The 144,179-nt window shown below is 45.5% G+C and overlaps 3 protein-coding genes across 4 annotated transcripts; 1 reads left to right on the forward strand and 2 right to left on the reverse strand.

The window, feature by feature from the left end:
• Positions 1–14,837: 14,837 nt before the first annotated feature.
• ADD2 (adducin 2) lies at positions 14,838–118,664 on the reverse strand. Of its 2 annotated transcripts, none has more exons than XM_032352387.1 (16): positions 118,120–118,664; positions 61,838–61,954; positions 56,209–56,427; positions 54,325–54,463; positions 47,155–47,306; positions 46,661–46,741; positions 43,822–43,971; positions 42,261–42,404; positions 39,652–39,750; positions 35,203–35,376; positions 30,150–30,407; positions 28,940–29,059; positions 27,953–28,042; positions 25,860–26,007; positions 24,196–24,321; positions 14,838–18,793 (listed from the first exon to the last, which is right to left on the reverse strand). In XM_032352387.1, the coding sequence occupies exons 3-16, from the start codon at positions 56,389–56,391 to the stop codon at positions 18,486–18,488; spliced, it is 2,172 nt and encodes a 723-aa protein (XP_032208278.1). In that variant the 5' UTR covers positions 56,392–56,427; positions 61,838–61,954; positions 118,120–118,664; the 3' UTR covers positions 14,838–18,485. The 2 variants fall into 2 exon arrangements, with proteins under 2 accessions (XP_032208278.1, XP_032208279.1); XM_032352388.1 differs by lacking the exon at positions 118,120–118,664 and adding an exon at positions 66,267–66,343.
• LOC116596386 (60S ribosomal protein L32-like) lies at positions 98,444–98,987 on the forward strand. Its single transcript, XM_032353695.1, has one exon. The coding sequence runs from the start codon at positions 98,444–98,446 to the stop codon at positions 98,921–98,923; it is 480 nt and encodes a 159-aa protein (XP_032209586.1). The 3' UTR covers positions 98,924–98,987.
• Positions 118,665–125,256: 6,592 nt separating the features above from the next.
• FIGLA (folliculogenesis specific bHLH transcription factor) lies at positions 125,257–144,055 on the reverse strand. Its single transcript, XM_032352393.1, has 4 exons — positions 143,849–144,055; positions 139,671–139,823; positions 137,730–137,883; positions 125,257–125,299 (listed from the first exon to the last, which is right to left on the reverse strand). The coding sequence occupies exons 1-4, from the start codon at positions 144,053–144,055 to the stop codon at positions 125,295–125,297; spliced, it is 519 nt and encodes a 172-aa protein (XP_032208284.1). The 3' UTR covers positions 125,257–125,294.
• Positions 144,056–144,179: the final 124 nt, after the last annotated feature.

Raw genomic sequence — 144,179 nt, forward strand, 5'->3', positions numbered from 1 at the left:
TTTCTATTTTCTAAAGCACGTTTACCACTAGATGGCCTGGTGGCCCCTCTGCCCAAGTGGGGCGGCCCGGTCCACCAGCTCCCACCCGGGTAAGACAGTTCCTCCAGCTTGCTGAGAGGGAAAACTTGAATATTACTTCAGTGTGAGATCGCATTTTAAAGGAGCCTCTTAAACACCAAAGAGTCCTTTGAGAGCTAAATAAATGGAATCACTGATTCAATGAGAGACAGATTTTTAAACTTGGTAAAAGGCAGTGGGGGCGATATTTGAGAAAGTGTCCTTTCTGGAAGGCCTCCATTATACTTTGTGAGTTTCTACCCCTGACTCATGAGCTCAGACGTGAAGGCAGGTGTCTGGGGACAGAAAGGCTCGCCCTCGTCTGAAAGGGTAGAACTTCCCTTCTACTTCCCCATACTCTGGGGTCCAGCAGTGCCTGGGAGGTCGGGGAGCGCAGGTAGCCACAGGATGCTTCCCAGATGCTCACCTTTGTCCTGTCATGTGTGGTCTGTGCCTCTCCTGCCTGCATCCCATGGCCTGCTCCTTTCCAGTCACCAAACTGACCCAGTCAGGCCCATGATGGCACGGAGACAGGAGCCCAGGGTCACGGGTCTCTTTCTTGCCATGAAAGAGCAAAAGTGCTGGGCACACCCTTTTAGGATGACACAATCTTTTGGGCTGGAACGTGCTGTCTCTTCTTTTTTCAATTGAGACCACAGGCCTCTGTGGATAAGGACAGGCTGTCAGGTCATGCTAGCCCCGTGGTGTTTATTTTAAAAGCCACAAGAATAAATCTGATTCACATCTTTAATGATTCAGCCTTCCTCGTAATTGTGAGGGAGGAGAAGTTTTTCCTCCACTTCCCTCTCCTCACTCCCCTTCTCCCCTTAGCAGTCCTAAGTCGCACCAGTCCTTCTAAAAGTAGGAGCCCACACCTGTGTGTTTAGTGGTGTCACATTATTGTGTGTTAAGTGGTGTCTGCATTATTAAAGAGCAAATCAAAAGAGGAACGCAGAAGCACGGAGCCCTTTGTACAAAGAAGGTGATTTGGGTGGGGGTGGGAGGGTTTCCTGTTGGCCCGCCACTCACTGCTCAGAACTGATGTGGACAGTGGGCTTTCGTGGCTGGAGCCCCGTCTGTTAGATGGGGCTAACCTTCCAAAAAGGTGGAAGCCCAAGAGCCATGGTGAGCCCAGGGACCTGGGGCCACACAGACCAGACGTAGGGAAACCATTATGTTCTTGCACCAAAACAAATTTCAAAGGCAGCGATAAGACAAAAATGCTGGGTAATGACATGCCTGAGCTTTCTTTCATCTAAGCATCTGGAATGTCTTGAAAGCATTAATTACATCTTCCTCCCTTCAGAGAGAGGAGGAACCCTGTGGTTGTCACCACGGCAGGGAACATCTCAGCTCACTGGGAAAGCTGAGAGCCCCGGACAGAAGGCTCCAGGAGATGGGGCTCAGCCTTAGCCCTGTCCGCATAGGTTTCTCAGGCATATTCCTTGACTGGAGTCTTGGTTTTGTTATGTGATGAATGGGAGCAATAGTGATAATCACAATACTCATACTACTAATAGTGATAATCACAATACTCAATACTCATACTGGTGTGAAACACTTTTATGAAACAAGTGCTGATGCCCAGTATTGCGTGAGAGTGGCACCTGCTTATCTCAGGAGGCTGGTACTGCCATGGAGCCCATTTTGTGGATGAGAACATCAAGGCCTGGAGAGAAGGACTGGCGTTGGGAGTAAATAGAGATGTCAGTGTGGGAATGCAGGTCAGCTGAGGAGGATACGAAAGTCTAATGAGACAGGATGTGGCAGAGTGTTCAGGCAAATTCCTCTCGGCACGGAAGTGAAAGGAGTCTCGGGACCAGAGTTCCAGGCCCGGCCTGCCATCCTGCCTCCCACCCGAGGCCACAGGCTACTGTATCACCGGGTCCTTTCTTGGGGTTGGACTTGTGCAAGTCTCACTCAGAACTCCAGTGGCTTGATTATGTGGGAGGAACAGCATAGAATGTCCTAGATTAAAATGTTATTTTGTTCCTTTCAAAACCCCCGCAGAAAAGCCAAACCGTTCTAGCCTTAATTAGTTGTGCAAAGGCAATCGTCAAAGTGAGACGATAATTGAGAAACTGTATTCTGGGTGTTGCTTTCTACCCCTTCCCAAAGCTTGAGAAACATTGTTGGATGGAGGAAAAAGATGGGGGGGGGTGAGATGTGACGTGTCTCCTCTCCTTTCAGTAATGAAAAGATGCCAGATTTTGTAACCAACGACGGTGCACTCCAAATTAGTGACATCAGATTCAACAGCACCAGGGCATGGATTCTCCCCTGAATGCATGCGAATAACCAGCCAGGAGGAAACTGCCACGCCCCCACCCCCAAAGGGCCTGTTCTGGATTGTTACCCCCCCCCAATTTCGCTGGGCACCGTGCTGGGCGCTGCAGTTTCGCTGGGGGTCGGGTGCAGAATGGGGAGACAACTGCTGCAGGTGGCGAGCCCCAGAGTCCGCACTTGGCTTCAGTATTGGCAGACGGAAGAGCTGAAGAGTAGGGGAGGCAGACAGAGGGATACGGGACGACTGGGACACAGGATGGTGTCCTAGAGGCCAGCAGGCGAGGCTGGCGGCGCGCTTAGGGTCAGATCCAAAAAGGTATCCAGGTAAATCGCGTGAGATTAGTGGTGTGGCCCAGGGGGACCTGCGGTCCTTGAAGATCTGAAGCCAGGATGTGAATAAGGGATGGGGCGGGGGGCGGGGGGGGGGGGGAGGCGAGTGCCCCCTGGAGGCCGCGAGGCAGCGCTGCGAGCCTGACGCGGGGCCGCTTCCCCCAACCCCCAGGGGGACAGACCGGCCCCAAACTCACTGGAGACGCGACGCATGTGTTATTTTTAACTTTCGTTCAACTTTCTGCAAAAGAAACTGCTGCCTATTGAGTCACGCGTGTCCTGAGTGAGAACCTAAGGCCCGAACCCAGGCTTCCTCAAAAGCGAGTGGTTTCATGACTGCTGTCAGAGTCCCGGCACAAACTTGAACCGACGGAATCAAACATTCATCAAGGGGTTGTTCAGCCCTCTTAGAAAATATTGCTGCTGCTGCACTTCCCTGAGGGGTTCGCTCGGTGACAGTCGTGACAGCAGCAAACATTTACAGAACCGTTGTCTCCACGGCCCGGCCCGCTGTGCGCAGGTTTGCAAGGACCCAGCCTCTCGAGGTCACGGGAGGGGACCTTCGGTAACCACGCCGCTAGGAGGGGAGGGGCGGAGCTGGGCCCTGAACCGCGGTGGCCTGCCCCAGAGCCCTCAGAGGGCCACCAATCTGTCATCTCATCCCGCCACATGCCCAACAGAGGCCAGCATTCGTGGGCACCGCGCACGGAGCCGCAGGGGCTCCTTCGGCTGGGAGATACAGGCAAGGTTTTGTGTTCATGTGTACTTTTCCGGAGAGAGGGTCTTTGCTCTCGGCACTTCTTGGTCTCAATCACGGAGTAGACGAGGAGCTTCGGGCCACTCACCTCTATGCCTCTGTTGGCTCACCTGCAGAATGAGGAGAGGGCAGGAGACCGGGGGTCTCCCTGACTTCCTCCACCTCCACTATCCGCTGCTCCAAGTTAGTCTGAGAAACATCTGAGGACCCCCATCCCCATCAGTGTATGGTCCAGCTGCTTTGCAGTGTGGGGGCTACAGGGAAAAGTCATACCAGCCTGTGCCCCCAAGGAGCTCATGTTCCCCCAGAGGGCAAGCAGCCAGCCATTAGGTCCAGTCTCCTTCGCTGACAGTTGGGGGCTGGGAGAGGGAAGCCTGAGGGCATAGCACACTGGTCCAACATAAAGGCAGAGCCCCTCTTGGAACATTGGTGGCTGCTGGAGACCCCTGCCCTAGGCTGCTGTGAGTGGAGTCTGGTGTGAGGCCAGCAGGCTCCTGACTGAGCCCTCAGGACAAAGATCCTGTCGTCCCGCATGACTCCAATGGTGACCTGCCACTGAGCACTGCCTCACTCCCTCCTGTCAGGTATGGAGTCTGAGTTCTTTCTCCAGAATCCCATTATGGGATCTTCTCATCCATCAGCTGGAGCCATCTGCCCCTCGGGGTCACAGCTGGCCCGTTAGGACCCAGGGTCCAGACTCTGCCCTCTGCGGCTCATCCATCAGCCTCCACCCACCCTTCCTTACCCTCACAGAGGCCCTCTGCTTCCCTCCCTGTCCGGTCCCTCTCCCTTCACCTCCCTGTGCTCTCTTAACAACAAATGAGATGCCTCTGACCCCCTGGTCAGGTTAGTTCCCCGCCAGACCAACCAGCACGGCAGTTCCCCTGCCCATAGGGGTCCCAGCAGCTTCGAGCCAGCAGCAAGGGCGCCCCCAGGACGGGTCTGCAGGGCGGTCACTCAATGCCCACCAGCCGCCTGCCAGGCGGAGTAGGAGTTTGCCCAGGGAGCACGCTCACCACTTCCCCTCCTCGGTCCCTGCTCTCCACACACCCCTAGTTCCCCTTCGGCTCCCCCTGACTCCCAGCAGACCACCTCCTCCCAGCAGAGGAACGAGTAACAGTCACCCCAAAGAAACTCATTGATTTTATGTATCTGTAACTTGATTAAAAAGAAGTCACATTGGGTGGCTGGGTGGATCAGTTGGTTAAGCAACTGCCTTCGGCTCAGGTCATGATCCTGGAGTCCCGGGATCGAGCCCCACATTGGGCTCCTTGCTCGGTGGGGAGTCTGCTTCTCCTGCTGACCTCTCTACTCTCATGCTCTCTCTCTCTCTCTCAAATAAATAAATAAAAAATCTTAAAAAAAAATAAAAATAAAAAGAAGGCACATTGTAGGTGTTCTTCTGGGGCTTTTTGCACTTACTGGACGTTGCTAAGACCCATTCCTGCTGTGGCATGAAACCTGCAGTTCATTCGTTTTAACTGCTCCAAAATGTTCCATGTGTGAAAATATCACAAAGGCATGAAAAACAGGATTCAGGATGGTGCTTGCTTTCAGCAGGGCAGCCCGAGGGCAGGACATGGAAGGTACATATTGTAAGTTATTGTCAACAGGCTAATTCTTACCCTGGGTGATTGTTTCACAACTGTTTCTTATAATATTAATTTTAATAATTTTAATAAATAATTTAATAAATTTATAAAATTTAATATTTAAAATTTAATAATTTTAATAAATAAACATCTCTGACATATATGTACCTAAGAAGAGAATGTGCTATGAAATGAAGCATACAATTAGTAATATTACATTATGACGTTATTACTGTGACATAATCTTTTATAAGTATATTTAACCATAATCCTCATATATGCTATTATGTATATGCACATATACATAATATGTAGTATATAATACATAATATGACTTTATGCTATATACTCATAAATAAAATATGTTTTATATACCATTGTTATGTATTATACAATGAATAACATACTATGTTATTTTTTATGGTGCTTAATCTTTAGTGATATAAAAGCTATATTATCATATATATGATATATATGCCCCTCCCGCCCCCATCATGGCACCCCAGCTGCCACTGTTCTTCCTTCCCTTTTCAGAATCAACAGCGTTGCCACCCTCCCTATCTGCATTTCTCTATCTTGAACCTCCTTCCTCATTCCATCCCATTCTGCCTTCTGACCCATCACCCCTCTGAAGCAGGTCTTGCCAAGGTCACCAATGGCCTCCATGTCTCTGAATTCAATGGCCCTTGCAGCCCTTCTTTGCCATGGCTTGGGGCTCCTCAGAACCTCATCTAAAGCTCTTCTCCCACTCTCTCCCTTCATCCATTTCCTTGTCCTCATCTGTCCCCGAAGCATTGGTCATTGGTCATTGGTGACATCTCCAGCCATATGTCTCCTTTGAGCTCTGGATTCAAACATCTGGCTGTTCTACTTGGGTATCTTGGCACTCTGCAACACGGCATGCCAAACGAAGCTCTGGTCCCCCTCCAGACCCATCCTTCTCCAGTGCTCCCTGTCTCTGCATGGGCAAATGACCAAGCTGGGCCAGGGATGGCCACCCCAAGCTCTAGAAAGTGGCCCCAGAAATGGTATGGGGCCGTAGCCAGGTCAGTCAGAGCCCTTCCCCAGGATTTTTCTGTGTCTCTCAAGGAGCATACTCCCTTGCCTCTTGGATCATGAAACTGATGGGATATGAGATGGAGGAAAACCAGTCTGCAGATGGCGAAAACCTGTCTGCAGTAGAGATAACGATGAGTCCAGGCAAAGTTGAGTCCTGGGGCTTTAAGGGCTGGTTCCAGTCCACACGCCTCCTGCCTCCATTTCTGTACTACTTCCTTTGGTTTGTTGAGTACCTCTATATCTATCCAGTAAACCAAACTTTTTGCTTAGGCTAGTTTCTGTTAAGATGGAGGGGCCCGTACAGAATGAAGAGGCCAAGACCTTATAAGTTCTCCCTGCATTTCTATTGTTAGGGTAGACTTACCCTTGTAACCTAGATCTGTTGGCTGGCAAGAATAAGCAGGATTCTAAGGGAGTGTGGCTGGCGTCCCAAGGCCAGCACAACCCTAGGAGCTGATGGGGCTCTGGCTGGATGCTCCACTGGACACAGCTTCTCCGGCTTCTGTCCCCTTTTGGGAACAAGTGGCTGCCTCAGGTCTTGATCCCTGTGGGGATTGGGCCAGTGTCGGGGAACTACTCAGCTGTAGACAAGTGACCCTCAGACCATGTGGGGTCCACTTCCACAGCCGTGCAAGCCTCGGTAACAGTCACAATGGCAGAAGTGGGTTCCTGTGACTCTCCGGTTCTCTTCCTAGTGTTTGAATGCCACGCTTCTGAGCCCATCCCCATTGTCCTGGGTGTTAGGACAATTCTAGATGCCTCTGGGGGAGACCTCAAGAGGTGAATGCTGGCCTTTCCGCCAAAATGATCCCACGTAGACCGAACGATGAATGGGAAGAAATTAGGAGACATAATGACATCCGGGCCTGAGGCTGAGCTGTGGGTCATGGTGATATTTATAGACAATACGGGGCGGCTGTGGAGCTGGGGACCAGGTCAGCAGATGCTGCTGCCGGTGGTGGCACTAATGAGCATGGCGACGTAGAGGCCGGGATTAGAGGCCTCCAGCGCCCTCCCAGAGGGAGCACCTGTGTTTGGGAGATGCCTGAAGGATAAGATGAGGGTGGCTCCCTCCATGTCACCGGGAAGTAGTCACCCAAAATGCAATCTGTGGAAAATGAGCTATAATCGTGAGCTGGATCACCCCTGGCTGATCTGATAAAGTCAGTCTCCTGGCCCTGCAGAGGGGAGAGGCAGATGGGTAGTGAAGCAACCAACAATCCCGTGCTGTTTCCTGTGTGTTTTTGCCATGTTTCAGCAGCCAAGAGTGAGAGGGGGAGGACAGGAGTGGTTCTAACGCCGTGCGAGGGTCCCTTGTCTCTCTGCATTTGGGTATCACCAGAAGAAGGTCTTGCAGCGTTTAGATCCGGGGAAGGCGAAGGACAGCTTGGTTGGGTGAGAGGTGTTTTGTGTTAACCAGGGAAGACAAAGAACACGTGACAGATCGGGTCTGAGGTGGCTGGTTGATTTACAGGCTAATGAGGGCTGGAAGAAACCAAGCTGTCCTTTGCCTTCCCGGTGAATATTCGGTTCGTGGTCAGTGGAGTCCCTTCCTGGCCCTCCCTAGGACTCTGGGCAGCAATACTGGCCTTAGATCTGAACGAGAGGGGCCGCGGCCCTGAGGCCTGCTCTACAGAGGGTCCTGCCCTGACACTTTGTCTAGCCACATCCTCCATGGGCAGGGGGCCTGCAGGGCCAAGGGGACGAGCCCATCTAGTGCTACCCTGTGCTCTGACTATGCAGGACCCCAGAATGCCCTGCCCTAATGACTGCACAGGTTCTTTACAGAGCTCATACTCCCAGGGGCTCACAGCGGGGCCAGAGGGCAGCTCTTGGCGTGGGGTTATGAATAGAGCCTGGACATGAGGTCCAGGTGCCCCCACATGTGCCACAAAGCCACCTGTGGCAAGGAATGGATCCAGCATTTGGAAGAGAAGGGTAACAGGCCTCAGGATAATAGTTAGAGACCAGAGAGTAGTTTTTCCCACACTACTGTTTTCCTCTGCATAATTCCAACTCTGAGTCTTCTCAATTTGAACCTGGCCTTCAACCTCATTATCAATGTATATTTGTAAAGGTAGGAGAATAGAACATATTTAATTTAAAATGTTTGGCTTGTTGCACCTGGATGGTTCAGTCATTAAGCGTCTGCCTTCAGCTCAGGTCATGATCCCAGCGCCTTGGCATCGAGGCCCACACTGGGCTCCCTGCTCAGCGGGAAGCCTGCTTCTTCCTCTCCCGGTCCCCCTGCTTGTGTTCCCTCTCTCTCTCTGTGTCTCTCTCTGTCAAAGAAATAAATAAAATCTTTAAAAAATATTAATAAAATAAAATACTTAGCTTGATTTAAAACTTTTCAGTGTTTATAGTATGAGAGCTTCCAAGTATACTCTGAGCCTGGACTTCCCAAGGCTCAGAGTGGCTGTGTTGGTCAGGGATGACCTTTGTTACACGTTGAGGCACTAGAGGCAAAGATCCACTTCAAGAGAGGAGAGACTCCTCGGGCTTGCTAAGTCAGGATCTTTTGAGCAGATAAAACAATGGAAGCTGAGATAATCAATTTTAAATTTATTTAGAATGAATAAAAGGGTGAGTGAGAGAGGGAGAGTCTGGGCATGTGCTTGTGTGTATGTGCATGCATTAATTTTAAGAATAGTAGAAGATGACCTTTAGAATCCCGAAAGACTGAAGATTTTATGGTGTCCTTCACTGTACAATCGAAAATTAAAATAATCTTAAATCACCTAAAATTAGTCCTCCCAATTCTGATTTTCCATAGTGATTATTTCCTCATTTTGCAGATGAGGGAACAGTAGATTAGAGCTGTTAAGTGACTTAACAAGGGCACATGACCAGGATTCAGCCCAAGCACTATCATTCTCTGCTTCTATCATGTTCATTATCGTGCATGGCCTCTTGGCCAGGAGAACAGATCTCAGTGAGCTAGGGCCGGTGGGGCAGGCTCCCCAAAAAACCAGCACTCCGGGAACAGGGCAGAGAGCACTGGTTAGTAGGTAAGTATTAAAGGCTACTCAGAAATCAGGTTCTTAGGTCTCAGATAAGTCAGGAGGCTCACTGCTCATCCTTGACCTCTTTGCTGGTGATAAGAGGCTGAGTTTTACGACAGAACTGCTAGGGTCTATCTGCCAGGAAATGCGGGAACTGCTTGGGAGGTTTCGGAAAGGTGGAAGCAGAGAAGGGAAATGTCGCCCCCTTGTGGTCCTCTTTAGTAGCGGCAGCAGGAGGCATAGCAATCTTCGCTTTGGGGTGGGTGGTTAAACAAGGAAGCCTTCTTGTGTCCTACTGGATGATCATTTTCAGGTGTCGTAAACGGCATTCTTTCCTGTATTTTATTCATTTGGGGGTGTCACCCTGTAGGCAGGGTGACAAATATGGTCTCTATTAGTCCATCTTAGCTAGATTGCTATTGATTTTTTAATGGTTATTTTTCTGTTCAGTGATTTGAAAGCTGTATTTTCTTTTAATGAAAATTATCTTTACATTTTTATAAATCTCTATGTTCCCAACTTTATATGTAAGCGAACCATTATTCCTATAGTAACAATTTTTAAAATGAACTGATCTATTATATCCCTCTCATCAGTCATAAGAACAGCATCATTTACCTCTCTGCTGACCCAAATGTGTGTGTGTGCGTAGCAGTAACTACTTCTTAAACAATTGCCTTAGGTTCGTTAAACTGATAATGAAAAACTAGACTTAGCTGTAAATTTACGTGCTTTAATTGCTCGCTACTGTTTTTTAATTCCATGTTTTCTCTAGTCTTGAGTTATTTACTTATATTGATTTCCCAATCAACCAGATACATGATAGACTATTTTTTTTTTCAAGTGGTGGTCTTGGGATCCTTCACGTCTAAACATATCTTTATGTTCTCCTCATCCATCAACAATATGGAGACTGCCGTTGACGGTCGATGCCTCATTTTAAAATATGGTATTGCTTTTCACCACCAAAAAAATGTTTTTTTGAAGTACTCCCTTTTCGTGACTGGCTGGTGTTTTCTGGTAAATGGATATTAACAGAGATCTTCTTAACCTTCCCGCTGCTTCTTGCAGTAACTCTGCTCCATAGAGCATCGGGTCTTCCAATTTCTCAGCCTGGTCTCCTGCTTTTGAACTATTAAGTCATTACATTATTTTTCTCCAAGTTTATTCTTGACAGCATGAGTTCTCTGTTAGATTAAATGTGGTTCCTGTCAGATGTGTGGATCCACGTTCAATGGCCTCGAGGAAAAGGAAAGATTTCTATTTCTTACAGTTACGTTGTGTTAGATGAGAGAATAGTTGTGCAGTAGCAGGGGATCCACAATACCTTGGTGGACAGTTTCCTTTTGCAGATTTATTAAGATGGCCAGCACGGAGCACCCCCTCCCTGCTTCCTCACTGTGACTTTGCAAACAGGGTTCCACAGTGTGAGCCCAGGCACCTTGCCTCCGCTCGAGGTCGGGCCTGGAGCCCACCTCATTCCCCCAGTGTCCCAGCCCTGCCTCAGTGCCATCGGCCAGCTCTGGGTAGAAGCTGGCACCCCCGCCCCGGCCTTCCCTCTTCCTATCCAGGGGGTGCTCCTGCCATGCACAGGGAATGGCGGGTCACTGGGCCCTAGGTCTTCTCTCCTGCGAGGCATCCTCTGAAGAGAGTGCTTGGCATTTCTGGGAGGTAGGAGTTCTGCTCCCGTGTCTGTCTGCCTTGGTTCTGCGGAGGATGTTTAGAGGTGTGGAAGAAGAGCTCCCCTTGAGGGCTGCCAACACCGCCTTCAACCGCAGAGAGCTCTGTAGGGTGGTGTCAGCTCGTGGCTGTGCTCCTTGGTCTGAGCAGAGCTCCTAGCTGTGAGATTATGGAGCTGTTGTGTTGTGTGTGTGTGTTGGGGGGAGAGGTGGGCATGGTGACCTCAGGAGAGGAGACACTGATGGCCTTGGGGCAGGGCTGGCCTAGGGAACTTCTGGGTACCTGGGTGTAGACGCGGCCCTGTGGACATAGGCCTCCCAGGAAGTAGCAGGCCCAGAAGTAATGATGGAGACTGTTTCGGGGGCATCTGCTCAAGACACTGTTAGTGGGGAAGTTGTGGAAAGGGCAAGTGTTTGCTAACCTGTGGCCCACAAAAACCTTCTCATTTTAGAGCCACTTTCCTCATCTGTAAAGTGGATAATAACAGGACCTCCCTGTGGGTTGTATGGGGTTCAAATGACGTCCAAGTGTGGGACACAATGCCTGACCTATGTGTGCAGATGCTCAACAGCTCCTGGGCTCCTTATTTGAGGAAAGAGGGGCAGGGATACAGTGGAATGGGTTCTTTCTTTGACTTTCTCTTCCCTACTACCTCCATTCCCCTTTCATTCCCTTGGGGGACCTCTTCGCTCTCCCCAGCCTGCTAATTCTGGCCTGACACCTCTTTCCATTCCAGCCGGTGAATCTGCTTCCCCGTGGGGACCATCCACATTTGTTTTTGCAATCCTCTCCCTTACCCCAAGCCAACTACACTGATTTTCCTCCGAGAGCTATTTGCAAATCCACGTGGCTTTTCTCTTCTTAGAGGTCTACAGCATTTTGTCACCTCCTTCCCCATCAGAACTCAGACAGTCATCTGCTCGGCTTTCCACATGTGAGGAATGGTTTCAAAGATAGAGTTTCCTGTGTGGCTGGAGGTTTCCTTCTAAGGATTCCAGACCCCCCCGCCCCCAGCTTCTGCTCCCCTGGGAGCAGGGAGAGCTGGGTGGCCAACAGAGATGGGTCACACACCGGGAAGCCAAGCACGGTAGATTTACTAGGGTAATAGGTGAGATAACAGCACATACATACAGAAATCCATGGGCAGAGATACCATCTGGCATCACAAACACCAAAGCAGCAGGGGACTGGGGGCGAGGGGCGGCTCAGGAAGTGGCTTTGGAAAGTTCTCTTGAAAATCCAAGGGCAGCTTTGGTGCTCAGAGATTCAAACAGAAAACTATACAAAACCAACCCATAAATATATATATATATATATATATAATATATATATGTGTGTGTATATATATATATAAAATTGCAAAATAAAAGCCCAAGAAACTAATCATCAATCTGCACATTAGTGGCTCAAAAAGTGTTAGCGTAGAGAAAGGCAAAACCGTTCGTAGGGATGACGCGTGATCCAGGGGGCTGGCATTTCCGTAGCAGAAAGAATATTTACATGGAACCCCTATTTGAGACTTCACAATACTAGGAAAAGCTATACACAGACAATGCATGTACAAGGGAAGACGATTGTCAGACACAAGACATTTCACTGAAACCATCCACGGCTTTAGAGAACACGGCACTCTCTAACTAGACCCCTGCATACCCAGCCAGGTGAGCTTGGACCCTCTCCCCAAGCGAGGCTTCCCGGGAGAGGGAGGAACACAGCGCCGGACTCAGCGGCTGAAGCATAGATGGCAGGAGTTTAAGGGTGGACTAGACCACGGAGATTAAGCCGTCACCCACAAGGCAGGTCTAATAGGCATGAGGTGCTGTTGAAATGTGGGGGCAGGGATCCCCAAAGTATAATCTCATTTTATAAGAGCTTTGATGACTTTAAATTGGCCCCTCTGTCCTTGGTCCAACAGTCATCCTCCTCCTGATTCATTTAGAAAGGAAAGATCTAAAAGTTATAGGAGATGATTTGCTGGAGGGGAGAACGGTGAGGGGGTTTCCTATAGCTCCTCTCCTACCACCCCAAGCCTTTAATGGTGTCTCTAAGCTACTTAGAGTTGGAGGACTTGCCATGTCCGAGACGGCCTCATCCTGCTCCTTGGGAACAGGACGGGTGGGAAGAAAGCTGAAGAGCCACCACACCGGGAAAGCTCTTGAGGCTTGGTCTCCGGCCTCACCTGCGTCCCTGTGTCAGTGCTGTGACCATTTCTCCTCCACCTCAGGCCCAGTTGCTCATAGCAATGACCCAACTTTTGGGGTAATCTTGAAGGCAAATGGCACCAAACACCAATTTGGCAAAACCCAAGTACGAACCAAGACAAACCATCATTTTTATATTTTTAAGAAAACCCTCAATTGGAGATGCTAATTATTCCTAGAAAGAGAAACCTATCTACATAAAATGAGGAAAGAAGATTTCTCCACTAAAGGAGGACATCCCCACCCGAAACAGCCATGTCGCTTCCTGGGTGAGGGTGGCTTCTTGGGCGAGAGGCTCGAGAGGGTTGGATGTGCTCTGGTGACAGGGCTCCCCTGTGCTCTTTTATTTCTGGCAAAATGTATGCCCCATCCAGGTGGGTGGGCTGGCTAGACGGGGCATTGGGCAATCACACTGCGACACCAGGGAAACTCAGCAGATGAATAACCGATGACCGTGTTTCTTCAGAGTCCATTCAGGCCTCTGGCTTTTCATGTTCACTTGTCCCTTTTGGAACGGAGGAGAACAATGACGGGGTGCCCTGCCCTTCCTGTGGGCGTGGAGAGCATGGGTTTACCTCCTCCCTAGTTTCTTCTCAGACCCTTTCAGTGCTATAGTCTTTGAGAGTTTGCTTTGACTCAACTGGTGAGAGAGACACAAGATCTGTTCCCTCTTCACTCAGAGTCAACAGCAGCTCTAGCAACCAATTCAGTGGCTTCCACTGACCTGTGTAAGGAACAGGAGTAAGGACTGCATGCTTTCGCATTTGCTCAAGGGTCAAAAACTGATTACTCTTGGCCTAGACCTGGAACATAGATTATGCACGTGTGCAGAAAAGGGCCTCCAGAGGCTGATGGTGGGCTATGTGTCCATCTACCCTGATGCATACCTCCATTGCAAAATCCAAACTTCTTTTTGATCTTTTCGGCTTTCAGAAGTGAATCATGCTGTTGGGGGATTGGTTCTTTCAAATCCAGGGTAAGCAGAACAGTGGCCTATAAGGACAGTGATAGCCCTGTTGTGATGGTGCTGAATGACATCTGAATGACTGCCTTGCCCACTCAGGGCATCAGACCCCGGGAGAGGAGTCAAGGCTCAGTGTATGCAAATCCACAGGAGGAGAGCAATGCTTCTAATGGGGTTCTTACAGATCAGGGTCCTCATCCAAACCCCTGCAAGTCCCTTAAAAAGAACTTCTCTGTCTGCAGAGGAAGAGCCCCGTTTTCATTAGAGGACTGTTGAGGGAGGCTATATTTTTAAAAAGATTTATCTATTTGAGGGGCACCTGGGTGGCTCAGTGGCTAAACATCTGCGTTTGGCTCAGGTCATGGTCCCAGGGTCCTGGGAGGGAGCCCCGCATCGGGCTCCCTGCTCTGCGGGAAGCCTGCTTCTCCCTCTCTCTCTCCCACTGCTTGTGTTCCCTCTCTTGCTGTGTCTCTCTCTGTCAAATAAGTAAACAAAATCTTTTTTTTTTTTTTTAAAAAGATTTACTTATTTGAGAGAGAGAAAGAGCGAGAGAGAGAGGGAGCGAGGCTGGGTGGGAGGGACAGAGGGAGAGGAAAGAGAACCTCAAGCCGACTCCACACTGAGCATGGAACCCAGCGCAGGGCTTGATCCCAGGATGCTGAGACCATGACCTGAGCCAAAGCCAAGAGTCAGATGCTTAACCAACTGCACCACCCAGGCACCCCTTGGGGCAGGTTATTGTTATCTCTGTGTTACCTGGCTGAATTTGGACAGTTACTTGGGTCACTACAGGCCAGGAAGCTCTAATGGAGCACAGATCTGTGCTAGAGGCTTGCCTCTTGGCAAAGCTTTTTACAAAGTTTAAGAAAGGTCACATGGTGTGGATGGTTCTCTCACATCATTTCTGGGTGCCAGCCACCAGCGCACAGAGAGTCACTGGAGCCAAGTTGTGTCTCTGTAACCATCTCTCCTGCTGCCTCCCCAAGCCACCGCTGCCTGACTTCCCACGGAAACAGCCTCCAAACCTCCCCACTTTCCAGCTCAGGCATCAGTCACACTGCAGACTGGCTCCCGTTCTCAGCCCTTACTGCAGCAGCTCTGAGCACAGCGGCTCCTCCTGCCCACCCACTCTGAGCCCCCCGTAGAGACATTTTCTCCAGACATACACTGGTCAAAGTTTTCAGCCAACTTTTTCCAGACCCAAAGAAAACGCCCCGTCCTCTCCCTAGAAGCCCACGGTTTTGTTCGGACTGCGCGTCTCCTGCAGCGGCATCCAATGCGCTACCCCCGGCACTCACGCAAGAGTAAGAAACCGGCAGAGGGCCTCCCGGCTCCCGTGGCAGTTCTGTGGTGGGACGAGACAGACCTGGAAACCGCACCAAGCGTTAGCTCTTTGAATGCTTCCCTCTCCTTATTGAAAATCTTTCCTAAGATGCCTTACTCACAGAGCGTTGGGGAAGTGAAATTCTGTGCGGGAAACAAGCTATGCGCTCTAAAGGGAAAACGGAGTGTAAGGCAGGCCACCAGGCACGTTTCTGAGCTGATGGGCCTCATCAGGAGGTCTGGGCCTTCACCGCCTTCCTCTCCAGCCATTCTCCACCCCAGCCGCCTAGCGGACTTTTGTAAAAGTCAAGCTGATCACGACGCCCTGATTGGAAGCCATCAGCAGCTCCAAACCCCCTTTAGTATAAAATCTAGTTGCACACTTCGGCAGATTTCTCTCTGAGCCAGCCCTGCCCACCTATGAAACAAAGCCCCCGCCCATTACATCTTATGCTCTGGCGTTCCTGCGTGACTCCGTGGGCCCGTCGTGGAGTTTTGTGCTTCTGTGCTTTTGCACATGCTCTCCCCTCAGCACGAATATCCCACCAACCCTTTCGTCTTCCTGGAGAATTCCTCCTTGTCGGAAAACCTAACTCAATCATCACATCTTTCAGGAAAGTTTCTCTGGTCCAGAAGACAATAAATCATTACTTCCTTATGTCATCTCTGCCGCCTTGCCCTTTTCGTAACTTGCCTACAAGCCTCCGATACTTAAAAACCTCTGTGGGCAGGGACTACGTTCTGCCTTCTGACTCGACCCATGACCCAAGCTCATGGGGTTTTGCTGTTGTTTGTTGTTGTGTTCGAAGGCATGAGGAGGAACAAATGCATAAATAAAAGGTGGACCCATGGCATAAATTCCAAGGACGATCCTCCAGCAAGGCTGTGCCGTTTTCACCTAAATGAGGCCTCGTTGTGGTCAAGGGAATAAAGAGAATTTGTTGAATGCGGAGAGCCAATCAACATCATCTCTGAGCTACAACCACACAAAAAGCTGCATCAGTGGTCATCCCTCCATTCGTCCCGTAACACTGTTTGCTGCTGCTGATTCTAGCCACAACGAGGGGTTTCTTTTCATGATGGCATCATGCCTGGTGCTTCGTGGGTGCTTCACAAATATCGCGAGGGTGAAAGGATGAACGTGAAATCTAGTTTTTCAAAGAAGGCATCGAAGGACTGGCTTTTAAAGGCATTTCCCATGGACTTTTCTGAGACATCAGATGCCCCTGACCACGGGGTTGCCCATCACAAGGCCCATCAGAAAGTAGAGCGGGGTGGGAGCTGGGATAGCAGTTAGGGATCTGCACGAGAGAGCCACAGTTCTGCGTTCTCCTTAGTCACGCTTCCTTTCTTCTCAAGAAATAGCACCCCCCCCCCCACCCCGTACTCTGGCCCAACCAGAAGGCTCCTGCCTCTCCTCCGTCAGAGGTCCGCACTGGCCTCGCCACAGTCCACGTTTGTCAGGAGCTTAACGTGCACTGATGAGGGAGAAGACAGATAGTTTCCTGCCTTCATTTCAAATGCTGACATTACACAGTGGAGACCAGTCACAGAAATGGGTCCTGGACTAAATTAAACCCCCCGCTTGGGGATTTCAAGTTTTTGAATCATCGTAATTGTTAAGAACAGAGGCTCTGGACTCAGACTGACCCAGGGGTCAAATCCAGGCTCTGGATCTTTCTAGCCAAGTTACCCGGAGCAAGTCAATTGTCCTTTTGGGGGCTCAGTTTTCTTACTGGTAACATGGGACTGTCTTACCCCATGTCACAGGACTATCGTGACCGTCCAAGGGTATAACGTATGGAAAGCCTGCACAGTGTCTGTATATAGAAAGTAAGTGCTCAAAAGTGAAAAACTATGATTAAGAACTTCAAAAGTACTTTCACCCTAATCAGAACAAAAAGGAAAAATACTCTTTGAAGACACTGTGCTATAAAGAGAATGGATTGTCTATTTTTTTAGGAGCCAACAATGCTCATTAATCGGTGTCCCGTAGAAGAGTATGAAAGGATAGTGTTGGCGATAACAGCAGCAGCCGTGGCTCTTGCTAGGCCCCGGGAGGGACAGGTAGTGACAGGGCAAGGACACCCAAGCTGATTGTTCTGATAGCTGATCCAAGAGAATTAATTCTCAAAGGCTCATCTCATTCTCCTCTGTTGGACCCAGAGTGACTGAGTCAGAACCCAAAGGAGCCAAGGTCAAGGTGCCAAGGGTAAGATGCCAGTTCCAGTCTGTGAGCCAGTGCTTCCAGGTTGGAAGGAAGGTCAGGGGACACCTGATTGCCAGACAGGAGTGAAACAGGTACAGCCACATTGCTCCATGTATCATGCAAAGCTAGAAAGGCATAGCATTTCCTGTGTTGTTTTGATCCTCCTTGTACAACCCAAAGCCAACAGAGGATCTGAATTACCCCAAATTTCCGCCCTGAGCATGAGACAACTTTTCTCTAAGCTAAATTTGGTTTTAGTTTTGAAGCGCCTGAGATGCACGATTCAAATGGGCCAAGTTCCTGGCTTCTTACATTGATTAAACGATTCCCGATGCTGTGGCTGACTTGGCTGGCCCTCATGTCTGCCTGCTCTTAAAATTCTTCATCCATCTGTCATTCAGGAGGTTCCATGAAGAAAGCTCAGGGTTAGTGGTTGGGGAAGCACAAGCTAAGCCATCAGCCCTTGGGAACAAAGATTAACTCCTGGTGTAGGGGACGGGTCAGTTTGGTTACTGAGAGCAGCAGGGCAGGGACCCTATGGAAAAGAGAGATTTCTAAACTGTGACAGCTCCATTAGCAGGAGATTGGATTCCTGTGAGGAAGAGGACGTTGCTCAGGGGAAGTCCCGGCCTGTCTGATTTGGTCTGAGACTTGTGAGAGGCCTCTGCAGCCCACTCTGACCTTCTGCCCTGGGCTCAGACTGGTGGACCGCATCCTCACAAAGGTAGCCCACAACTAGGCAGTGTTGTGTAGTGGAAAGAGCACTGGACTGGGGGCCAGGAGACCCCAATGCTAGTGGAAGCTCTACCACTAACTAGCTGTGTGACCTCGGGAAAGTCACCTGATTTCTCTGGGGCAAATGGAAAATGAGGGGTTGGTTGGGTAATCTCTAAGTTCCCCCTCAGAGTGTGATCCAGGGTCCTATTCTATCCCTCCTTGGCCCTGTGCTTCCAGGGACAGAGATGGGAGAAGGGAAGGGGTGGAGGGAGAGGGTGTGGATGGGAGCCCATGGGCACTACCCATCAGGACTCCACTTTCTCCTTCTTTTTGCTCTTTTTCAGGAAGGACGGGGTTCGGAATTTCTTCTTCTTTTTGGAGGGAGACTTGGAAGGGGAGCCCTCTGGGGACATGGGGCCGCTGGTGACCGACTCGGTTTTGTCCTTAGAGGTATCAACATCTGTGTCGGCATTGGTGGTCATCTGGCTCAAGCCTTTGCTGAGAATTTCCTCTGCGGTCTGTTCTTCCTCCCTCCCGTTGACCACCACTCCTTCTGGCTGCGTGGTTTCAGGCTCTGTGGCGGCTTTGCTTGTTTCTGTCTTCTTAGCACCTTCTAGGAAAAGATGAAAAGATACGACCCGTAAGATTTCGACCAGGTGAGAATTTCCATGTGCGGCTAACAGAACCATTTCTAGGCAGTTCAATAAAATAAGTCTAGGGCAAAAGGAGGGACAGGCTGACATTATGGGGGAAAGGGTTAGGCAGGGTTCTCACCCAAAACCTGTACCCCCTTTCATGAAACCCTGCCTTGGGAACAGGCCCTTGGCAAGTCCTTTATTTTGGGTCCTTGTCTGCAAATGTAAACAGGTAATGATGTTCCAAATGTGGCAATACGACCCAGTTGAGAGCTTCTGTAGGACGAAATGTGGGGACAGACCCAGGTGAGGAGAGAGGTTATAGGAAGGAGGAGACGACTAACACATACAACTCAGTGGAAGAATCTAAGAACTGTTGTAACCGGTTCAGTTTCACCAGTAAAAATATGGAAATTAAAGGTGTTTTTTTTTTTAAGATTTCATTTTTTATTTGACAGAGAGAGAGAGAGAGAGAGAGACAGCGAGAGAGGGAACACAAGCAGGGGGAGTGGGAGAGGGAGAAGCAGGCTTCCCGCAGAGCAGGGAGCCCAGTGCGGGGCTCGCTCCCAGGACCCTGGGATCATGACCTGAGCCAAAGGCAGATGCTTAACGACTGAGCCATCCAGGCACCCCCGAAATTAAACATTTTTTAAAGCTTTTATTTAAATTCTAGTTAGTTAACATGGTAATTACATGTTTTTAATACCAATCTCATTTCTGATAGCCAAAGAGGAACTTTTGGAAAAATGGAGAGTATCTTTCCAATAGGCAGAAAGGGGAAGGCAGAGGGAGAATGGAACTCCCTGAGTGATATGGACCGCATATTTCCAAGATAAAAGGATTAACGAAAGGGGAAGTTGCCTGGTTGGCCCACTCTAGCAGTCACCTGGAGGGAACCTATTTGGATTGCTGCCATGTTCAAAGCCAGAGCTGCTCAGGCCCCAGAAACTGAACCCCACTACTGCCCTTTCTCCACTTTCCCACTCTCTCCCCAACCTTGCTTCCACTCAAGCTTTGAAATGCCTGGATGGGGAGGGAAAAGGGGGGATTCTAAAACCACAGACTCTGAAAAGTAGAAAGGAATTTAAAGATCATCTAGCTCAGCTCCTCCCATTTTACAGAAATGAAAACTGAGTCAAGTAGTAAAAGCGAGCAGACCTCAAGCTCCTGACATCCAGTTTTGTGCTCTTTTCACTATGTGAAACTGAAAGGAGTGTGTGAGTATATGAGAACGTGTGTGTGCATGTGTTTGTGAGTGTGTGAGGATGTGTGTGCATGTGTGAATTTGTAAGAGTGTGAATGTGGAGTGAGCTGTGTAAGTATGGGGGTGTGGTGCGTGAGTGTGTGGGTAAGTGTATGAGTTGTGCTGAGTTTGTGTGTGTGGGCATGTGAGTTTGTGAATGGGTATGTGGGTGTGGTGTGTGAATGTTCGTGTGTGTGAGTGAGTTGTATGAGATCTCATACCACAGGAAGGTACTGGGCATGCTCCACTCTCTAGGAATGTGAGCAATGGGGGACATAGGACTGGTATGACTTACAGAAGGAAGGGGTGGGGAAGGAAGTTTTAGGAAAAAATTAGGGTACCTGATGGGGTAAAGACCAGAGAAATGTATGATTACATGGGGCACAGGACAGAGGGGTGTAAATCTGGGGACAGAATGGGCTAGTTTGACTATGGACAAATTCTTATTTGTTAGGTCTTTTCTAACTTCTGAACTTCTCTACGCAAGTCAACGTCCTCTTCCAGATGGCTCTTGAGGACTATCTCTCTCTTAGCATCCAACACCTTCCATCCTTCTACTGTCTTGCCCATGTCCTCTCATCATCCAGTTATTAAGTTCCCTACTACATCCAGCCTGTACTCCGAGGGCCTGCACGCTTACCCTCCCACCATGTGTCCCCATGGTCATCACCTGGCAATAGTCTTGAAATCAATACACTTGTCTAAATTCAACCTTCTGTCTGTTCTCCTCCTTTACCTGCTAGTTGGCCTCTTAAACCCTCTGATCTGGCTCAGGCCTCCCCTGAAATTTGACAATGATCTTGCCCCGAATTCTCTAAATCTATTGTTGATATATATCCATTTTATAGTTTCATGTGTCATTTATCTTCTTCTTTTTTCTTTTAAGAGGACACAGTTAGGTGTGGTCCCCTGCCACAGTGAATCTGAGCTGGCCCTGTGGTTCACAGCCACCAGCAGAATGCTGAGGAAGTGCCAAGGAGTCAGCCTTAGGCTGAAGACTTAAGAAGGCCTAGAAGTTCCTGCTTTCAGAGTTTAGGGAGCCTTGAGCCACTGTGTAATGAAGTCTGACTGCCTTGATGGAAACACACATGAAGAGGCCCTACAACCACATGAAGAGAGACAGAGACGCAGCCATCCCCGTGTCCCAGCTGAGCCCAGCCTTCCAGCTGTCCCGGCCAAGGCGCCTGACGTGAGTACGCCATCTTGGAAGTCCCTGTTCAGTCAGGCTCCCGGACCAACGCAGCCACAGCTCACCTGAATGGAACAGAACCATCCAGGTGAGCCTGGTCAACCCACAGAAAAACGGATTTCCATAAAACCAGCTCTTCTTATGCACTGTGATTCAGTAATTATCTATTGCTACGTAACAACCTCCACCCCCAAGTTTAGTGGCTTGAAACAGCAAGCCTGTATTCTCTCTCACAATCCCAAGAACAGGGTATGTAATGAGAACTGATTGATGGAAGCAAGTTACAAGGCCCTTTTGTATCCGTTTGCTCATTTTATCCCAGGAACAGTGCTACAGCTTAGGATAGGACAAGGATTCTTGTTAGGCAGCCCTCCATTCTGCAGGGTTTTTAAGTGACTTATTTGAGATGGCAAAGTCGGTAAGTGACAGTGCTGATCATCTGATGCTGAATGCAGGGCTCTTTCCGGCAGGCACAGCCAGGGCTCCGGAGAGGTTACTGGGGAATGGAGTCAGCAGGCACAGGGATCAGAAGCCGGTCAAAGAGAAGGCGATGACAGAGATGACCAGATGTGGAGGAAGAGGGTTTGAAAGAGTCTCCTTCAGGGAAGCTGTTGATGTAGGAGAGAGAGGAGGAGGGACACCAAGGTGATGCAGCACCAGAGCATGGTGGCACGCAGTGAAAAGCCAGCCCTGATTCAACGGGGGAGCTAATGTGAAAGCGCTCACCTTGATGGGAGTGGGAGGCTCAGCTTTGTCAGCCCCGAGGAGCTGGGGCCAGCCACCGGGTGGCATGGCCATGACCCTCTATGCCCTACCCTGGTTACCCAAAGCAGCAACAACTCTGGCCTCCTCGTGCGGGCTCAGCTCTGTCTGTACTATGGACAGAATCTTCAGGGAAGAAGAACTTGATTTTTCTAACAACTCTACCAGGGTGTGCCCCTCCATGAAGGCACAGATTTGCACCAGAGAGGGCAAGAATAGTGCTACCCATGGGAATAATGTCAGGGGTGGGTAAGCATTTATCCTACACCCCTCCTTCCACACTCTGTCCCTCTGAACAGCAGAGGTTGCTCCCAGAGTTTCCCAGGAGCTGAAATGCGATTACTATCCCTTGTCCCACTGCTGCCATAAGCTGCCTCTCCCGCTTGGATTTCCCTCCTGCGGCTGGTGCGCACCCCTGGGGGATGCTGAAGACATGGTCCAGGCCAGGTGCTCTAAGCATCTCCAGAAGGCAGTTGGTTCTTGGGCCATTCAGGCTCTGCGCCACAGCCCTAGAAGAGTTCATGGGCTCCTTGGAGGGGCCATTAGGAAAAGGGATGTCAATGTGCCCATGAGGGCCATAAGGACTCCTCTACAGGGAGGACCCAGGAGCTGGCCCCCCTGCCCTTTCACTGTGCAGGCTTGTTGCCTCTGGGTGGCATGCCCCATGTGAGGATGAGAGTGTGTGTATGTGCACGAGTCCATCCTATGTGTGCATATCCCGGAGGGAAGCCTGCCCATGCAGAGCACATGTGGAATTGGCCAGGAAACCTCCCAAAGTCAGGGTTGCCAAAGAAAAAGCTGAGGAGAAACACATTTTTTTTTTTAAAAAGAGACCTCCCTCCCCCATTGCAAGTGTTGGGGTGAGTTAGTAAATAGCCTCTCTATACTTACTACAGAGACAAGTATTCAGAATCGGAGGAAACTCCTTTGATGAAGGCACAAATGGGAAGAGAAAGGAAGACATTGTGGAGACAGGTTGATAACACCATGATGAGACAAAATGAACACAAACAGTCAGGAGACATCCACTTGGAGCTCTGGCCACAAGCAGATGGGTTTCCTCTGGCAACACTGGGACTACACTCAAGGCAGCAATCGGCCTGTGGAGGGAGCTCAGAGGTTGGGGGGTTCTAGCAGCATCCACACGTGTGATCATTCTATCCAGAACAGGGAAAATCACAGGGGACCTAGGGAGCAGTGTTCCTGCCTAGAGGGACTCCAGGACCTCAATAAAGACAGTTTTATGATCTAGGTAGTATAGACTAATATAATATAATGTAATATAATAGTATTATTATCCACTGTATGTATATTATTAATCATAATCACAATCAGATCTTACATTTAATTTTTTCTTTTATACTTTTCATTTCATTCTTTATGAATGAAATTTTTATATTTTCCATTTCATGCTTCATGTTCTAATCTACAACTTTCTTATATGTGTAAGAACCTTAAGAAGGGAAAATACTGGTAGTCCCTTTCACAGACAAGGAAACTGAAGCACAAAGATTATCTGATTTTCTAAAATTAGCAGTTGAGTAGGGCCTAGACCTTACTTTCTGTAAACTCATATCTAATGAGCTGGTTCTCAGCCTGGGCTACACATTTGATGTAGCTGGAGAGATCTTAAAACTCCAATGTACTCTTCTGTACCCCATCCCCAGACCATTTAACTGAGAACCACGGGGGATGCTGTGGTGGGACCCAGGCCAGTGTCAGGATTTTTAAACCTCGCCAGGTAATTCCAGTGTGTTGAGATTCCAAAGGCTGAGAATGACATCATGAGTCTTACCTGGGAGCTTGTTAGGAATATACAGTCTCGGGTTCCACCCGACACCTATTGCATCAGAAACTACATTGCAACAAGATCCTGGTGATCCCTAAGCACATTAAAGTCTGAGCACTAGGCTGGTGCATCTAGAAAGACCCATCAGCCAACCTAGTCTGAGTGAGAGGTGGGAAGGCTTAGACAGGGACTTAACCATAAGCTGTGTTGTCACAGCCTGTGAATGAAGCAAGCTTAAATTTGGAAACCTCTATTTCAAACTCCCTTTCTGGGTAGCAGGCAAGTCCTGTTGAGAGGCAGGGTCCCTGGAGTGAGCATGTCTGCCCTGCCTTCCGTGTAGACCCCTTTCGGAGCTGTGGAGATGCCTCCTCCCATCCAGCTGCTCAGCTCCACTCACCGTCTAAAGACTTGGAGGGAGAGACCACAGGGCTCTTAGTCTCTGACTTCGCTGGGCTCTGTGCTGGAGAAGCTGGTGCAGACCTTACAGGTGAGCCACGCTCCTCGGCAGTGGTTTCTTTCTCTCCTGAAAATACAGAAAACCACCCCAGGATAGGGGTCAAATAGATGAAAGGAGAATATTTATTAAAAAAAAAAAAAGCCTTCTTCCAGCTGGCCCCCATTTCTCCTAACTGAAGTTAGCTGCTTCCCCCAAACTTTTATCTTTTTATTTTTATTTTTTAAAAAGATTTTATTTTTATTTATTTGCGAGAGAGAGAGATCACAAGTAGGCAGAGAGGCAGTCAGAGAGAGAGGGGGAAGCAGGCTCCCTGCTGAGCAGAGAGCCAATGCGGGACTTGATCCCAGGACCCTGAGATCAAGACCTGAGCCGAAGGCAGAGGCTTAACCCACTGGGCCACCCAGGTGCACCTGCTTCCCCCAAACTTTTAAAAATTGCCACTACATCTTGCGGAGCAGGGAGGCAAATGGGAGGAGTCAGAGTCGTATTCTGTTTCCTCCACCCAAACACATCTGCCAGTGGGATGTCAGCCCCAATGTGAACCCTAAGCCTGCGTATGGCTTATTTATTATTATTATTATTATTTATTATTTATCTAATTTTCATGTTCAGCCCAAATAATCCCTAGGGATAGAAAGCACCACATTTTCTATCTATTTTTTCAACTGTCCAATTAGAACTTCAAGCAAGCTAGCAAGGGTTTTTCTAGGGCCTGCTTGTGCCCAGGAAGATGGCTGACCCTGGGTGGGGTGGGGGGTTATGGAAGAGGGTCCTCCTGAGGGAATGATAGCCCATCCTGGTGGGCAAAACCAGGAGCTGAATTCCTCTGTGTCTCAGACCCTAAGTGCTCTTGAAACAAAGAGAAGGGACAGCTCAAAGACGGGGTGGGGTAGAGAGGGACAGAGAGGGCTTTTTAGCTGGAAGAGGGGCTTGAGATGGAAGTTCTGGGGTCAGGATAGCCAAAAAGGGAAACCATGCCCGGAAGGGACAAAGGCATGAATGCGAGCATACAGGTGATCATGAAGGCATATCTGGCACTCAACACAGAGAGATGGGCTTGACTGGAGATTCTGAAATAAAGAAGGAATGAGGAAAAGACCAGAGGTAGCTGGTGGGAGTTTTCATTGCCAGGCTAAACGGTTTATACTGGATCCGATAGATTCCTAGTAATTATCACTATTATAATGATCTTATCATAGCTAATGCTTATCGGACCTCCGCCGTACTTCCAGGCTCTGTTCTAAGCACTTACGAGGATTACCTCCTTTAAGCCCAGGTGAGAGGGTCCGACTAAGGTCATGGCAGCACGATGTCACCGTGAGGTGCTGGGCCATGAGGACCATTACGTAAGTCACAGCATCACGCTGGTAAGAATTTGACTTGGCTGACGGGGCAGGAAGGGCAAACTGGGAATGTGATGGAGAAGAGGGAGAGGTAAAGGCTGAACGTGAAGGCGAGGCAAGGCTAGTCGGAGCCCCGGGGCCTGTCAGGTGGGAGGCATGGGTCCCAGGCTCACTGGTGGGAGCAAGCCTTGCTGGTTCCTCTGCTGCCCCTCTGGGTGCCCCCAACTCTCCCTCCACTCCGGGCGAGCCCGGCGTATTTACCGTCAAGCTCTAGCTTCTTCCTCTCCACCTCCTTCTTGTATTCCTCCAGCTCCTGGTCAGTGAGTTGGCTGAAGGGGTTGGGCACGGTCTCCTCTGAGTCGTCTTTGGTGTCTGCGTCGCCCTTGGACATCAGCTGGCTCTCTGTAGACTGAAAGTTAACCACAGAGTGTGTGTTGCTCTCTGAATGCCGCAGTCAGGGCCCAGGCCCGAGCGTCCTCTCAGACTCTTGTGGCTGCCAGCGGTCCTGCCAGGGGCAGTGTGGCATGTGGCTCCTCGGAAACAGCTCAGGGCCTTGGGGCAGGGCTTGTTCATTCCTTCCCACGGCTACCTCACCCCCAGACCTGGGTTCTTTGCAACTGCCTGGATGAATGCAGGGAGTCCACCCTCTGCCCGGGAAATAAAATCGAAGGATGCTCCCAAGTGGAAGGAAGACACACGTTTATTGCAGTCCCTCCTGCGGATGCTTGCAAGCCATCACTACGCAAATACAGTCCACAGCCCGGAGTCAGTTAGCCAAAAGCCAGCAAGCAAAGCGTTGGCTCAAGCCCGCTTCATGCCAGCCATTCCCCACCATGCCCTCCCACCCCCCAACAGCAGCACAAGCCACAGCACACAGCAGGAAGTCAAATGCGAAACACAAAATGGCTTCAGCGTTCTCAGTCCAAACTGTTAGTCCTGTTTTGCACACAGTCATAAATTACAGGGGGCCAAGGTCCTGAATCTTGGATCTTCAACCTGCCTGGACTGCAGGTCCCTGGTGGGGGGGATTGGGGGGAGACACTGGCCAAAACCCCTGCGGGACTTTGTGGAGCCGCTGCCTCTGGGAGCTCACCAGCGGGGCCTTGCGTGAGCTTCAGGAATCCTTTGTCCCCTCTAGCCCATGACAGGGTCTAAAATTCAGACCCCGTAGCCCTCTCTCCTAATTTGGCATCCTCAGCTTGGCCCTTGAGAATGCGCCGCCCTGAAGCTGAGGAGCGGCCAAAGAGCGCGAAACACAGGGGAGGCGAGCAAAGGGCAGCGGGCCCACACCACACACTCTGGGCCGCCTTCCCTGGCCTGCCAGGTCCTCTGAGGGCGGCCCATGGCATCTTCAGAAACAGAAGTAGCACGGGCCTATGTTAAGGAATCACAGAGTTCAAAACAGAATCCAAGCCCATGGTCCCAAGAAAAGGGACTCCAAGGAGAATACTTGGCACAAATGGCAGAGTTTTTATCAATTTTGCTCACTCTATTAAGCTCCCACCCCAGTACCATGGGGTTTCTCTATCTGTGGTCCCATGGCACTTTTGGCATTCCTCATCCTGGCTAGTGGCAGTGGGTGACAATGGTGGTACAATGACATAACCTTCACACTCCCCTACATGGGCACCCACCTTGTGGGCTGCAGCCTACCCTCAACGATCTCACTTTACTCTCTGGAGAGGAACAGTTCCTGTAACCCTCCCCTTCCCATCACTAAGGAAAATGCTATCCACGTGGCTACCTTGCCATAAGTAGCTGTGGTCTTCAACACAAGCCAGAATTCTGATCTTTATCCTTTTTGCTAAGCACTAGACAAACACTGTCCTATCTCAGGCATGGAAACAACTTTATACTTTCTAACTCTGTGGGGGTTTGTGTGGGCAACTAACCGTCCCAAATGGAGCACCAGTCCTTATGTACATGCCTCCTCTCTGCGACCCCGTGAGCATCTTCCCAGGGCTATGGCCTCATGATGCCATATCCACGCACAGAGGCCAGAAACGCTCAGGGCAGGCAGGCCTGGAGCAGCCGGGAGCTGCCGGCCATACTCGCGTGATGCTCACTTTGCAGGATACCAGTAAAGGGCAGAGTGGAGTTCTATGGGTAAAGCATGGAAGTCAGCATCACTCTGGGGGCAGGCTGGGCTGCTGCCCCCCTGCCCAGGACCCACAGGGGGCAATGACACACTGTCCCTGGTCCTCACAGCGTCTGTCCTGTAGCAAGAGCACCAGCGCCCAAGATCAGGGGAAGGTGGGCATGAGTACTCAGGGGTCCTGCTGCCCAGCCCCAAGCACTGAAGACCCAGAAGGCAAACACGTTTCCCCTGCAGACAGGGGCAGCTTCTGCTGTACCGGGCTTCGACTCTTCTCAGCGATGACACTGGCCAGGAGCTGGGACTGAGGCCCGGCCGACTTCACGTCTTGTCGGTTTTGTTCTCGAATCTGTGAGGCAAGGGAAGGGGAGAGTGAGCTCGCTGTTGAGCATCAGCGTGTGGAGTTTGGGAGGGGAGCATTCAGAGGGCATCCTGGTGTCTCGTGTGCCCTGTGACAGGGTCTACAAAGGTCCTCCGGTGGGGGTGAGGGGTCTCTTTCCCCTATTTCTTAACACAGTGTGTCCTCTAAGAGACAAATGGCCAGTTTCTGTAAAATACCAGATTCTCATGAACTCTGAGGAGGTAACTGTAAGAGGTGAAGACTGAGACAAGGCACAGGAGATCCCTGATGGGGATCCTCACGCTTCACTGAAGCCCCTGAGAAATTTCTTGACCATCACAAAGTCCTGGTGCCACCCTATAACTACTGAATTGGAGTCCCTCCTTGGGGAGGAACAAGAGGATGGACCCGGGCACGTGCATTTTAAACCAACCTTGCAGAGGGTCCTTGAACCATACAGTAAATCACTGCTGTGGGAGTGCACCCGACCTTTTGGAGGGGGTCTAGTACAACCTAAGTTTTTAAAGTAACATGAGAAACGTGAGTGAGTGAACTGTAAAGCAAAGGTTGAGAGATAAATATAAAGGATTTTGAAATTTTGAAAATGAGCCAAAAGGAGAATAGCATAAGATTCACAAAAACTCAATTTGTGGGCCTGTTTTTTAGGTGTATCTAATGTCTCACACAAGCCCTCTTTATGCATGAGGGTTATTAAGGACCACGTTAAGTATAGAATTAGCACAGTGCTAGAGTTGGGCCCATAAATGGTTGTTTCTTTCCCCTAAGCAGAATCTGGGGTTTTGATAAGAAAGGTACATCCCAGAAAGTCAGCTCATATTTGTGGGACCTGAGATGGCTCCCTGCTTGAGAGAGAAGAGATGGTAAGAGACGCAGCTCCCGTCTTACCTTGTTCCGCATGTCCAGTACTTCTTGGGGGTCGGTATAGAGAGGCACAAATTGGTTTGGGTTTTCGATCCGTATTGGCATGCCACTGCTGGATTTCTCCACCTCATCAGCCTTCATCCACTGAACACACAAGGCCAGGGTAAGGCAAAGGAATAAATCACCATGTCCTCCCCTATGGCCCACCCCTGAGATCTGGGCCAACCGGCCCTCCATGGAAGGTCAGCAAGCCTATGCAAAGATGTTCTCTCTTCTTGGGCCTCCTTCAGGTCTGTCTGTCTCCCAAAACAGAGATGGGGAACAAATGACCTGGTTGCCAAAGAAGGCCCCGAGATCAACAGTCAGCCATCAAGAGTGCTGGAGAGTGGGGCTCAGAACCTTGACAACCAATGTGACAAACAGGCAGCCACTTGAACTTTAGTATCATATGACTTATTGATTTTCAATTTTATTTACTTATTTAGAGGAAGAGAGAGATAGGGGGAGAGAGAGAGAGAGACCAGGGGGCAGGGAGAGAGAGAATCTCAAACAGACTCCACACGGAGCACGTAAAGCTCGATCTCACAACCCTGACTGAGATCATGACTCGAGCTGAAGAGTCCAGTGCCAACTGAGTCACCCTGACTTACTGATTTTAATTTGTAGGGCTTCATTTTTTTTTCTAATGAAGAGCTATTCTACTTGGCTTCCAGCTACTTAACTGTTAATGAAACATCAAATTAGAGTTGATGTGTGTGTGTACTGGTGTGTGTGTTAGGGAGACAGAGAGAGAGAAAGAGACAGAGAGACAGAGAAGGTGGGGGAGGGGGGAGACAATAGAAATTAATATCCCACCCACCTTCTGGGTTTGCACCAGATGGACAGTCCAAATGTTGGATGCCCATGAACTTCCCAGAAGGACTCTGTAAAAGGGGGAGCAAGAAGCAAAAGCCAATTGCTCCTGGGTTTTGTGCTGTTGGGAGTGAGGTCCAGCCCCCTGGAGAAATATCCCCCCTTGGAGAAATTTGCTCCTCAGCTTCAAAACTCAGTGCAGAGTTGCAAAAAACTGGTGATCAGAGGCTCTATGGGCATGAACAGCTGCTCCTAGATGCCCAAGAGGAAGCCCTAAAGGGAATAACCCAGCCCAGGGGATATTTGTTCTGTTCTCCTTTTAAAGCTGCTTGACCCACAGATGGAGCCACATGCCCGCCCTCCACCCCGATCTCCTCCTTACTGTGGTCTTGGGCCGGGGGGTGCCCATGCTCCTCTGGACCTCATCGGCCACATTGACCCGCAAGTAGGTGTTGGGTGTGTTGAGCCAACGGGTCTTCTCCTTCTGCTGCTTCTGGGCATGCTGCAGCAGGGCGGGCACCGGGGCGCCGTCCTCCTCAAACACGAAGGCTGTGACAGTGGCTGGGATCTCCACCTCACTTTTGTGTTTGGTTTTCTCTTGAACAATGGGGTATCGGTACGGGTAGCCTGTTCTGTAACCCTAAAAAGGACAGAAACAGAATGACTTACTGTGGGGAACATGGCCCCCACGCACATATCGCACACACATTTCACCCCCCTTCTTTCTGAAGGACTCAGTTTAACCCAAAAACTCCGTAACACAATGTCGGCCTTGCTGCTCCTTTGATGTGTTTCAGAATTGTTCCCTTCTCTTGGTCCCCCAACCTCTTCCTTCGCCCCAACAAGCCCTCTGATCAGAGCTGAGAAAATCCCTAGAACCTTGCAGACCAGACAGACAAGGCTTCTTACCCTAACGGTGCTCCAATTTTCCATCTACTCCAGGGGTCCTGGGCCCTGGCTACACACTGGGATCCTGGGCCCTCCTCAGAGTGGCTGACTTCCGGTGGAGAGGGGTGCAATCTGGCTGCAGAATTTTTAAAAGCCTGCCAGCTCTTTCTAACAGTCAACCTCATTTTCTTGACTCCAAGCCTTCTAAACCATTTCCTTATTGGAACCCTGAGCCTGACTCAGGAACATCCCTGTCTCCTAAGCAAGACCATGTCCCACAGAGATAGAAATGACTCCTGCTCGGTGGGAACATTCAGCCACCTTGACACCTCCTCATATGATTCTTTCTTGGCTATCTTCTTCTTCTTCTTTTTTTAATATATTAAAGAGATATTAAAATATTTTTCCAATTATAAATACAGACCTATCTAGAAAAATCAGGCAATGTGGAAAAACACAAGAAAAAAGTGGGTTCTATTTAAAAAAAAATCTCATCCCCAGAGATAACCACTAAAAATCTTTCTGGTCATCTCTGTAATCATATATATATATATATATATATATATATATATATATATATGTGTGTGTGTGTGTGTGTGTGTGTGTGTGTGTGTGTGTGTTAGCATATATATAACTACAGAATATATATATAACTGTATAAAAATGGGACCATACTGCATAAGCAACTTTACAAGCTGCTTTTTTAGTTTATTGATATGACTGAGATTTTTTCCACATTATTGAACCTATAATACATAGAAACCTTTTTTTTATGATTTAATAAAAAGTAATTGATAGCACTGACACTTTGTCATTTTTTAAATATAAATAATATGAGAAATATATCATATAATATAAATATCATAAAAATAATATCTTTATACATTTTTCTTTAGGCAAATGTATTTTCTTTCGTTCTTTAAGTTATTCTCTTCTTGAATTCCTAGAATAAAAATTACCGGGCCAAGGGATATATATTAAAAGTTTTAATGTATTTAACATCTTCCCAACATGTTGAGCCAATTTATACTTCTACCAGTTGGGCTGGAGTTCCCAGCTCTCATCTCCCTCCCACCTGCTGAATATTGCTGAGGTTAAAAAAAAAATCTTTGGGGGCGCCTGGGTGGCTCAGTGGGTTAAGGCCTCTGCCTTCAGCTCGGGTTGTGGTCCCAGGGTCCTGGGATGGAGCCCCGCATCGGGCTCTCTGTTCAGCAGGGAGCCTGCTTCCCTTCCTCTCTCTCTGCCTGCCTCTCTACCTACTTGTGATCTCTCTCTGTGTCAAATAAATAAATATTTTTAAAAATCTAAAAAAAAAATCTTTGGCAATCAGAAGTGTTAAAAGTAAAATCCTCCAATTTTTTAAATTCTTTTTTGATTAATAGTAAAACTAGATATTTTCAATGGCCACTTGAATGTCTTCCTTTGTAAATTGCTTGTGTTCTTGGTTCGTTTTTCTGTTGAGATATTTATTGTTTTCACATTGATTCATAATACCTCCTCCTACATTAAGGGTATTAATTTTTTGACTGTCATAGATGTTGCAGTATTTTCCTCCATAGTTTGTCTTTTAGCTTTGTTTATGATGGGAGGGATAATTTATAAAAATGTACATTTTCCATTTAAATATAATCATATCTGTTAATATTTGCCATCATGATTTCACACTTTCTCACCATACCTGACAAGTTCTTTCCCAACACAAGAGCATCAAAAATATAAATCTTCTTTTTACTATCTATATGAATTTACTTTTTATGCTCAAATTTTTGATAAATCAGGAATTCATCTTGTTGAAAGGAATGATCCACCTTATTTATTTCCCAAAGGGCCAGCAATCTTTCTCCCACTGCTTTATAAGATGCCTTCTTGCCCGTGTTAAATTCTCATCCATTTAGGAACTATTTCTGCATTCTCTAAGCTGTCCCACTGATTCTCCTGTTCATTCTGCCCTGGTGCCCCTCTGCTCTTCTGTTTAGTTGTTGAAGTTTTTCATGATTTACTTTGTGATGGGACAAGTTTCCCTAATTGCTTTTCTTTCTATAGGATTTCCTATCCATTCTGAAGTAAACTTGGAAAAACATTTTTTCTAAGTCCTCTGTGTTCCCCTCTCACTAAAGGAATTACATGGAGTTTGGAAAGGCAACCTTTAACCCTATGGAATTTTCTAACCAACAGGAAATTGTGGCTCTTTATTAAATTCAGGTGTTCTCTTGATGCCTATTGGTAAAGAATTATGGTTTTCTTTAAATCAGTTCTGCTTCATGTTTTATGTTCTTTTTGCATTTGCAAATGGGCTATTTTCTCCCATTACTATATTTTCAAATATATTATATGTTGAGATGCAAAAAAAGCTACTAACTTCTAAATATATTTTCATAACTGACTACTTAAAACATTTTTTTTAATTTTTTTTTAAGATTTTATTTATTTGCCAGAGAGAGAGAGAGAGAGAGCACAGGCAGGCAGAGTGGCAGTAGAGGCAGAGGGAGAAGCAGGCTCCCTGCCGAGCAAGGAGCCCAATGTAGGACTCTATCCCAGGATGCTGGGATCACAATCCGAGCCGAAGGCAGCCGCTTAACCAACTGAGCCACCCAGGCGTCCCCATAACTGACTACTTTAAAAGGTACTCATTATTTCTAATATTTTTTCATCGTTGACTCTTTGACATTTTATAGACATGTAACCATACTATCTAAACTGAATAGTGATTTTGTTTCCTTTTCAGCATCTGTTTTGTTTTTATACCTCACCACTTTAGATTGAGTTCCAGTGTTATTCCAGAACAGTAATAAAAGTTTGGACAGCAAGAATCACTTGTTTTATTTAAAAATGTAATGGAAATTCTTCTAGTGTTTTACCAGGATATTGACTCTTGTTTTGAGAAAAATATAATTTTAATCATGTCAAATAAGTCTTCTCCTCTCTTAACAGCTATTATTTGTATAAAGTGATACTACCTTTTTATCAAATGATTTTTGATATTTATTAATGGCCAAAAGGTCCTTGGATGCACTAATATCATGAAATATATTTAAAAGATTTATAATATTAAACCATCCTTGAATACTAGGAATGAGCCTTCACTTGGTTTTTATGTATTATTACTCTAATGTTATGCAGGATACTACCTGCTAGCTTTCATGTAGCACTTTTTATCAACTCAAAGCAAGATTGGTCTGAATGTGTTATAATTATTACGGTTTCATGTCCCACTTTCACTCTCTGAAACAATTTAAATGGCATAAGAATTGTCTGTATCTTGGGTGCCTGGGTGCCTCAGTTGGTTAAATACCTGCCTTTGGCTCAGGTCATGATCCTGGAGTCCTGGGATCAAGCCCTACCTCAGGCTCCTATTCAGTGGGGAGCCTGATTCTCCTTCTTCCTCTGCCTGCTGCTCCCCCTGCTTGTGCACTCTCTCTCTCTCTCAAATAAATAAATACAATCTTTTTAAAAAGGGGTCTTTTTGTTTGTCTGTCTTCTTAAAGATTTGAAAGAATTCCCATATGAAACTGTCTGGCACTGGTGCTTTTAGGCATGGGTTACTTGGCACATGAGTCTTAAGGAGAACTGTATCTTCAAGGTGGGTTGTGTTTTTCATTATTTGAAAAATAATCTATGACCCTCACAGTCAGCCTAGTAATAAGATAGGGATGGTTTGGAGGGACTGGAGGTAAGGAGAAAAAGATTAACTATTGCAATGACCTGGACACAATAAAGAGGGTCCAAGGTAGTAGCAGTGAGGAAGGGAACATAAATCAGATATAGAAATGGTCCAAGGATAGGTTTCATCTTCACTTCTCTGAGCAATCAAAGAAGTTATGATCTCTTCCTGCAACTAGCTTCTCATCGTGCATGCTTTCTTTTTGTTCTCCAACTGTCTATATGTCATATTATCAACGAAAATGTTAGATTTTGTATCCTTTTTTTTTTTTAAGATTTTATTTATTTATTTGACAGACAGATCACAAGTAGGCAGAGAGGCAGACAGAGAGAGAGAGGGAGGAAGCAGGCTCCCTGCTGAGCAGAGAGTCTGATGCGGGGCTGGATTCCAGGACCCTGGGACCATGATCCTAGCTGAAGGCAGAGGCTTTAACCCACTGAGCCACCCAGGTGCCCCAAGATTTTGTATCATTTAAAGCCCACCTAGACACATACCAGTTAACTCCTTACATGATTGATTCATTCAGTCATTACGACAGGGTGTTGTTCGAATGCTGCTCATCAGAATAAGGAAATTAGAGTATTATGTGGTTTCTATATTAAAGTCACGAGATAACAAAGGCAGAACTAACTATTAAAGAGTGAACTGAGCCACAATATAAGATGTCATCGACAGCCTTTAGAACAGGGGCGGTGAAGGCCATCATTTAAGAAAACTCAACTACTTGTAGAATGACCACAAATTCTGAGACACTTGCCAATCAATGAGGCTTTAACAACTTCACCCTGATGCTGTTCTCATGCCCACGTACTGTGTCCCCCCTGACTGGTTCCAGGGCACTTAGTCTCAACCAACTAGCTGGGAAGGGCAATGGCAGGAGACCCACCAGGTTGTCCAGCATCCTCATGAGGGCCTCAAACTCGTGCTCCCCCAGCCGGTTCTTCTGCATGGGCCCGAAGGTGCTCCCTGCCCACTGCACGGAGCCCACTTGATGGGGTCGGTGCTTCTCTTCCAGGAGGATGAGGTTGTCCACTCCCCCAGCGCCGGACAGGGCAGAGACCTACAGTGAAGAGCAGAAGGACCTCAGTATGTGTGTGCGTGGACACATATCCAGAAATGTGAGCTGTATTTGGCTTTTTCCTGCCCAGGGGAAAAGCTACACCAAAGTTACTGGACATGAACCCACTTTCAGGGAAAGAGGTCTTTGCTGTTTTTTCCTCATGTTAGTTCGTAGAAACTATAGAAGATGAGGAAGAACAAGTGTTAAACCTTAGGAATAAAGCAATACAGAGGGCTGAAAAATTACCTGGGATACTGACCAACCTCAGTTTGTGATTATTTCTGGGGAGGGTGGGGAGTACAGTCAGAAAGAGCTCCAAAGGGGACTTTAATTTTCAATTCTTGTCAGTAATAAGTAAAAAGGCTTTTACTTTTTGAATCTGAGTGGTGGGTAGTGGGTGTTATTATTCTTCTGCATATTTCTGTGAGTTTGAAATATCTCCCCTTGCTTTTTTTTTTTTTTTTTTTTTTAAAGCAAAAAGTCACTTGAAAGAAATAGGCTGGCTCCTTGGCCAATAAAACAAGAGAGTAGCCTGATGGCCCGAATGAGCTGGGCTAAAGGCAGAGCTCATCTTCCACAGTGGTATGCTCAGTTGAGGAAACCCAGAGGAAGGAGACACCTGAAGGGGTGGGAATACACAGCCAGGCCCTGTGGAGGGTCAAGAGGCTTCACTGGTGCTCTTGGAGCGTTTGCCCCACTGTCTGGGCTCCACAGCAAGGGGACATAACAAGTGGCTGCCGGCGATGAGCTGAGTATTAGGACAAGAGTTGTGTGTGTGTACAGCAGGTGATTTTAGAATGATCCTAGAAAACATTTATTAATCTAATTAATCTCCTTATTTTCTAATTCCATACCCATCTAATGGTACCTTCTGTCTACTCAGATATAATTGGTTATGATTTGGCATCCAGGGTGAGACCAGCAAGAGGGAGAGAACGTGGTTTCCGAGTCTTCTCAGCAGGGAGCCAGGTGTCCTGTGCTGCAATCAGATTAATATTTGATATCTCCTGTAAGCCTACTTACTGCAGGAGAAGGATTTGATTATATAAACTTCCAGTGTTCCCGTTTTTATTGAAAAGGAAAGGATGCAATTGAGCTTGCTGGCCAACATGCATCTATGAGCCCGTGAGGACCCGTCACACACCCCCAGAGCACGTTAGATCCACCAGTGTAACAAACGGCTCCTATAAGGCTTCCTGGAGGTCAGCCAGGCCACCTTTGCAAGGTGATCCCTGTCACACTGTGAAGAGGTGGAAGCAAGAACACTCATTTGGGCTGCATTTTTATCTGGCAAAGGTGGAGACTTGAATAGTCACTGATGTCATCCTCCTACCAAAGCTAAGGGTCCTTGTCCAGTATCCCTGGAAGATAGCCAGCTGCACGCTTAGTGAGGCAGCCTACTACACTGTGTCAAAAGGTTAGAAGGGTTACGGTGAGTTGATACAGATTACAGAGTGCAAATCCACCTTTTTGCTATGTTCGTTCACTAATTCCGGTTTGGGCCTCCGTTGCCATGTTTTCTCATGCCGAAGTCCCGCGTACTCCAAAGGGAATGCACTCTCAAAGGGAATGCACTCTCAATGGCAGTGAATCCCAGCTGTAAGATCCATTACCTTGTTCATCCCAGACCCTCATCTAGCCAAGGCAGGGCTTGGGACCCTGGAATCCTGACTTGGAGTGCTGACTGTCAGCTGATCTTTCCCGCAGACCCTCATCTCCCCCCCACCTCCCACCAGGCAGTGCAGTGTAGTGTTTAAGAACATGGACTTGGACACAGGCTGCCTGGGTTTGAATCCTGGCACTGACACTTGCTGTGTGGCCTGGGGCAGCTATTTACCCTCTCTGTGCCTGTTTTCTCATCTGTAAAATGAAAAAAATAGTAGTATCTACCTTATGAGCATTACGGAGGGTGATAATTATAAAACACCTGGTGCTGAGAGTGGCACGTCAGTGTTTATGATCAATATATGCCGAGGTTTTACTATGAAAGAAACGATGTGCCCAGGGGACTAGTTATTCACGGAGGAGAGAACTGCCCACATCCTTACAAGAGCTGGGCCTCCTCCTACCTCCCTCTTCCCCCATCAGTTTCCATGGCGATGGGGAGCAGATGGAGAAGAATTGCCTGAGCAAGTTTGCTCTATAAGCAGAGCAGGGAGCTGCCTCTCTCAGCTGGGGTGACCCAGTTTCCTAGAACCCCAGACTGCTGGAGAGAGATGAGAACACTGTCCCCAGGAGAACGGACTAGGCTCTTAGCCTTGAACGACTAAAATGACCACAGCCACGTTTGCTTGTTGGTCAAGGTCACTGAGGGAGAAAAGGAGGCCCACGACGGAAACAGAACGTCCGTGGGGACTGTTCAAGCAGAAATGAGCTGGCCAGGGGCTGCCATCCCAACAGCATCTGCAGACTGCTAGCCCCTGGGGTCACCCATGCCCTAAACCACCTACACCTCTGGTCTAATCTAGCCTGTTCTGCTCCTACACGCTCCAGCTTCCTTTCTCTCTCTAGAAGCCTCCCTGAAGCTGAAAAGAGCCATGGGTGCTTTTCTGGGGGTTATTTGCTTCCATTGCCTGATGCACTTTAACAAGGTCCCATGGAATGAGTCCTGACTGAAAACAAAGTGACAGCAGGCAGGGCCAAGAGAAGCCGCTGGGGCTGTCGGGGCCGGTGCCTGGCAGCTCTGTGCTTTCATCTCCGCAGCTGCTAGACGGCCATCCTGCCTTTGGTTAAACAGTATAGAGGCCATTTCTCAGTGTAGAGCGTCCCCCCCCACCGCCCCGCCCCAACACGGGGGCGGGGCGGGTGGGAGGCAGGGCCATCTCTTACCATTCATTTTCAGGCCATGCTGTCTTTGCAAAGCTATAAGAACTATTTTCTCATGGAAACCTCTTCTTTAGAAGGAAGATGGGGGGACTCATTAGAGCGCAGATATGGGGGAAAGAAAGAGTCTGCCAGGTTCTAACATCAGTCAGGGTTAAGAGTTCAGGGCCCACCTTCGGTTGGGGCAGGGAGGCTGCTGCCTCAGAAAGGAACTGCTTTGATCCTGGTTTTCCCTTCTGTTCTGACCACTGCTGTCTGGGGGGACGGGGCAGTCTCATCTCACTTCTAACACCTCTTCATCATTGTCTTAACAACTGTCCTCTCAACATACTCATTTAAAAACTATTGAGAAAGGTGCCACTTGCAGAATTCTCATTCCTTGGGAATTGCAGAACCTCTACTAGCAATGCCTCTGGGATTATCCCAATCTTTCCCCTGTCCTACAATTCCTAAGACAAAGGCAGGCCTTCCGCCTGGGGCACTGCTCTGCCCAGACCAGCCAGGAGAGGGCAGACAGGACACCCAAGGACCTTGCAAAGGACTGACTCATCCTGGAGCACTCAGCTTTCCCTTCTGTCAACTGAGTCCTAAAAATACCATCAGCATCACCTCTCTTTATTTGAAAGGCCCCAACCTCACAAGGACCCCATAGGCCCCTGATATCCAGCTGAGGAAACATAGACTGTAGAAAGCAATTCCCTGACCCGAGGACACATTCCAGAGTTGGGAAGGATGGTGAGTGCCTTCAGCTGGCAAGACTCCCTTACTCACCCCTGCCAGCTTGCCACACTGAAGGGGGCATGTGTTTGGCTTATATAACACCCCCTTGTTATCTGGCAAAACTATAGGATTTGTGTTTTCCTATTGCTTTTCTTTAGGGGTCCCATGGCTGCTGACAATCCCCACCCATCCACCACCCCATCCCCGACTAGTTAGGAGAACCTCCTGACGGGCTCCCTGGATGTTATGCTGGGGGTTCCCTGGTGTTCAGGGTTGCCATGTGTAACTTCACCCCAGTCTGGGCCAGACCATGTTCATGGTCTTTGCAAACTACACCCTCCAGACAAAAAGAAAGAAAAGACCAACCTATGACGTGGTGTCTACCTGGCATAGCTAGATGTAACAGTTATACCCCAGGTAATACTTAATGGTAAGAACTGTTATATGCCCTATTACAATTTCTCATACGCTCCGACTGATGAACCTGGGGAGCTCCCTGTTCCAGACACTGCCCCCCAAGAGGAGGGTACTGGTTGTTAGGCAACAGTGATGACTATTTTAAAGTTACAAAACTGATTATAAGTGTGAATCTTTAGAAGGATAAGGTGGTGCCAAGGCAGAGAAATAGGGCAAGGCTTTTAGATGGTTGGCTCCCAGGACTCCTTAAATCATGGCCGGTGGGGCCTCCGCCAGAGCCACACCAGGGCCCCCTCCCCAGGGGAGCTTGCTCACCTGTATCTCACACGCAGCCTGCAGGTGGAAGATCTTATAAAACGCCTCCTCCACGGTGTCACCTAGAGCAACCACTCCATGGTTTCTTAGCACCAGGATCTGCAGAGGAGCAAATGGCCAATTAAAACTCCAAGCTGCTTAAACTAGTGAAGAAGGAGAGATCTTTCATTTACTCCAGATCAGTTTCCATATCCACTCCCAAAGCATGCCCTCAACTCCTTGTTCATTCTTCCCATACAAACACCCCAGTGCTACTCCACATGTGATGCTAACCCTAAGCAATGTCCCTAACAAATAGAAGATGCTTTTAATTTTATTAATTTATTTTTTAAAGATTTTTTTTATTTGACAGAGAGGGACACGGTGAGAGAGGGAACACAAGCAAGGGGAATGGGAGAGGGAGAAGCAGGCTTCCCGCAGAGCAGGGAGCCCAATGGAGGACTCCATCCCAGGATCAGTTCAGGATCATGAACTGAGCAGAAGGCAGCCACTTAATGACTGAGCCACCCACGTGCCCCTAGAAGATGCTTTTTAAAACAGAGACTAGAGAGCTTGGTGGATTTCTTTGGGCTATACCTGGATTTTTAGGCCTTGGAGAACTTCGAAGTCTGAAAAACTGGTGTCTGTGTTAAAGTGAATGAAATTACTTCAAGTCCAATAGAAGGGTCTAACCTCAAAAGCAGCTCTGGCTCCTGTGACTTAGTTGGCTTGGAAATCAAACCCCAGAGGATGGCTCTCTGCGGGGTGGCCCTGCAGAGACAGGTGAGTCATGTCAGCTCTCTGGACCTCACGTCTCCTCTCCATGAGCTCAGTGAGGCCCCAGTAGCTCTAAAATCCTACATCTCTGTGAAGGAGGTAATAGTGACCTTCTACTCCAACTCTCTGGTTTTTCAGAAGAGGAAACAGAAGCCTAAAGAAATCAAAAGGCTCCCAGCTAATCAGGGGCAGAATCAGAACTAGAACCCAGGTGTTCTCACTGTTGGTGCAATGTTTGTGACTCTGCCAGGAACAGGCAGACAAAAGGGAAAGAAGCAGAAATGAATTTATACCAAGAGCCGGACTCCCCAAAATTCAGATCAGAAACTGTTTTCTTGATTGGTCTTATCCTCATGAACTCCCTGAAACCAGATGATGCCTTTCCAGCCTCAGGGACACAGATCCACATGCGGGAGGTGTCCTTGCAGACCTGGCTGAGGCCTGCTGGCCTAATCATCTCATCATTTCGCGCTGAAATAGCTGGAGGTTTTTCCTCTCAAGTGCCAGAGATATGGAAAGAGATGAGGACTCTGGCCTAAAAAGATTTTGCAGATAGCAAATGCCCCATCTCTGAAATTCTTATAGCATTTCGCAGATGTGAACATCTCCTCCCTCTCCGGGCACTACTAATGAGGCTTTAGGGAATGTGGGAGAGAGTGGCAGGGTTTCTCCTCTGTGTCAGAGATGGGAAGGCGGAGGCTCCCATACTGGAAATGACTCAGGCAGTGAGTGCCTTTCGAGAACAGAGTCAAGTGTCCTTCAACCTAAGCTCAGCTTAGGAAATTCCCATACGAAGCTGCCTACCCCTAATGATGTGCTGTGAAGAAATAAGTCTTTAGATTTAAGCCAAACAATACGAGATTCTGTTTTTCTATATCAAGTTAGCAAAAGAAAAAAAAAAGTGGTGGGGTGCCTGGGTGGCTCAGTGGGTTAAGCTTCTGCCTTCGGCTCAGGTCATGATCTCAGGGTCCTGGGATCGAGTCCCACATCGGGCTCTCTGCTCAGCAGGGAGCCTGCTCCTCACCCCCCCACCCGCCTGCCTCTCTGTCTTCATGTGATCTCTGTCTGTCAAATAAATAAATAAAATCTTTTAAAAAGAAAAAAAGAGTGGTAATACTCAAGTTTGGGGAGACTGCAGGGAAGCAGCATTCTTATAACTAGACTCTGGGGGAGGAGAGGGCAATGTGCCTATAGGAAGTAAGAGTTCTAAAATGTGTATCCCTAGGAATGTATCCCAAGGAAATGATCTCAAGCACTTACAGAGATTCAGCTAAGAGGGTTTTCATCCTGTGTTGTTTATATCAAGGAACCTTCCAATGTCCAATCACAGAGGACTGTTAAGGTAAATGGTGACACAGCCATTTATATGATGAGATATAATCTAATGATTTTAAATAGTGATTTAGGGGCACCTGGGTGGCTCAGTGGGTTAAAGCCTCTGCCTTCGGCTCAGGTCATGATCCCAGGGTGCTGGGATTGAGCCCTGCATTGGGGTCTCTGCTCAGCAGCGAGCCTGCTTCCTCCTCTCCCTCTGCCTGCTTGTGATCTCTGTCTGTCAAATAAATATATAAAATCTTAAAACAATGATTTAGAAAATATTTAATAATATGCAAAGGTGTTTACTTGATATTACTAAGGGAAAAAAGGAAAATCATTTTATGTTCTTAGTTTGCTAAAGATACGTGAATGCTTGTGGAATGCGTGCCAAAATCTCAGGATAATTGGATAAAGAATTTCATTTCACTTTTTTGTTTACGTGCAACTTCTACACATCGTCCGCTGAACACGTGTCAGTCATGATGTAGGCTTTGGGCAAGCCCACCCGAGTGTATTCCCACAACAGCTGAGCAAACCTTGCAGGTGGGTCCAAGGCACTTCTGCAGGCTGATTCGATCCGCTTCCTGCTCCATCCCACCATTGAAGTCATAATAGGCCATGTCCCCCACTAGCAGGGCGTTGTGGGAGACAGGCAGGAGGCCGCACTTCATAGCCGACACCTTTAGTGAGACAATGGAAGTGTCAGCACCTGCAGCTCCCCCATTCCGTCTCCGCCCTTTCCTCAGAGGGGCACAGCCAGGCTCTCCTCTGGGGACCAGTGGGCTTGGGAGCCAGCCCTCAAGAAAGGCACTGCCCTTTGACTCTGCTGCACCTGGCTGGGCTCTGGCTTTCTGTCTGCTTCCTCTGATGTCTTTCCATCACCATTTTGACAGCAGCTACATCAATATACCTCTCTCTAAAATTGCTACCAAAAGTGCCTTTGAGAAAGCTACCCCCCTGCTTTTCTCTTGTCCTAGGACTCTGGGAAGAGGTTGGGGATAGTGGGGCTACCTAGCACCAGGCTGGAGTGAAGCAGGGTCTAGGGGCCTCTGGGGTGAGCTGGTGGAAATCCTCAGCCTTGAGGTCAGTGCGGAAAGAGGGAGGCCCATTGAGAGGCCCCCTATGACTAGTGACAGGGCAACAAGAGTGCCAGGGAATCGGGTTAAAATCCATGCTCCATACCCTGCCTTTTATTAAAAGCAAGGAACATGGAGAGGTTTAGGAGAGCCTCTGGCTTTTGTGCCCTTATTCTGCCCCATGAGTAAGCCAGGGCTCTGCAGAAATGGATACTCAGCACAAACATGTCACTCAGTCTTGGCCCAAATTCTGGAAAATCTGAGTGCCCGTAACTGGTGTGCTTCGCAGAAGAACCCTGGGCCAATGAGGAGTCCACTCTGCTTGTGCAGGGGTAAGGCCTGGAAGTCAGTAAGAGGGATTGAAGGTTGAGAGGACACCCAGACCTGCTTGGTTCTTGCCTTTCTAAGTGACATTACAGTGCTTTAGGTACACATGGAGAAATTACCAGAGCCTCTGAGGGGACAACCTGATCCTTGAAGGTATTCCTTCTATTCTCTCTGAGTTTTCCTTGCTCCTGTCCTCAGCTTGCAGCCTAACCTGGGCTATGAAAAGTGGACAAGTCCAGGTTCCCACCATCTTATGTTTTATCAAGCTCTCTCCTCATCAGAGCCTGGGCTGGGGGTGGGGGTTGGGGCAGGTGCCAGCCCTCGGTCTGGAGGGACTGGACTGAGTGGAAACATAAGAGGTGCTGTCACTTGGGTAAGTGGGATTTGTGAGTGTATGTAGTGGGGGGAGGGGGGCACAGTAGAACAAACACTGCATATCTTTGCCTCATGTCCCCAGATGAAGACTTCTGTGCTTAGAAAAGTGGGGAGGATTAGGGTGACCACACTGGATGTTTCCCCTCCTCACCTTGTCCTGAGTTCCAGGAAAACTTTCCAGAACTGTTTTAAATAAGGAGATTGACACTAGCTTGGGGAGGCTTAAGTCTTTCGTCAGGGAGCCCCTCAGAGAAGCGGGCAGCATGGGCCTGCTGCCAGCCTTGGGGACAGAAATGCTGGTCTTGGAGCGGACACTCACGGCGGCAGTGGCTGGTGTGTGCAGATGGATGACACAGCGCACATCTGGTCTGGCTGCGTAGATCGCCGAGTGCAGACAGAAGCCCGTGGTATCCACGGGGAAGCAGCTGCTGCCCTTCTCCACCACCTCTCCCAGGATGTTCACCTTGATCTGGACGGGGAAGAGAAACTCAGAGGCACAGGGTGGGGACAGGGCAGGGGGCAGACAGGGCCGGTGCACTCAGGACTCTCCCAGGAGGTATGCCATACCCACTGCCTCCAGGACTGAGGAGCAGGCTAACAGGAGAGTTGGCTGAGTATAATTCAGCAGGGAAAACGCTAGAGTGGAGTTTCTCAAACTTGACTGGGTGTAAGAATCACCTGGAGATCCAGTCAAAATGCAGATTCTCTGCAAACTGGGGTGGTCACCCTGAAGAACAGTATGGAGGTTCCTCCGAAAGTTAAAACTAGAACTAACCTACGATCTAGCAATTGCACTACTAGACATTTACCCAAAGGATACAAAAATACAGATTTGAAGGGGCATGATAGCCAAACTATGGAGACAGCGCAAATGTCCATTGACTGATGCATAGATAAAGATGCGAAGAGAGAGAGTGTGTGTGTGTGTGCACGCACGTGTGTGTGTGTGTGTGTGTGAACACCACTGCCTTACTATGTCGGGGGCCAGCCAGAACCACCACCAGATGTGTACGTACACACACACACACACACACACACACACACACAGGAATATTACTCAGCCATCAAAAAGAATGAATCTTGCCAGTTGCAATGACATGGATGGAGCTAGAGTGTATTATGCTAAATGAAACAAGTCAGTCAGAGAAAGACAAATACCATAGGATCTCACTCACATGTGGAATTTAAGAAAGAAAACAGATGAAATATGGGAAGGGGAAAAAAGGAGTGAGGGATTCTTAACAACAGAGTATAAACTGCATGTTGATGGAAGGATGTGGGTGTGGGAAGGGCTAGATGGGTGATGGGAATTAGAAAAGCACTTGTTGTGACAAGCACTGGGTGTTGTATGTAAGTGATGGATCACTGAATTCTCCTCCTGAAACCAATATTGCACTGTATTTTAACTAACTAAAATTTAAATTAAAAAAAAAAAAACCTTTCACATTCTGATTCAACAGGCCAAGAATGTGACCCAGGAGTCTGCAATTCTGACAAGTTCCCAAGTGATACCCATGCTGCTGGTCCACAGAACACACTTTGGGTAGAGATGCTAGAAAAGAGTGAATCACAGACTTCTCTAGGAGCAGATGGGAGGAGTCTTTGATCCCAGTAAAAGAGGGGGATCCGAGAAACATTCCCAGAGAGTAACACCTAAACTGAAACTTTTTGGGGTTTTTTGTTCTTTATTTTGAATTTTTAAGCATCATACACAAAAGTAAAGATAATAGTATGATAAACACCCATTTACCAATCACCCAAAAGCTAGATCTTAAAGGACAGGTAGAAACTAGTCACTGGTCTTATAACCTGCTCTTGAAGCCAAGGAGCTAGTATGTGTCATGGCTAGCAGTCACACATTTGTGTGCGCGTGTGTGTGTGTGTGTGTGTGTGACTCACCTGCTTACAGTGCTTCAGTGGCTCTGCATGTCCAGCAGAGCAAAGCCAAAGCACCGTAACAATGCTCTTAGGGCCACGTATCATCTGGTCCCCATGCCCCTCTCAGCCTCACTTCCAGACTCTGAATACGTGAGCCAGACACAGTCTCTCACTGTCCTCCCAAGTGCACCAGGATGTGGCATGTGCCTGGCTTTGTGCAAACTGTCCTCCTCCTGCTGAGGACACGGTTCTCTCTGCCCAGTCTCTCCCTACAGTCCTGGTCTAAATCTGCTTCTCCTGTGGGCCCCTGGGGACTTAGCTCCTTCACCATCAGGTCAACCCAGATGTTCCTCCCTTGCCCCTTGCACCTTTTCTGGGCTCTCCATCTTTCCTGCTATATGGGAGCCTTCTTCACTGAGTTTAATCATTGTCTTGCCTGCCTCTCCAATTAGTCACAAATGCCTTTAAGGCAGAGCCTGTGCTTCCTTGACCCTAATGTGGCTTGGCCATGACCTCCTTAGGTGGCCCTGTGCAAGTCACTTACCTCCCTGGACACCAGCGTCCTCTCCTGCCTGTAAAGGGGTTTTGGCAGCCCTCAAGGTCCTACCCTGCCTAGATATTCTGTCACTTTGTCAGATGACTCTTTTAATTGCATACCTAGACTCCACTGTCTCAAGCCTGGCAGAGAGGCCCTGAGGTGGCACCCTCTGCCCTCAGGCGAACGGCACAGCAGCTGCAGCCCACACATGTAAGATCCCTGGGCCTCTTCTGCTTGTAAGACCGTCCTTTCTACTGTTTTCCTCTTCCCACCCAGGAATCTTTGCTGATTAAGACCAACTTCTAGAAGTTTCTTCCTACTATACCTAAAAGGAGCAAGAGAACCAAAAGGGGTCCTGGAAGCTATTGCTAATGGTACAGCACTAAGCCAGTCTTGCACTGCTTTGAGACAAAGTGGTAGCTGTTGTTTTAATATATTCCCCAAACTAGGAAGGCCTCCCCATTCCCAGGCTTTGGGGACCAATCGCAGGCACAGAGGACCGCAGGCCCATCTCCTCCCCCTCCTCCCTCCTATTGCACTGGCTGCCTGCGCCCATATCTGGTCTCATGGTTGCGTTGTGCTCTGGGAATCCTGCTTTGGGGCTGTGTGTCTTCTCTACCCCCACCAGACCACAAGCTCCATGAGGGACAGGACAGCAATGGCTAGTCTGTAGATGACCTGTCACTGTAGGTTGTTGTCATTTCAAGAAGCAATGGGCAGCGAGAGGATAGACTATAGTTACCAGACTGGATGCGGTGACTTCACTGCAAGAAACTCCCTTGGGGCTAATCAGGAAGTGATCCTGCTCCTTGTTGACTCTCAGCTGAAAGGAAGACATGTTCTCAGTGGCAAGGAGACAGTGGGGTCATTTCCAAGGACCCTCTGCATGAATCCCTTCTTCCCCTCAATCCACTGTACCTAAAACTCCCAAGAACCCTTATCTCTCCCCAGCACCTGAGAGATGAAAAGGACCTGGCCTTTATTTAGAACTGGAGCAATGGACCTATAAGAGGAATCTCCAATGATCAAGGGTAGCCCTGGAAATAGGATCCAGGATTTCCTAGCTCCTGCTCCAGGGAAGTGGCCATGGGAAGCTTGTTGATTTCAGGTGACCACAGTGGTTAGAAACGCTGGAAGGGCTCAGTGCATGGCCGTGCCTACAGGCAGGAGCTCCCCTTTGGGATTTTTTCAGGGCCACACACAGCACCCCCCCCCACCCCAAGACACTCTGCTCACTGTGACGTAGGTGTCGCTCAGCTGGGCCCAGCCGTAGAGGTCTAGGAGACGATAAACGCTGCTGATCTTGCACCGCATGCTCCGCTCGCGCTTGGCCAGATTCAAGTAGTCAGCTGTGTGGAGGTCATTGATGGGTGTCATCATGGAGAAGTCTGCAGAGAAACAGGGTGGGGACAGCACAGCTTTCAGGGTCAGGGCTGCTGTCTGCCCCCCTTCCTTCTTCGCCCTAGTCCCCTCTACATTCTCACTGGCGCTACACCTGCACAAGAGACTTCCATTGGCAGGGAATTAAATACTCTTTGACCCTCATCCAGGGGGAGAAAATCCACAGAATGGATAGTTGTGCCCAAGGAAGACTTCTGCTTATTCATGGCATTGCTTTTGGTCAAAAATCATGGCAAGATTCAAACCACAGAATGAAGATGTCTCGGGATGCCAAGCTCACAATAAATCCTAAAGATGGACATTGAACAAAAGCAAGAATAAGTTTCTGAGTGGAAATATAGGTATATTTCATCGCTAGTTTTGATGAAGGAGATGCTAATCATCAGATGTGCTATTGTTTATTGTTTTAAACTATACCATGTAATATAACTTTTCTTCTGCTTTGGAAACAGGGCAAATTATAAAGCTGAGTCAGCCAGGAAGTAAATTCGTCAACTTCTTCTGACAAGTCATAAACTTCCAAAAGTCACTGTGGCTAGCTGAAGGGTTTCAGGCTTCATGTGGGCCATATCTGCTCCCCTCTGGATGTGCAGTCCCTTGGTTATTTATGGTTCTTTGTGGGAATGGGAGATATGGAAGGGAGTTGGAAATGGGCCTAGAGGGCTGGATGGTCTTATCTACAGGGTCTGTAAGGAGTCTAAGAGGTGGTGCCCAGTCCGTCCCATTAAAAATGATGACCATTCCCTGTGTGCCTCTAGAAGGCATAAGAGGGCATCTGGCTGAGCCCCAAGACTTCCAATTAGTCGGTGTCTAGAAACCAATAAAAGAATCAATAGGAAAAGGTTTTGGCTTAAAATGATGTCTCCTCACACTGCCTCTCCCAGCATCCCACTAAAAACTTTAATGGATTAAAGGCCCTTTAGAAGCTTCCGTCATCTCAATAAACTCGTTACTACACACTGTGATCTCTGTCCTGCATCAGGTTTGCCATTAGTCAAAATGATGAGATGGTCTGCAAAGGTGAAGGGTGACCTGGTACTGTTGGGGTTACGTAAGGCAAGCAGAGCAGACCTCAAAACACCCATGTCAGGAATATGCACCCAAAAGCCTGTGCCCACCAGAGGAGGGATACCTCCAGGGCATGTGTCCAGGAACCAAAGCTGACAGAGGAAGAAGTGGTCCAAAGGCTCAGCTGAACTGGCAAAAAGAATGGCGAAATTCCAAATTCAACAATTTCTCATTGGATTTGACCAGTCTGGGATCCCTTTCTGTGCTCTGCACATTCCCGAGACAAGCAATTACCTCTTTACCTCATCCCTAACAGCAAGAAGGAAGGCATGTCCATAGTATAAGCCCTCAGACAAAGCCAGGCAGGGGGAGCTATTGTTGGCAGGGTCTTCAGACTCAGACTTCTGTAAGTCCTTCTCTTACAAATTAACTATGGAATCCCAGAGATGGCCAGGAGGCTAGACTAGGTCTAAAAACACGCCATCCCATCCTCTGCGTCCTGTATCAGTGTCCCCCTCCCCCACAGTGTGGAGCTTTGCTGTAAGGATTACCCCACCCACAGACCCAGAGTGGAAGAGGCCAGAAGGCTCCACAAGTATCCCAGAGCCTCTGCTCGCAGGGTTTCAAGAAAAAGACTGCTTATTCTCACCAGCCTCACAAAAGTTAAGATGACTGAATGCCAGGTTTATGACTCAGATCTAACCATGTCAATTTACTCAGGGGACCTAAGGAAACACAGAAAGAGATGAAAAGTCCCTAACCGACCCCAGGGAAGCTAAGACTGAAGGATATGTGATTGTAAAAAAGAAACCAAAATAAAAACACAAAACAACCACAAAATTCTAAAGCAAATGGAGCTGGACAAAAAACAGCTTATCTGGGGCACCTGGGTGGCTCAGTGGGTTAAGCCGCTGCCTTCAGCTTAGGTCATGATCTCGGGGTCCTGGGATCGAGTCCCGCATCGGGCTCTCTGCTCAGCGGGGAGCCTGCTTCCCTCTCTCTCTCTCTGCCTGCCTCTCCATCTACTTGTGATTTCTCTCTGTCAAATAAATGAATAAAATCTTAAAAAAAAATAAATAAGAAGATTTAAAAAATAAATAAATAAATAAACAGCCTATCTGCGCTTGAACTCGTGACTCTTGGAACTTCCCCTCTCCACGTTCCCTGACTTGGATACGCTGGAAATGCCCTAATCAGATTTCTAGGTATCCAGCTTTCTTCCTGATGGGTGCTGGTCGGTGAGGCAGAGGGAATGCCAGTCAGCTCTATTTCTCTTTAAAAGAAAAAGTATAAAGACAGAGACATGAAAACGATGAGAGAGAATAGAATACCTCTGGGAGACCAAGACCAGAGAGCCAGCATACAAATTATCAGCATTCACATAATAGAAAAAATTTCTGTACTCAAAAACAGACCTGTGTAAATAAATTATAAGGATTCACTACATTCCACAGGGGAAAGTCCATAAAGAGAAAAAGCCTACAGTTACATGCTTCCTGGCACTTTTCTGAAATACATGGATAAGGGAGGAAAATGCACAAACATCTACCCAAAAAAATGTTGGTTGCCTACAAAGGAACAAAAACCCCTGCTGTTTCAGATTTCTCTGTTGTAGCAGAGAAAAAAGAAGAAAATAAATAGAGGTTGCATATAAAGAAAAAATAAACAGAGGTCATAATATTATCAAAGTAGAAATCAGGGAAAGCCATATTCCTTTGGAATATTCATCCTTGGCAGCAAAAAAGGGGGCAGAGCAAAAGCACACGCTCCCTAGACAAAGCCAGGCAGCAGGGGCCATGATTGGGAGGGCCACTGTGGAGGTCATTTTACATGAATTAAACATATAACCCATCATGAAGCTATAGCTATAAAGAACATTTACACTTTGAATAACATTTCGTCGAGATATAAAGCAAAAGCTACCAGTAATATGAAGAGAAATGAACATTAATTAAATATACAGCAAAAGACAACATGACACTTTTTTTTTACAAAATAAAAAAAATGAAGATACAGATTAAGTACTATGCCTTGGAGATAGAGTCTATACCTACATATCATTAAAAAATGATATTATTAGGCCACAGAGAAAATCTCAATAAATCTCCAACATAGACATAGGCCCCATTTTCTAAAAAAAATGCAATCAAACTACACATTATCAACAAACCCTTAAAACAATGCAAATTCAACCACTTGGAAATGAGAAAACACACTTCCAGATAAAAATAGAATAAAAATAAAATCTTAGAATTTTAAGATTAAAAATAAAATCAAAACAGCAACTGCAAACTATCTAGAAATTAACAATAAAGGAAATACTATATCAAAATGCATGGGATAAGATGAAACACTCAGAAGAAAAAAATTCATAGCCTAAAATGTCTTTGTTATTGAATTAAATATGAAAATAAAGCATCTATTTTATTATGCTTTAGAAAACATAAAAATAACAAAATAAACCAAAGAAAAGTTATGGAAAAGAATTCATGAATAGAAAAACAAGATCAATGAATTGGGAAACTAGAAAATTAGTAGAGCTATTACAGAAATCCAAGAATTGGCTTATGTGAGAAGATCTATGAATAAACCAACATCTGGATTGGCCATAAAAGAAAGTGGGAATACACAACACCAGGAATAAAAATGGGATGTCATCTCATTCACAGCAGAAAGTTTAAATGATAGAAACAATATCGTAAGTCACTTTAATAATTCTGAAAATCTCCATGAAATGGATTTTTTATTTAAAACATATGATCAAAATTTACTCAAGATAGAGCAAAATGAATTTTTTAGAAACCTGATGAAACTGTGAAAAATAATGTTATGAAAAATGTTCCAGATATGGATGGCTTTATAAGTGAGTAATAAACTTCCTAGGAAGAGAGTCTTCCTATCTTATTTCAATTCCATCAGGACAAAGAGAAGGATAAGGATCACTTTGATTTATCTTATGAAATTTTAGCCTTAAAACTAATATTAAATGAAGACTGCCCAAAAAGTAAATTTCTGACCAATCTCATGTATGAATATGCAAATCCTGAAAAAGTCTAGTAAATCAAATCTAGAAGCGTATTTTCAAAAGAGTGCATCAAGAGCAGGAATAACTGATTTCAGGAAAGAAAAAAGAGTTCAATGTTCAGAAATCTATTAACATAATTCATCACATCAATAGTTCAAAGAAAGAGAAATCAATAAATGCCCAAATGCATTTTATAAGAATTCAACATCCGTTTCTGAGAACCCATATTGAACTAGAATAAAAAGATACTTCCTCAACACAATAATGAACTCAAACTCTTGTGATAAAGGATTTCTATTAAAGTCAGAAGCAAGACAAGGATGATTACTCTCTAATCTATTACTAAGCATTGTTCTGAGGGTTCTAATGGATACAGTGAGAAAACTGGAAAAAGAAACCAAAGGGTAAATGTTGGAATGAAGGATTCAAAATTATCACTATTTGCAGGTTATGTGATTTTTCTATATACAAAACCCAAGAGAATTAACTGAGAAGTTATTAGAATTTAAGAGTTCTATAAGAAGCTACTTTCCCTGGATGACAGCTATAACAGAAAGAAAACTGAATGGAGAAAAAAATCATTTAAAATAACAAAGTTACATAAAATTTCCAGAACAAACTTCACAAGAAATTAGTAGGGACTATAAGAAAAGAACTACAACCTTCTTTAATAGACACTAAAAAAAAAGCAAATAAAGAGAAGACATACATCGTTTCTGAACAGACTTAAAATTCATTTATGCAAATGTTTTAAAAATACCTACTCTGTGCCAGCTACTTTTCTAAGTTCAAGATGCTATTCTAGGATACAGCAGTGAACAAAACATACAAATATATTTTTCCCCATGAAGCTTATATTCAAATATATGAAATTGTAAATTTATAAATTCTCCACCAAACTAATCTATTTATTTAATATAATCCCATAGGGAATTTTTGAGTATGGGGTAGGGGCAGGGGAGACTTGACAGAATAATTCTTAAGTTATTTTTAAAAATAATTAAGGGTATTTGTCCCATGGGATGATAAAACATGGGGAAGGTGTTTCTGAGTGTGCTATCAAAATAAGAACACACAAAGGAAAGTAACAATGGATTCGGCTGCATGGAAATTAAAGAGTTCTATAAGACAAAAACATCACGAACAAAACAGGCAAAGGAGAAACTGGGAAAAACTGCAATATATCTGGCAGATAATAGGGAAATAGTCCCAATTTATAAAGATTTGGAAATTCGTAAGAAAAGAATACGCGGGTAGGAAAATTGGCAAGGATTTGTTGTGACAGGCAATTTACTACAAAAAGAAAATCATCCCAGCATGTATATGAAAATATATCCAACATCCTAGTGATCAAATAAATGCACATTAAACACAGATAAAGGACTATTTATCACCTATCAAATCAGGAGGACGAAACGGATGGTATAAAACATACTACAGATCAAGGGGGAGGAAACGGGCGTTACACTGCATTGCTGGTGGGAATGTAAATTGGTTCCATCTTTCTCCAGGGTAATGTGGCATTATGCGTTAACGTCTTTAAAACACGCAAATACTTTAATACAGCCATTCTACTTCCAGTCATTTGTCTTTAGAAAATGGTCATAGAATAAATGAAAGGATTTATGGCAATTTTTTTTTGTTTTTTTGTTTTTTTGTTTTTGGCACTGTTCATAAGAGCAAAAAGTTGTAAACAACTTAAAAGTCTAAAAATGGGAAATAGTGTAAAAATAATCTATGGCATATTCAGTCATACCACAGAATAGCGTACTCTCACCAAATGTAATATTACAGAATCAAGTTTTATTACATGAGAAATTAGTCAAGATATGTTAAAGCTATCAAATTTGCATGTATAATACGATTCCATTTTTGTTTTCCTAATTTATATATGTTAAGAGAGAAAGGCTGGAAGGATATACACCAAAATACTGAAAATAGTCAGTTTGTAGTTATAAGAACACAGGCCATTGATTTTAATTTCCCCTTCTTGATTATTTTCCGAATTTTTCATCATAATCCTGTATTTATGTTGTTGAGGGAAAGTGGGTTTTTTTTTTAAGATTTTATTTATTTATTTCACAGAGAGAGAGAGAGAGAGAAAGTTCACAATAGGCAGAGAGGCAGGCAGAGAAAAAGGGGGAAGCAGGCTCCTTGCTGGGGAGCAGAGAGCCGGACATGGGGCTTGATCCCAGGACCCTGAGATCATGACCTGACCCGAAGGCAGAGGCTTAACCCACTGAGCCTCCCAGGCGCCCCGGGAAAGTGTTTTGTGATGTTTGTTTCTTCAAGGTTGTAGGCAGAACTTGAGAACCCAGGAAGAGGGTTTCATGTCCAGCCCTGGTTACTTGCGTCCTTGTCTATGGAGTCAGGTTGGCCTGTCCTGTGGGCACCAAGATACTGGCTTCAACAGCCTCCTCCCACCCCTAAGACTCCATCTGCAAGGGAGTGGCTCCAGGAGGCTGAGGAAAGAGCAGCTTGAGTCAGGGGCTGCTGCTAGCACACGAGATTGTCCTTCAGTTCTGTATCCACAGCTAGAATAACAGGGAGCAGAATTTGCACTCTCCACTCCTGGGTCCTCAAGCAGAGGCCATGTGAGAAACTTGGAGTTACAAAGCTCCTCCCTTCTTTTTAACCTACTTGTGAAGGGAGAAGGAAGAGTCACATAGAGAGGCTGCCCTGCCTCTCAGAATGGTGACACCATGTCATCCTGTCCCCTCCCCCAACAGAACCAGAAAGAGGTTTTCCCGTAAGACGGCATCCCCCTTCTACTTCTGGGCACCAGGAATAATTCCCCTGTGGGTCTTTAAAGCTAGCAGCATCAGAAGCAGAGCCAGGTTGCCTCTTTGGCTGCTCCTCCAGGTCGGCTAACTCAGCTGCACCACTCACTCCGTAGCCTGGCAACCAACCCTCTCTTCCCCACCTCACTTCCTCCACCTCTGCTCCTGGCAGCTCCCCAGCTCCCCACGTACTCATGGAAGATGTTGGGAAGACTGCGTGGGAGGTGCTGGCCATGAAGTCCGCGATCTGCCGCAGGGCCCAGATGTTGGAGGAGTTGTTCCCCTTCTTCATCTGTTCCTGGATCAGGCCTTCCAGCTCCTCTCTGAAAGACTGAAGCAGGCCCCACGGTGCTGGTACCCCCAGTGCGTCTCATGGGGGAGACTTAGGACCCCTCTTGAAGGAGCCCACCCATCCCCTGGGTCAGTGAGGCTAGGGCCACACATGGGATCCCTAGGCCTCAGAGGACATTAGGAATTCCACTGGGACCTCAGGAGTCTCCACAAACTGCTGTTTGGGAAGCAAAAAAAATGTCCTGTGGGCAGTAATCCAGACTCCAGGTCCTCCCTGGGTCTAAGTGATACTCAAGAAGTCCCTCCTACTTCTAACCCCCCAACCCCGGCCATCAGACATGGCAGGGCTTCACTTTAGTCATTAAGAGACACTTTAAAAAGCAGAACTGGATGAAAAGGTGTGCTATCTTTCCTGTCCATCAGCCATGCCTATGGTCCTTCTGGACCTCAGTTTCCTCAGATACTGAAGGATGTCCTGTCCTCCCTGTCACTTCCACTTCTATGTCCTACTGCTCTAAGCCTGGCTTTTCAGACCATAAATAAGGCATGCCTGTCCACCAGGTGGCAGCAGGGAACACTGAGAAGGAAAGGGGGGGGGGACGAGAGGGGGGGGTGTTCCAGGTGTTGGTCAGTCTATAAAAGGACAGAAGAAACATGAACTCCTTTTGTCCCACTTCTTACCTGAGAATAGAGTCCTACCCATTCAGGCCCCAAACTTGGGTTGGTACTAACTCTGCCACTTCTGTCACACCTGTCATCTCTCCTACTCCCACCCTGGAGTTTCTCCATCATCCCAAAGATTTTAGTCCCTGCCATATGCCTCCAGGCTCCTCAAACAGCGTCACCTGTCACGGAGACTTCAGGCGCATTACCTCAGTGGTCCTCTGTGAAGCCTGAGCATTCACTGTGTGCTCTCAAACAGAGTCACACATGGCCCACCTACGTGTCCTGTCTCTCCAAAGCCCAGTGGGGACCGAGGCAGAACCCATCTTGGCAGGCACCTGGAGATGCCAGCTCCATCCCGAGCTTCCCAGCCCCTAGTATCATCACTGTTTCCTGAGGGTCCCCCCAGCTCTACTGGCCTCACACTCCCATTGCCTCCCTCCACCCTGCTCTTCCTCTCCTCACCCAGGGCCTACATCACCCTCCCACTTCAGCGGTCCATTGGGCCCATGCTTTGTTCTTCTCAAAGCACCACTAGCCTCAAGGATGAGGTCTGTCTCCATGCCATGCAGGTACCAACTGACCTCAAGTCTGGGGCCATGCCTTGCCTCCCTTCCCTGGCCCATAGCACCCTGAATCCTTCACTCGCATCACCTCCTGGGGCTTCCAGACCCTCTTCACCTCTGCCCCATGCGTGTCAACCTTACAGCCCCAACAGTGAGTTCTTTGTGGTGTTCAAAAACGGGGGCCCCAAGCCTTCCACGTGGCACTCCCTGCTGCCCTCTGGTTTACAGGAATATCCGTTAGTTCATTGTTACAAATTTGGGGAAGCCTGGAAACTGAGGCAGGACTCCTGTCTCTCGGACCCACCCCCTCCCAGTACCAAGCCAAACCGCCTGCACATAAACCAGGTTTTTGCCATCTACGAGTGCCCAAGGAGAGAAGGAAACCCCTACAGCGCAGGGCCCGTCTTGCTCAGCCGGCTTAAAATTGCGGCAACACTGAGCAAGTGAAGAGGGGTTGTTTATCTTTCAGGTTCAGCCAGACCAATGGGCGGCGCCGCCTGCTCCCCTGCCTCCCTCCCTCCTCCTCCCCCGCCCGCCTGGGGCGGACCCCACTCACGGGGCTCTCCAGGATCATGGTGACGCGCTTCTTCTGCTCCATCAGGTTGAAGTCCTGCCGCAGGTCCGCCGCGCGGCTGCGGAGGCGCAGGTACTCAGGGTCGTCCTCGGAAAAGCGGTCCACATACTGCTGCCCCTGCGGGGGCGGCGGGGAGGCAGCCTCGGGGACAGTCTCTTCACTCATTGTCCTGGTGGGCTTGCAATCCGCTCCTGGAAGCCTACGGAGAAGGCAAGAGGGAGCGCCGGTCCCTGTACAGTTTCCTCCGGCGGAGGGGCTGGATTTGAGGGATTCGCGCGGCCCGCGGCTCTTCCCTGGAGGGTGTGAGCGGAGCGGCGGTGTGGAGGGCAGGGCGCCGGCGGCTGCTGGTCGATAGGGGGCGCCAACACACCATCCGACCTAGTGAAAATGGGGCACAGGCACGCGGGCCCACTACCCTTGCCGGGCCAACCCGCCGCCCTTACACTGCCACCCCGCAAGCAGGACCTGCATACCTTTTGGATCATCTCTGTGCTGCCTATCTACGTAGTGTAAAGCTATGTACTGGGCATCAGTACTTACTAATGTACTAGATCTAGACCTGATCCCTGGAACGAGGACGAGGGCAGCCTCTAGAGAGTTGGGCTGGGACCCCTATTTTTTCTACTCAAGCATGCTTTTTCCCCCAAGGCCTGATGTGAATGAAGGAATGTCTTCTCTTACTACGGAGCCCTCCTGAAGAAGCAGGCTGCTGCTCCAGCCTCTACCTCCCAGCTGTGGGGCTTTGGGCACACCAGTCTCCTTTTGTGTGTCAGGGCCACTAGGCCCTCCAATCTGGGTTATGAGCCTTCAACACCCAGGGCAGCCTGACAAAGCCCTAGCCTTTTCCCTGCTGTGTGATCCCCTTCTCAGCAAAGAAAGGCAAGTGCCTTGACTGAACAAGAATTAGCTTTTGAACACGAGTAGAGAGATGCCAACAAAAGAGCATTACAGGGGTTCGGGACACATGGCTTTCATCTTTAACCTGCCCTCCCACACTTTACCTCTGTGAGCTCACATTTGCATTCCACGGGGATGTGGAATACTCTCTTGTTCTCTGAGAGCACTCCTGCCTCCTTGTCCTCATCTGTTCTTCCCCCTTGGCCCATTTGGTTAGCCCAAACCTTGACCTTCCTTACAGCCAGCAGTTCATTATACAAGAGGCCTTGCCGGCAGCCAGTAAAGCATAGTCTTGTTGTCATGGAGCTGTGACCTCCTTCCATGGAGGGATTCTACCCTCCAACTTACAGTGCCTCTGAGTGAGGCAGGTGGGTGAACCACCAGGTTGTGGGAGCAGTGGGAATCTACCCCATCAGCCCCGAACGCTCAGGTGATCTTTCTTCCTTTCCCTCTTCTTTCATTTTTCCTCCTTCCCTCCATATCTTCCTCCTTTCCTTCCTTTCCCTTCCCTTGCTTTCCTCTCTCTCTTCCCCCTCTCTCCCTTTCCTTTCCTCCTTTCTTCTTTCCTTCCTTCCTTCCTATCTTTCCCCTTTTGGGGAACAGCAAATAGCACACTCAAGGGAGGGCACATGTACGGAGTCCCTCAACTAATAGCCTGAACCCTTGACCTAGAACAGTGGTTCTTAAACCTGGGTGCATGTTGCAATCCATTGGGGAACTTTAAAAAACACTGATACCAAGGAGTTTAGTGTTATTAGTCCAGGGTGTGACCTAGACATCATGATTTTTAAAAGCTCCCTGGGTGATTCCAACAGGCGGCCAGAGTTGAAATAGCACTGGCTAGATGTTAATAGTTGCACCATGTATTGGATGGTATCCATTCCAGATGTTGGCCATTTAGCAAGCCAGCCAAAGATGGCACAAACCTCATCTTCCAACACTACTGCTACTTCCCATGGCTGTCCAGGCCCCATCCTCCAATGCCAGTCACCACCTGCCACCAGCCACTTGACCTGAGACAGCAGGAGTGCTCCAAATGACACCACAACCTGCTTTTGCAAGTCTGCCAAACTGTGACATCTCATCTTCATTCTTTCACTAATTAATCATTTCCTTATGAATGCCCTCACCAATGTCTCCCAACCAGCACCATGCCTACCGGTCCTGTAGATGAAATATTTGCCTGTGAGTGATAGAGTATGGAGGAGGCATCTTCTGGAAGTGGCAGCTTAAAAAAAAAAAAAAAAAATCTCTAAAGAAAGATTTGAAACAGATTTAGAGGTTGCTAGAATGGTTGAAGTTGTACCTAGCAACACTCAAGCCAGATTCTTCATCTAAGCGGAGAAAGAGTGATTGAATCCATCAGGGATATTTCCAGTGGAATTAGCTCTGGGCTAGGGTCAGAGTCTACAGTATCACCCTCACTCTGTCATTCTCTAGCTTCATGGGCTTGGGCAGTGGGTAATTTTCCTCTTTGGGTTTCCTTTTGTCCATCTCTAAATGAGGGAGTGAACAGAACAGACTCTGGAGCCCCTTCCAGCTCTACACTATATGGAGAGAGAGAGATTCGTGTAGAGAATGCAGAAGTATGGAGGATCTGGGTTTCCTGGAGCAAGAGGCCTTCCTCCTACAACCTTGTCTCCCCACCCCTCAGTCCAAATGCCAAAATGGGCAGCTTCAAAGAACACACATGACCTACTGACATTTGCCTTGTAGGTTCAAGCCAAGCCCCTGTGTATGGAGTGAGTTCAGAATATTTCACCTCCACCATGCTCTTGGCCAGCCTCATCCCTGCAATAATAAGCAGCGGTGAGGGATAGCAAGGACAAAGACAATGCATCAGAGCTAGGCAGACATGCAGTCACCAGCCAGACTCTCCTGGGCAGACAGCGCTGCAGACATTTTTCCAGAGACACTGCCCTTCCTGTTTAAATTCTCTTTAGCGCTTGTGTAGTCCTGATCTTTGATGTTATTTTAAAAAAACAAAACAAGCAATCTCCCAATGGGTACCATGGATATGCACATGGGGATGAATGCCCTGTGTTCTCATGGCTCCAGGTCCCACCAGCTCCAGAGCCCCCTGAACTCTCAGCTTCTCTGGGATTTGGGTCATTTTGGCCAGTACAGCCCAGTACTGAATGTTTCTAGCCTAAATCTTTTCTATTTCTAGCCTAAATCTTCTTTCCTTCCTCTGGGAATGGCTGCATTCCCAGGAATGGGTCTGTGAAGGCCTGAAGTAGCACTTCCCTCCCTGAAACACAAGGAACAAAGAAGCCCAGGTCCTGCTGGACAGGGAGCCCACACCAACATGTACCCTAGGCCTGCCTGCACTTCTCAGAGCCTATCCCCAGATGGTTACTCCAGATGCTCCAATGGGAATGGGGTAGAAAATGGAAGCCTTGACACCCTCATCATGACAATGGGGCCCACCCTTTGACTCTGTGAACCAGGGGCATCCTTTTGTGCTCCTTCCTTCCCTTCCAAAGTGTTGCATAGGTGACCAACGTTATGTGCAGTGTGCCTTAATGGTTAAAAGCATGGACTCTGGAACGAGAAGACGGTGAGTTCCAATCTTAACTATGCCACTGTGTTGTCTTGCTGGGTGAGTTACTAACCTCTTGTGCCTCAGTTTCCCTGTGTATAAAATGGGATTGAACTATTTAGCTACCTTTTTAGGCTGTTGTGAGGATGTAGATGAGTTAATGTATGTGAAGTACTTAAAACAGTGCCTGGTGTGTATCAAGTGCTATTAAGCATTTGCTCTTATTATGTGTCATTTAGGGGCTGGAATTATCATAGCATTAGGAACTCGAGTAATGAGAGGCTCATGATTCAACTGTAAACAGGTGAATACTCAATGACTGTAATTACATGTTGTAGTCCAAAGAACTAATTCAATCTTGAGCTATATTAACAAAAAGAACATCCGGAAAAAGACTGATGAGAATGACTAGTTCTCTGACCAAATACTGGGAACATGTCAAGTTGGAGATCACAAAAAAGAGGATAAGCAGAGTGGTGAGCATCAGAGGCCACTGCTCGACGGGCCAGGTCTGATATCTTAAAGAATATATCTGGGGGCACCTGGGTGGCTCAGTGGGTTAAAGCCTCTGCCTTCAGCTCAGGTCATGATCCCAGGATCCTGGGATGGAGCCCCGCATCAGGCTCTCTGCTCAGCAGGGAGTCTGCTTCCTCCTCTCTCTGTGTCTGCCTCTCTGCCTACTTGTGATCTCTGTCTGTCAAATAAATAAATAAAAATCTTAAATATATATATATATATATATATATATATATATCTGGTCGTTTTCCCCAGTTTCTGGCACAGAACTTCAAAAAACCTTGGTATTTCTAAAGTATCCAAAAAAACATTAGGAGGGTCTTTTGTTATTCATGATGAGCTCATTTCATGGAACCTGAATCCATGCTAACAAGTTGACTTATGGTGGACCCTTCGATGTTTCAAGGGAGGGACTGGCCACCAAGAAAGACTAAGCACATGGTTACAGGTTTGGAACTTCAGCACCCTGTCCCCACAAACCATGGAGGACAGGTGGGGGAGGGGCTGGAGATTGAGTTCAAACAAGTTGCAGTTGCTTTAAACCATTATGCCTAGTAGTAATAAAGCCCACCATTAAAAATATCAAGGCTTGGAGGAGCTTCCTGATTGGTATGCTGGGGTGGCGATGCACCCAGATTCTACAAGGAGGGGGCACAGAAGCTCTGCTCTAATCCCCCACTTTCCCCAGGCCCTGCCCTGTGCATTGCTTCCGTTTGGCTGTTCCTGAGTTCCTGAGTTTTCTACTAAAACTGTAATCACAATTCCAGTGCCTTCAGTGAGTTTTGTGAGTTGTTATAGGGAGTGAGCGACTAAAGGGCAGCATGGGGACCCTCAAATTTATAGCCTAGTGAGTCATGAGTGCAGTGGCCTGAGCACCCTACTTGTAGCTTCTGAAGTGGGGGCAGTTTGATTGGTGACCTCGCCCTTTAACTTGTGGTAGTAACCTGTGTGGCCCCTAACTCGGCAGTGTCAGAATTGAGCTGAGCTGTAGGACATGCATTTGCATCAGAGAATTGGTGGTAGAACAGTACTAGGCAACTTCAATTCATGATTTATTTTCATTCCCAGGACTACTTCATAGGGCAGATGTCATTGTTGCTGTTTTACAGATAAACTGCACTGCAGAGAGGTTAGCTAACTTGCCCAAGATCACACAGATAATGATGGAGTCACGGTCTCAACCAGGATTGTCTCTGGCTCCAGACCCTCCTGCGCTCTTGCACTCCACTTGTCCCCAAATGTCTGCTGGGCTGCCATGTGGAAGAGAAACTGAGCTTATTCCTTAGAGCCTCCAGGGCCCACAGGAGGTAGAAAGGATTTAGTGGAGGGTGCAACGGACAGCTTTGCACCAGCAGGAGCTGCTCGGGAACAGGAAGATGGGTCAGGCAGCCAAGGCAGGCAGTGCACTCTCTCCTCAGAATCAGGTAACTCCAGGATGCTGTAGAAGGGCTTCTGCCCCCACAGGGGGTTGTACTACCGCCTTCTAAAGTCCTTCAGATCCCATGGTAGCTCCACAAGTCAGCAGGATTGGGGAAACCCATGGCAGTGACTCCCCTAATCCTGTTGGTGACTGGAAGCTCATCCTCGTGAGACGGACCCAAACAACAAGTGAGCCTCACCCCCCCCACCACCACCAAAAACTGCCAACAAATTACCGGGAGGCTGGACCAGCCTTGTCCCAGGCTGCTGCTTCTCAGTGCTCGGCCCGTGCACCTCTCTTCGTTCTCAGGGACGCCGACCACATCTACTGGATTTCAAACATCTGGATGGAAGCTGAGAGACACAAACAACGAACATGAGGGTCTTGTGTGCACCACCAGGGCTCCTCACCCCGGTTTTGCAGTACCATTATGTGCTGATTTATTTTCAGGACTGCTGAGAAATTCTTAAAAATAAACTAGAAATGAAATTTTATTTTAAAAGCAAATTATGTCTATGAAAGGTACAGAAATCTTCATTATCTTTACAAGTCGGACCAAAATTCTTTTCAAAGAGAGGAACTGGAAAATCTCTTCAGAGTCCTGGCTTCGAAGACGTGAGGAGAGAAGCTGCTCTCCACAGAGGAGCAAGTAGGATGTGGAACTCCTGCGTGAGCCCAGAGGGCTCCCACCTGCCAGACTGGAAGGCATGATGACCCCTTCCTGATACCACCCCCCAGTACTTCACTAGTTGCTACACAACTCACAGACACCGGTATGAGAGTGTTTTGGGGAGCTGAAGAAGCAGAAGCAGAAGCTGCCTGAAGGATATCACACCCCAGGACAGCGGAAGGGTTTTAGAGGTGCACAGGCCATCAGTTGGATTCAAGACAACTTCACCAAGCATTAGTATCTTACAAACAGGGATGAGTTACTACTCTAAAAATACTGGGGATCAAGGTCTTCAAAGGGTTAATTGTTAAAATATTTAAACAAACAAAACCACAAGAGATAGTTTTCCATTTGGGGCACTCTGTTGCTCAGAGTAAGGAGGCCTGTCTCCCCCAGGGCTGGCAGCATCCTGGACACCAACTCTTATTGCTACATGGCTCTGGGGCCAGGCCCCGCCCATCCTTCCACATTGGCCAGTTCAGCTCCATCCCTGATCCAGCACTGCCTACAGCGGAGCATCTGGAAAGACTGGACTTCCCACTGAGGGGCAGAGAGAATCCATCATGGTCGGTACGGTGTGGCTGAGGAAGGCCAGGATACTGCATGCCCACTGAGGCACAGCTTCCTTCTCAGCCCAGCCAGGACAGCCTGAGCCCAGTCCTGATGCTCAAGACTCTAGTCAGGGACCTGGAAGCTGCTTCCATAACCTCTTCTCTATGCTCTGCACATCCAGCTGTCAGCTGGGGTTCTCCTCCCATTAGTCTTATTTTTAGCTAGAACAGGGTCACAGGCACAACCTCATGCTGCTTCTTTCCAATGCCCACCAACAGGAAAAGGACCCCTCCTTCCCAGGGAGCCTGGCTGGCTCTATGCAAGGTTTACTGACATACCCTTGGGTGCTGTTCTTCTGAGGGGTGACCAAGGCTGTTCCCTAAGGACTAATTCTGCAGCCTTGTAAGTTGTCTTACCTGAAGCACCAGTTTCTTCCCCTTCCCCAGCAGCCTGTGCCACAGAAATATGAGGTTGTCTCATGGCCATAGCTTGCTAAGATTTGGATTTTCAGAGTCTGAGCTATTTCTTGTGTCCACGGAAAGAACTAATATTTTGCCCCCAGAAGTGTCCTGTGCCATTTTGTAAGAAGACAGGCAACTGTCCCCCAGTATACAGTAGAAGTATACAGTGAACACAATAATTCCCATCCCAATTTCTACTGGTGTTGAAATTCCACTATTAGAGTTTCATTCCTTAGGTTACAGTATTATCCCCTGATTAAAATGAAAACACGTCTAAGAGGTATCATAGGCAAATGTTGTAAAACATTCCCCTGTGGTACCAAAACTATCGGATCTCTGATTGTACAGTCAGGCTAAGCAGGGCCAGGACAGGCTCCAATTCTTAATGAGAAAGAGACATGATGCCAGGGCCACTCCAAAGGGTCTAGCAACTGGGGTTGAGCTGTCACCCTGGGTGGACCTCAGGGGTCCCCAGTGTGATAACCCTCTGAGCCTGTACTTGCTGCAGTGTCGAAGCTGGCATCACCAGCCATTCAGCCTTTGGTTTCCCCAGCATGTGTTTCGAGAACCTACCTTCCAACCATTCACACCCCTGGGACAGAGCTAAGAAGCAAGCAACTCTATATCATGAGAAGAGCAGCACCCACCCCCACGGTGCTTGACACCTCCTGGGAGGCCTAACATCTCAGGCCCACCTGTTCCTTTTTCTCCATGTCCAGTCAAGCTGGGCTGCAAGGTGGGAAGAGTTGGACATAGGATCCCAGCCCTAGATGGTCGCCCACTAGAGTGTGAACATGGACACGTCACAGATGCTCGAGGACCTCTGCTCAGTCAGATGTTCCACAGCCACTTTAAAACTGACTTCTCAGAACCAGGCTATCCTGTACCAACCACCAGAGCCTCCCTCCCCCAGCTACTCCCCCCTCCCTGACACTACCCAGCAAGGGTTGGTGGGACCCATCCCACCAAGGGTTGTAGAATGCAGCCTAACTCCTCCCTTTCTTGCCCTGTGCATGTTCTCTGTCACCAAGTTCTCTGGTTTTCTGTCCACTAAATACCTCCCTACCCAGAACACAAGGCGCTGAATCATGCCTGCCATCTCTCCATCCCTTTCATGGTCTATGCAGTCTTTCCTCTCTCATATCCACCATCCAATCAGTGGCCAGAGTTATTGTTCTAAAGGTGCAAAACTGGCCCATGCCTGTCACCACCCTGCTAAAATCCCACCTGAGGCTCCCATCACCTGGGGAGTATTCCTTCTCTTTCTTTATCCCCGATTCCTGCTCCTCTAGCCAAAACTCAGTCAAATTTAGATTGCGACAGGTATCCTTTTAACATTTATCAGATATAAAGTTTTAATTCTCAATTTGATTTTTCAAACCAAACACATGCTCCATGCTGGAAATTGAAACCCATCCATCCCCAATCGGAGAATGGGGGGCAGGGAGGGGGCCCTCCCTTTTCTTTTTGCCCACCTCCTTCCTCTTGAGGATTGCCACCCTGTTGAATGCTATCCTGACTCTTACCTGGCACACAAAGCCCCACGAGTATCTCGGTGCCCGCCCCCACCCCACCTGCCTCTCTTGGGTATTCTGGGGCTATTTACAGGACCTGGAAGGGACCAGGCTGGTTCCTACCTCTGTGCCTTTGTCCATGCCGATCTCTGCCCAGAGAACACTTTCCTCTTTTCCTTCTCCCTTCCTTTCAGGCTGTCCTCTCCTCCTGGAAGCCTCCCACCGCCCCCTGTCCCTTTGGCTCTCACATCACCTTCACTCACCTCCTTTGTTTCATGTACTATCTGACAGCAACAGACTATTACCATGAGCTCCTAGCAGGCAGGGCCTGTGTCTGTGGCACTCCTCTGTTCTTCATGCTCTGCCATAAGACCTGGTGTCAGGTAGATGCTGAATGGATCTCTAGTAACAGTGCATTGCAAGTTGGGCGGGTTCTGCAAAGCAGCACTGGGGCCCCAGAGGGGAGAGAGAGGCCCTAGGGGAGCTCTTGAAACCATGTGGGGAGAGAGTTCCAAATGTTGGTAGAGGTAAGCATGGTAAGTTCCTTAGTGCCCAAATCTCCTCCTTTATTTTTTTTTTTTTAATCTCCTCCTTTAAAACAAAATATCCTTTTGTTGTATGACCCCCAAATGGCTGGACCCTCTCTGGCAGCTATATTCTTCTTGCCTATTTGGAAGCAGAATTCCAGCAATCGAATACAACTCTTAAACTAACAAATCCAACTTCACAATATAACACTGATTATGGGGAGACAGAGGAGAAAACAATAGATTCCACATGCCATCAGCTGCAACCCCTTTGGTCCTCCAAAATTCAGCTGTGCCCCCTTATCTGTCTCTTTCACCTCTTCCCTCCAGCAACCCCACCTCTGCCCCTGCCCCAAGACCCTCAACTCTTTGCTCGGGGGAGCCCTGTGGCTCCCTCTCAGGATCGCCAGTTTGCATCCTCACACCCTTGACCCCTACTCAAGAAATACTCCAGCCGGGATGCACCCTCCTCAGAGAGCAATTGGGGAACGCAAATCATCACTCAGTCACAAGTCATTTTCCCCCCTGTCCCACTGAAGACCAGGTATATGTAATCACTGGAGTATAAAATTATATTTCTATGGATCATTCCTAGCAGCTATAAAAGGAACAGAAGGTCTAGAAGGAGAGTAACAGATGCCCACATTGTGCGACTCTTTATTAGAAGCTGTGGAAGCTCCATGTGCACCTAAGAGAGTCAGGTGCGTATCTCCTGCCCCGCCCGTGGGAGGTGTCCCTACAGGAATGGACAGTCTGAGCACACTGAGCCCAAAATGGAAAGATGCTGCCAGCGATTGCTCTCAGCTACCCCCACCACCGCCATGGGCATGGCCTCCCCCTGGAGTGGTGCCAGCCTTGGAAAGCCCCTGGCCCCCAGCCCCCGGCCCCTCAGCACAGCGTCTGTTCCAAGCCTTAGACTTGGAGTCAGAACCCACGCTCACCGATCCTTGAGACTTCCAGAAGGGAGAGAGGAGACAGTTGCGGCCTTGCTGTTACTTTCCAGAGTAAAGGGAACCTGCCAAACAAGAGGTTGGACCACGCCCTGCCTGGCATATTCAGATAAAGAGAAAGCTCACGCCTCTGCAGGGCGGGATTCTGGGGGAAGCCTATCATGAGCTTCTTCACACGTTTCCAAATTTCCCAAGTCCTGCTTTAGGTATCAACGGCTGTGACCATCTAGGACAAAAATAGTTTAAAAGAAGAAAGGGAGGGGGCACCTGGGTGGCTCAGTGGGTTAAAGCCTCTGCCTTCAGCTCAGGTCATGATCCCAGGGCCCTGGGATCGAGCCCCGCATCGGGCTCTCTGCTCTGCAGAGAGCCTGCTTCCTCCTCTCTCTCTGCCTACTTGTGATCTCTGTCTGTCAAATAAATAAATAAAATCTTTAAAAAAAAAAAAAAAAGGAGAAGAAGAAGAAGAAGAAGAAGAAGAAAGGGAGAAGGAGGAAGGAGAGAAATGGTACAGTCTCCCTCCGTCCATCTCTGGAACCCCTGGACAGGAGGAATCCCTTAACCCCCGGACTGCTGCAGGTCTAAGAAGTGCACATTTCTGAGCATCCCTGATGCATCCTTTCCCAGAAAAGTCCAGGGAATTTTAAAAGCCTTCTCCTAAAAGACCCCAGACCTAATGGTTGGTAGGTACTTTTTTCTCATTCTTGTATTATCCAGAAATTGCACTGCTATGGAATGAATAGACCCAGGCTTTTCTCTCACCACTTAAAATCAGTCCCATTCCCTCTCACTGGACAAGCACAATTATTTGTGGAGTATCTACTCATACCCAAGAGTAAAGCAAGTACTGGAATTGGGCATGAGTGGAAAGATTTCCAAAAGAAGTGAGATTTGGCTCCCGCCTGGTAGAGAGGCCCAGAGTCATTAAGGTGACAAATATGAATACAAATAAAACTGTGTGTGTGTATAACAAGCATAGAACACATTCATTTCAGACCATCTCTGAAATGATGGTGTATATCTGTTTATTTCTCTCTCTCTGTCTCTCAAAATATAGTTTTGCCAGTTTCCTATATATATATTTATAGATATATCAAATATATACATTTATTTTCAGTTTCCTGTCTATAGATATGTATATCCTATATATACACATATATGTATATAAGTATTCCTGTATAATCATACACACACAAGGAAACTGAAAATAAATGTATGTATTCAATGTTTTCAGAACAGGAGACTGGAAACCCTGAGTCTATGTTTATTTTTTTATTTAAATTCAATTAGCCAACAAAGAGCACATCATTAGTTTCAGAGGTAGAGTTCAGCTAATCATCAGTTGCATAGAACACTCAGTGCTCATCACATCACGTGCCCTCCTTCATGCCTGTCACCCGGTTACCCCATACCCCCTACACAAGGATCCACATTTATGAGGACCAAAGTTCTGGGCTAGATCTTGAAGGAAGCCATTATTCAATCAACAAAATTCGGGCTGTTAAACCCAGATGGGTAGGGGTGTGCTGGGCCCTTCTCAGCACTGTAGTGCAGGGCTCACTGCACTGGCTTTCCCATGTGGAGCTGGAGGCTCCAGGAAATGGAATGACCTGGTTGGGGCTACAGAGCTATTCAAGGGCAGAGCCTAGTTTGAACCTATCTGGTTCCAGAGCCTGGTCTCGCTTGCCACTTCACCAAGCATTCCTCCCCTCCATCACATGCAAGAGACCTGGTAGGAAGGTGGGGAATGGAAATGAGCAAATAACTAAAGCCCGAGGTCCAGGCTTCATATTCTTTGAAGAAACCTCAAGGATGAAGCCAGCCACTTAAAGGATAATTCTCATTCTGATTTCTGGCATGGGGACACCAAAGAGTCTAATTCACAATCCCTGCTCTCAAAAGGCCCATGATGGAGCTGGGGCAAGGTGTGGACCATAGAGAGATCACTACAGTATTGGGGGCACAGAGCTCTGGTAGAGGCTCATAAACCATGGGGTTCCAGGGAGGCCCCAACCTCGAGTCTCCAGCGTTAAGCTTTAATCCACTTGTTGGATATCTCTGCCCAATCATAAAACCACAGCTTCAATGAAGGGGAAAGAAAGGGGGTTCAGGAAACCCTGGTGATGCAGAGGCAATGCTGAGGTAGCAGGAAGGCCGGGTTCAGGCTTAAATACTCAGTCCCTTCAGTGAAAAGGTCAGCCAAACTTGCACACTCTGTGGATAAAAAGGTCGTCAAAAAGACTGTCTAATTGAACAGACATTCCCTGGATTCAATGTTCCACACCTCAGGCTGTCCTAGAATCTAGTCACAGATACTCCTAAGCAGTCAGCTTTACCCTTCATTTCTGGCAAGACTGCACCGAAGACCAAAAGATGCTGTATTTTGAAAAGCATCACCTCGGTCAAGTTCAAACATAAAACAGTGGGTTCTGCTTTTTGACCTAATCTGAGAATATTTTGTTCTTTAGTAGGAAGGTGAAACATAACCCACTGAACCATGTGGCAGGATGACCCTTGCCCACCAGTCCCATTTCCAGCCAAGAAATCTAGGAAACAGCTATGGGATGACGTGTTCTTCTATGTCTAGTAGAATAAAGTTCATCCTAGACCACAGAGGTGAAAACAAATGCTTTTTTAGCACATTCAGGTCAGAACTGTTTTGTCGGCAGCATTTCCCTAACTGGGCAAAAGAGAAAATTATAAGAACACCTTGCATCTAGAACTAGAAAGGAATCTGACACCATCTCACCCCTCTCCAGACGAAAGAAGCTATAAAAATTCACAACCACAGTGACACTCAGGCCTTGCTGAGTTGGGATGTGGGACAGAAGACTTCACAGGCCCAGGAAGAAGGGATGGTAAGGAAATGTGTTAAAGGGTGAGAGGGTCTAAAGGCTCACACGGGAAACTCTACTGGCCTCTGGATATCCATGCAGAGATATCCCCAAAGCCTGAAAATAGGGGTTTAGACTGTCACAGAGTGTCAGCACTAAGATAGAAAAAAAAACATGAGGCATGCTGTTTGACCTTCTCTGCTCTGTGATCCTCCCTGTGATTCTATACGGCTTGGATTTGATTGTGAAGGTGTTAAGGAGGAACAATTTCAACTTCTCTTCATATCTGTGTGTGTGTGTGTGTGTGTGTGTGTGTGTGTGTGTGTGTGTGTTTGCATCAAGGACAATGCCATGTGCTCACCAAACCCACTGCTCTTCCTCCTGAGTACCCAATTTCCCAGCGCCCCCTCTTTCTTCTCGCGAGGGCCATGTGGAATGTAAGTCAATGGGTTATAAGCAGAAGTGATGTGCATCACCTGTAACCCAGGCCATTAAGAGCAGAAATGCCTTCTTGCCTCTCTCCTGGATGCAGAGGGTCCTGTAGAAATTCTGGGGCCCTTGGGGATAGTGCAGCCACCAAATGGAAGGAGCCATGGTGTCCCTGAAGGCAGCCCACTGAGCATCTGATTGGAGATGCTGAGCTTGCTCTTACAGCAGACAGCCTACCCTGAACAACATAGTCATCTTTTTTTTTTTTCCTTTTTCACTTCAAGATAGTCTTCCATTAACTTAATTCTGATGTCTCCTTCAGGATCACCAGTTACCAGTTATCAGGATGCCGAATCTCTATTCTCTAAATTTTTCATTTTTCCTCTCATTAGTCTTATTATTGACACTTTCCTTGCATTCTGACAGTCTGTCATTACTTCCCCCTTCACCAACGTTAATTCTGTGAACGAGTGTGTGTCTCATGATAGCATGGGACATATTATCTGTGGCACCCTTTCCTTTATGTCCAGTTTCCCCTCAGCCCCTTCAGGCTAGGCTGTCCTCTCCTATTTCTTAGAAGCTGTGTCTTTTTGTACTGTACAGAGGAAACCAAGTCACGTTCCAACTCTTTTCTTGTGATTCCTATAGCAGATTATTACAAGAAGCACGTGCTTCTTTCAAGTGTCCCAGATCATCTGTATTCCTCTGAAGTGCTGTTTCTCAAGACACTTCTAATTGCTTTTCCCTTCCCTTTATTCTCAAATAAGATGAAATCGAGTCCCCTAAGATACAATACATAGGGAAAATAGTTTCTAGTAAAAGGTGATGAGGAAACCACAGGTTTGCTGGAAATAGATGTGGTGTACATACAATGAATAGTGACTTTTAATACCATGTGGCAATTTCTGTACTAGCGGACCACAGCAATTACTTTAATAATCAGTTCACATAAGATCAAAGATATAAAAGGACAATTATCAAGGAAAACAACCCAATCCTGCATCTAGGTTATAAAATGGGTACTCCTTCAATCAAACTCATTTCTAGGCAATGGGTCTCTTAACATCAGACTTGAGGACATAAATAGGTGAATCCACAAATCTTAAAATAGGACCTCCTGCTTCATAATTTCCTGAGATCCCATAAAACTACTGATAAGATTTAGGAAGAAGGGAATGAAAGATAAGCATCATGGCAATATCAGATCCTGGACACTCAGTCAGCTTCACTCCCAGGATACCTCCTACTTGAAGAAATGACATGGGAAGCTAGTCATACAGATGAACACAAGGAAGACTTTTGAGTCAAGCCTCAAGTGAAGGCAGAAAGATACAAGCCCAGGTATTGATTTGACAGTGAGGGGTGAAAATAAACATTGGCATCACTGTATTTCTTCAAATCTAAGACACCACTGGTTGATATGCTGTTATTTTAGGTATTACTAGAAGAGGAAAACCACTGCCAGTTGTAATTGTATGTCATCATTAATTGGAAGACACATCCCAATTTCAGAGATGCTGACATGTAGGGAAAATGTGTACCTTAGAATTAAGGAAGTATGGGGGGCCTGGTTGCGTCAGTGGGTTAAGCGTTTGTCTTGCTCGGGTCATGACCCCAGGGTCCTGGGATTGAGCCCCGCATCGGGCTCCCTGCTCATCAGGAAGCCTGCTTCTCCCTCTCCCTCTCCCACTGCTTGTGTTCCCTCTCTCACTGTGTCTCTTTCTGTCAAAAAAATAAAATCTTTAAAAAAAAAAAAAAGAATTGAGGAAGTATGGAAACCCAACTTAGAAGCTAGGTCACCAACTTTGGGACTGCTCTTCACATATGGTGGCAGGTCATCTACCGGGTCAGGAAGCCAAGCTATGGGACAGGAGAAAGAGGCCATGAGGCTTTAGAAGAGGCCCGTGAACCCTGACCCAGGGTTTTGGGGCAGACGAGGTTTGTTGGCTGCCAGTCCTGCTTCCACCAGGCAGTGATCCTATATTGGTGACCACAAGACAGACTGATGTGCCCAACTGCCAAACATATTTCACTTCGCACACACCCATGTCCTTCTGAGGAAGCATCTTCCTCCTTCGTGAAACAGAAGGATCATGTCCTAAGGCTAGACCAGACTAGGATGAGAAGGCCAAAGCTTAAGAGACAAGATGAGACAAACATGGAGATGAACCCAGCCCCTGGATTTCTGATTCACTGAGTGGATGAAAACCACTGTGGCTGGAAGCGTTCTCCAGAGGGCCTAGCACACAGTAGGTGCTCAACAAATGCTAGTTCCCATCTCCTATATCCTCTCTTTCAGAAACCTCCCAGATTTGCCATGGAGATCTGCATTTTCTCAACTGAGAGTAGACAGATTTGAGGCAAAGAGGGAAAATTAACAATTATTGAAGGGGTGGGCGGAGTGGTAAATAACTCAGTAGAAGCCCAAAGCTGTTTCCCTATACCCAGGGAGCTGGCTCCACCATACAGCCTTGTGGCTAAGAATCCAGGTTCTGGAAAGCATTAAGGGCCCTGGATCAAATCCAGCTCTGCATCTGTCTAACTGTGTGTACTTGGCAAATTAATTAATTTCTCTAAACCTCAGTTTCTTGATCTGTACAATGGTGAGAGGAATAGAATCTCCTCAAAGGATTATATAAAATAAGATATGAAAGCACAGGGCCTAGTAAATAATGTGAGCTCAGTAAATGTTAGGTGCTACTATTAAATCATTCTTCCTGTGGTCTATTGACATTATAACAACTGAATTTTTAAAATTGCCGTCTGGATTCCATCTTGCCAGCAAGCATATATTTGATGGCTCACTGCCCCATCAAATGTTCTCAAGGGAATGTCAATGCATCTGTGAAACTCAGCTTAATAAAATTAGGCAGGTTATATTTGCTACTGAATTTCTGTACTAAAGACACAGGTAGATTTTGGGTCAATGGGCAGTTCTAAATGGTGGGTTCCACTTCTCCATCGAGCAGGTAAATCTAGAGATTCCAGTGATGTTACGATGCTCCTTGCATCACAGACAAGACTGCTTGGACTGGTTACAGGTTTTTCCAGCTAATTCCCTGACCTCCCTGACCTGGCTATTTATTACAGGCACAGAAAGCTGTGCCCACCGATCTGATATGCTTGTGCCTTGGGAAGGGAGGACTTCGGGCCCTTGCTGGCAGTCGAGCTTAGAATCCAAAGAAAGGGGTGAGGTTTTCAATCTGGGAAAAATAAAAGTGGCAAAGGATTGGAAGCCGAGGCAGAAAATCTTGGAGGGCATAAAGAGAACAAATATAGGGGGAGAGCCCACTCCTCGTCACTCAAAACAAAGGCATTTAAAGCAAATTAAGCAAAGTTTCACAAATGGTTAGTAAATAAATGGAATGTATGAGCCCAAGACATGATCCATACTGAGAGTGTAGGAAGCCACACTAAACATTCACCTGAAAACGTCTTTGATAAGAAACACCCATAGGCATTTAGCCTGGACAAGCTGTCTCATGGAAAAGTACACCTATATAGTGTTAAGTGAAAAAGACTTCGGGGCAGAGTAAATAATAGCTGGGGGTCCCCCAACCTCCCGACACTATAGGGCAGAGGCAGGACAGCTGCACACCCTCCATCTTTGCCTTCTTTGTGCCCAGCCTCTCTGGGAAGTGGGACAAAGGCCTGATGCCATCTCTCTCCTACCCCTGTGAACCCTCTATAATTTCAGAAACGTATTACATAATTTCAGAAGTGTTATGATATGGCAAAGCACGCAGATTCTGGTGAAGACTGCCTGATTTGTATCCTAGGTTCACCTCTACTAGTTGTGAGATTTTAGGCAAGTTACTGAACCACCCCATGCCTCCTCATCCGTAAAGTGGGGACGGTAATTATGGTAGCAACCCCAAAAGGTTGTTGCCGTCAAATGGATCTGTCCATGAAAACACACAGGACAGTATCTGTCACAGGAGACACATTCAATGATGCTGCTATTACCTGGTGGCTGTCAGCAGCATGAGTGAATCCAAACACCAAGCTGGACCAGCTGAGCATGCAGCTTAGAAGCATGGGAACATTCCAGTGGGGTCTGTCGTGGGTTGAACAGGGGCACCTCAAAAAATATGTCCATGGCTTAACTCCCAGAACCTGAGAATGTGACCTTATTTGGAAAAAGGATCTTGAACAATGAAATTAAGAATCTCAGGATGAAGTCATCCTCAATTATCCAGGGGGGCCCCTGGATAATTCACTTATCCCTTATGAGACACACAGATGAGATGGCCACATGAAGACAGGCAGATATGGAAGTGATGCAGCCACAAATCAAGGAAGACCCAGAAGCTGCCAGAAGCTGGAAGAACCAAGGAAGGATTCTCCCTTACAGCCTTTGGAGGGAGCACAGCCCTGCTGACACATTTTTTGCACCTCTGGCTTCTAGATGTATCTCAGGGCTACTCCAACCTTAATATGCATACTAACTGCCCGAGGATCTTGCTAATTTACAGGTTCTGATTTGGCAGGGGTGGAGTGAGGCCTGAGATTCTGCATTTCTCAGAAGCTCCTAAGTGATGCGGTTGCTGATGGTCCACAGACCATGCTTTGAGTAGCAAGGGTTTAAGAGCATATTGTCACCAACAGCAGCGTGATGACAAAGGGGATGCCTGGAACAAAGGGACAGAAGTTATAGATCCAAACAGCCACTGTGACAGTAGAGGAGCCCCCCCTTTCAGCTGGAGGATAAAGGGCAGAAGCAAGTCACTGAGCTCTGCTGGCATGTCTCCCTAGACTCGGTCGATGCTTCTGAATTGAACAGCAGCTCACTGGGGCAGCACTAATGGGTTCTGACTGCTCCCGTTCATCAGTCTCTAACAGGGTCAACCAAGAAGTGGTCTCATCCTTTTGGATGAAGAGAAAAAAAAGACAAAAGCAAAATATGATTTCCTCATTCCTGGCTTATGGAGGGCCCAGAATAATTCCTAGTAGAATGGAAACTTTGGTGATAGAATCCCAGTTTCCTAATTTTAATGAACTTGGTGGAGATTTACATGTCAGCATTTTGCCCTATATTTTTTAAAGATTTTGTTTATGTATTAATTTGAGATTGAGAGAAAGAGAGTTGGGGGAACAAAGGGAGAGGGACAAGCAGACTGCATACTGAGCACAGAGCCCAACATGGGGCTTCATCCATGACCCTGAGATAATGACCTGAGCTGAAATCAACAGTCAGGCACTTAACTAACTGAGCCACGCAGGCACCTCTGCCTTATTGTTTTTATGGAGTGAAAAATGCTTGGTCCGAAAAGGGGATGAGAACTTGCCAGTAATGTAGCCTGGGCTCCTATGTGTGTTGATACTGAGAAGCTCAGGAGGGTCAGCAAGAGAGGAGAGGCCACTGGTAGGTCCCAGGATGAGGCTGGGTGTGGAGCAGCTTACCCACTAAAACAGCCTGGGTTTAAGGAAAAAAAAAAAAAAAAAAAGCTCTTCCACCAAGTCCAACATAGGAATGGGCAGAAGGTACAGATGTTCCCTGGGCCCATGTTTTTCTTTGTAACAAGGCTTCTTGTTACAAAGAAAAACAAGAAGCCTTGTTACAAAGAAAAGCACTAGCCCAAGAGAGTTACTTATGCTAGGCCAATCCACCAAAGCAGGGCTCACTACCTAACCTAACTGCAGTTTCAACCTCCCCCAGGAAATGTTATCTTAACTGGCCAGTCAGGAATTTTCTGGTCAGCGCCAGTGATGTAATCTGTCACATGACCCTCATCGGTCAGGAAGGAAGATGAAGTCATCCACCTAATAAGACCCCCTGCTCTGTCCCCTAAGGCAATGTGACCGTCCCAAAACAATCTTTTCTAGTCTTTTGCTAGTTGTCTCACCCCTGTTTTGCCTGTAACACCCTTCCATGATGTACAGCTCCTCCAAACTCCTTTCTGTTTGCTAAATGGGATGTTGCCCGATTCATGAATCACTGAATAAAGCCAAGTTGATCTTTATATTTACTCAGATGAATTTTGTTTCTAACAGCCTGAATTCTCACTACTTTCATTTCCCACTGATCTCTTTCGCTAGCACCCCTCCTGCAATCCAATCTATATACACGGTTTTATCTAAAACGCTTCACAAGACCACCCAAGACTCCCCACTGTCTGTAGCTAAGATAGCCACGAGGCTTTAGATCACGTACCAATTCCAGTGGATTTGTGGCACTGACTTAAGAGAGCGTGAGTCCTCCTCTGCATTCAATCTGAAAGGAGGAGATTGATTTTCTGGGTCAGCCACGGGCTCAGGGCACCGGGAGGGGCACAACGCCATTTCTTCCCGAACAACAGGATGAAGTCATCCTGGCTCTCAAGCTACTCAAGCCAACAGTTCCCCCCAGTCTTCCTCTGCATGAAATGCCCACCCCAGACAGACAGGACCACCCTCTACCTCACATCAGCCCCCAGCTCTCCTCTTCCCTTGGTCAAGGTCTCTCTATGCTCCAGCGCCTGATTCTTCTCCTCTTCTTGGCTCTGGCACCTCTCATTTGCCACCAAACTGCCATCTTTTCCTGCTACCACTCATCCCTGTATATGAGTCAGGACAAAAATGATTAATGCATGAGTGTTCCCAGCTTCTCCCCTCCCCACAGCCTCTTCTCCCTAAACTCCCAAGAAGGGCTCGCCTGGCCTCATTGGCTCTTTTGGGCTTCGTGAGGTAGAATCAACAGGGAAGGGAGCTGGGAGAGAAAGAGAGGAGGGACCTTCAAGGAAGCTGGTGGGTTTTTAAGGTCTTGTGTTGAGAAAGGAGCAGCAATATGAGGTGTGGGGGCCACGGGCCACAGAGAAAGGTAGATTTATAGGAGTTTCTGTGGTCTACAGATGCCCCATGTCACAGTCAAGAAATGCAAAACCATGAGTTATCATAAAAGGCTTCTGATTATTTATATCTGTCCTTGAGGTCACAGTCGCGCACTCATGCTGACCCTCATGGGACATGGCTGCGTAAGTATCCCCTTTATGCCTCCCCTGCTCTTTCCCCATATGGCTTGAGGGGCCATTCCTGAGCCTGTCTTCCGGGGTTTGGGGCAGACCCCAGAGTGGCAGAGTCACGGTGGCCCTGAATGCTCCCCAACATCTTCACTCCACAGATTCAGAGTCTGAAGCCCAAAGAAAGGGGGGTCGGTAACCCCTCAAATTCCACTGCAGATAAAATGCCTGTGTGGGTGGCCTGTCCCAAGCTGACAGCACAGCGTCACTGCCAGTCCCCCTTCCCTTCCTTCCTCCTTCAAGTGGAGGTAGCCTAGTAAGAGGATTGCAAACCAATCCGGTTTGATGGGTACTGATTGAAGACACGCTAGGAAAGTGTGCCTTGTATGAAAATACATTAAACATTCCAGAGAAGCATGCTATGGACACTGACCTGCTGTGAATTATTTTATGATGGGAATCATAATTTTGCACAAATAGTAATCATCCCAGATCATGGGTGAGACACTTACCCCTTTGCCTTTGGGTTCAGCTCTCCAGTCACAGGTATGACCCATCTCCTATTTCCAATTTCTCATCTTTTCCTACCCTTGTACTTTCCCTGCTCCCCTCATCCACAAACACCATCCCTGAAGGCTTGCATCATCTTCCCTGCATAGAGGCAAGTCCAGTGCAGAACATGCTAGGTGCACCTTGGGAATGTTTATTTCTGATGATGGGAGCAGGGGGTCTCATTAAAGACCATTCTGACCTTATTGGCCTGACGTGCCCATTGGCTCTCACTGAATGTCAGTGTTAAGGGGACTTTGGAAGCAACCTGGCCTGGGTTGCTCCCAGCGAATAATTCCTCAGCCCTCCCTGTTGACCATGGCAGGCTCCATGTCAGCTGGCTTCCTGCAGGGTTGGGGGCAATAGGAAGCACCAACCCAAGATGGAAGGAAGATGCCAGGGCATTTCTTCCCTTCCTCTCTGCTTCACGTGGCATCTCCTCCATGGCCCCTGTTCCCACCTGAGAGGCCACCATGTTCCACAGGGTTAGTGGCCCTGGCCCCAGGGCTGGGATAGTACCACTTTCCCACATTTTCCCTCCAGCCTCCTTCCTGGCAGAAGTGACCAACGGGGGCTAATCTCTGGGCTACCTCCCCGTGATCTGCTTCACCTTCTCCATTACCTGTGTAAATGTCCTGTGTTACATGCCCTCTGCTTAGATCCTTAGAGAAGTTTCTATTTTCCCTGTTAGAGCCTGACTGATACACGGCCCAACTCCCTACCTCCCTTCATCAAACCTGTGAGAAAACTGAAGCCAAGAAAGTGTGATTCATCCAAAGAAAGACTCAGGGATACTTTGTGGTCAGTGTCTGGCCTGGCCTTCCTGGCTCTGCCTTCCTCATCTCTGCAGAAAATGTCAGGGAATGCTTTATTTTCACCTTTAAGTCAAAAGAGTTGCAAATCATTGAGATCAACAAGTTTGCAAGATGTGAATTCTAAGGCATAACCACAGTCCTTTCACATGCCCTCTGGATGTGAGGAGTGATTCAAACCTTTCCTCTGAGGGATGGAGTCACATCAATTAGAGTAGCCAGGTTGTGACCACCGCCAGTCACCCTGGGCTTCTGTGCCTCAGTTTCTACATCTCAGGAAACAAAAGTACCACAAAATTATCCTTTCCAGAAGCATTTAAACAGTCCTCTTAATATTTGCAGCAAAATTCAACTCCTTAGATTTTGGACCAGATGGATTCTCAACTCTGCAAAGTAGGTTTAATTTAATAGTTATTTAAATGCACCACATATTTTAAACACACAGTGCTTCTGCTAATTAACACTTCATAATTTCTCAGGAGTCCCATAGGCAGTTGCTACTATTTGTAACTGGTGAAAGATGTTTCAAGAAAATGAGTCCTATTCCCTTCTTGAATTGCAGTCCTGGGTTAGTGTATGTGGAGGATATTGTCTCTTCCACCTCATGGAAACAAAGTGGTAGGAGATGACAAGGGCAACTCCCCCAGGGCTGAGTGACAGGGACATGTGAGCAGAGCATCACCTCGGACGCTTTAAACACCGATCCTCTGCAAAGGGCCATTAAGCCCAGGTTGATTACATAGACACACATAAGCTCAACAGCGACCTAGTAAGACCTGGACATATGCACGCATGCACGCATGCACGCACGCGCGCGCGCGCACACACACACACACACACACACACACACAAACACAGAGCACCTGTAAGGAAAAGCCAGTTGCCAGGGCAAGATGACCCCAGTCTGCATGAATCTGACAGGCAAGGCAAATGAAGCCACAGGTGCAGAGTGGGTGCTTGTGGCACTCGGCCCCCAGATCTCATCAGGCTGCCTAAACATCCTCATCCACCCTTCTGTGCCGGAAGTTCAATCATTCAGAGGTTTCTTAGACTAATGTCTCTTCCCTTTAAAGGCCAGGACTCCTGGAGGAGTTGACCAAATACTTGTTAGTCTCTTCCTACATTGGTGTGACCTCATGAGACAGCTGTCTTCCTGGAGCTTTGCAGACCTCAGGGGCTGATGGGTCAGGAAACCTGTAAGGAACATGCAACACTTAGGGGGATGCACTGGGAAGATGCAGGCTGCCTTACTTTATTGTACCAGGGACCCTGCGCACCTGAGGAGTCAAGGAAAGGCATTTTTAGAGGTTGATGGGGCCCCAACGGGGGAGGAGAGAGCATCTACTTGCCCAGGGTTCTGCCTAGGATGACCCTATCTGCACCTGCTCCCACTCTCCACACCCACTACGACCTTGGTATTGCTTCTTCTTTGGGGGAAGAAGGAGACATGAACAAAAGGTTGACAATTAGGGAGAAGAGACTGAGTGTGACTGGGGAAAAGCTCATTGTGTGGAACTTATTTTCTGGAAATTCTAAAAATAACAAAGGACTAGAATAGGCTTTCACTTGTCACTAAACTGGATGTTCTAAGAGGGAAGGGCCTTGTCTGATTTTGTTCAGTGCTGTATCCCCAGCATCTAGAATAGTGCCTGAGAGATGGGAGAGGCCCCACAGGAACTGGCTGAATGAATGAGGTGGTACAGACCAGCATGCAAGGAGGCACCCCCAGGTCCTTCCAGTGGCCTTTCTGATGGCCCACTGACCACTGTGGCAGCACAGTCTCTTGCTGGAGTTGTGGGTGGGGCTCTGGGGGAAAGGGAAATCCCTCGGCACTCCCCTACAGCTATGTATGCTGAGCTCGGCAGGCTTTCTGCTGTTCCCCTGGGTCACTGCTTTCATTAGGCAGCATCTGCTGAATGGTCAGCCCACATGTCTCATCAAGCAACTGGGGCATCTTCCTTGCTGATGCCCACGACAGGAGGTAGGTGCTTCCCCAACCAACCTTAAACTTCCCTCAACCAAACCTTTCTGCCCTTCAACAGGAGGCAAGCTCTGCACTTGAAGAGACCGAAGGGAAACTCTTTGGGGTATATTCTGCCCTTAATTTTGGAGGCAACAATGGCAAAATGAAACTGCTGATATTCTGTTGTCCGAAGGTGATGTTTATGGGCCTCTTTTCAGTCTCCCCTCCCCCTCCCCGCCATGAGGTTCAGAGGATTAAGTGCTATACATAGCAGGTAAGAATCTTGCCATGATTCTGTAGGAAGGTAGGACAAAGTCATTTCTTTCTTTCTTTCTTTCTTTTTTTTTTTTTTAAAGATTTTACTTATTTGACAGAGAGAGAGAAATCACAAGTGGGCAGAGAGGCAGGCAGAGAGAGAGAGGGGAGGAAGCAGGCTCCCTGCAGAGCAGAGAGCCTGATGCGGGGTTCCATCCCAGGACCCTGGGATCATGACCTGAGCCGAAGGCAGAGGCTTTAACCCACTGAGCCACCCAGGCGCCCTGACAGTCATTTCTAACCAAATGACGAAGTGGTACAAAAATATACAGTATGAGACTTACAGATCTTTATAATTTGCAAAATCATTGGTCAACAAATCAAAACCAGCACTGGGTTTAGCCAGTGACACTCCTACCAAAACACATCTACAAAAATCCAGCTTCACATGGAACCTCCTTGCACAATTCTAGATTCACAGTAAGTCTTCATATTCTATCTGACAGAGAAACATTTGAATGCAATGTATGTCAGGACCAGTGGAGGTCAATATATGTATAAAACAAAGCTTTCCTGAGCCCTGGATATACACTTGATCTATACACCATACTGAGAAACCACAGCCCTAAGTGAGCACTCCAGGAGTTGTGTCCTGGAAAAGAGCCCTGGACATACTCAAGAGCCAGAGGTCTGGTCCTAACTCTCTAACTAACTTGCTGTGTGACCAAAGCAAGTCCCTCAACATCTCTGGGCTTCCGGGCATCTGTAAAATAAAATGTGGGATAAGACAGCCTCTGAAGTTCCTTCCAGTACAGAGATGCTCTTTTACTGAGAGTCTGTTATTTGACTGACTCCAGTGGTGTTTCTGCTTGGTCCATGTAAGGGAAGGGCTGAGTTGGGCTTTCCCTCTCCCTGGTCATCCTCAGCTGGCCCTCAGAGATGTAGGAAATGTGGGTGGGCAAGAGAATCTGGTGGCATCCACAGAGTAGCAAGGTCCCAGGAGGTTGCCTCTAAACAAAGAACTCAGCCTAGGAATTCTCCTGCCAGGGGAAGCCTTTGCCTGGGGGAGATGAAAGGAACAAAGGAACTTGTACAGGGCTTTGAATGCCACAGCTCCTCCCTTGGTTACTGGGAGGGGGGCATGCAAGAGCTAAGATTGAGTCTTAGTGCTTTGGACTTCACAAGAGGAGAGTCACCAAAACATCTCATGGAAAAGATGGTTTTGGCCCCTACCTGTCGTTCGTGCATCTGTCAGAATCGGCCTCCCTCTGCTAATTAATTCCCATCTCATCAGTCACTCCTGGCACATAAGTACTCCTCACAATTTCTCATCTGAATTACCTAGCATTCAAGAATGCTGTGCACTGACACAGACACACAAAAAGTAAGACAGATTTGGACAAATTCGCTGCTTTTTATAAGCTCAGGGTCCAAGAGCCATCTTTATCAAATCTACCACAGGCTGCAATTTTGCAGATCTTTTTCCTGAGTTTTCTGGCAGCAGATGTTGCTTCTTGCAGGAGACGTGAAGTCACTGCTGGCATGTCTTCTCCCCTGTGATCTGCAGGCTGCTTTTTAAGGAGGCTTTAATAATGCATAGGAAGGGAAGGGTAGTGCATGAATTCAACACCAAACCGCTACCAAGATATGCTGCCTTGAAATCAGGCCTGGTGGGCCAAGCAAATGGGTAATTTTTTTTTTAAATTTAAATTCAATTAGCCAACATCTAGTATATCATTAGTTTCAGATGTAGCGTTCAGTCATTCGTCAGTTGCATATAACATCCAGTGTTCATCACATCAGTGCTTGGTACCGTCCTTCATGCCAGTCACCCAGTTACTCCAACCCCACCCACCTCCCCTCCAGCAACCCTCAGTTGGTTTCCCATAGTTAAGCCTCTTGTGGTTTGTTCTTCCCATTCAGTTTTCCTTCCCTTCCCCTATGAGTCTCTTTGTTGTTTCTCATATCCCACATATAAGTGAAATCACATGATAATCATCTTTCTTTGATTGACTTATTTCATTCAGCATAATACTCCCCAGTTCCATCCATGTTGATGTAAGTGGTAGGATTTCATCCTTGTTGATGGCTGGGTAAATATTCAAAGGGATCAGCTTTTCGCCTGAATCTTCTGGTTTGTATCAAGAAAGCGTTTGGATCCCAAAGCTTTTTCTGAAGATGCCATATGACAAGTGTATGTTTGAGCCAATATCAGTTTGTCAAGTGCTGATTTTCATTACCTCCCAGCTGCCTGGCCACACAAATCTCTTCTAGCTGAAGAAGGGAAAAATGCTTTTCATTTAGCCATCAAGAGTGCTAGATACATATTTGACTGACATCTTAAAACACGTTATCAAAAAGGTGTTGCCGGTCTGATAAAATATGTCAAGAATCAGAAGCAATGCAGTGGAAAGGAAGGGAAGATTCCATGTTTGGATTGCCAATGTGTAGATTACATAACTGATGTCATTGTGCCACCTGGGAAATGTATAATATTTTCAAAATACAGTAAGAGTTGGCGAGTTTTCAGAAATGGGTTGCTGCACTGATAAAGAAAGGATCTCCTTTCTTGTCCCCAAGTCCCAGTGCTTTCCACAGACACACAAAGCCCACCCCCAGGAGCAGATGAGCAGACTTTGCCTCTGTTGTCAAGGAAACCAGTCTGTTCTTAGCTCTAGAATTAGAAAGCCTGGGCCTGGCCTCAGCAGTGCCTTCTGCTCACTTCTCGACAGGGCCCGCCATCTCTTCCCCACTGGGGACACTAAAGACCATGTCACAAAATCACTAGCCCTGGCTAGTGGAGCGGCGGCTCCTTCCACAGCCCACATCAGCCCAGCCCACATGAACAAATCCATGGGGGGGTGGGGGAATGAGTTCATCCACACCGAAAAGGACAGGACAATTGACAAGGGACAAGCGATTGACCCATGTTACCAGAAATGGCATAGGGAAAGAGGATTGACCACCCAATGCCACCCAGCACTTTTTCCTTCAAAACATCCAACCCCACATTTCTCCAAACAAGAGTCAGCCCACTGGGATCTACCAATTGTTCCAACCTGATTTTCTACCCAAGGCAGCAAATAGGGCCCAGGGAAGTTTTTTGCAGGGGAAGGATCTGGGTAAATGTTCCCTTGTTTGGGAGGGGGCACTGGAGAGTCGGGGACAGGACAGGGATCTGGGGAGAAGGAGAGAGGAGAACCCCAATATTATTACCACCAGGGAAGTGGAAGTCTGAGATAGAACGGAAACAGAGAAAGACAGAGTGAACTGCCTGCTGGCAAGAGAGAGAATATGATGAGTGGTACCTTCAGGGATATGCTCTGTGATAACCAAGCATGGGGAATAAATTAAAGGGGCCCTAAAGGGGTACACATTAAGGACAATCTTGCCTGGAAAACAACCCATGCACTTGATCCTCTGAATTCCCTGAGCCAACACTGTCAGCTCCCTTTTCAGAAGTGAGCACACTTTACCTCGCATCATACCCATCTGGATACATGCTTCATCTGTCCTTTTTTTTTTTTTTTAAGATTTTATTTTATTTATTTGACAGAGAGAGAGATATCACAAGCAGGCAGAGAGGCAGGTGGCGGTGGAGGGGGCAAGAAGCAGGCTCCGTGCTCGATCCCAAGGACCCTGAGATCATGACCTGAACCAAAGGCAGAGGCTTAACTCACTGAGCCACCCAGGCACCCCTCATCTGTCCTTTTAAACCAGGAGTCCTACAGACCCTTTTCTGACCCATCTCTCTACCCTCACAGCCCTGGAAGAACCACTTGCACATATGAGGCCTGATGTGGGTCTGCAGAGCTTTCATGATGAATGAATGCTTATTCTAGACACTGTGAAATCACCTACAGAAAGTGCTCACAATTTTGAAGTGATTGTGAGAAAGAAATTTAAGGTTTTCAACTCTCGAGTTCCAAGAGTATCAGTTAGGTTTTCACTTCCCACAGTGCTTTATCTGACTCTCCCAGTTACTGCAACTGCCTTACTATAACCGGTAAGACCACCGATGGTGATGGTGTTGGTCCCTGTCCACACAGGGAAGCTACAGTGAGACACCTGAACAGAGAAATGGGGAATTAAACGCGCTCTCTGAGTTAAACCCTAAGAGTGTACACAGGGTTGGGGGCAGACAGACATAATGATTAACTGAAAGAGGAACTAAGTCCTTGTCCAGTAGAACTGGAGTTTTAATCTGACAGTGTCATTGCACACCCATGTCAGTCCTGGAAGGATGGCACAGTCCTGAGGACACAATTCACGCAACACAAAATTCTAAAATATCTTGAATCCTTTGCTTAGATTTCTCAAGCACCAAGAAGAATAGAGAGTCTCTCCAGCAGCACTTTTAATCTTTTTAAAATTTTTATTAATTTTTTAAATTAACATGTAATGTATTATTTGTCTCAGAGGTACAAGACTGTGACTCATCAGTCTTACACATTCACAGCACTGACTCCAGCTGTACTTTTTCATCTCCCTTTTCCTCTCCGATTCACTACACTCACATACACAGTTACCACAGACCTTTACTCCCAAGTCTCAATCTCTTCACTGCCCAAAACTCTTCTGCCCCAGCCAGCTCTGCCTTAGTCCTACCTCAGGCCCCCCTCCTTTCCCCTCACTCTTTCCCGGACAGCGTCAACTTTATCATGCAAATTCAGCTTGTCTTTCCTTTCTCCTACCCTGCCCACCTCTCTTTCCAAGCCCTGGCTCTCTTCCCCCACCTTCCACTCCAGAAGCCAAGAGAACAGGCTTAATTAGGCAGTCAGTCATGGCTTTCCCCCTCAGTAGGGTCCAACAGGGCAAGGGAAGAAGCTATGTGTACAGAGCAGAGTCTTCTTCAACTGTCAAGGAAGCAGAGACACTGAGAACAATCAGATAGATGGCAATGTCTTCAGCCCCCATCCCCTAAAGAAAGCCTGTGTCCAGAGGAAGGAGCCCCAGACTGGCATGAAGGCATTAGGAGGGTCACAGAGCAGCAGTGGGATACTGGATTAAACAGTGGGCCAGCTGGGCAAGAGCTCAGAGCACTAATCATCAAGCTGCACGGAAACATCCTTGCACAAGTTAACACTGGTTTATGCAGAAATAGAGTGTCAGTTAACCGCTTGTTCACAGAAGCAGCTCTCACTCGCTGAGGTTTCTCTACCAGACTCCTCGCGTTAATGGTGAGATTGAAGCTGGTTCTGCTCCCGCTGATTAGACAGAAAACTTCTGACAGCTCCTTAATCGTGCTGACCTACAATTTTCAAGTATTTTTGCAAAATGCCCCCACTAGGCTTCCTGATAATGCATAACAGTTCCCTGAGGTCAGTCAGAACACTCAGCTGAAACTTCTAAACAAATAAGACAAGACAGAGTGCTACATACAGAGATAAGTTATTTAGATTATATAACGTCTAGAACTCTTCAAATGCCTTACAAGCTGCCTTGTTCAGAAAGTCGTAGTAAGACTCTTTACTTTAGACCTGTAAATATTTATTTCTCCCCACTCTTGCTTAAAAAAAAATTTTTTTTTAAATGAAATACTTAAATAAGTACCTGGCATCTGTGTGGCTTAGTCCACTAAATGTCTGCTTTTGGCTCAGGTCATGATCCCAGTGTCCTAGGACCAAAGCCCCAGCCTGGTCCTGCTGACCAGGTTCCATGCTCAGCAGGAGTCTGCTTCTCCCTCTGCCCCTCCCCCTGCTTGTGCTCTCTTTCTCTCTCAAATAAATAAATAAAACATGTAAAAAAATACTTAAATAATATCAGGAGGAAGGCAGAATCATTTAGTCCATCTAGTTTCTAATAACGGCACAATTCAGGAGAGAAAGACCGGATACTTCCAGCTTGATATTATTTTGAAACATTTAATTCATCCGAGCTATGCTCTGATTCCCTCTCCCTAAGAATTCTTCTGCAATTCAGCTTCTCACATCCATGTGAGGCCAAAAGAGAACAAGTTCTAGCAAACATATCATAGATAACCTCCAATCTTCACTACCATTCTTTAGAGTGGAAATTGTTATCCCCATTTTACAAAAAAGGAAACTGAGACCCAGAGCAATTTAAGTTTCTCAGAATCATACAGCTAATAAGTGGCTGAGCTGAATGAACACTAGCCCTGGGTTCATCTGATTCCAAACTCCAGTGTACCAAGAGGCATGCAATTGTTTCCATAGCTTGTTTATTTAAAAAGAAAATCAAATACTACTTGAGAGACCTATTTATAAATGAAAACAAAAATCTGGTGATAGATGACCAGAAATGTTTTAAATAATTACAAATACTATGAGAAATTCCAATTGAGGATGATGTCTACCTAGTTCTCCATTACTCAGTCTCCCCCAACTTTTCACTAAAACCCCATGTTGACTCACACACTAAATCAGATCATAATTCATAAACACTCCAGAAACAAAGACTGATAATTTGACTTGAGCCAGAACAACAGAGCAATATTTACTCATCACAAGACCTATGTTATTGAAAGGAGAGGCACAAAGAGTGACTGACACAGGCATCTGTCTTTGTCATTTGGAGGAGAGAAAGCTCATCAGATAAAGGTGACACCTTATTCTTCCCCCACTGCCTGCCTACTGGCTCTGTACTCTCCAGAAACTTTAACAACCTTCCCACTCTGATGTGGAGCTTTCCCTTGAGTGTCAGGGCCATTTCACACATATCATCACCGTGAGCACATCTCATGCTACATCTGTATCAGGACTGCAGTGTTAGGCAAGCAACATGGCTGGAGACAGACACAGATTCCAATATTAAGTTAAAACCAGAGATCTGAAGACACAGATAAGAAGAGACTGTAAAACGATATGTGTGGGAGTCAGACAAAGTCTACCTCTAGGCTACTTATAAAAAGATATATGTATGTCATTCAACATGATTAATAATCATTAGCTATCCAGGAAAAAAACAAATGTAAACAAACAATGGATTACAACATTTTTATCAAAGATAACAAAATTCAAGATAAAGCAAAGATTATTTTATATATGAAAAGAGTAGTTTCCACAATGAAAATATCATATTGAATGATTGATGTTATGCATCAAATAACATAGTATGGACTATATGTATGTATTTTGATACATATGTATATACATACATATTAGTTATACATACATATATACATGTTATGTATACATATACCTGTATATATCAACAGCTGAGAATTGGTGAGAAAACAACAGGATCCAAATGATAATGGATGACACTAATATACTTCTCAGTTCATAACAAATTAAAGAGGTTAGAAAAGTGGGGCAGAGGGTACAAAAGCCTGAATAAGTTGATTAGACTTAAATGTATCTCTCGATATTCACATTCTCACAATACAAACTCAGGAGTCAATAGGTTTGGGTGACAAGATGTATACTGAACATTAATACTGTAAAAGCAATTTCACTGTAGGCATCAAGTGCAGGGCAAAATGACTGTTAAAGAAAACAGTCCAGCAAAACATTTCTTCCTTCTAGGAGAAGCATCAGTAAGCCTGAGTGAAATAGTGGGGGTTTTATGGTTTCTTTCGGAGGGTTTTGTGTGTGTTTTGGGTCTGGGAACTTTTTTGATGGGCCTCTTAAAAAAACGAAAAGTGAGGGCTGCCTGGTTGGCTCAGTCGTTTAAGCATCTGCCTTCAGCTCATGTCATGATTCTGGGGTCCTGGGATCCAGCCCCTCGTCGTCAGGCTCCCTGCTCAGCGGGGAGTTGTCTTCTCCCTTTCCCTCTGCAGCTTACCCTGCTTGTGCTCTCGCCCCTCTCTAACAAATAAATAAAATCTTTAAAAAAAAAAAATTAAATTCCTTCCTCCCTTGTGGTGAAGTAAGAAATATGTTACCCCCAGTTCCTGACACAGAGCTCTTAAAACCCTTGTAATCTCTGGAGAATTAGGGGTGCTAGGAGCATCTTCTGTTCTAATATTTGGTCTTTGACCCAGGTTCCTGACACACAGCTCCTAAAACCCTTGGAATTTTCTGAGTGATAGGGATGATAGGCACATCTTACACAGAGTTTTGTTTTGTTTTGTTTTTTCAAAGATTTTATTTATTTATTTGACAGAGAGCGATCACAAATAGGCAGAGAGAGAGAGAGACAGAGAGGGAGAGGAGGAAGCAGGCTCCCCGCTGAGCAGAGGGCCTGATGTGGGACTCGATCCCAGGGCCCTGAGATCATTACCTGAGCCGAAGGCAGAGGCTTAACCCACTGAGCTACCCAGGTGCCCCTTACACAGAGTTCTTAAATCCCTTGGAATTTTCTGGATTATAGGAGCATCCTTTGTTCTAATGAAGTGACTCTTGGTGGGCTTCAGGATGGGGGTTAGACACCAAAAAGACCAAGGTATGATCAGAAGCCTAGAACTTTCAGTCCTATCTCCCATCTTCCAGCACAGGGAGAGGAGCTGGAAACTGAGCTAATAATTGATCATGCCTATGTGATCAAGCTACATAAAAATCCCTAAAATACAGGATTTGAAGAGCTTCAATGTTGGTGAATGAATCCCCATGCTAGGAGGGTAGCCTCTCCCAAATCCACAAGGACAGACGCTCCTGTGCTTGAGACCCTTCCAGACCTCACTCTACGTACCTCTTCATCTGACCATCTGTATCCTGTATCATATCTTTCATTATATAATAAACCAGTGGATATAAGAAATTCCCTAAATTCTGTGAGCTGTTCTAGCAAATAATTAAACCCGAAGAGGGGTAGGGGATCTCCTGATTTATAGCCAATCAGTAAGAAGTGTGCAAAGGCCTAGGCTTGCAATTAGCATCTGAAATGGCTGTAGTCTTGTCGGACTGAGCACTTAACCTGTTGTATCTGTTGCTAACTCCAGGTAGGTATTGTCAGAATTGAACTGAATTATTCTGTATTATGGAATTGGTCAGTATTTAAAAAAAAAAACAAAAAACAAAAAACAACTACACATTTCATGTCAGAAATGAGGGTAAAGGAAACAACTTCCTTTTACTTATCAGCCTTGATGTGGAAGAAGATGGGAAAACAAAGGGATAAATTGTCTTGTAGAAAGAGTAACAAATATATCAGCAGGGGGGCACCTGCTGACTCAGTTGGTTAAGCGTCTGCCTTCGGCTCAGGTCCTGGTACTGGGGTCCTGGGATTGAGCCCCACGTTGGGCTCCCAGCTCAGCAGGGAGTCTGCTTCTCCCTCTGCCCCTTCCCCCTGCTTGTGCATGCTCTCTTTCTCTCTCTATCTCTCAACTAAATGAATAAAGTCTTAAAAAAAAAATCAAAGTGGTGCACCAGTACCATATGGGGAAAGATGGGAAATGCAAAAACAGGTGCACTGGGACAAGAACATGGCAAAGAACGGGGGCCTACAGAAAGAAACAGACAATGAAAAACCCCCTCTGATGGAGAATGGCCAATAAATTTCAAAAATCACTGATGCTGAATTGAATTTAAAAGTCATTTCCAGCCCTATACTATAAATAAAAAACTTCTGTGTGCCTAATCCTTTGGTTAGACGTCTGATATGCAGAAGAGCCTTGTGTTAGTGGTGCTCTGGGAGAAGAACAGAGAAAGGACAATGTTTAATGGGGGCAAATGTATTAACAAAGAGGGCAGCTCTTCTGGGAGGCAAGCTGTCAAGTATGACCGACACTCCTGTTCACCAGTATCTGTTTCCTCTCTACTTCTAGAGATAGAAGAGGATAATTTCCCACCCGCTTCCAGCTCACCACTGCCGATGTCTTCTTGGGATCAATGATCCCAGGTAGACATGCAGCAAGAACAAGAAAGTAAATCTCTGTTGTGTTCAGCCACTGAGGTCACAGAAGGGCTTGATACCACAGCATAACAGGTCTGTCATAACAAACAGTCTGACTAAGGTCATGGTCAGAACCACAAATAATATAGACTATGAGGTGGACCAAGAAATGCAAGTTCCTCCACCCAAAATGTCTTGCAGAATCTGTGAAAAGCATGGACCTTCCCACAGTTTGTGGAATAGAGGTTTGAGCCATTTTGATTACATATTAAAAGAAAGGTAAATTATATGTAAAAAATGGGCTGGAGATCTTGGAGACATTTGGATTACACATTGATGGAACATTTATAAAAATTTATTATGGGGGCGCCTGGGTGGTTCAGTGGGTTAAAGCCGCTGCCTTCGGCTCAGGTCATGATCCCAGGGTTCTAGGATCAAGCCCCACATTGGGCTCTCTACTCAGCAGGGTGCCTGCTTCCCTTCCTCTCTCTCTGCCTGCCTCTCTGCCTACAACACTTGTGATCTCTATCTGTCAAATAAATAAATAAAATCTTTAAAAAAATTTATTATGAATCGGGATACAAAACCATCTCCAAGAAATCCTAAGAATTGAGAAAGACATATTCTCTGACCACAAAACATTAAAATTAGGTAATACCTTTTTTAAAGATTTTATTTATTTATTTGACAGACAGAGATTACAAGTAGGTGGAGAGGCAGGCAGAGAGAGAGGAGGAAACAGGCTCCCTGTGGAGCAGAGAGCCCAATGTGGGGCTTGGATCATGACCTGAGCCAAAGGCAGAGGCTTTAAACCACTAAGCCATCCAGGTGCCCAGTAATACATTTTTAACCACAAACAAATTCACCTAGAGATCTTAAAACTCTCCCCTAAACAACATTTATTTGTTCACAAAGGAAATCAATCTGCAATTGCATATTAAAAGAAATGACAAAAAGAACACTATATATCAATAGCTGGTGACTGAAGCCAGAGCCACATTTAGAAAGAAACTTAATAGCCTTTAATATTTTTATTAACAAGAATGAAAATAAAATATCTAAGCATTCAATTTTAAAAGTTAGAGAGACTGGGGCTCCTGGGTGGCTCAGTCAGTTAAGTGTCTGCTGTCTTTGACTCAGGTCATGACCCCAGGGTTCTGGGATCGAGCCTAGTATTAGGCTCCCTGCTCAGCAAGGAGTCTGTTTCTGACCTCTGTCCCCTCCCTCTGCTCATGCACTCATTTTCTCTCTCTCTCACTCACTTTCTCTTTCTCAAATAAATAAAATCTTTTTTAAAAAAGTTAGAAAGAGTAAGTTTAAGGAAAGAAGAAGCAAATTAGGATAATAAAAGTTAATGAAACAATTAACTAATCCAAGACCTGGTTATAAATAAATAAGACATACTCTTAGCAACTCAATAAAGAAATAGCTAATACACAAAATTGGGAATGGGATTGGGAACATATCAGTTTACAGAGAGGAAAGAAAAAATCTATGAGGACAGGTGCAAAGCCAGCCCAGCCAATGGGGCTAGGGGAGATCCTGAGAAGAGGGAGGAATATATGATATTACTCAGCAATGAACTTGTTTTGGAAAATGGCTGCCTGTTTGTGCTCAGTGTTAGCATTTAATTTGGCAACTTCCAGGAAGAGCCATATTTTCAACAAGCTCTATGCATAATGAGCCCATAAGAAGCACAGTTCTCAACACAGAGAACAACCCAATTCTGTTCTTTTGTTGGGAAGGAAGGAACAGATAACGTCTTCATGACTGGGTCATGGTGCATCATTGAAATCCATACTTCCCCGGATCCAGACGGTTGCCTCAGCTTCATACTGGCTCACAAAGTACCACTAGTTATTGGAGAGGGGGCAGGGAGCCACAGTCCTTCAGGGGAACAACTTGCCCCCAAGATACGGTACAAGAGATCCGTGTTAAACTTCTGTAGATGGTAATGATCAAGGCCTTCCCTCTCCTTTCAGGGTGAGGTCAAGCCCCTCCTCCAGCTTGAGCCCTTTCTTAAAACCTGACTGGTAAGGGTGAGCCCTAATGTAGACTATGGACTTTGGGCGATAATGTGTCCCTGTCGGTTCCAATCTTGTAGGAAATGCTGATAATGGGGGAGGCTAAACATATGCGGGGTCAGGGAGTATGCGGAAAACCTCTGTACCTTCAGCTCAGTTTAGTTGTGAACCTAAAAATGTTCTAAAAAAAAAAAAAACCTCCATTACAAAAACCTATCATTTGCAGCTCTGACTAGGCAACCACCCCTTATTGCCCTCCTTTGGCATTTACTAGCTTTCTCTCTCTATTTTCCTTTTCTCTTCCCCTTCTCTCACTTCAGACCAGTCCGGTCACCCTAGAGTCAGGATGCCAGGATCATAATCTCAGCTCCTCCGCCACTTGCAAACCCAGCTGTGGACTTGTAGGCAAATCAATTATCCCATTTTGACATCTCTCCAATCAGCAATAAAATGAGGATGCTGGTCTGTATTATAAATTTTCAAGCTATCCTGAGAATGTTCAATTTCTAAAGAAAGGCATAGGCTTTCTATAAGCATTTGATTCCATCTGTTCTATTTGAAATACTATAATATGCCATACCTTTAATATCCCTAATATGTCTGGGAGTACCAATACCTTATGCTAATTCTTCTTTTCCATAACTTGTTTTCCTTCTGCAGATTGGAGAACTGCCTTAAACATATCCTAGGACAGGAAAGTTCCGTTTCTGAGCTGGTGATTTTTTTTTTTTTTTTTTTTTGAGAGAGCAAAGCCTTTTCGTGTCTGTGCATATGAAAATGTACCATCAAGTACATCACCAGACAATATGTGCCCTGGGCCCAACAAGACACCATGAGCAGCTCAACCCCACTTGTGCTTGGAGGCAGCTCCTGATACGGCAAAACTAAGTTCTGGGTGTTCCTATCTATCTTTAATTTATACACACTGTTTCATTTAGGGGAAGTGAAATAGTTAAACTGTTAAAAGGAGAAATGGATTGCTGGTTGAAGAGAGAATTTTATTTTATTTTTTAAAGATTTAATTTATTTATTTGACTGACAGAGAGAGAGAGAGCTCACAAGCAAGGGGAGCGGGAAAGGGAGAAGCATCCCTCCCACTGAGCAGGGAGCCTGATGTGGGGCCTGATCCCAAGACCTTGGGATCATGACCTGAGCCGAAGGCAGATACTTAACCGACTGAGGCACCCAGGCTTCCTAGAGAGAGAATCTTAAAAGAAAATACGATGGTGCCATTTTCAAAGTGATCAAGTTCAAGGTGAAACATCAAGACAGACTCAACTAGTACCTACTGACCCTTTAACTCTTTTTGGCTACAGAACAGCAGTGAATGAAATAGAAGGAAGACCATAAAAACTCAAAGATAAGAAAATGCAGTAGCTAATATCTGTCTTTGGAGCTCACCTTTCAGGACAACAAGATCCATTCAAGTTCTTGCTGTGCTTTGTAGCAAACTCTGATAAAATAACCTTAGGGTCTCTGCCATACAACATATATCTAGTGAGCCTAAAAATGAAGTTCTTGGCTATACTTACTATAAAACAAACATCTTAATGTGTTTTTAAGTTATGTAATATTTAAGTTTGACCATGCATGTTTAACATTGTCCATGAGGGAAAACCCCATGCTCTCTTGTAAAAGCTTATTTAATCTTATGCTATGGACCTTGTTACATATGTGTTAAGTGAAAAGTCTGCTTTAAAAATATAACACTGCTGTCAGCACAGTCTCCCCAAGAATCCAAGACTATGCATTTAATGATTTAAGTGGGTCAAAATTATCACCACAAAGTCACATCTGTGATGAATTAGGTTCCAAAGTGCATTAAAAGGGACAAAATTGGTTAAAGTCAAAATTATCCTTGAGCATCTCAATGGTAATAGAGCATGGTTTTCTACATATTGTCCCACACAGTAATGTGCATGTAATATGTTCATTGTAACGTCTGACTCAAAGGAATACATGCAAAATAAAATCTGGTCATATTTTTTACTGTTTTTTCTGGGAGTTGGAATACTATGAGATAAATGTGAGCATAAGGAACTTCTGCTCTACAGGAAATGTTCAGTTTCTTTGACAGAAAAGTGTCGGAACTTGTGGTTCTCTTTATGCTGCTTTTTGGACATTACAATCACTCAGGTAATTTAAGGAAGAATACATGCTTTGACACACTTAACCTTAATACAAGAAGAGAAGAAAATATTTTATAAAATCTCAAATACATTTGTAAAATTTGGAAAGGTTTGTCAGGTTTATTTTTAAATAAACCTGGTTTCTGAACTCTTTCCATTTGCAATGACATGGATGGAACTAGAGAGCATTATGCTAAGTGAAATAAGTCAATCAGAGAAAGACAACTACCCCATGATTTCACTCATGTGTGGAATTTAAGAAACAAAACAGAGGAGGATTGAAGAAGGGAGGGAAAAATAAAACAAGACATAATCAGAGAGGGAAACAAACCGTTAGAGACTCTTAACCACAGGAAACAAACTGAGGGCTGCTGAAGGGGACAGGAATGAGGGGATGGGATAACTGGGTGATGGGCATTAAGGAGGACATGTGATACAGTGAGCACTGGGTATTACATACAACTGATGAGTCACTGAACTCTACCCCTGAAACTAATAATATGCTCTATGTTAATTAATTGAATTTAAATTTTAAAAAATAAGATAAAAATAAAACCCCCTTTTTTTAAGATTTTATTTATTTATTTGACAGAGAGAGATCACAAGTAGGCAGAGAGGCAGGCGGAGAGAGAGGAGGAAGTAGGCTCCCTGCTGAGCAGAGAGCCCGACGCGGGACTTGATCCCAGGACCCTGAGATCATGACCTGAGCTGAAGGCAGCAGCTTAACCCACCGAGCCACCCAGGTGCCCATAAAACCCGGTTTTAAGATTTAATTATTTATTTGAGAGAGAGAGCTCAAGAGAGAATATGAGTGGGAAGGGCAGAGAGAGGGGAAAAGACAATTTTTTTTTTTAAAGACTTATTTATTTATTTATTTGACAGAGAGATCACAAGTAGACAGAGAGGCAGGCAGAGAGAGAGAGAGAGAGAAGCAGGCTCCCTGCTGAGCAGAGAGCCCGACATGGGACTCGATCCCAGGACCCCGAGATCATGACCTGAGCTGAAGGCAGCGGCTTAACCCACTGAGCCACCCAGGCTCCCCGGGAAGAGACAATTTCAAGCAGACTCGGCAATGCTCAGTGCAGAGGCTCACACGGGGTTTGATCTCCCAACCCTGAGGTCACAACCTGAGCCAAAACCAAGAGCCTGATGCATAACTGACTGCACTACCCAGGCACCCCTTAATTAAACCTGGTTTTAAAAACCCAGGGGGAGAGATATCCCAAAAGCATGGTTGTAGCTTATTTAAAGCTATCCTTGTGCACAAGCTATTAAGAAGGAGGCAACGGCTTTCAAGTCAAGGTTTTAATGTGACAAGCAAATTAAGACATTGTCTTTAAACACTCTCATCCCAGAATTCTTTGTAATATTTTGGAGACCAAATCCCAGAATATTAGCTTTTCATTACAATTTTTATTGCTTATTTCAAGGCAAGGTGCTGGTATATATATTTTAAATGCAAGAAATTATTCTGGGTTTATTTCTGTGACAAGAATCTTACTAGCTACCTCTAAAACATAACAAGAATACCCTAGTTTGCATATCCTGTTGATATTTTTTAATAAATCAAATGAACCTAATTTGGCAATTTAGGGTCACAATATTATCTGTTCACACATCATTCAGTATTGAAAAATGAAAGCACTTGGACTGAACATTCCAAAGAACACGTATTTGACTATTTTTATTTTTTTTTAAAGATTTTATTTATTTATGGGAGGGGGGAGAGCGAGCACAGGCAGACAGAATGGCAGGCAGAGGCAGAGGGAGAAGCAGGCTCCCTGCTGAGCAAGGAGCCCGATGTGGGACTTGATCCCAGGACGCTGGGATCATGACCTGAGCCGAAGGCAGCTGCTTAACCAACTGAGCCACCCAGGCGTCCCATATTTGACTATTTTTAAACTGAGTAAATATCTGGGTGGAATAGCTAAAGAAAAACTTAATAGCATTGTTGGACAATTTGTAGTATTAAAAGCCCACTGAGAAGAATTATCTACCAAACACTAATGACTTTTTTTTTAAGATTTTTTAATTTATTTATTTGACAGCCAGAGATCACAAGTAGGCAGAGAGGCAGGCAGAGAGAGAGGAGGAAGCAGGCTCCCTGCTGAGCAGAGAGCCCAACACAGGGCTTGATCCCAGGACCCTGAGATCATGACCTGAGCCAAAGGCAGAGGCTTAACCCACTGAGCCACCCAGGTGCCCCTAAACACTAATGATTTAAATTGGCAGAGGGGCTTGTTCAATAGACTCCATCCAAACTGAACACTCGGAGAAAAGAAATGAACACTGTTGTTAGATGTTATCAGTGATTCAGTTGAGGGAAAAAAGGATTTGGCACATGCTATACAGAAGGTACGCTGGTAAGCAAAACCAGGAAACATCCTAGCAAATATGAAAATTACAGTTTGATGTAAGAAACTGGCATTGGCCAGTAATGCAGAAACAATTGTATGCGTACCTGTGATTACTTCTTTTTAGGAGGGACCCAACCATGACAAGAATACCTATACTTACAGATTTAGGCACCTAACAAAGCAGGCTTTGAGACAGCTTGCCAGGGGAAATGACCTCGGAGCTGATACCGTGAAGAAGAGTAAGAGGAAACAATGAAGCAAGAACAGTGTGAACCACAGAGCCCAGGGGCAGGGCACAAGTGGGAATCGGGAGCTAGTCAGAGATCACTGCAGATGTCCAGGTGGGGTGACGGCCATGATGAGGCTTGGACTCAGGGAAAGGGGAGATGGGAAAAAGTGCATGGATTTGGGAATGTTCAGAAGACGCATGAAAAAAATCAAACAGGACTTGGTAGTGACCTGGTTGTGCCCTCTGGTCCTCTTAAGTTTCGGATCAGCTAAGGGAACTGAACCTAAGCTTTCGAGGGGAGCTATTAAAGTGCCCCACCTTACCCTTGCTATAGGTTTGGGTTTTGCTTTGCTTTGTTTTGCTTCTTATTCCCATACCTCTTTTCCAGACAGTGCCACAAAGTACAGAACCAGAGACTGAGCAAATGCAAGCTGTGGGGAGAAATTCTTCTGAGTATGGAAGAGGCCTTTAGATGTGACAGGGGCTCGTCTGCTCCTGAGGCACAGGCCACAGCCCTCAGTGTAGCATGGCATTTCTAACATCCCAGCACAAAGCAGGGAAGCTCCATGTGCTGAGGGCCAAGTCCCCATCCACTGCCAGACCATGGCCTCAGAACACTGCCCCCCAGGAAGAGCAGCTGCTCCGCCGACTGGGAGATTGCCTGCCCCTCCCTCTTGGAAAAGCACAGCAGATGCTTTTTATATAATGTCCAATTATTCCAAAGAATGTCATCATTTTTATGATTAATCAGTTGCACATACTCAGGGACATATGTGAGATGGATATTCAAGGACAACAAAGGACCCTGCAGAGAGGAGATAAATTGAGTCTAGCATCTGTAGCCAATAGTGAGAGAAACAAATTAACTGTATCTATTGCTTAAATATCCCTCCATGCAGATTATGGCCAAAACAAGGACTAACAATCTAAATTCATTGTGAAGCAAATCTATTTTTTAAATCTACAGGTTATGCAAATGGTGGGGAGAAGTTGTAAGTAATAAATATCCCCTTGACAGAACACAAATAATAATGAGCCGGCAACTGCAATGATCACTTATAGAACAGCATCCAATAAATAAAGTTTTTGTGCTTAAAAGGAGTCTTTCAAGAAGGAATCAAATCAAGCCGGAGTATTCCAACTTGCTTTGTAAGGCCCAGCTCAAATGTCAGTGCTTTTGCGGCGCTTCCTCTGATCTCTTGAGCAGAATTAACAGGCCTCTCATCCGAGTCCTTACGGCACTTGTCAGCGGGTAGTGGGATTATTATCATGGGGAGTCTCTCTGGTGGTTCTCTACTATTTCAGCACCTGCATACAACTCAGCTTTCTTCTTACTCTGGGGCCGTAAAGAAGATGCAAATGTGAAAAGCTCTAACAGTAGAGCTGGCAGATGCTAACATGAGGGAACAGTTCATGGGGCCAGGCACTAACCCCGTGCAATCATTCCTTTCATCCTCACAATGACCGCAGTGAAGTAGGTCCCACCAAGAGGAGTAAACCCAGCAACAGAGGTGAAAAGATGTGTCCTCAGTCACACAGTTAGTAAGTGAGGACCATCAGGTTTCTAAGTCAGGCAATCCCATTCTTCCACCTTGCACACTGCGGGGAGATGGGAAAGCGCTGGCCTGAGGGTCCAAATACCTGGGGTCAAGGTCTTTTTCTGGTAGTTTACTAGCCGTGTCATCCTACGGCACTTACTGGACTCCCTGCCCTTGAGATTTCCCTGCAAGCCCAGAGTCCCAGGTCTCATCATCCTCACCTCAAGGATAGCAACTGTCCCCTGAGGGTCTCGGCCTCCCACCACTGAGTACAGCCTGTGGTTACTGGGTTAGCATCTGAACCGAATGTTTTTGGATGGATTTGCCAGGGCATCCTTTCTTTCCCGTGCCCTTACTCATCTCACAGCTTTTGGGCGACATGCTGGGAGACAGCAAAGGTTTAGCAAATAGGCTCTGCTTGCAGAGGTGGCGGCCTCTCCTGCTTGGCATCACAGTCACCCTCAGACCTCTGCCAAAGCCCAAGACTATCAAAAAGAGGACCAAGATGTTCCTCTGGCACCAGTCAGACCCATATGTAAAAATTAAGCTCAACTGGCAGAAACCCCGAGGCACTGACAATAGGGTGCACAAAAGATTTAAGAGCCAGATCTTGATGCCCAACCCTGGTTATGGGAGCGACAAGAAAACAGAGCACAGGCTGCCCAGTGGCTTTCAGAAGTCCCCAGCCCACAGCATGAAGGAGCTTGAAGGACTGCTGGTGTGCAATAAATCTCAGTATGCGGGGTCTGCTGACAATGTCTTGACCAAGAACCATAAGACTACTGCAGAAAGAGCAGCCCAGCTGGCCCCCAAAGTCGCCAATCCCAATGCCAGGCTGCGCCGGGAAGAAAATGAATAGACAGCTTATGTGCACATCGTATTTGTGTTAATAAAACCAGACAACTACCAAAAAAAAAAAAAAAGGTTTAGCAAATGATCCCTGCAATCCAGAACTAAGACTCCAACAGTGGATTCAGACAAGGAAGCCAAGTCTTGAGATACAATCCCAAGCCTCAGGGCACGAGCTCCTCCACCATGCCCCAACCCAGTCACTCAGGCAAGAGAAACTCACCCTGGCTTCTGCTACATCACCCTTCTCCTTATACCTTCTATACACATTTTATACTCCAGGGACAGTGTCTATGGGTCAGTGGCATGGGAACCACTTACAATTTTCAGAGCGACCTTTCTGAGACATTACTCTGTGATAAATAAATCATTTCCTTTGCTCTCAGGGGGATTACAATTTCTATTTTTTTTTTTTTTTCTGAATAGTATGTTAACTACCAAAAGAGTACAAGGGCATTTGTTCCTTTCAGCTGCCGCCTTTGGATAGGTCAGTATAACCGGTGTTTTGTTAGAAATGTATGATGGCATAAAGCTTAAATGGTTTTTAAGAAATCTTGACGTGTTTTTGCTGAAAGGAAAAACAGGTGTTTTGACATTCCAGTTTGGTTACCTGCACCAAGAATGAAGAAAAGATCTTGTACATGTAGCAGAGAATGGAAAACGGCCCCATCTCCATGATTGTTTTCCCCAGGCCACTAAGGCCCTCACTTGCAAAGAACATTGCTGTTCTCAGGTTTAATGACCTGATTGCCTCACCCTGTGGATCCTTTCCTCCTCCTCACCTAACTCCAGAGGTAAGATTAGAAACACCACATATTCAAACAAGATCAAAAGGAAAACTTTTGGGGTGCCTGGGTGGCTCAGTGAGTTAAAGCCTCTGCTTTCAGCTCAGGTCATGATCCCAGAGTGCTGGGATCAAGCCCTGAGCTGGGCTCTCTGCTCAGCAGGGAGCCTGCTTCCTCCTGTCTATCTCTCTGCTTCTCTGCCTACTTGTGATCTCTGTATGTCAAATAAATAAATAAAATCTTTAAAAAAAATTAAAAAAGGAAACTTTTTAAGAATATGTTGTATGTCTCTGTATCTTTGACATTATGGCCTGTTGTATTCAGGCTAAGCTATGTTATGCTACACTAGCTAGCCTTCTTTCTCCTGGCCTGTGTGTTCTCCCTGACCACACAAAGTAAAAGGGGGAGAATGAAAAAGAGTTTTATTGCAGGCTTCTCCTGCAACAGGCTTCCAATTGCAGGTCCTACCTGGGAACGGAGGCATGCGCTGTGGAGCCCCTGGTGATTAGAATGAGTGCTAGCAACAGTGATCATTGAGAACCCTGGCAATGACAAAGCCTCTTAAGTCACAAGACCGCATCCTTGTCTCAGAGAAGGTGGAAGTTTCCCTTTTCACTGCTTTAAATGTTGGGCAGAAAAAATGGTGATGCTTCTACAATACATTCTGAATGTAATAAACAGGGCAGCTATATATTTAAGGGATTTGGGGTCATAGAGGGGGAAGCTCCAAATTCCATTAGAGCACATTAAAGAAAATGAAATTAGCTTAGGAGTGCAAGCACACATCAAGCCATTAAATAATTTAAAAGGCACTTAGGGTAGCATGGAGCCATGCAAGTATGGGCACTTCAAACTTCCTGAGTTGAGCTGAGCTAGAATGCTCAGTAGGATTAAACTTGGAGGCTGGTGGGAAACACTTAGCTCTCTATAGGAAACACTCTCTAGTGAGGGACAATGTGGATACACCTTTAAAAAGAGTGATCTCTTGGTCACTATGCCATGGGAAGTTACGTGTGTGGCTGTCCCAACCAGCTGCCTAGGCAATATCACGTCCCTTCCTCCTTCCTAACAAAAACTCAAATTCATCCAAAGTACACTGTATCCAACAAAAGCCCCTGCACTTCTCAGCCTTCCCTGAAGCTGGAAGCACGATATAATACAGTCCTCATAATAATGTGCAAGCAAAAAATCTGCTGGGAATTTCTGGGAAAGCCGGGTTTCCTGATAGAAATGCTACTGCTTCTCCCTCACCACTTCCTACTCCTGACTGGGAGGTAGTTGGGAGATTAGAAATGGAGTACCTGGTTTGCAAACATTCAAGAGAAAGAATCCACTTGCTGAGCATGGCACAGCAGAGAGACAGAAGGAGCCCGATTTATTGGTACCATAATGAGCCAGTGTCAATCCCAGACTCTGACCTCCGAACTTTCTAGATGAGAGAAATAAATCCCTACTAGACTAAGCTACTGTGGTTGGCTTTCTTTTTCATGAGGTGGAGGCAGCCCTTAATCAATATAGAGACACAGACAAAAGTACTCCCTGTCCTATAAACTTTGGAATTGGTAAAGTATACACAGGTCCTGGTTACAGGGCCTTTCTCAACATTTTTTATCCTAGGTACATCATGATGCTTCAAGAGGAGAGCAGGATACAGTGTCTCCTGAAGTTTCTTGACCATTGAAACTTTTATTCCATGTTACATTTCTTGAGAATTGTGTTCTACCAGATACACTTTGGAAAACAGTGTTTCAGGTGCATCTCTCTCTCTGTCTCTCTCTCTGGACTAAAAAACAAAACAAAAAACAAAAAAAAACCCATGCCTTTCTAGAGCATACAAACATAAATTCTTAGCAAAATTTAAAACATAAAATCACTGTAGCTTTGCATAGTGGATTAAATGGCATCTCCCCAAAATTCATGTTTAACTGGAACCTGTGAATGTGACCTTCTTTAGAAATAGGGTGTTTATAGAAAATTAAGAAGTCACAGTGGATAGGATGGGCCCTGAATCCACTGATGGGGATTCCTTATAAGGAGAGGGTGATTCGGATATAAAGAGACATAGAGGACACACAAGCACAGAGGAGAAGCCTATGTGATGATGGAGGCAGAGACTGGAGTGATGAGGCTGTAAGCCAAGGATACCCAGCATTGCTGGTAACCACCAGAAGGCAGGAACAGGCAAGGAAGGATTCCTCCCTTAGATCTTCCAGGGGGAGCATGGCCCTGCCAACACCTTGATTCCAGAAGTCCAACCTCCAGAACTATGTACAAATAAATCTGCTGCGTGAGCAGCATTTTGTTTATAGCATTTTGTTAAGCCAGCCATAGGAAACTGATATACTTTGTGACACTGTAATAAAGTTTAAATCACTGTAAATTTTCCCCATGTCCAGGATGAGGATTAAGGATCTTCATGGATGGAGGCCTGGCTCAGCCCCATTTGTGTCCTCTACCATATTTAAGATTCTTACAAGGAACTTAGATTCTTCCTGTCAAGATACCAAATAGTATCTTGAAAACTTTGATATTAAAAAAGGGAGAAATTGACATTTAAAGAGAAATTTCCTGAAGAACAGCTTTTCAGGAACCCTGGATTTGCCGGTAATTATGGCCTTACCTTGGGTCAGTGTTTTGTCTTCTCTTGGCTTCGTCTGTCCACTCTCTAGAACTCCAGGGGTGGACTGGGAGGTCTGCATAGCCCCTTCCACTTTGACATACTGGAATTCCAGGGAGTATTTTATATATAGGAGATCTGCCACATGTTCCCCAGAAACATAAAAATGGCATGCCCTTGCTAATGGTGAGGGCTCCTTTAGAGCATTCCTGAGTTCATTTATATGTAATAATCTTACTTCCAAGGATATATGAACTGAGCTGGAGAAAGGACTGCACTGTTATATTTGGTTGTTTGGTGTAATATCTGCCTTGGCATATGGAAGTTCTAAAAGAGAGGAGTGGTTCTTTAGAGAAAGGTGTAATAAAAATCACTAGGATAATGGTGAATGTGTGTCTCCCCCCCACCCCCCACCAAGAGAAACTCATATTAAAGTCAGGCCAATTACTCACATTATGAAAGATGTCTTTATAGGGCTCCTGGGTGGCTCAGTTGGTTAAGCATCTGACTCTTGGTTTCGACTCAGGTCATGATCTCAGGATGGTGGGATAGAGCCTGGAGTGTCGGGCTCTAAGCAGGGAGTCTGCTTGAAGATTCTCTCCCTCTGCCCATCTCCCCACTTCCTCTCCTCCGCATAAGATAAATAAATCTTATTTTAAAAAGAGATATCTTTATGTCTTTATTTTACCAACAAGTTTACTAAAGATTTCCTTTAAATAGAAGAGTATAACAAACTAGTGGCTCAACCTGTTCTCTCTAAACAACCCTTGAATCCTTGAGATTTTTCTTCATACGAAGTTCTTCCCCTCTACTAGATCATGTAGGTTGTTTGTTCCTGAACCCCAGCCACTTCCCATGGTAGGTTATAAGTGTGATAACCAACACAGAGCACCACACTCTTGAAACCGATCAATGCAAATGAAGCTTAGCAAAGGAATCCATCTTGAAGTTTAAAGGCTGTGTTCTCAGTGTATCCTATAGGTTACGAGAAATGCAGGAGTGAAAATAAAAGAATCCCTGCGTTGCACAAGGACATTGCAAGACACAGTGTCTTTGTAAAGTGCATCATGATATTATAATTATCAGACATAAATATTTTTAATGTTTTAAGTGCATTTAGCCCTTGCCAAAAATGGTTTGAGAAAGCTAAAGAGGCTATAAATTCTGTAGCATGCACACCCTTTGGACATTTGCCTATGGATATTTGCAATGTAATTTGTACTAAGCAAGGCCACAGAAACTTAAGATAGTGCCTCCCTAATTCTCTAAGTATATAGCCCTGTTGACTACCATATGTACAAAAAAGGAGACAAACAAACCAAAGGAATGAATAAGGTTTTTTAAGTCATAAACTGTTCATTTATATACCGTTACCTAGAAATAAGTTTTCCTCATCTACATAATGAGATTAATAATACCATCCTCCTTATAGGGTGGTTGTGATCATCAGATTTTTCATATATATAAAAACAAATATACAATATTATCGTAGCTCAAGCTGCCATAACAGAATATTATAGACTGCGTAGATTATAAACAACAGAAATTGATTTCTCATAGTTCTGGAGGCTGGGAATTCCAAGATCAAGGTGCCAGTAGACGCTTAGGTAAGAGATACTAGAACATGCCTGAATGCCAATGGAAATGTTGCAGTAGAGAGAAAGAGAGAAGCCAATTATGCAGAAAATAGAATGGCCAATTGCTGGAGTGTGGTTTTTAGAAGGTGAGAGGAACCAGGGCCCAGATCCCAGAGAAAGAATGGCCCCTGATAAAAGCAGGGCCACTCTCCTCATTGCTTCTGTCTCTCAGTGAAATTGGAGGCACCCAGCAAGGTGGGTGAGAATGGAAGGAAAGGAGATTTAAAAAAAAAAAAAAAAAAAAAAAAAGGAGTGAAATACTTATTTTGGAGAGTGGGAAAGTAAATGCCCCAGGATTGCCATATAGTGCAGGGTGCTTTTCTGAGATTTTTGGTCAGGCATTTAAGAAACCTCACACTTCCCTTTAACATGCCTCATTCCTCAAAATACGTCCTGTTCTAATGCATGAGTACGAATTTTGAGAAAGTGCATCTTCTTCATCAATCCTTATTTTTCTTGTCGCAGTTTATTTTGTTAAAGGTCACCATCAACAGAGCAAGTCTAGACCAAAAAGTCATCTCGGAGCCACAGCAGGATGGTGATTTGGAAGGACAGAAGCCTTCTGTCCCCTCCATGAGATTTATGGCTGGGGGTAATGCATGAATAATGACATGAAGACAAAAGATGCCTCAAGAGAGGAAGTTTTTCTTCTCTTCTCACAATGCATGAGGACTGCTAGGAGATCTCTCATGAGACCAGTACTTTCATAAACAACACCAGATACTGTTAATTGCCTTTAATTGAGTTTTGAACAAGCCCAAAGTCAATAACGCCTCCTTGGTTACCCTCCTTCCTGCTTGGAAGCCAATCTCATGAACAATCCTGTAACTCTTTGCAGGATTCCCTAAATCTGCTACATAAAGCCCATTTCTGTGATCCAAAAATAAAAAAAAAAAAAATCTAAAGCCTCACTCTCCTCACTGTTATCTCACAGCCACATCCTATATACTTGGGGCCTTGGCACCATGTAGATAGCATTTGTGTGCCCCATAGCCACTTACATCTACTTCTTCCACTGCTTCAAGACCCCACTGCCTTGGAAGTCCATGACTCCTATTGAGACAGACTTGTCATCAGCCACCTTGTGGCTATCCTCCAATTTCCTGGTCATTCCCCTTACTCACTGATGACTTTACCATCTTCCCCTCCTTTCTCATTCCTGATGACTTCAACATTCACATCCATGTGGTGATCCACCAACAGCCAGCCTTCACGTTTTCCTCTCATGCCAATCATCTCTCTCTCCACCCCAGCCTCAGCCACCCACTCCCATAGTTATATACCCTAGATCTTGTCATTACCAATAAGATTGCCATCTCCAACATATGGATTTCACATCCTCCTCCTGGACCATCCCCTTCCAGCCTACCTACTCTGATTCTCCAATGTCTCCGAGACCTTGTACACATTTTTTCACTATCTACCCCCAAAGTTCACTCTTCACATCCTTTCTTATCTAGTTTATATTAACTAGTCCAGCCAGGTAATAATCCCCTTGCAAAGTACCTCTAACTCCTCTGTTCCTCTCTCCTCTACTATTCTCACCTCAGAGAGCTCCACCTTTGGTTAAATACTATAAGTGTACAGCTCCCAGTGTACATCTGAGTAGTTGACCCTTGCATACAGCTGTGCAAACTGGACTTATTTCAAAATTCTCTATTTTAAACATCTATTTTAAAGAGATATTAACTGGTCTTTATAACCAGTAAAGACCAGAACTTGAAGTAAGCACATTAAGAAGAAAAAGAAAGGAGTCAGTATTACAGCTGTCTTCTTCCATCCCTCCCTTACTTCCTAAGGGAGTAGCTCCTCATAATACAAACCATAATATCCTCCAGAGAAGAAATCCTGAAGCAGCCGGGGCAGGAGGGAAGGATGAGATAGCCTAGCTCCTGACTTCACGCCCTCCACCTCTCCCATACTACCTTCCTCTTGGGCAACTCTCCTTACATCCCTCTATAGTGCTCCCCACACTCTCACTATGGCCCATTATGCTTCTGCTCCCCCTTTGAGACTAAGGAAATATCCCTTCTCCTGTTTGCCTTAGAATGGCCGAAACGTGAAGACATTTAAAAGACAAGAGACAACCAAAAAAGAGATACTGTGGCATTCAAGCTCATGAAAAGATGTTCAAAGTCATTGACATTAAGGAAATGCAAATTAAAACCACAATGAGATACTACCCCACCTCTATCATAAGGGCTAAAATTAAAAAAAAAAAAACTAGCAATACCAAGTGTAGAGCATCTAGAACTCTAATAATTGCTGGTGGGGATGCAAAATGGGATAGAGTCATTTTGGAAACAATTTGGCAGTTTCTTATAAAGTTATGAATACACTTAGGATACCACAACACAACCCCACTCCTAGGTATTATTTACCTGTGAGAACCAAAATACACAAAAATTTGTGTATCAATATGTACAGTGGCTTTATTCATAATCATCAAAAACTGGAAACAATCCAAATGTCCTTTAATGGGTGGATAACTAAACAAACTGGTACAGCCATCCAAATAAATATTACTCAGCAATCAAAAGAAATGAACCATTAATATTTGTAGCAACAAGGTTTAATCTCAAAAATATTATACAAAGTGAAAGAAGTTGGACACAAGACTACACTGTATGCTCCCATTTATAGGACATCCTGAAAAAGGCAAAACCAGTTGGGTGGTTGTCAGGGGCTGTAGGTGGATGGGGGAGATTCACTCCAAAGGGGCACAAAGGAACCTTAATTGTGGTGCTGGTTACATGAATGTACATATTTGTCAAAATTCATAGAACAATATACCTAAGAAAGGTGAACTGTACTCTATGATATCTCAGCAAGCTTGACTTTAAAAAGCACAAGCCAATAAATTAAAAAGTGATGTTCTTTTGCATAACACATGGGACACAATAGTAAATTATACCTGTAACACAAGTAGCATCAGAAAAAATCATTTTTGCAGAACTGGTTCCTGATCGCACAGAAGCAGCACATTAGGATGGAAAGAGCTCACATACGACAGAGTACCTTTCCTGGTACTCCCAGGCTCCTTTCAAGGGACCATCTAGCAGCTGGGCATTCATCTCAGCCCCTCTGTCGGGTACTAAGAACCTCACTCCAAATCCACAACCACTTGGTCCTCTGATGGGCAGAAACAGAATAACTGACATCCTAAAACACAGAGCTCAGCCTTGCTGCCTTATCTACATACGTCAGCCATACCACCTCACACTGGCAGAAGCAAAAACTTCAGTAACCATGGGATGACATACCATGGCAATTATAGAGCAAGAATAGCGACCTTCTTTCTCAAATTCTGACTAACTTTGAAAGACTCTTTTAGCAGGTGAAAAGTAATGCAGAACCTCAATAGGAGAGACACTAAGATAATTACATATCAGCATTGTAGACTTGCTCTGCAAATCGAAGCCCCACTTTCTTGGCTTGGCTCCTCATTTCCCAGCAGACTTGAACTTTCTGGGGATGTACCCAGCTATCCATAAAATCCCAAGGAACCCAATCCACAGCAATAAAAACGAGGTCCTTTTGCATAACTAAAGCTAGAGATCTGCTTTAAAACATTGTCGACTTAATTAAGTATTGCTTCCTGGGTGTCCCAGTTGTAAGAGCTATGGATTTTTGTCCCATTATTATAAATTAACTTAATAGATTTGTCCTTTAATAATATTCTCTAGCTATTTTCCTTTTGTGTTTGAAGTTGACTAATGTTTAACATCATGATTAAGATGAAAGTCTCCAATTATAACAAAAGAGCAAACACTATAAAACAGCAGACATATTTAATTATGGAAAAATTCACAAATATGCAAAATTGGAGAGCATACTATATAATGAACTCCAAGTACCCATTGTCTAACTTCAGAGTAGATTGCAATTTTCCTGAGAGGGTCTGGGTCACATCTCTTGTCCCAGTGTAATTATTAATAGCATCTCCTTTTACTTTGAAAAGTGTCAGTTTAGATATTATGCCCAGTCTCAAAACTATCAACTTGTAGTCCATCTCAATTCACCTCAACCCCACCTATAACCCAATAAAAGAAGATTTTGAGACAAATCATAGACATTGATCATTTCATCTATAAATATAATAGATTTTGAAAAGCAGGTTTTAATTCTTTGACATCCTTAAACCTGATACATTTTCAGTTCAGAACCAAGTATAACAAGGACAGGCTTCAAAGCTGGCAACAGTTTTTATAGCTTGTAACTTCAACAGTTAAGATCTATAAAGCAGGATCCCCAAAACTGTCTTCTGTCTCAGTGATCACTGCAAGAGCTGAAAAATGAAGCAATTATCTCCAAATTAAATGGAAACAGAGGCAACTGAAACTTCTTAATATGTATAATTCCACATTTACTTTCTGAACAAAGCACCTTTGGAACCCAAAAATCCCTCCTTTTTATCAAGGTTTAAAAAAAAAAAAAAAAAGCCAGCAGCCCTTCCCTCTATGAGGACACACAGTGTTTATTCACTAACTTTCTCTGTTAGTTCCTTACTTTCTGCATCCAAATCGAGTACTGGCTACTCTGACAAATGACTTTCCGTAGCAACTAGCCAATAACTGCAGCCCAGGTTCCCCTAAGAAGTTTCTATCTTCTCTTAACCCTCATCTTATCCTGGGCTTTTTCAGACTGTTAGCCAAACTCTTCTAATTTGCGACTTGCACCTTTCTGAAGAGAAACAACTGAATCTGTTAGAATTGTATATAAGCTAAAAGTCATTCATCTTAGAGTGGGGTGAAAGAATGATTCAGAGTTTTTGCACTATCCTAGACCAGAGAAGTTGTTGGAATTGAGTTGGTAGGTACCATACATATTTGAAGGCATTTTCAAAACAAAGAAGAACAAACTTCACTGGGTTTTAATTTAAACCATAGGCATGCCAGCAGCTTATTTTATCACTACTATGCATGGCTTGATTGAAAATTAATGTCCTTGGCTTCTAATTCAAGATGGCGGGCCTAATCCCACATAGCCCTATGTTCTTCTCTCTCTCTCTCTCTCTTTCTCCTTAGATTCCATTAAATTGACCATAAGGAGATAAAAATGCATAATCCCATAATAACAAAGTAAAAGCAGGTTGTTATCAGAGGAGAGACTTCATCAAGTTTCTGTAGGACAAAAAGCAGATGGGGAACTGGTGACTAATGTTTGAAGCAAAAGAAGCCTCAGTCCAAATTTTAGGCAAAGGATGCTAGAGCCCAGGAAGCAGATGATCTGTGGCACAGCCCTGAAGTGTCCCAGCTGGTGATATGGCAGGCAAGATAAAGGGCAGGAAGAAAAAAGAGACTGGACACCGCAGCACAAATTGTGGGTCTCTATGGCAGAGCAGAGCTCACTCACCTTTTCTCCTGTGCCCATACACAGTGACCCCACCCCACCCCCCAACCAGGCACTCAGCTGTGGTGACCTCTGTATCTCAAAATAGTAGGCAGGTGTTCTCAGTTCATCAGTTTGATCAGCGGAGGGGTCTTCTTAGGAAAACTGCACACCCTGCAGGGGTGAACAAGGGCAGCTGTAGTGGTGTTCCTGACCCCAGGGTCATCTTGGGAAACGTTTCCTCTCTAGGGGCCCAAGGGTTGAGATATGGGAGCCCCTGAGAAGGATATGAAATTCTAGATTATTACTTGCGAACAATATCAACACAGATAATGAACAGTTTAAAATTGTTCAACTTTTAGAATTACCATCATTATAGACAAATCATAGAAACTAACTATGGCCATGGAACAGAATGAATATTTTATCAACTTTGATAAAGCAAAAGTAAAGGAAAGCTAGAGGGAAGGAGGAAGCAGGGCAAGAAGAGGTGGTGGTAATAGCCTTACCTTACACAGAGTAGAGTCAAGTGACCCAATTAACAGTCTATAGAATGAGAAAGCTCGTTTTAATGAAGGCACTGTCTGGAGTCTCAGAGATGACCAGAGAAAGAGAGTAAGGAGAGGCAGTAGGCATGATGTAAATAAACTACATCCTTGACTGTCATGGCAGAAGGTCACCAAAGGATGATCGAAGTTGATCGAACCAGCAGTGTATGCATATTATTTTGAGATAACAGAAGTAACTATGGGAGAACGGCAAAGAGCTAAAAGCAGTTTGCCTGTCTGTGGGTAAGGATTTGGACTGGCCAGGGATTGCTGCTTTCTGTTAGAAGCCCTTCAGTCCTATTTGATTAATCAACTATACACACGCATTGCCTTTAAAACAGTACAAACCTGGGGTGGGGAGGGGAGGAGAAAAAGAAAGAAAAATAGTGACAGTTCTTCTGGATATGCAAGAAAGGAAATCTCAAACACCCTGCAGCAGGAACAAGCCTGGAGCGGGTTAAGCTGGATACCGCATAACTATGGTAACAGATGTAGCTAATTTGGGACACAAATGAGGGTGTTGGAAGGATCTAAGAGAAATGTGGTGCTAAGAGGGAAGAAGAATCAATTCTAAATAAAGGAATGTCGAGATAATCAGTATGGACGCTCTGCCATCTGACACAGTAAAGGAGGAAAGAACTGAACACACCCTCACTTTTTGACTATTTTTTCACCATCAATTCTTTTAAAGATTTTAGTTAGAGAGAGAGTGAGCAAGCATGAGTGGGGGCAAGGTCAGCAGGAGGGGGTGGGGGGGGTGCGGTGGATCTCAAGCGGACTCCATGCTGAGCACAGCCCTGACACGGGGCTCGACCTCATGACCCCGAGATCATGACCTGAGCTGAAATCAAGAGTTGGATGCTCTACTGACTGAGCTACCCAGGCACCGCTTCGCCATCAATTTTTTTAAAAGCAAAAGTCGAGAGATTCTTATATGGGCTCCTTGCTGAGTAAAGAAAGTAAATAAAATAAAATTCATATTCGATAAAATAACATGGGCTGAAAATCATGTCCATTGTTAGAAGAAACTGTCTTCATAAAGTCCCCAAGCATTTCAAGTTTAATGACTTCATTCGCTCTTCAAGAAAAACAATTTAGAAATGACATGCAAATGCACATGTATTGGCTTTCCCTCGATACAATGATTTGCAAAAGAGCATATGCAGTTAAGTAACCCTTTCGAAATTCCACAGAAAATGACCAAAAAAAGAGAAAAATAGGAACAAATCTGCATCACTTCTGGTTACCAGGAAGGCTGCCAACCACGTGGCAGAATCTGTGAGGAATCGACATCTTTGCTACATCAACTCTTCCCATCCAGAAACAGGACATTCGGGATTTCTGAAATACTTGTAGTTTACATGTCCTGTGAAAATGTCCATTTCATCAAGATTTTCACATATGTTAGCATACAATAATGCATTGTTATGATTTCAAATCTCTTCTCTGCTTTGTCCCACCTTTCATTTCTAGTATTGTTTTAATCATAATCAGGCTTGCTAGAAGCTTGTCTGTTCAGTTGGCTTTCTAAAAGAATCAACTTGCCAGACAAAAGTGGGGGGAGGGCACGTAAGGTTGGAGGAAAGAGCCTGAGAAAGGTGTGGAGACTGTGAGGGAGGTTTGTAGAGGGGACATGTCCAGGAAGATGGTGGGTGGAGTGTGAAGGAATATGTAAAGGTAAAGAATTTGGGTTTTATTCCAAGAGTAGAGGATTGTCAAGATTCAATTTCTGTTTCAGAAAGATCACTGTAGATTGATGGAAGGAGTTTGAGTTCAAGGCAGGCAAGAGAAGTGGGAAGATCCAGAGGAATCCAAGAGGGACTGATGAAACCCAAGCCCAAGCCCAAGCAAACTAGCCCCGGCAGGATGAAAGGCAACCTCATCAACACAGAGACCAAGTGTCTAGCTGGGCCTCATGGAAGCTACCAGAACAAGAATCACTTGGCCACCTCAGGAAAACCAAGTGGCTTCTTCTCTAAATTGGCTAGGGGAGCAGGGGAATGACTTATCAACAACCTCATGTCTGTTTTTTTTGTTTGTTCATTTTGTTTTGGATGGTGTTGGGGGGGGGCGGGAACTGGTTTTTGTGTTTTGTTTTACCTCCTCACCCTGACTCCCCCTCCCTGTTTGGCCTCATATGGACACCCTGCCCTGAGATCCTAAGTCCTCACTGGTCTATGCCTATTCAATCAGCTGTCTGCAGGGGGGGAAGGCATGGGTGAAGGATGTCAATGGTCTTTAAAGCTGCCACTCACAGTAGTCAAAGGCATTTTCTCCTTGGCTTGGTAAGTACTTTCAAGGCTGGGCCCAGGAAGACCGTTCCAGATATCATATGGAGCACTGATATTTGCTTTCTGACAACCGCATCCTAAATTCCCTAGCCTCCAGGTCCTGCCTGGGTTGCTTAGGGGGTCCTCTGTCAGACCAAGCACACTAGAGATATTTACAGCTGGGTCAAGTGACATTTATTTATGTACTTTATTTTCAGCTGTAACTGTTGGGGGTGATCAGAACTGACCTGGTTTGAAGCTTGCTATCTTAAAGCCCCACATTATTCAGGGGTCCCTCAGCACACATCAGGATTGGGGGTCCAGTTACTCAAGGTGGAAGGTGCCGATAAAGTTCCTAAAGCCCTTTGATTATTACCCCCATCTTCCCCCTGACCACACCCTAGCGCATCCAGGTCTGGTGCATTGAGCCTGAGTATTTTTCTAGGACTCAGCTGGAAGAATATCCCTGCTTCCTCTGGGGAGGGCCCCTTGTTGACTCATGGGCTGGTTGATCTTGGTGGGCACCATCTCTACCATATCTTCTAGAGAGTCCTTGAAGTATCTAGGCCCTTTGTTATCTCTCTCTTCTCTGCAACTAAAATAGATCTGTCTTCCTTTGCCTGGCATGTCCTGGTTTTAACATTAAATGTCCCCCATCCCAAAAAAAGCCATCAGTCCTTGGAAACCAGAGCCCTAAGTAACACAGCAGCAAATAAAACCTATGTGTAATAGAATACAATATAAATGCATAGTTTTATGATAGGTATATATTAAAAGGAAAGCTATCAAAAACAATTGTAGTAGGAGACTGGCATAATTTTGTAATCTTTGACAGATCACTTAAGTACAAAGAAAACTTAAGAACAGGGGCACCTGGGTGGCTCAGTGGGTGAAAGCCTCTGTCTTCGGCTCAGGTCATGATTCCAGGGTCCTGGGAGCAAGCCCCATGTTGGGCTCTCTGCTCAGCAGGGAGCCTGCTTCCCCCTCTCTCTCTCTGCCTGCCTCTCTGCCTACTTGTGATCTCTGTCTGTCAAATAAATAAATAAAATCTTTAAAAAAAAGAAAATTTAAAAACAGATTTGAACAACATAATCAGTAAACTCATTTTAAACTATACAATTGAACACTGTAGTTCACAGAGAAAAGACTCTTTTCACCTCATTCAGCAACATTGGCAAACCTCTCAGATGTAGTTTAATGTGGAAGTTAGGTCAGGATGAATCTTTGCTGGAACCTTGCCATTCCATAGGTGCTCCACGAGTCTGGGGGACATTGATGTTGTTGTTGTAAGCAGAGGCAGTTTTTGGTATTATGGTCTTAAAATTCTTTCAAGTTAAACCTATGGTAGCCAAGGTATACAGAGTAAAATATTAGGGCTGCAATCTCTTTTCTAGAGATTCAAAATTCTATTTCAAACATCTTGGGTGTGTCTTTGTCTACAGTCCAAAATGCTTCCACTATACAGAAATCTTTTTTTTTTTTAAGATTTTATTTATTTATTTGACAGAGATCACAAGTAGGCAGAGAGGCAGGCAGGCATAGAAAGGGGGAAGCAGGCTTCCTGATGAGCAGAGCCTGATGCAGGGCTCGATCTCAGGACCCTGAGATCATGACCTGAGCTGCAGGCAGAGGCTTAACCCACTGAGCTACCCAGACACCCCTACAGAAATCTCTTTTGAAGGAAAAAATCTCTTATGGACCCAAGGTTAACCTAAGTCACATTTATTAAAATGTAACTTAAATAAGTACATTCATAAAGACCAGTTAAAAACACCCAGGCATTACAGCTTTCATATAACTAAAATGCCAAAATAAATTAATGAATAAATGCAACTATAAAACTTTAAAATGTCAAATACATAAAGTTATCTTCTTGCAACAGATGATATTGTTTTGCTGGAATTAAAACTCCATTTTGGGTTTATCAACAGAAAGATATAGTCTCAGGTCTAGTTACTACATGTTATCACTCTCTGAATTTTGGCTTCAATTATACCAACGGGGGCAACTAATAAAGCATGTATGCAAAATAATATTAGTAACCTCAAAAATGTGTTTGCTACTTTGAAGATAATCAGATATCATAATTTAAAATTCTTCTAAAAACCATCCTGAGATGCCTACCTAAATGGGTGCCATTTTATACTAATAAAAATAGTAACTAACATCACTAACATCTACTGAACTTTACTATATGCTCCAAGTCTTTCACATGTAGTGACTCTAATCCTTGCAATGTCACTATGAAATCAATACCACGTATTTATCTCCATAGTATCAAAAGAAACTGAGGATCACAGAGGTTGAGTAACTTGCCCAAGTTTCACAGCTAGTAAGTAGAAAAATGAATTTGAAGTCAGACAGTCTGGCTCCACTCAATCATTACACCAAATTACCGGTCTCATTGTTTTGGACACAAGGTAGTTATTGGAGGTTACTAAATCTGCATCAAATTTAGATCTAATCCAATTATTGCTGAAACTAGCAACAGGAACTCTGTCATTGTGTTTTCACTACAACACCTGCTGCTAATAAGTTCCTGCAACTTAGTGACTATGACTATGACTATGACTAGCATGAGAGCACCAGTCCTTGACAATATAGTGCTGATCCCAGGAATTGTTCTTTTTTTTTTTTAATTTTATTTATTTATTTGACAGAGATCACAAGTAGGCAGTGAGGCAGGCAGAGAGAGGGGGGGAGACAGGCTCCCAACTGAGCAGAGAGCCGGATGTAAGGCTTGATCCCAAGACCCTGAGATCATGACCTGAGCTGAAGGCAGAGGCTTTAACCCACTGAGCCACCCAGGCGCCCCCCAGGAATTGTTCTTCTGAGCCTGACGAGCCTGTGCCCTGTGCGGACTCACCGTTCTCTCCATGTACCTCTAGTTAAACTCCTCTCTGCCTCATGACCTGAGCCACCAGGCCTGCTCCTGGCTCACATGGAAAGACACAGAGGCAAATACAGGCCCTACCATTGGCTTTGGAGTTGCCATCAAGATAATCCAGAACACATTTTATTATTAATTATTTAAGATTATCACTGAAGTAAAACTGCTAATTTTAGAGAAGACACAGATCCCTCAAAATGTATATATCTCAGAACCCCAGTGGTCTGAGAGACCCATGAATGATATAAACTCACACTGAGGAACATTTTAAAAACAGTGGTTTGGGGCACCTGTGTGGCTCAGAGGGTTAAGCCTCTGCCTTCAGCTCAGGTCATGATCTCAGGGTCCGGGGATCGAGCCCCGCTTTGAGCTCTCTGCTCAGTGGGGAGCTTGCTTCCCCCTCTCTCTCTGCCTGCAGCTCTGCCTACTTGTGATCTCTCTCTCTGTGTGTCAAATAAATATATAAAATCTTAAAAAAAAAAAAAAAGCAGTATGTATCTCTCCTTGTATCTGACAAGAACATGATTGAAGCCACCATTCCGAACACTGTTATATTTTCGAAGAGTTCTTTTTTGCTCTTAGAATCAAGAACTATTGTGCTTCAGTTACATTTTTGTTTTGTGTTTTATGTTCTGGACATGTGACATTCTGTGTTTCATACTTTTTCTGCACAGCTCTCAGAATGATCTGTGATTATATTCATTTACAGGGTTTCCAGATGAATGTCAGTTCCTCTCCTTCATCACTAAGTGCTGTCAAGACAGAGACCATGTCTGTCCCTGCACCCTTCACAGAACCTGGCACATAGTAGGGCCTCACTGAGTGTTTGTTAAATGAACAAATGGGTGGATGAGTCAATAAATAAATAAACACATGAGTCATGGGTTGGTCAGTTCTTGTTCGGTGACATGCTGGAAAGTTTAGAGTTGGATTTGTTTACTTTCATAACAAGTACAGGGGGTCTTACGCTTGTATTTTTGTATTAGCTTCATTCTTAATACCATTTTATATCTCTATCCTTAGTCTTCTTTTTTCTTTCTCATTTACTTCTAAGTTAGTCTCCCTTGCTATGGTTTATGAAGACCAATAAACTGTCTTAGATTTCTTGTAGAACAAGGTAGATAAATACATTTATCAAAGTCTTTCCAACATACTTTTGAAACCTTAACACTGAATTCTGTCCCAACAAACATTTGTCATCACCTGTAAACTCTTAGAGAATAGTTGTGATGTGCTAATTCTAGCACCATCCTAACATTTAAAGCCAATTCAACTCAAGCCCAGAAACCACATGTGGTGCGTCATTTCAGGCAGTGCTATGTATTTTGTATGTAACAAACAGATTTTTTAATAAGGTTAAGCAATTGGACAAGAAAGAATATATGGCTTCCTACAAACTGTATGGATTTGGGATCAAAGATTTTAGTGGTTCTTCAAAATATATTGAAATTACAATAATAAAAGGTTTGCTATTGGGGGTGGAGAGATGAAAAGTGGACAGGTCTGGGCAAGATCCTGGTCCCTACCCACTGACAAAAGTCTGATCACAGAATGAAGGTAGAACATTATAAAGCAAAAATATTAAATGATCTAAATCCCTCGGTAAAATCTAACATAGACTATTCATATGTTAGTGGCCAGAGTGACTTGCAAGTCTGAAACTTCAGCTAACTGCTCTTAATCATTTAAACCATTTTCATTTCAGATGTTTACCAATTCTCTCTTAAAATGAAACCCAATGTTTAAATCCCTTTAACGAGGCCACCCCTACATGTTAAACATGCATCTCATGCATGTACCTTAACTAGACCCACACACTAGATGTGAAAGGAGGTGGGTCTGCCCTCTCCAATCACTTGCTCCCACCAGGATGTCAGATTACCCTCTCCTTTGGGCTTAGTCAGAAAGCACAAAATGTCCATTTAGCAAACTGAGATTTGATTTCTATTATTAATAAGGCTCATTTGAGTCAGTTGAATCTCAGACAACAAACTGCAAGAGGCAAGAGTGGGTGTAAAGAAACAGATGGGTAATAATCATGTGTCACAGATAAATGACAATTTTTTAAAAGAATTTGATAGGGTGTGGGCTGGGGCTTTTTATCCCCCCCTTCCCTTTTCTCTCTCTCTCCCCCTCCCTCCCTCCCTCTCTCTCCTGGGGCTTTCTCTCTCGGTCTTTCTTTCTCCCTCTCTTTGGCGAGGGGTGGAGATTATAGAAGAAAAGGAAGGGGGAGAAAAAGCAAGACAATAGGCTAGACAGAGCGCCTGATCGGCATCCTAAAGCAGTCTGCCCCGCCCCCACTCCATCCCAAACCTAACACCTGGTAGCTCAGTGGTTGTGATTTCAAAACTGGCAGAAGCTGCCCGCCCCCCACCCCACCACCCGGCCTCCCGGACCAAGGGTGGTCTCCAACCGGGGACAGAGGAGGGGAGAGGAGGCAGGAAAATAGAGGGGAGGGAAGATGAAAGCTAAGGGAGGAGCAGACTGGCAAGACCTCTTGGGGACAGTGGCCCTTTTTCCCTCCAAAGTGGTGGAGTGGCATAAAAATCCAGATCCACTGGGGCCCGCTCACGTGCCAGCTCCCCTACTCCAAATGCAGGCCGCCGCCGATGCCGCACCTGCTGCCTCGCAGCTGCGGCAGAGCGCCCCGCCTCGAGCCTTGACGACGCCCGGGGGACGCGCCCAGGCCGCCGAGCACCCCTCACCGCTCCCCCCGAGGGCGGCGGCCAAGCAGGAAGGTTAGGGAGGGGCAGCCCCCGTGAAGCGACGCTTGCCGCCCGCCAGCCCTGACCCAGAAGAATGCCCCACCTGTCAGGCGTGGCGCTCGGAGCGAGTGCGTCCCACCGTCCCCACGCAGAGGGCAGCCCTACTCGGCCCCGAAGGATCTTTCCAAAGATCCTCCAATTTTACATCATCCACAGAAACCTTTAGACACAAAACACACAGCCGTGGGGAAGGGCGGCATCACTCTCACAAACACACACACACACACACACTAGCAGACCCTTGACAATCGGGACCAACCAGCTCGCGCACGGTGGACGGACGGTTGCCGTAGGGGTCTCAAATTCCATCAAAAGAAACAAAACCAAGGCAAGCCACGACGCCCATTCCCAAGCCGGGCTTACCTCCTGCACAGCATCTTATCCATCCCTGGTCTTCCACGGTGGGTTGCTGTTTTGCTTTGTTGTCTTTTCCTGTGGGTGTCTGCTTAATAAATGCACCCAGCTAATCTGCAGAGCAATGTTTTCTTCCCATCCTGCAGCCCCACACTTGTCAGAGCTGCCTGGAATTCCACCAGCAATGCAGCTTCCCCGTGTCAGCGGTGATTACAGACAACAGAAGCCGCTACTTCTTGACAAAAGGCTGTCGTTCACGCTCGTCCCTTACAGCCCTGCGGTCAGAATTAAATCCATTTCCCGCACAAGGCTGGGAGGAAATGAGAGCTCTCTTGGCCGTGCGCGCTGACAAAAGGACGCCTGGCGGCGCCCACAGCGCCCCCTCTAGCGGGCCGCTGCCCGGCTGCCCCAGGGCCGCGATGCTGCAGTGCCCCCACCCGCAATGCCCGCCGCCCGCGCTGCCGCAGTCCCGCCGCCCGGCCTCTGCCCACGTCCACTCGGGCACTACGAACTTAGCCAAGAGCTAGTATGAGGATTTTGTTACTAGGAAGGAAATCTGAAACGTGAGCTTCCTTTAACGATATATTCTCCCTAGGATTAAAAAAAAAAAAAAGTCCTACAGCTGGAATATTTATTGCCTGGGAAATCTGCCTTTAGAAAATTAACTATTAGGGGGTTTAATAGCAATTGTTGACCATTTGAATCTGAGCCCAAATTATGCCTATTCTAATTCTTCTACTATAGCAAAATTTTTTGTTGTCCTGCGGTCTGGGGCTATGCGCCCAGCTCCCTCCAATTCTCATTACTTTTCTCCTCTCACCCCTCTCCTCATCCCAGAGGGAACAGGTGTTTAGTGAATAGGGAACTGGGTGGAGAACCAGAATACTTGATTACAGTCTCAGACCTGCCATTAACTAGCTGTGTGACTTTGATGAAATCACTTAACCTTCTGGGCAATACTGTCTCAGTCTGTAAAATGACAGCATACCTAAAGCATCTTCCACTTCTACTTTCTGACAGTTTCTCTCAATATGCCCTCAGACTAGGAATGTCATGTGGTAGCTTAGGACTTTAGAAACCACTCCCCCCACCCAGCTCCACCAGCTTCCCCAAATCAGCATTCACTCCACATGGTTTTGTTTTTGTTTTTTTGTTTTAATGTTGATTGCAGGGCAAGTATGGCTTCCAGAAAAGCTCCTGGTCATTTTCCCCAACCCAATCATGGCCCCTCTGCTCATTCTAGCTCTAGGCCACCACCACCGTTAGATGCTCCCATAAAACCCACGAATCTCCATCACAGGCCTGCCACAGAAACAATTTCTGGATGTGGGCCTAGGAAGCTTTTTATTTAACAAGCATCCCTAGTAATTCCTTTGTACTCTGACATGTAAGAAATGCCACTCTATGTGAGCTACTCCTGGTGTGGAAAAAGAGAAGATGGCCACCACAACCACCCAAGAACTGGCCAATACTCCATCTCCGATGCCAGAGTAAAATTGTGTCTTCCCGCTTTAGCTCTTCCAGCCCCTCCATCCCCCAGTCTCTATCCCCTCCTTTCTTACCCAGAGCTTCTCACTCACTCCCATTTCACTTTCAGAACTGCTGAGTCCACAAGCTTTTTCCCCATTCTCCTGTCAAAACCTGCTAGAACTATAAGCAGCTGAGTCACGAAGATCCAAGTTCCGTCTGGCCAGAACCAGGAAGTCATGTGTTTATTGAGACACTTCAGGTGGCTATGCATTATTGGTGCTGAGGGAGGATATCTAGGGAGTTAAGAACATCTTCTCCAGAGCCCTGAAATTATAGTTATGGTGGGCCCTTTTCGGAAATAGAATCCATAAAGGGAATAGAGAATTTTTGTGTAGTCCAGAAATAGCAGGCTTCATAAATCCCCTTAGTCATCTCCATCACTCAAAAATTTCTCTTCCTGATGTATTATTTAGCTTTCTCAAACTAGTAATTGCAAACTCTTGTTGGCTCCTGCCAGTGTTCTGAAGGCTTTACATCCATTTTTATTCATTTAATCCTCACAAGAACTCCATAAAGACAGTACTATCATTATCCCATTTTACAGTTGAAGAGATTGACACACAGAGAGGTAACTGGCCAAAGGTCACACAGCTAGTGAGTGGTTGAGCAAAGATTCAAACACACACAATACGGCTCCACAGCTTATAAGCCCTAACCACTACCCTGCACATGGCTTCTGGAAGGAGAAGAAAAAAAAAATTAACTTTAAAATGCAGAACAAGTTGGCTCCTGGGTGGTTCAGTCATTAGGTGTCTGCCTTCGGTTCGGATCAGGATCCCAGGGTCCTGGGACCAAGCCCCACATTGGGCTCCTTGTTCGGTGGGAAGCCGCCTTCTCCCTCTCCTGCTCCCCGTTTGTGTTCCCTCTCTTGTGTCTCTCTCTGTCAAATAAATAAATAAAATCTTTTTTAAAAATGCAGAACTAAAAAAAATAAATAAATAAAATAAAAATGCAGAACTAGTACAAGACACTGATAAAGTTGATAAGGCTGATATATTCTTTACCCCAAAAAGTGATTCTGCTCTTCTGGTCATCACAGTTAAAAAAAAAAAAAAAATCTGCCATCTTCTCTTATATGCCGTCTGCATGTGACAAGTGCTGGAAAGATTAATGCCATCCTGTGGCTATAGGAATTGTTCAAATATCAGATAGGAAGCAAGACTTCAGTATATAAATTTCCATATTAAGGAAATTTATATATTTATAAATATAATATTATATTATAATATTAAGAACCTATATGGAATTTTAGTTGAAGTTCCCGAAGTTCTCACTCAATTCCAAATTCACCTTGAAATCCTACAAAAGGAACAAGAACTGCAGCTGACCCCACAGGCTATCCTGGGAAGATCATAATTCAGAGTCCCTACCACAGAAAACCCAAGATGCCTAGCCCTTAACTAGGGACAGGAAAGCACAGAAGAATCCATGTCAAGTCCAGAAAATCACATCTGACTAGCCCCCAATGACCACGTCAAATAAATTTTAATAAATTTTAGTTTAAAATTAGATTTTCTGACTGACTTGCAGTAAAATTATTTCTAATCCTGAGGTCTCTTGACAAAAAATGTTTCCAGTCAGCAATAACTTATCAAGTGAGCAGATGGCCATGAAATAGACTATAGTGCCTCCACCTCCTGGTATTCATGTCCTTGTGTAATCCCCTCCCTCTTAGGTGTGGCAGGACCTGTGATTTGATCCTAACCAACAGAATACAGCAACGGGGATGGGATATCACTTCTGTGATTGCCTTACATAAGATTCTTCATCTTGCTGACTTTCTTGATTGCCTTCTTGGTTTGTATGCTTTGATTAAGTAGCAATGCTAAGAAGAGCTACACAACAAGGAACTGTAGGTGATACCTGGTCAACCACCAGCTAAAACATCAGTCCATAAGTCCTAGAGGAATGAACTTGGAAGCAGACCCTTCCCCAGTCAAGCCTTCAGCTGACACCCCAGCCCAGACTAACACCTTGATTTCTGCCTTGAGAGTGAGCTTAAAGCAGATGCCATGCCCAGGTGTGACTCCTGATCCACTGAAATGGTGAGATAATGAATGTGTTAAGTTACTATGTTTGTAGTAATTTGTTACACAGCAATATATAACTAATACAGTGCCTTAGCACCCTCCAGGTACAAGCATAGTTATAGATGGCCTTCTCTAGGGCATGTCAGAGGTTCTGGAGGGATTGACACCCCAGAGGATCAGCTCTCAAACAATGACCATCAGGAGTTGAGGAACAGCCTGGCTCCCTCATTCCTAAATGTTAGAAGGACACCTCTGAAGCATGTTGTACATAGTCTCCCAGAGTGCCTCAGCAGGACTAAGACCCAGTGGCCCACAGCAGCAACCTGCCCAGTCATGCATCTTTCATAGTCTGGCTTTTCTCCCCTATATTACTTTCCCACTTTCCTATTGGTAGTTCCTGGGCTTGTCTCCCAAATAAACTATAAATCATGGCCTACTTTGAGGGAAATCAAATTTAAGAAGGGAGGAAATACAGTGCTTTCAAAGCAAGACCAATGATAAATTCCAAGTCTAGGTTTCCTGAAGATGCCCCTCTCCAAACAGGCGAAAGTACAGCCAACCTGTGGCTGAGGCCTGCTGTGGAAAGAAAATGAACTGGGAGTCCAGGACCTGGGGCTCCAGTCTCACTCCTAGTGACTGTGTGCACTGAGGAAGAACTGACCCAGGTTTCACTTTCTAGCTGTATAATAAGGGTAACAGCCCTTGCCCTCTGCTGTGGGTTGAATGGTGTTCCCCCTACCAAACCCCAGTCGCCAATTGCTATGTTGAAGACCTAACCTCCAGAACCTCAAAATGTGACTGTAACTGGAGATGGGGTCTTCAAAGAGATAATGGAGATAAATCAATGAGATGTTTAAAAGATTAAAAAATTAGGTGATGTGGATAGGTCTTAATCCAATAGGATGGGTATATTTATAAGAGGAAATGTGGACATGACTGGCACAGAGAGAAGACCATGTGAAGGCACAGGGAGATGTCAACCACCCACAGCCAAGGAGAGGAAAACCAACTCTCTTGATACCCTGATTTCTTGATCTCGGGTAAACTTCTGGTTCAAGTCACCCAGAATTTGTTATGACAACCCTAGAAAACTAAGTCTCCTACCATCCAGGGTTGTCATGCAGACAAATTAGGATACCAAGTGTAAGTACTTAGTCTTATTACTGATCAGAATGAGACAATCAGCAGCCCTAACCCCAGGGAAGAACCATATAGGGCAGGGTGGTAAAGCAGGTAGAAAGGTGGCACAGCTGGTAGAAAGGTCCCAGACTCCAGAGGAAAGGTAATTCCTATTATAAAGTGGCAGAGAACTTGGCTAAATTGTGTTCTAGTGTTCTATAGAAGGTAGAACTTACAAGTGATAAAATTAGATATTTTACAGGGGAGATTTCTAAGCAAAATAGTGTAAGTGCAACTAGGATCCTTCTTACTGCTTATAGTAAAATACAAGAGGAGAGATGAATTAAAGGAAGAATCATTAAACACAAAGGAATCAGAGCTTGAAGACTGGGAAAATTCTCAGCCCATCCATGTTGCCAAAAGTGAAAAAGCTTGTTCTGAAGACAGCACTAAGGGTATGGCTGAATAACCATTTGATAAAGAGGTCATAGAGTTTAACTCATGGACCTTATCAGTCATCTTAGCAGAGGCTAGGAATAGAGATGGGTTTTTCCAAAAGAGAGAGTGCTAGATTGAACTAAAGCAGGACATAATGAAAGAAGGCTGTCGAATTCCTTGGATCTTACAGGATGAGACCACAAAGCTACTCAGTTGCAAATGTGCACTGCTCTTCCAGGAAAGGGAAGAATGACCCCAAAGATGATTCAGAGATCACCAGGGCTGCCATTCCAACCACAAACCCATGGGTCAGGTTGGCTTCCTCCAGGCTTCAGGGGGCAGGGCCACTGCAGAGCTGTGTAAGGTGATGCTTCCACCTCAGTGGGCCTGGAAGGTAGGACACTGAGCCAAAGAGGGTATAAGGCTTAAAATATAATGGAATTTGCCTTGCCAGGTTTGGGAATTGCCTGGAACCCATCACTTTCTTCTTTCTGATTTCTTCCCTTTGAATGGGAATGTCTGTCCTATGCCTGTTCACCACTGTATTTTGGAAGCACATACTTATCTGGTTTCACAGACTCATGGCTGGAAGAGAATTTCACCTCAGAATGAATCATACCTCAACTCTCACCCATACATGATTTAGAGGATATTTAGATGAGACTTTGAACTTCAGACTTGAGAACTCATGCTAGAACAAGTTAAGACTTTTGGGGCTGTTGAATGTATTTTGCATGTGTTAAGAGCATGAACTTTTAGAGTCAGAGGCCAAAAGCCATGGACTGAATTGTGTCCCCCCTCCTCCCCTCCCACCAGATTCATATGTTGAAGCCTAACCCCCAATATGACTGTACTTAGAGATAGGGGTTTTGGGTGGTTGCTAAGGTTAAATGAGGTCATAAGGTTAGGGTTCTTAATCCAATAGGATTGGTGTCCTTCTATGAGGAAGGGAGACAAGAGTTTGCTCACTCACGCACACCACTGCTCAGTCTCTCCACCCACTCCCACCCTACCATGTGAAGCCACAGAGAGAAGTCTGCAAACCAGGAAGAACAACCTCACCAGAAACCAAAACCCATCTGATCTTGATCTTGGACTTCTCAGCCTCCAGAACTGCTAAACCATTGTTTAAAGCTACCCAGTACAGGATTTATATTATGTCAGCCCAAGGAGATACACACTTTGTGTCTTGGTTTTTCTACCTGTACAACAGGGACCAGCAGGTCTATCTCATAGGACTGTTATGAGAGCAAGGTAACATATGTAAAGTATGGGAACAGATACAGCATATGTTAAGTGCTAGGTGAGCAATGTTATAAAGATGAAGACTGTCTCTATACTCAGGATTATGGCCTTAGCTGGGTTTTTAGACAGCCTTGAAAATTGTTACTGCCATTGGCCAAAACCTTCCACTCCATACTCCTCTAGCTTAAGTTTACATTCCTATTAAAGGTTAATTTCCCCAGGAAGGGTGATAGGCACTTATTCCTTAAGTGATGAAAACAGACAGAATGAAAGATATTAGATATAAGTCCTAAAAAGAGGAGAATGGAAGCTGCATAGGGCTGAAGGATAAGCATGAAGGCTGAACACTCTGAGATCTATTTTTTTAAAGCATGAGATTAAGGAAAAAGAATTGAGTAAGTATGTGACAAGTTAGGGCATTTAAAGGGTAATTGTTAAACTTTGAATTATCACAATTTTTTAAGAGACTTCAACTTTCAAGACTGCATTTATTTGTCTCTAGAAGGTAGCCCTGGGCTGGCCTTTTCACTTTTCATATTTGGGGGAGCCCGTAACAAAGAAGAGAGTCCCTCATAAATGGCTAAACAATAAAAACAGACAGTACCAAAAGAACTATGTAAGAAATGTTTCATTAGTAACCAAAACTGTTTAAATGGAAAGATATCGGTTTTTACCTATGAAAATTCTATCATATTAATAAATCCCACTGTTAGCAAGGATATAGTGAAATTGGCCCTAAAAGCTGGTGGTATTATAAATGGCCTCATGCATCAAGTCATAGATTGTACCTACCTGTGACTCAGGACTTCCACTTCTATGAATCTATCCTAAAAAAGAGAAAAGAAAAGGAAAAGGAAAGGAAGAAATAGGTAAACACATCAGGCTATTTGCCATGTTTATGAAAACAAAATACTGAACACAACTTAAGTGTCCAAAAATTAGAAAACCATTCCATTTAATGGACCATTAAAACTTATAATAAAGACTACATGTTAATGATAGAATAAGAAGAAACAGAACACACACTGGTATATAAATGTGATAATTTCTTAATTCAGTTGTATAAGAAATAAATTTAGAAGCCTTTTAGTATATTTCCATTAGTGGTTTTACTAAGATGGTAAGATCATTTTGGGTCTTAGTATTCTGAAATCTCAATTTGAAGAAAAAAAAAAGCATGATGAAAAACAAAGCCACTCCAATCAATCACTGTGGATAATAAAGCACTGTAGTCATGTACTTTAATTCAGTTTATAAAAACACATTTACCTATTTCCTAGTCCAGTCTCCTCTATATTTCAAGGGTGAGTTTTGTTAGAATGAAAGGCAGTAAAGAGTTTAACACTATTACCTACATGCCCTGATTCCATCCTTTACCGACCCAGTGGATACTGGGCAAGTTCCTTAACTTCTGTTTTCTAGTTTCCTGATGGGTAAAATGGATATAATTATACAGCGCAGGATGGTCATGCAAATTAAATAAGTTAGTATATATACACCACCAGGAAACATGCCCAGCACAAAATAAGTATCAACAACTTTTATGATCTTGATCAAGTCCTTCCACTATATACATGATTAAGCTAACACTGAGTTCCAGTTTAGCTTTAAAAGTTTCATTTTTAGGGACGCCTGGGTGGCTCAGTTGGTTGGGCGGCTGCCTTCCGCTCAGGTCATGATCTCAGCATTCTGGGATAGAGTCCCACATCAGGCTCCTTGCTCGGCGGGGAGCCTGCTTCTCCCTCTGCCTCTGCTGCCTCTCTGCCTGCCTGTGCTCGCTCGCTCTCTCTCTCTCTCTCTCTGGCAAATAAATAAAATCTTTTTTTAAAAAAAGTTTCATTTTTAAAAAATTTTCACATATCCAGAGTATGTTAAACCTAAGAGACAAATTCAGGTATTGCTGGGTTTACCCGAGGAGGTAAAGGTTAATTTGATCCTATAGCCTAGAGTCTAGTCTATTACAGATTATTGTCTTAGTTTGGTTTTAAGTATTTGCCAGAAAATTCCAGAAATGTAATACTGAATAATCAGAAAATGAAAACTTGCTGGAGATTACTGATGTTGCTTTAGTCTCACAGTTCATTAAAAAAAAAAAAAAAATGCCTGTTGGCCTCTGAATAGTTGAGGGTCCAGGAAGAGGGTGGTCTGAGAAACAGACTCAGCTTGCTACTCAGCCACTCTGATAAGGTGGGCATGCTGCTGTTGTTGGTTGTATAGCTGCATGGCTTGACATATCATCCAATTCACCTTACTGTCCACCCACTGAGCCAAGGCTTGGGTGTGGGGGTAGGGAGGAGGTAGATAGATACCAACCAGAAGCCCTCGCTTACTTAGCTTCAGAATTCAGTTCCCAGCAATAGTAGTCTGAAAAGCAAGGCTCTCATTTGAGAGAAGCTGACTTTGTTGAAAGGGAGAAAAAACACATGGGTTCTGGTGGGCCAGACCTCAGATGGCAACTCAGGTGGTCACAAAGCAGGGAGGAGGCAAGATATGATGTGAGGAAGAATTCCTACAACCAAAAACGGAGATGAAAGTTGAAACAGCACGAAGTAGTTACTCAGAGGGGATAGAAATAGTTTGTAGAAGCTGCTTGATCCTTGGGAAGGGGTTCTACACCATGCCATCCCAGGCCTTGACCCAGGGATGGGGAAGAATTACCTAAGGGGACAGAAAGGTAAAGAAGAATATGAGGAAAGCAAGGATTCATACCCACTTTGTGGGGTATAGCCTCTCACGGAAGTTTAGAGACCACATGCCTGAGGGACATCATCAAGTATGTACCTGAGGGCAGCTGCATAGCCCATCTGGGAGTGGAGAAGTCAGGGAGACCAGAAGATGCCTGGGTTCTAAAAGGCAAAAGTCCAGCAAGCCTGGCCTAGAGAAGAGAAGCCACAATGGGATCAAGGACATCCACAGCAGACATCAGCTCAACAAGACCGGGGGCCCAAGGACTAGTTGGGGAGATACACATGAGCATTCCCATTCCAGCCTCCATAGTACATACTCTCTTTGCTGTACCTAAAGGAGGATGAGAAGATCTCCTAGGAGAGCTAGCATAAGAGGCAAAAAAGCCCCATGGGGATTCTGAACATTAAACAGATACAGTATTTACTCAAAGAAGTACTTACCCTTAATGGGGTAAACCAGTCCTGCCACCATCTGTGTCAGAGGGTCTTACTGGGTTCTCAAAAGTAGAATTCAATGGAGAAAGTTACATTTCTTCCCATCTAAATTGTGCTCATAATTGTCAATCCTGCTTTGAAGTGTGAGATTAGAACCAACATTGTGACCATAGCCTTGCCATCTCACATCTATAGGGAGAGCTGCACAGATGATCTTCCAGCAAATAAGCTCCTTTATTATGAGCAGGGCTTTGGCCACCAAGTCCCACATGGTCTGTCTCTTCCCTTGGGGACCAGCTCCAAATTGTATGATGCAGGAAAACTCTCTTAGGTTCTTCTCACCTCAGAACACCTCAATGAGGCAGGTGCCCCAGGCCAATCTTCCACACTGGTGTTGCTCAACAATATATTTTTGGGGACCAAAGTCTTCCAAAGAGGAGAAGAGGTCCCCAAAATAATCAAGTTGTATTTATAGACCCTACGCTCCCATTGAAAGATCTACTTTTAACACTGTGTCTTTGGAATCCATTTTATTGCTAATCCAGTGCAATGGGATAACCCGGAGATTAGAACAAGCAGAGAAGGTGGAGGGTTGGAGGACGCAGTGAATTCCCTCAGGGGCTAGCTTATGTGGTCCCGGTATTCGATGCCTCTCTGCTAACCCAAAGAGCAGTCTGTCTCAAGGGAGGTCAGTAGGGCATCAGAGAAGTCCTGCCTCTATCTTTGAGAGACCCTTCCACTCAACTCTTGCCGTCTCCTCTGTATCTATGTGGGACCAACGAGAGGCCTTTTATAAAATTCATATAAATATTCCCTCTGGAAGTCCACTAGAATTGATTAAGACTTACTTCAATTAATTTAACCACCAGGCCCATCATAGGTCAGAGAGACAGAAATGATTAGCTTTCTCAAATTATGTTCAGCTCACTCCCAGAGTTAGGAGCACACACCAGGTAGAGATCTTGTCAAACACACTGAACTTCACACACGTACACTAAACCCACTTTTGTGATTGATTTAATTTTTCTGTGGGGACAGAAGATTGAGAGTTACAACGAAGGAAATCGCCCACTTATTTTCATCAAAGAAACTCATTTTCCTGCTAATATTTTCTTTTCATGCTGATCACATGGGGGTCTCAAGAGTCTGCCTCAGGTGCTGCTTAGATCTCTTCCTGAATAGCTGCAGCCCATGGCACCCTCCATTGGAGATGGCATTGCTCCGAGGTTAGATGGATCCTGTCTTGTATGCTCCAGGTCTCACCTTTCCCAAATTCCAGGGAGGACAACCAGCATCCATATCATCAAGGCACCACTCCCTAAACCCCCAAAGTTTAGAGGACACAGTAGCATCCTGAGCCAACACAACCACTAGTGCAGACTCATGCTGAGTCCCAGAACTCTTGGTCCAGGGCAGCAAAGTTTAATGCCTAAGCTGGTAATGCAAGAAGAAATGGTGGGGCTGACAACCAGATGACACCCACCCCATCAAAGGGAAGTCTGAGTTTTAAAAATACTCTGCTCACTAAGCCCATGAATATGCCCCACAGACCATCAGCAAACACTGGGATGGACAGATGTGTTCCCAGGGAGAACTCTAGACCACCACACTGAGGTGGGATATTTTGCTATCGCATATAGCCAGGATCTGGGGAAATGTGAGCTGGAAAGCAGGAGATCGATGCTTCAGGGCCTTCCCAGGTGCTAATGAATTCATCCCAGCTGGCTAGACCATCTCACGTCAGAACTTAAAATGCTAGTAGAAGAAGTGTCCCCGGTGATTAATTTCACACACAGATTACCACAACCTGCAGATGGGGTCGTGGAAATCTACCACCCCTAGAGGCCTCCTTCTCTCAGAAACCCTTCCAAGGCATATTTCCAGAACAGGCCAAAATTTAGAAGTATGAGATGGTAGCACATCCAGGCCCTATAACAGGCACTTATGCTTGTCCACATACTCTTTTCCAAAGTCCCTCTGACCCCAGCACAATTGGTATCTCACTCCACAACACTGAGGATGGTCTTTGTCCAGGGACGTACCTCTATAGGATCACAGCCTTCTCTGAACAAAATTCAGAGCCTTGTAGGATATGAAATGCCCAAGCCATAAACACAGGTGTCAAATGTTATAAACAATAGTGAACATCTGTCACCCAGCAAAATCCCAAAACAACAAAATCCTACACCTTAAAAGTCCAATTCTGAATGATTCTTGTCAGGACCTGGACATTGATCCCCATCCCTACCAATGCCAGATGCCCATGGCTTCACACAGCTCATGGCCCTCTCCATTTGCACACATTACTTGCTGATTCAGTCCCCAAGTGAACCTGCTCTGGCCCCAAGAGTTAATCTCCATGCCTGCCATCAGCAGATTCTTATGTACTTCATTTGGGATTTTTGCCTCTCAGGAATGTTGTTGATCTTGCACAGCCTGTTCTGACTCCATCCTCAAATCCCCAACAATGCCCATCTCTGCCAGCCCTAGGATTCCACTCCTCAGTTCCTCTCCAAGGGCAGGAAGAAGAGTGCCATGCCTGAAAACTGAATCTGGAGGGGGCTTGCCTCCCAGATCCTAAGCTCCTTTGTATATAGCAATTCAGTCCAACAAGTCACATCAGCAATATCCAGGTTTCCAGTTAGGGTATCTGGCCAGGACCCTGAAACCCTATATTGTCACCTCTTCAGGTAAACTGCACTGCACCATTATGAGAATTGTTTGGCAAACAAAGACTGGGCTGAGCTTTGTTTCCCTGGCCCCTCTCACTCCATCCCGGTTCTTGATTGTAAAATGCAAGCTTTTATAAAGTTATTAAAAGTTATTTTGAATAATTGCTCAAGCCAGGGGCGCCTGGGTGGCTCAGTGGGTTAAAGCCTCTGCCTTCGGATCAGGTCATGATCTCAGGGTTCTGAGATCGAGCCCCACATCGGGCTCTCTGCTCTGCGGGGGCCTGCTTCCCTTTCCTCTCTCTCTGCCTGCCTCTCTGCCTGCTTGTGATCTCTGTCTGTCAAATAAATAAATAAAATCTTTAAAAAAAAAAATTTCTCAAGCCACATGCCCATAAGGATCTCAGAAGTAAATCTATTAACAAGGAGAAAACTAACCAGAAAGACAGTCACACAGTAGCACTTCAAAGAGAAAAAAAAAAAAATCACCTCCCCCTTCCCATCCTGAACAATTCAGTCCTAATGCTATCAGCTCACAGTGAGGTAGGGGGATCCACGGTGGCCCTGAGTGAAGTTCTGGAGGCTGAGCAGGGTGAGGATGGCATCCACACATGGAGATGACCATTTCAGAGGATGTCAGAGACCACGCAGATAAGGGAAGTGGCTACACAGTGGGGTGGCCCAGTGCAAAGTGGCAAAGTCCAACCAGCAGGAGAGGGGCTTTGGAGGGGTGACCTGGCATGGAGTCAGACCCAAGCCAAGTAAGAAGGGTGCTCAGGCAGAGTGGCAGGGTAGCATGGGGAGAAGACGCCCGCGCCAAATCCAGCAGTCAGGCATGTGTGTAGGTGACCTCATGTGGTGAGCGAGTCCCAGCAGAATGAGGTGACGTCCACATATGCAGTGAAGGATGGCCTGAGTAGAATGTCAGAGCCAGGGAGAGGGTTCTTATGGCCAGGCAGCTTGTCATGGGTACTGTTATGGGCTGAATTATGTCCCCTCACAATTCATATGTTGAGGTCCTAACCCCCATACCTTAGAATGTAACTGTATTTGGAGATAGGGCCTTAAAAGGGGTAATTAAGTTAAAACAAAGGGTGTGGGAGTTGGACGGAGATGGGCTAAATGGGTGATGAATATTAAAGAGGCCACTTGGGATGAGTACTGGGTGTTGTATGTACATGAAGAATCACTGAATTCTCTTCCAGAAACGAAATCACACTATATGTAAACTAAAATTTAAATTAAAAAATATATATATAATGAAGGGTGGGCACCAATCTAGTATGACCAGTGTCCTTATAAAATTGGGGCCACACACATGCAGAGGAAAGGACATTTGCAAGCCAAGGAGATGCGTCTCAGGAGAAACCAAATTTGCCAATGTCCTGATCTTAGTTTTCCAACCCCCAGAACCATGAGAAATAAATTTCTGTTGTTTAAACCACTTAATCTGTGTCTTTTGTTATGGCAGCCCTGGTAATACAGGTGATAAAGCCCAAAAGGGGTGAAGAGAAGAGTCATCACGGGGGAGACAGCACAGAGAGGAGAAGTGAGTTACACATGCGGTATCCTTGTTGAAAGATTCATTCCAAGGCTCAGGGTGGGAAAGTATATGTTGTCCAAGCTCAGAACATCTTCTGCCAGAAAGGAAGTGATCAAAAAAGTGACTGGTCTAATAGAAAACCAGCCCATTTGAAGGGACTTTCACTGGCCACAATGAGGACAATTTGATTAACAAAATAGATCTTGAAATACTGTGATATTATGATGGTAATCTACCGAATTAAATGGAAAACTATGTGTCTACTGTATAAAATATAAATGAATACAGAAACAGCCAAAATGTTCTACAATTTAAAAAAAAAAGGGAGGGGGGTGTCTGGGTAGCTCAGTCAGTTAAGCATCCAGCTCTTGATTTCGTCTCAGATCATGATCTCAGGGCCATGAGGTCAAGCCCTGCATTAGCTCCGTGCTGGGCATGGAGCCTGCTTGGGGTTCTCTCTCTCCCTCTGCTTCTTTCCCTCTTTCCCTCTCTCTCCTTCTCTTTAAAAAAAAAAAAAAGTTCTACAGTAAGTAAATGGTTAAACTGTGGCACACCCATCCCATGGATTAATACTCAGCAATGAAGAGTAAAGTAGACTTTCAATACAACCACTGGGATGATTTAAAGGGCACTGTGCTAAGTAAAAAGGCCATATTCTAAAGACATACTGCATGATTACATATAGTATAGAACATTCCCCAAATGATAGAGAGATGGAGAATAGATTAGTGGTTGTCAGGAGGGTAGGAAGAGTGGAGATATGAGGGCAGTGGGCGGGTGGCAGGCAGGAGACTTTTCGGGGGTGGAATAGTACTAGATCTTCCCAGGAGTGGTTATTCTGCAAATCTATACATGTGATAAAATTACAGGAAAGTATACACACATAGTACCAATACCGATTTTCTTATTTTGATACTGTCCTATAGTTACAGAAGACATAGATATTAAGGAAGACCATGTTAAGGATGCATGGGACTTCTCTGTACTATCTTTGTAACTTCCTGTGGATCTGTAATTATTTCAAAATAAAAATTTTCACAAATATAGAATGTTTGATGAAGAATAGGATATACAGATAGCTTCAAAACACCTTCACACAAAACACAGATTATGAAGGAGAAAAGCTAAACTTTAAAGTAGAGAGGCCTGGCAGTCATCCCATTAAGCAAATGATTGAAGTGAATATCCTTAGTAATAGAACAAATCAAAATGTACCCCATCCAATAGGAAGCAATGAGTAGAAAACAGCATCACTTCTGTGATATTTCTGCCAAAGATTCATGTCTGAATCTAACTCAGGAGGAAGTAGACAAACCCAAATCCAACATTCTACAAAACAACTGGCCTATAATCTTCAAATGTGTCCAGGTCACAAAAGTCATGGAAAGACCAATAAAGTGTTCCAGACAGCTAGAGGCTAAAAACATATGACAGCTAAATGCACCTCATGATTCTCAGCTGGTACTTCTGCTAGAAAAGACTTTCAGACTGTTGGCGAAAACCTGAATTGAGCCTGAGGATTTTGTGGCAGTAATATCACAACATTGACTTCCTGATTTTGACAGCTACACTGTGGTCTACAAGAGAATGTCCCCATTTATAGAAAATGCACACTAATTGGGGGTGATGGGGTATCAAGCTGGCAACTTACTCTCAAATGGGTCAGGAAAAAAGTTATTTGTTCTCTACCTGCAACCCTTCTGTAAGTTGTTTCAGAATAAATGCCTTTATGTTAACAATAAATGATTTAGATGTCAAAGAATGAGAAACTCTTCACAAAACTGGTGAAATCCTAGAACATTTCTGCAAAAAAATGGCACTCTTTACTTTCAGGCTTGGGAAATCACACTTGGCAGAGGGTACATACATATCCAAAAAATCTCAGAAACATGATTCTTTGTTCATTCTAAGAATTAGCACAGTCTTCAATTTAAACTGCATTAGCTAAAAGACTGAAATGTTTGTACCTCCCTTTTTAAAAAGAAAGTTCTAGTTAGAACTTTTTTGTGTCTTACTAGAAAATGTTAGTCCCCAACTTTAAATCTACTTACTATAAATGGCCTATTTCCAGAATCAATAATCCTTAGAAGACAAGGACATCCTGTACATCCTTGCTGCTGGTGATTTCAAGCATAAGCCTACTCTCTTCGCATTCAGGTTCTAGTCCCAGACCAAGCCCAAAAGGACTGGCAGAAAGGTGCAGCCAGGCAGCTCACCAGGAGAATGACATGGTAATACCCACCTGCTAAAAACCAGTGAGAATTAAATGCAAGTAAAAGTCTTGCCTTAATACATAGAACATATTGAAACTGACATTACTATTATTAACAGAGAGCACCTTCAAGGTTCAGCTCAGGTGATATCTTCACCGTTCATCCTCGTTCTCAGGCATTCCCTCCCTGTCAGCTCATGTAGTAGCCTTGGGGATTTTGTTGCCTAAGGGTTGACTGGCAAGGGAAAGTTTGGCTTATAGATCAAGTGGTCAAAATATGAAAATCTAAAACTGAACATGTACGGAAGTAGAATCCTGAGAAAACAGTAATCAAGTCAGAAATCAACAAAACGAAGAGGCAACCCACAGAATGGGAAAAAGATATTTGCAAATGTCACTACAAAGGGCTGATATCCAAGATCTATAAAGAACTTCTCAAACTCGACACCCAAAAAACAAATAATCAAGTCAAAAAATAGGCAGAAGACATGAGCAGACACTTCTCCAAAGAAGACACACAAATGGCTAACAGACGCATGAAAAAGTGTTCATCATCATTAGCCATCAGGGAATTTCATTTCAAAACCACAATGAGATACCACCTTATGCCAGTTAGAATGGCAAAAATCAACAAGACAAGAAACAAATATTGGAGAAACTGTGGAGAAAGGAGAAACCCTCTTAAACTGTCGGTGGGAATGCATGTTGGTGCAGCCACTTTGGAAAAGAGTTTGGAGATTCCTCAAAAAAATTAAAAATAGAGCTACCCTCTGACCCAGCAATTGTACTACTGGGTATTTGCCCCAAAGATACAGATGCAGTTAAAAGAAGGGCCATATGCACCCTCAATGTTCATAGCAGCAATATCCACAATAGCCAAACTGTGGAAGGAGCCAAGATGCCCTTCAACAGATTAATGGATAAAGAAGATGTGGTCCATATACACAATGGAATATTACTCAGCCATCAGAAAGGATGAATACCCAAATTTTGCATCAACATGCATGGGACTGGAGGAGATTATGCTGAGTGAAATAAGTCAAAGAGGGGCACCTGTGTGGCTCAGTGGGTTAAAGCCTCTGCCTTTGGCTCAGGTCATGATCCCAGGGTCCTGGGATTGTCATCAGGCTCTCTGCTCAGCAGGGAGCCTGCTTCCCCCTCTCTCTCTGCCTGCTTCTCTGCCTACTTGTGATCTCTGTCTGTCAGATAAATAAATAAAATATTTTTAAAAAAGAAAGAAGTCAAAGAGAGAAAGTCAATTATCATATGGTTTCACTTATTTGTGGAACATAAGGAATAGCATGGAGGAATTAAAAGAAGAGGAAAATGAAGGGGGAGAAATCAGTGTGGGAAACAAACCATGAAAGACTATGGACTCTGGGAAACAAACTGAGGGTTTTAGAAGGGAGTGGGGTGGGGATGGGTGAGCCTGGGTTCACCATGGGTGAAGCCATGGGTGATGGCTATTAAGGAGGACACGGATTGCATGGAGCACTGGGTATTATACACAATGAATCATGGAGCACTTCATCAAAAACTAATGAGGTACTGTATGGTGACTAACATAATAAAAAAATAACTATTAAACCAAAACGGTCTAATTTTTAAAACTTATTTATTTTTGGTTTGTAAATTTAGGAATTCCTTATATGTGAGACCCTAAAATTGTGAAAACATTTTTAAAACGAAGTACGAAATTTGATATATGCATATTTGACTTAAGATCAGACAAAAGTAATTTTGGTTTAGGTCTATGTAATAAATCAGCCCTTTTTTTTCTGGTATTCTGGTATAATTCATGTGAATCACAATCTTGTTTAGTAACTTGGTTTTGTTTTTTACTCTGGTTTGAATACTATAGTTTAATTATATCTTCAAATTTTATTTTGTCACCACAAAAATGTTTTGAATAAGAGATATAAATTAAAAATTATAAATAATGCAAAAAAAAAAAAAAAGAAAGAAAGAAAGAAAGAAAAAGAAATGGCAGTCAAGGCCAGCCAATCACAAGGAAGCCTGTAAGACCTCAAACCAGAATAGAGCATTATTAAGGGCCAAGTGGATAAACTCAGAGCACAGAGAGAGCTAGGATGCCTGTGGTTTATTGTTGATTGTTCACCAATCAATATTGATTACCCATGATGAGCCAAGCAGATTGAATAACATATGTCCAAGTGAACACTGAGAGGCCAAACACTGCACTAGACACCTCACTGACAGGATGCCATTTAAGCCTCACAATTTCCTGATGGACAAGGTAGGTACAATTATCATTTCTATTCCACAGATGGAAAAGCTGAGGATTAGAGATGCAGTAGCTCACTCAAGGATGCACAACTAGCAAGGCTTAAAACCAGCATTTGAACCCCCATGTTTGGTCTCTAGAACCTGCATTTGGCTGCTGTTCTAAACTGCCTCCCACCACCAACCGTCACTTGTGACTCCACAGCTCCCGTTGTCCTGTACATCGCACTACGCAGCTTACTTATCACAGTATGCTTGGCTCCAGTTCCTACAAGCCGTTTTTTCTATAGCAGATGTGCTGGAGAATGGACCAAGGGGTCTCGTCAGAGTGACAGTGAGACACAGCAAGGGCCAACCGTCTACTCTGTGGACTTGGAGAGGCAGGCTGAGCCTTGTCTCTAGCAGCTTTATTAATGTGGCAAAGAAACAAGAGCTATTATAATAAACTCTTGTTTGTACTTAGAAAATGCACCTTCCTACAGGAAACAATTGAGGGTTGCTGGAGGGGAGGGGGTCGGGGCATGGGATAACTGGGTGATGGGCATGAAGGAGGGCATGGGATGGAAGGAGCACTGAGTGTTGTATGCAACTGATGAATCGCTGAACTCTACCCCTGAAACTAATAATAAACTATATGTTAATTAATTTAATTTAAATTAAAAAAAAAAAGAAAATGCTGCCTTCTCACAAGGCTAACCAAAAAATACGTGTGCATGCATGTGCCCACGTGTGCATGGGTATGTGGGGTCGCCATGGATCTTTATGTATGGCAAGCTACTTCTTTTTCTGGAGACCTCAGTTAGAAAAACTTTAAGATTTTATTTATTTATCTGTCAGAAGGGGAAGAGAGAGAACAAGCAGGCAGAGAGGCAGGCAGAGGCAGAGAAAGAGAAGCAGGCTCCCCACCGAGAAAGAAGCCCAACATGGGACTCGAACCCAGGACCCTGGGATTATGACCTGAGCCGAAGGCAGTGGCTTAACCGACTGAGCCACCCAGATGTCCCTAGAAAACTTTTGATGAATTAATTAGGGTCATAAAAAAGTAAATTTATGTCTGTACTGGATAACTTTTCAGGGGCTGCCTTCTCCTTGAGTTGCTTACCAATTTACTGAAAACATAATAATAGATTTTCCAAGTGTGTAAACCTGGCGATTCACAGACCTGTACCCCTGGGGATAAAAATATATGTTTATAAAAAATTAAAAATTAAAAAAAAATGCAAAAAAAAATAATAATAGATTTTCCAAACTAGCAAACTCCACTTTTCCCACCTAGGTACTTTCACAAAATGATCTTATTTCAAGTATCTTTTAGCCTGGAAAATTCCATACACCTCAAGGAAAATATTTTGGGTTTTTTGACATCAATGTGGCTATTTAAGAAGAAACACTTTACCAGACTCCCGGTTGGGGAGAGAACTCCAGTCATAGACATCACACTCTGGCAACAAGCATATGCTGACTCACCACTGCCACCATCTGTCCAGGGCCTTTTCTCCTCATTCTTCAAGCCCACAGTACAGCTGACATGCTGGGTGATGTTTCTGGATAGGTCTCCAGCCAAGGATATAGGTGCCTCAGAAGGATTATTCCTATAGTTCTGGCAATCCGGATTTTGTCTCTAGAAATCATATTTATTTGTCAAACAGTATAATAGTACAGTCATATTTTGAAGATCTAAGTCAATATATTTTAAAATTTTAATCAATGTATTTTCATTTAAGTGATAAGGGCAATCTTAAGTTATTATGGATGAAAAGAAAAGAAAACTCAGTAGACTGCATTTTTTTTTCTATAACCTTAAAATGTTGTGCAACTGGCAACTGCATTAAAAAGATTATCCCATGGAGGGGCTCCTGGGTGGCTCAGTGGGTTAAAGCCTCTGCTTTTGGCTCAGGTCATGATCCCAGGGTCCTGGGATCGAGCCCCGCATCGGGCTCTCTGCTCGGCGGGGAGCCTGCTTCCTCCTCTCTCTCTGCCTGCCTCTCTGCCTACTTGTGATCTCTCTCTGTCGAATAGATAAAATCTTAAAAAAAAAAAAAAAAAAGATTATCCCATGGAATGGATCCTGTAGTTTATAATAAATGCAGCAAAAAGCACTTCTGTCACCCATACAAGGAAAAACTAAAGCAGCCACCTGCCCATGTGCAAACACTGTGGTCAGGCCCCAGCACAAGCATCCAATTGGCTAACAGGATAATCCATTCCCACCATTGCAGAATGTATCCCCTCAGAAGTCACCCTTGCAGGATAAGTGGACAAGGAAAAAAAGTTGAAAGTACCATTCTATACCTGTCCACTCCTGTCTTAAGTTTCTAGAATAATGATGTTTCTCTACTCTCTAGTATCTGTCCTTCTCTTCTATCCCCAAACACAATCACATCGCTACATAGAAAAGACTTCCACTAATCTAACCATTTCTTCCCTCCTTTTGATCCTTCTTTTCTGTCTCAGATCTCCAGGTTTAATGGACTTGAAATTTGCCATTGTGCTCTGCCTGGGCTTCACTAACCTACACTCAACCCCCTATAAGCAGAATTCCACCCCATAATATTCCACGTCTCATGTGCTGGGCCTCTCTGTAGCTTCTTGCACTACTTCCTACACTCAGATTCCCTCCTTGACCTTAGGTTCTATCTTTCCTCTCCACCTTCTTGCTACCTTCTCCTGTCTGATTCTCCTCCTCCATCTTGTCAGTGGTGTCCCTGAGGGCTCATTTCTAAGGCCTTTCTCTCTTTGTGTCTTCCCTCCTTTGATGACTGATCCACTTACAGGTCTTCAAGGCTTGCCTGACCAGACATCCAGCCCGTATAACTAGCCCACAGCTTCCATCGCCTAATGGACCTTTCTGAGCTCTGCACCCCGATAATGGTGGTGACAACTATGTGCTTCACGGTTTGCAAAGCAGGTTCAATTATTTCATTCTACCAAATGGTTGCAAATCCCATGAGACTGGCATAACAACCACTGCTGAGCATTCCACCAGAGTTGTCTCTCAGGGAGGGCCTCTCCAAGAGAAATGCCTCTTCCTTTCTGAGTCCAGTTCAGTGGAAAACCACCAGTACAGAGTGGGTTTATGGGAAGCCTCCTCTCCATCCCTAGTTATCAATGTTGTATTAAATTAAAGATTTAGCAGTCAGGAGCCAGATGCCCTGAACAGTGACAGGAGGTAAGTATAGACCTCAACCAGGAACTTGGCTCCAAAGCTCACACAGATCTGGATTCAAACCGCATGCCTGACATTTCTTAGCTATGTGGCCTTTCCCTGTATTTTGGTTTCCTCCTCTATAAAACATGGATCATAATTAATTCCAGGAATTGTTATAAACAATTGAAACATATAAACTGCCTGGCAATGGAAAGGGCTCAATAAATGGTAGCTACTGCTCTTAATTCTCAAGGCTTTACCTCAGAGTCTTTGGCTGCTTCCAAAACATCACTGAGAACTTGTATGTACTCGGTTGCACCTTTAAGGATATCAACTTTGCTAGGCTTCCTGCTTTGGGGAAGAAATGGCACAAGTGCCTTCAGTTTGGCAAAACCACGGTTGAGATTTTTTATCTGGAAAACAAACAAACAAACAAAAGCAAAGTGACATACAGAGAAGCTAACTTGTACAGCTATCCCCCACCCCAAAACCAAGAAGAGGGCTGTGAGGGCTTGTTTGCACAGCTCTTGTCTGGGTGGTGAACCAAAGCAGGCACATGCCAGAATCACCACTCCACCAGCAGTGCCATTGCTGGCAATCGAGGAAGGGCTGGTGTAAACTGAGCACTCTGGGTGAATGGGCTGGAAGGGAAGGGGGTTGGTATTCCTGCTGAACCCCTCCTCTTCCTCCTATAGCATACCCACTGCAATGTTCAGGCAGTGGGGAAATGGCTAGAACTCGAAGTCAAAACATCAGGATTTGAAACCCAGTTCCTCCGTGTACTACCTTATAAGAATGCAGGATACTTCATATCACCAAGCTATGGTTTACTGCAAAGTGGAAAATACCCACGTTGTAAGCTTTTTTGTGGTGATTAATAATCACGCATAAGACACTTCTTCCTGACCTGGCCCAAAGAAAGTCCTAAGTGGTACTGATAATGAATAAAATGTGCAAATATTTGTCTACTCAAGCACCATGCCATCAACTCTTTAACCTCTTTCCCAGCCTAACAGAGTAAAGTGTTAAGAGTCTAGAGAATCTGCATGTTGGCAAGATTTGAAAGGCGGAATAAGGTTATTTATCTTTATGTTTATAAGTCTCTAGGATCTAATCCTTCAGTTCTAAAGGCTTGGAACACTGATGACCATCCCCCAAAGGGAACTGGCCTTGGAAAAACTGGCTTCCACTACACCATAAAGCCAATATACTCATATTGAGAGCCCTCTCCCACTCCAGATCAAAGTGAATAATGGACACAGTCATCCCATTTTAGCAGAACATAAAGACCAACAAAAGCATGAAAATGAGGGGGCTCAGTGGGTTAAAGCCTCTGCCTTCAGCTCGGGTCATGATCCTAGAATCCTGGGATCGAGCCCCGCATCGGGCTTTCTGCTCTGCGGGGAGCCTGTTTCCCCCCATCTCTCTGCCTGCCTCTCCACAAACTTGTGATCTCTGTCAAATAAATAAATAAAATCTTTTTTTAAAAAAGTAAGAAAATTTAAAAAAAAAGAAAATGTGGAGCTTTGTTAAAATAACTACAAAACAAAATAGAAATTAGGTATCATTTTTCATGTGCCAAGCTGATAATATTGTTAGTCATACCCAGCAATAGAGATGAGCAAAGGGAAGAGTTTTCTATCCCATAAGAAGGGATTAAAATTAGTAAAATTCTCTAGGAAGAAGCAGTTGGGCATCTGGTATCAAAAGTTGTGAGATTGTATACATCCTCTGTCCCAGTACTTTCTAGAATTTTATTTGAGAGCAATTATCACACATGCACATAAAGACCAGGAAAACCTGCAAAAAGCATAAAGATTGGAGATGTATGGTCCATTTTATGAAAGAGTATGCAGTAAAAAGCTGTTCTTTCAAAGAATTCTTAAGAATGAGGAAATGCCAAATCCAAACCACAATGAGATACAGCCTCACACGGGTCAGAATGGGTAAAATTAAGAGGTCAGGAAACGACAGATACTGGTGAGGACAAGGAGAAAGGGGAATCCTCTCACACGGCTGGTGGGAATGCAAACTGGGGCAGTCACTCTGGAAAACAGTTTGGAGATTCCTCAAAAAGGTGAAAATAGAGCTACCCTATGACCCAACAATTGCACTACAAGGGATTTACCCCCAAGACACCAATGTAGTGGTCTGAAGGGACACCTGCACCCCAGGGTTTATAACAGCAATGTCCACAATAGCCATACTATAGAAAGACCTCAGATGTCCATCAAGAGATGAATGGATAAAGAAGATATGGTATATATACACAATGGAATATTACTCAGTCATCAAATAAATGAAATTTTGCCATTTGCAATGATGTGGGTGGAACCAGAGAGTATTATGCTAAGTGAAATAACTCAGAGAAAGACAATTATCACATGATTTCACTCATATGTGGAATTTAAGAAACAAAATGGAGGGGATGCCTGAGTGGCTCAGCTGGTTAAGTTCTGCCTTCAGCTCAGGTAATGATCCCAGGGTACTGGAATCAAGTCCCATGTCAGGCTCTCTGCTTGGCCAGGAGTCTGCTTCTCTCTCTCCACTCATGCTCTCTGGCTCTCTTCTGTCTCACTCTCTCTCAAATAAATAACTTAAATCTTTAAAAGAGAGAGAGAAAGAGACACAACAGGAGAATAGGGGAAGGGAGAGGAAAATGAAACAAGACGGAATCAGAGGGCAGAGAGGAGACAAACCATAAGAGACTCTTAATCATAGGAAACAAACGGGGTTGCTGGGGAACCGGGTGTGTGGGGGGGGAGATGGGGTAATTGTGTGATGGACATTAAGGAGTGCATGAGATATAATGAGCACTGGGTGTTCTAGAAGACTGAAAAATCACTAAAGTCTACCTCTGAAACTAACAATACACTATATGTTAATTAGCTGAATTTTTAAAAAATAATCAGGAAATGCTTTTGATAATGTTGATTGAAAAAAATGGAAAACTATGTACCATCTCACAAATTTATAATTTATATGTGCACACATAACTAGAAAATAAAAGACTGGGAGGGAGGGATTTCCTTTCCCAGCCAGGAAGTGGGCCCCACCCCTCAGGCTGGGCTCTGGCAGCCCCCTTGTCCTGCCCAAGATGAGGGCCTGTGCCCCACCATCTCCTTTATCCACATGGCTTTAGATTCCGTCCACATGCTAAAGAGGTCCGAAGGGTATATACAAGAATGTTAGTTCATAACAGTTATATCTGTGTTATGAGTGTTTCTGTTCCCCAATCATTTTTCTAATCTTCAGGTGCATTAATTTTGTCCTTGTAAAGAAGAATGAAGGTCATTAGCTTTAAAATAGAGAATAAAACCAGGACGAATTCTCTGCAGAAAGCACTTGCTTCCTGATGGGAAGGACTATATAAAATGCAAACTATTGGATCAGAATCTTGTTTGAGGCCACATTGTCACATCAGATCGCAGGGTTATTTTCGCAAGGGGGTCTAAAGCCAGGTGAAACCATGCTTTCCCACTCTTGGAGTTTCTCCAGCTTCCCTTGGTCTTCTACTCTCACTTGGTCCTCTCTCCTTCTGCCCTTTTCCCACACTCCTAGCGGATTCACCAAGGGCTACACTTCCAAAGGGCCCGGGCATGCAGGAACGTCCCCAGCAGAACCTCCCCCTCACGTCCCCAGCTTGAAGGCGCCCCTCCGTCCTCCCGTGCCCCGCCCCCGCCCCCTCTCTAGGACGCCTGGGCTGCCGTCAAACTCCAGGTTTGCAAAGAGCACAAGGGAGACCAGACTGGACACACCGGGGCCCCGGTTCCGTTAGAAACACTAAAAGCCACCAGTAGATGTCGCTCGGACTACGAGTCCCAGGACCGTTACCCCTTGGGATTCGCCGCGTCCCCGCCTGACGGGGAAATGAGGCACTGGCTGGAGTGGGAGGCCGCGGCACACCGGGGCACCGTGTTTCCTCACTCCAAGAAAGAGAAACGAATAACCTCCGCTGGGCCCCGTCATCCCACACTTGCTTCCAGACAGAGATGCCGAGGAGAGGGAAAGGGACGGTGGGAGCGCTTTGCGCCCCAAGCGCTCACCCAGCGCGAGCGGCTGGGAGAAGGAGGCGCAACTCCCGGGCGCTAACCTTTTCGAAAGCACCTGCCAAGCGGAGACATTTTCGACGCCGTCACGGGCCTCGCGTGCCCCCGTCCCACCCCCAGACCCCCTTGCAGGCGGTTAGCAGGGGAGAGGGCCATCCCACCGTCAAAGAACGAGCGGCCGGACGAGGGAGGAGGGTAACAAGGCCACTACCATCTCTCAAGCTGGAGACCCGAGCCGGGCCTCAGGAGGTTCGAGTCGTCTCCGAGGCCCGCAGGGGGGTCGTGAGTGGGTGCACCGGCTACTGGCCAGATGTTCGGCGGGGAGCAGCATGTCGTGGGGTGGCCGAGCCCGGGTGGCCTTGGGGACCCGCGCGGGGCAGGGCGCTCACCCTCTCGCGCTCCTTGGCGTTTGCCACGCGGCGCCGCTCCAGCACCAACTGGAGGTCCTCGGTCGACGAGTAGCCTCCCGAGGGCAGCCGCTTGAGCCGGCAGACGGCGGCCAGCTGAGGCAGCGGCCCGAACTGCTCCCGCAGCAGGTCCTCCAGCACCTCAGCCGGCGGGACGCCCAGGAGAGCCGGCGCGGGCGCTGCGTCCATGGCGGAGGGCGGGAGCGCAGGGGGCCGCGCGGCCTTTCATCGCCCCCACCTGGGGCTTCACGAGGCACGGGGGCGGGGCCTGGACCACCTGTCGCTGTTCTCCTGCTTGCCTCGTGTTAGTCAG

The sequence above is a fragment of the Mustela erminea genome, chromosome 7 (genome assembly GCF_009829155.1).
Source record: "Mustela erminea isolate mMusErm1 chromosome 7, mMusErm1.Pri, whole genome shotgun sequence".
NCBI classification, from domain to species: domain Eukaryota; kingdom Metazoa; phylum Chordata; class Mammalia; order Carnivora; family Mustelidae; genus Mustela; species Mustela erminea.

Coding starts and splice junctions, on each gene's coding strand:
- ADD2 (XM_032352387.1), bottom strand. CDS start 56,391: ATGAGTGAAGAGACTGTCCCCGAGGCTGCCTCCCCGCCGCCCCCGCAG. Junction 39,751..42,260: donor GCCTTGGACCCACCTGCAAG/GTTTGCTCAGCT, acceptor GCTCCTCTGCAG/ATCCTGGTGCTAAGAAACCA. Junction 35,377..39,651: donor AGGCTGCGTGTGAGATACAG/GTGAGCAAGCTC, acceptor TCTTCACTGTAG/GTCTCTGCCCTGTCCGGCGC.
- LOC116596386 (XM_032353695.1), top strand. CDS start 98,444: ATGCTGGGAGACAGCAAAGGTTTAGCAAATAGGCTCTGCTTGCAGAGG.
- FIGLA (XM_032352393.1), bottom strand. CDS start 144,055: ATGGACGCAGCGCCCGCGCCGGCTCTCCTGGGCGTCCCGCCGGCTGAG. Junction 139,824..143,848: donor ACGCCAAGGAGCGCGAGAGG/GTGAGCGCCCTG, acceptor TTTGTTTTCCAG/ATAAAAAATCTCAACCGTGG. Junction 137,884..139,670: donor AAGCAGCCAAAGACTCTGAG/GTAAAGCCTTGA, acceptor TATGATTTCTAG/AGACAAAATCCGGATTGCCA.